Raw genomic sequence first — 144,179 nt, 5'->3', positions numbered from 1 at the left:
TCAATTTTTAATGCTTCAGCTGGATGCCCGAATCCATACTTTCTTTTTTTAAGAGCATGTTCTTCTTTTAATATTATTACATTTCCTAGTGTTTAATAAACCCGTGCATTTATTATAATCTTCTATTTTTTGTTTGATTTTTAAATTTAAGGATCTGATTCCTAATATCACCCTTATATGTGTTGGTGCCGTCTTCCCCTTCGAGGATTTCTTTTTCTTATTTATTTACTTTTTTCCCCAAGCCCCGGATCAATGCAAAATTTCTATTGTTAATTTTGTTTGCTTATTTTCTCCAGGCCCAATTAAACGCTCTTTCAGAATGTTTTCAAGATGTTCATTTACCCCAGTTTTTCTTCAACTGCAAGTTTTTTTAAATTTTTTCATTTCATTTCATTATTAATTTTGTCACACTTTTTCTATTAATTTCACACTATGTCATGTGCAAAATTCGTTATCTTTCATTTTTGTTTCCGAAAATTTTCTTTTAGTGTTTTGTAGTTCAGTACTATCTTCAAAATTATGGACTTTTATTAAATTTTTATTAGACATTTTGCTCTTGACAGTCATGCGTTTATCATTTCTTTGTTTTTATCCCTTATAGTACATGGTATGGACCCTCTTTTTCTACTATGCTGTTTTGTATATTGACCTCATGGTCCATTTATTTCCATGGCTGGTTATAAATTAGTATAGATTTTTTCTTTGATTAGATATTAATTTGATGTCTCTTTCTTTCTTGTAAGTAGTTTTAATCCCCTTCTTCCAAATGTCGACATCATCTTAAGCAAATAATAAAATCTGTCGGCTTCGACAAATATGGTACAAATTTTGGATATGTATATTAGGAGCCATACGCAAACGAAAAATAACGGTTCGAATTTTTGAAAAAAAAATGTTTGGAGTGCCGCACCGACATCGAACTCTTTTTTTTTTCAAAAAGCAACCTAAAATTTTTATTTTGATAGTGTAAAAAGTCATTCGAATTATTGATTCTTATTTTATATTAATTACAGTTTCATATCCAATTGCCTCCGTGTTAGCACGTTGTCACTGCTTACGCAATATTTTATGTGCCGCGCTATTCACTACCCATTTATTTGTTTGTTGTGTTGTTGTTTGTTACGGAAAAGGCTGAACGCGCCCTTTTAAGCTTACAAGGTTGCGACCCGAAGTTCAAAGGTTCTTTTATTTTTCGACGACTCCTTGATATAGCGTTTCATTGCATACTGGTGTTCAATACAATCTAATTGTAATTATTACATTTACTTGATATTCACTTAACGATTACAGATCCGTTGTTTTCTGACTACGTGTTGATCCCCCTTTTCCGAAAAATCTATAGCACTTGTAAAAAATTTACTACAGAAACAACTTACATCTATGAACTAGTAGATTACAAAGTAAATACCTAGATGGCGTAAGAATACTAAATTTACATTAGAGCGAAAACAACGTAACAAAGAAATAGATACGGTTCAAATTAACCTGCATCGCTCAAAGGCCGTTACAACTGACTAGAAGGTATACAGGGTGTAGCATGTAAGATCCCTCGGATCATAATTCCTACAGTCGTCAGGACGAATAACTTGAAAAAATACGCTAAAAATAATGATGCACTGTCGACACTTTGTTGTTAATTGTGAAAACTGAACATCTTTAGTTTCATCATGGCAGGCTTGGGTTCGAAAAAAAACGTTTTTTTACCAATAGGCGTTTCGACTTTTTTTCTGAAATTTTCTTATGGAATGTGTGGTTTTGTTTGTATCAGTGAAAATTTTGTTGTTGTGGCTATCCATAGCCTGAATTCAAACATAGCTGCCGGTGTGATTAATTTCTCTGAAAAAAAATTCGAAAAATTGTCAATTTTTGAGGGAAAAAAGTTATATCAGCGAAATCGTTAAAGTTAAGATTAACATGATACACTGATACTATATAAAAAATTAATACTTTTCAAGTACTTTCCAAATCTGTAATAAAATAGAAGCTGTTACATAAAAAAAGCAAGTTTGATACGCCACTGGAATGGCCCTGGTGATCAATATTTAAGAACCATGACGACGATAACTGTTTACAATTTTGCTCCAAGACTTTTTTCGGTATCTTTTATGGTAAATGAATGATGATCCAAGGGGTTTTAGATACTACACCTTTATATGACACAAAAAGACACCTAGATTTAAACTTGGTACTATACTCCATTATGTCCCCTCTGATATCAATAGCTAGCGGCAGTATGGGCTAGCTCTAGACTCTAGACGGCGAGGAAAGCCCGCCAACTCCCCACTATTGTAGATGCAATCTCTGCATTTTCTGAAGGGAGTCTGTCTCTTGGTCTTTTTTTCGGTGGTGAGCGATTTTATTAATTCTGTCTTCTTCTCACAATTATCGACTGTATTTTCAATTGCAGTCCTCTCTGCACTACGTCCCATACTGTTCATATTTGTTTTGTGTGAACACAAACACAGATTTGCATATCACACTTCTCATCTCTCTTTTCACGTCTATTACACCCTTTGAAAGATGACCGTATAGTGAACCACCTTCTACATTACTAAAAGAATTTGTACAGAAAGCTTCCAAGCATGGGTTATTACTTTACTATTATCAAGCACCGCTTCAACGATCGCTCTCCGCTAAAGCACATATCTATTCAATATTGAGGATATAAAAAAAACCTCTGTCCAGAACTTGTTCGGCGTTTACAGACAGCAAAAAAACTAATTCTGATGCCTGTGTTTTACATAATATTTTGACCTTAATTGTGGCAATGATACGACTTGGCGGAAGTAGACTAGCCACAGTTCGACAACATTTCATTTCAGGTGTAAGTGGCTATACTATAGCACAACTTCCTGCTGTAGGAACACACTGATCAGATCATTTGTGACTTATCTAATAAACTCTCAAACCACTACATAAAAAGCATAATGAATTTTTTCTACCCTTCCAAGCGGAAGCGTTGATATGAGTCAGACTATCAAGTTTTACATCATAACCATAATTGCTCGAGATAATTAACTAACAGTGGTGGACCAGGACCCAGACATATACACAATTAACTAATAAGAAAAAGTACCTTTCAAACAATGGACGCATTTTAACCGCAGTACTAACCGCAGTACAGGGAATGGAGACTTCTAAACGGTGATGGAGTAGGTCATTTGCATTTAAGGAAGTCAGTCGTAAAATTATAAAGCTGATTTTGAATGATGATTTCACGAGGGCGTACAATTCTTTTATTGAATAAATTATGCAAAGGCGTTTATAGCTCGCATAGATTAATTGTTCGAAGATACAGCGTGGATAAACAGTTTTAAAATTTATTTAAATAACGGAATAATTCTCGCACGGGAAAGGTAAAGTAATACTGCCTGTTTCAATATTAATCATGCACACAAGAAATTTGTAACATTCCAGTTTCTAAGGTAAAATACAGGTTTTCCAATCAAGTTTTGTGTGTATTAGTTCTATATTAAGAAATACGATTTTAATTACAAAGACTTATTTTTGCAACTGCGCTATAAAAGTTGAGAAATTACGTAAAAGTCGTCGCTTATAATTAGAAAAATCCATATACATATCGCCTATACCCGTACGAGATAGTCAAAGCCTTTTGTTCATCGTTCCCACGAGTCGGCAAGGATAAAAGGAGACGAGTTACTCAAATAAATGACTACAACAGCCAAGGAAGCAATACTTTATATCTCCCACCTGCCCAGCTCAGGATACTTTCTATCTTCTACAGATATCATTTCATGCCGAGGTTAAAAAAAAGAAGAGGGCATGTTGACAAAGAATGCAACGTGTTTTATTATAAATAATTATTAATTTTCATCTTGTTATGTGATAAAAGAAGCGCAATTATGAATAATTAATTGCTTAGGTAGTTTAATAATTCAGATATAAGGTTCCATTAAGTATATGCACAATTTCAAAAATGTACGTTTTTCTGAAAAAATACCGTTTTTTTAAAGCGTTCGAATAAATTTTGAATCACGAATATACATTCCGCAAATTGAAACCTGAAAATCCACAAAAAAATGTCTTTCACTACTAAGTTTTCTGTTTATAAAAAGACCTAGATTTTCTATAGTCCAATTCCATGAACATTGCGGTTGTTCACATATAAAAAATTGGTTTACGCTTTACGCAGACTTTTGGCATTTGCATTTATTATGAGCGACATCTACATCTCCCCAATCGCCCATTTCCCCTCCCTATCGAAAAGCCTACATTGTAATCCGTGGGCAAAACTTCACACTAATAAAGAAAGTGAATCATAATTTCTAATACTTATCAGTTCTACAATTAATCATATCTAAATAAATAGCTTTCAAAGAGATGGCCAAATTCATACGCTAATCTTGGCCATAGTGGATGAATGACATGATTTAACACTAAAATTTATGATTAATTGTGACAATTTTGACTTGCTGATGGGTTAACAGAGGGAGTGGTTCATATACATATAATTCGACTTCCCTTTCAGAAGAATTGGTATTTACGCAAATTTACGATTTCGATTTCATAATTGAATACTGTCCTCTGGGCGTAAGCTATTAAATAGCTATTTGTGTATTAAGAGCGCAAAATGATATATTGTCGATTGAAAGAGACAGTTGACGCGCGACGAAGGAGCGCGGCAATCTCTTGAAATCGACAATCATTTTGCGCTCGAATTACACACAAGGTTTTTTCTACAATCGAGCAGTTTCCAAAAATTTAAATTTTTCACTCAAATCATTTTAATCTTATGCCCAAATGAAAGATGTCATTTACTCGTTGTCATTGGATACTCTGAGCAATGCATATTTGATTTATAGTTAATAATTGGGAGAGCGAGCGTTTTTTCTATTTTGTCGCTTATAAGCGACAAAGTGACATTCCTCGAAAAAGATGACGTTTGCGTTGTCAAATACGAGCGCAAATGCCTACTTTGGATATCGATTGTAGAAAAAAAAAGTTTTCGGTTGATAGTGATACTTTTGGTATCAAAAAATCAGAATAAAAACCGCTCTGACATCACATTTGTTATGGGATTGATTGGTTTTATCTTTCATGGTGTTCCAATTAAAGGTCTCAGCGAAAAGAATTCATTCATTTCTATCAACCATAGTCCTCTTCTTTGGCCCCTTATCGTAATCTATAATATAAAAATAAGTCGGGTTTTCCTTCTGACGCTATAACTCCAGAACGGCTGGACCGATTTGACTCATTTTGGTTTTGAATTATTTGTGGAAGTTCAGGGAAGGTTTAAAAGGTGGGAAAATAAAAAAAATCGTACGGGAAGAGGTAAAAACAAGACTTTTCTCTTCGCCGTTTCGAACTATTTTTTCTTTCGTCGTACAAATCGCAATCTTCCATGTCTATTGTCTATCTATCTATACATATATTATTACGCGCATCAACGACTGCATCAAATTAGATAGTTCTTTTTTTGTTGTGCTTGCGTTATCGAAACATGTAGGTAATGCTCTCTTTTCTTAAAAATGAAAGCAAACAAATGCACGCAAAGGATGCAAAGGTTACTATATCATTTATGAAAATAATCGTCTTCGACATATTCAATATAAATTCGTACCTACCTACTCTACATCTGCGGCTACTTTAAAAACATTTCCGCAAATTCTATTTATAAAAAGGGCAAGGTTTGCCGTGACTTTAACAATACATTCTGAGGACGACCCAACATACAATTAAGCCATAAAGGGATTAAAATTACCAAATTTTTAAGAATTAAGTAATTTAAGATTTACTATATAAACTACAGTATGGTGCGGGCTTTCTCTCGCTTGGGGTAAAAGTCGGGGTCGGATAAACGCAGGGACGTCCCGGGGGGGGGGGGCAGGATTTTTCATTATTTGGCCAACTCTTCGGAAATAATTGACCAATTAATTGGAAAAAATCTATAAACTGTGTCCAAGATAAGGATGTCTATCATGGAGATCGAAACCATAGAAGATACGACGATGGTCAAATTAGAGAAAAGATGCGCAATTAAACCATTATTATCGTGCTTTAGAGAAAACAAAAAAATTCCGATTACTTCCGAAGATATGACAGAAAAACCAAAACTTGCCGATTTTATGTTTATTTTTTGCTAATTGCTGGTGTTATTTGAACAGATACAACGAGAAAGACAAAAAACACTTTTTCATTGCCACTTTTTGAACTCTACGAGACAGTACCCGCGCACAACTTGCGAGCATACCTATCGGATAAATTCCTAGAAAATGTTAGATTCGTATGCTTGCACGATTAAGACGTTGTGTCCGGGTGCGCCAACCTGTTGAAACCCACAATTTCCAACTTTTGTTTTTATTTGTGTGACGTACATAGTTGGATTCGTAATAAAAAGTGCTACTAAATACAGTGTGTACTCTTTACACGGGCCATATAAAAAAGTATAGTTTGTGATAATTTCTCCGAAACAAAACGTTGTATTAAGAATCTTCCAACAGTGCTCAAAAAGGGGCAATGAGAAAGTATTTTTTGGGGACATGGAAACGGTAGTTCTAGGTTCTAATGTAAACCCGAGTGTCTTCAAATTATCGTCCAAAAAGTTGATAATCGAGTCCAATACTCCACAGAATTCCTTTCGCTTTGAGGTTTTGACTAGAACTAGCAGGATTATATTATGCCAGTAGATACGTCAAATTACCGCAACTTACAACGCCACCTGAACCACTGAGTTCATCACTTCTTTCCGAGCAAAGCCCTCTATCGAAGCATTTCTTGCAGAATATTCAACATTCTAACTGATGTGTATTCCAAATGACATCATTTTTTGGTGCAAATATAATTCGGGAAAGGGATTTCAATCCAAATTTTGCGGTATTATTTTTTCTGTAACCAACATCATACACATGCACATCCATCCCAACATGTAACCACAGATTTAAATTATAAATCTGTGATGTAACCAAGAATGCGAAAATTACAAACACCCGTGCGAAGCCGAGTCGGGCAGCTAGTCGGTTATAATTCCTCATATCTCAAGAGCCGAGTATCGGAAGAGGGTACCCTGGAACGTGTGGAAGAAACATGTATAGTATACTGTGGTGATGTCAAAACGTTTAGTAGGTACCAATAACTGGAAACGGCGTGTGGGACGAGTCATAAGTCATAAAGATCGAGTGGAACATTTGGACGAGACCCATGCACGGATTATGCAAAAATGTAAAGGGCTAAATATGTACAGTACTGACTGTCGGGAAAGGTCCCTTCAAAGGGCGATTGGGGTGTTTGAAAGAGACATATCTACTGACATGACAATATAAAAATGTCTAACATAGAGTGTCGAAACAAGGTACGTACAAATAGAAAATGCAATATTTTGGAGGACCAGGCGGCCTTTAAATATGTATGTGTATAAATAATCCCATCCCATTAATCATTTACAACCATCCTCAAGTGGGTATTAGAAAAATCGATCAGGGTATCCCTTCAATTCTTAATATAGATGGTGAAACGAAACTCTCCCATTTGGAAACGATTTTCATTGAATGGGAGTGTATTCTATTCACTGTAGGGTAAACCCCACAGAACATACCCCTTTGTGGGATACGAACAAAACTAGAAATGCAACCAGAAGGCTATAATTTTAATTTATACGTTAGTATCACAGTATTCACTGTTTATAATTTCAGCTATGAGCTATCTTCTAGGTTAGTCCCGCTGGAATACTCTTTTGACAGGAACGCGCCCCAAGATAAATTCACATTCGATCTTAAAGACACTCGTCTTTGAAAAGGTGGATTCGATTTTAATTTACAATTGTAAAAGTATGAATGAAGCTTAAAATATCTTGGAACCTAGCTAATAGAAGCAGTGCCGGATTAACCATGGCGTGCGCCTCAGGGCCCGGCCGTGTTTAGGGGCCCGTCGATTGAGCCAGCTCACCATTATGTTATGTGTGATAACGTGAAGTCTAGGTAGAGTAGCCATAGGCCCATAGGCGTAGACCGCGTAGTGGCGAAATACCGTCCGTTGTTTTATTTGTGTATCGTTCTTTAATGATATGAGGGGGCCCCAAACTGATGTAGCGCCTCAGGCCCGTAAGTGTCTTAATCCGGCACTGAATAGAAGGGTAAAAGTGGACTGCAAAACATGGGTAACTTAAGTGGTGCATACCCCTCCCCCTAAGTTTTGAAATCACGTAAGTTTTACGAAACTGAAGTCTTACGCCGCATAACATCTCCTGTGACTGTGAGAGTGTGTTAGATAACTATCCGTCAAATATGTCCATTTTCTTGTTTAATTAAAAAAAATTACAGATTTCGTAATCCATGCAACCATCGGAAACATTGGAGATGATAACCGTATAACGTCATATGTAAAACACAAATAAGCCTTATTCACCAGGATCACATGCTCAACTCGTACACTTTTTTGTACAGATTGGATTTAACAAAATAATTGCGCACTATTAAGTAAATACCGTATCGATAGTATCCGCGACTTTTCTTTAATCTACCGATTGCGGCCGAGTACGGTACAATCGACGCGTCACCACTGTCTTCTTTTCTGCTTGACGAAACTAGTAACTTCATCCCCATACACAAAACATACCTAAGCATTTCCAGTGAAAGGATTCACCCACAACTCTCGAACTGCGCATGATTGAGACTTTTGTAAATGACAGGATTCTAAAAGTTATTTGGTTTATATTCGAATAATCAAAACAAAAACAAATAGTTAATAATACATAAATAATGATAAATGTATGCCAATTTTAAGACAAATCTATTGGAGATAGATCTATAACATTTTTACTATTTTCCGAGCTATTTTCGAGATAAAGGCTGTGTATATATTTTTATAGCTTCAGTCTGAGAAGAAAGACGTAAAAAGTGTGGATTATAATTATAAAAATGTAGTTGGCCATGCAAAAACAAATATTTGTACAGATACAAAAAAATTTAAAAAAAAAACATTTTCTCATTGCCACTATTTAAGCTCTACAAGATAGCGTTGAGAAATGTTCAATACAACGTTTAGTCAGTACATACTGTAGCCAGTTTTTATTACGAATACAACGATGTATAGAACAAAAAAACAAGACTTGGAAACTGTTGGTTTCAACAATATGGTGAACCCGCGCAAAATGCCCATACTATGCAAGAATATCCATCGGACAACATTTTCATTTTCCAGGAAATCAGTCAGATAAGTATTCTCGAACGATTAGGGCGTTAGGCGCGGGTGCACCATCCTATTGAAACCAACAGTCTCTAACTATTATTTTTTTTGTGGAGCACATCGTTGTTTCATAATAAAAAAGGCTACTCAATGAAATATGTACTTTTTACGGGACATACAAAAAAATGAAATCGATAATTATTTCTCCGAAACGAAACGTATTGAATATCTCTCAATTTGTGGCAATAAGAAAGTGTTTTTTTATTTTTTTGTATCTGTTCAAATTTCGGTTTTTCTAGCATATCTTCGGAAGTACTCGGAATTATCTAATTTTCTTTACAGTAGGTAACTCTCTAAGTGTGAAAATTTTCCCTAAATTGACGATCTTCGTATTCTTCTATGGTTTTCGAAATACCCATGATAGACATCCTTATTAGACACAGTGTATAGAATACTAGTTTAATACTGGAAAAATTGCTCGAAAAATTGTGTATACGCCAAACAATTTTTGTATTAAATGTATTTTTGAAACACCTAATAGAAAATGAGTTAGAGGGGGTACTGTAAGCTGTGTTGCTTACGTAATAGGGCCAGTGAGATGAGTGTATATAGCGGATTGATCTGACAGATCAGTCTCAACAAAAATCGGAAAAATAAAGAATACTTAGGGTATGATAAAGTGGTGAGCCTTTCTGAATTGTAATTTATTTGAATCGACCTACATTTCGACATTGCATGTGTTGATTGATTAAAATGATAAGATAATGGTCATACGCATGGGATAAGGTTAGGTTAATCAGACAAACTTGTCTCCAGGAGTTCGTATTGATAAGATAATACATTTTCCTGACATCATCGAAACTATTTTTGGAGCGTAATTCACTGCCTTTATTTTTCTGATGAAAGGAGCAATTTGAAAAATATTATTAGGGAACAAATATTCAATAAACTTTTGATTTGTCTTATTTTGGTATTAATGTTGATTTATGTACTCGTACAGATTCTTTGTCCTAGGTTTGTGCAGTGAACCTCAAAAACTATTCCATATTCACTTTTAATCCTGGTTTTAATAAAGTTTTCCAGTGTACACGATTAAAAAAGCAATCACTCCTGCAGTTACTCATTGCGTTAAACGCATGCTAAATCTGGAGCAATTAATTGCAATCTGTAATATATGCGGTCTACGTCTCTACGATATCAATACCTACCGTTAAACTATACCGTGTGATTTCTTCAGATATCCATTTTAGCTGCTTGTGTTAATCAATTCATGTACGAGCAATGTCGATTATTCTAACTATGTATTAATGAAGCCACATGAAACCTTTTTTTCATAAGCCAAATCCAATTAGCGGGAAAAAATTTCAAAAGATAGGAAAAGTACATTAAAATAAAATTCGGCAAGATACAAGAATTAACGGCCATGTGTTCTCATTTTCACGGTCGTAAAATTCCATTTTTATATACTACTAAAAAAGTTTTATGGTTAATGAGCAAACTTCATAAGGCGCTCTTTTAAGATTTGTTTTCATTAAACTACAGTTACTACTTACAAACGCTGTATTTCTTATCAACAAAAAAAAACTGCGCGTGCATTCAAAATGTAGCTTTCCGTGTAATAAAATTTCGCTAACACGGTTTTCACAATCAATTGCTTGGGGTTCGAAGTCGTCGATTATTCAATCTAAAAGCAATCACTGTTTCATGTTCCCGACCTCTGGTGGTTGGAAATCCCGTGTTACGTAAAAATTGAAGGGTGCATCTAAAATTAGATCCGCGATTTTGAGCAAATTTGTCTTTAATATCAGTTACTATGTTCAAAGATAAAATTTTTATTGTAGGAATTGAAAAATCTGCATTGAACGTGGCAAGCAATCGCGCAAGTGGCTGAAGCGTACATTTGACGCATAAACTATGTAGACGTCTTTATAGAGTGAAAGTTTCGAGCCACGTTTATTTACCTCCAAATCAAAATCCTCTCTAGCATGTAAACTTTAGTTTTAGATACCTCTATAACGGGGTGGCGTTACCCTTAAAAATTTGAAATGGAAAGGGAAGTCGAGGTATTAACTTCCCTTCTCGCTGCCCTTTCTAATAAGACCTTGCTCCTTGAATTTGGTCAAAATTTGTCTAAACGAATTTATTGTTATATAACTTTGGGATCCCTGATATTGAGCCGTATTTTAGAAACTTTTTGATGCGCCATCCTGTATACAAACACTAATGACCGAAGCTACGTAATATCATTGGACAGCGCCTTGTATGATAAATAAAATTTTGTATATATAATACAACGGCATACGACAGGGAATTTAAACAAAATTAATCGGTGCATTTACTTACCCTCAACAAAAAGTAGTTAATACATTGGGAAAAGTTAATATCAACACAGCAGAAGATTGGCATTTTATTCCTTTGCATAATCACGATCTCAAGTAATACTTTCGCGAAATTGAAGCCGATTGAAGGAGCGATACATACGAACTTTTCTTCCGTCAAACTTTGCATTCATCTCGAAGATAACGTTACCAGGGTGGTACAAAAAAATCAAACTGGATCCTCGAAGCGATCTGTTTCCATATTTCTAAAGGGGAGATAGAATCATTTTGTTACCAGAAGAGAATATTTGTATAAAGTAGTGGTCGGTTATTTTTAGTAATTTGCACCAGGAATTTTGTTCGAAGTAATTTTAATATTCCTGAAGGAATCGACCCGTGAAAATTACATTCATTAAACAGAATTGTGTTGTGCTATTTAATAAGAATCGAATCCAAACAAAGGATTTTCGATATTTTCTTTCAATGATTCGAAAATTGCATTTAATTTTAGCGATACTAGTCCTTTTGTTGGATTAAAACTTTTGTTTAGCATTCAGAACGGTGGTTCAAATTCGTGAGAGATACAATGAAGGTTAAATGCAAGGCAAAGTTACCCCTTAATGTCAAATTTCGTTTTCATTTTTCCTAGCTTAAAAGGTCGGCAATGGACGGTTCCCGTTAGCATCTTCTATAGGCACTTTTTTCGGAGAGTCTGTTATCAAAAGAAGCTATAGGCTACTACTTTATAATTTTACATTACATTACAAATAATACCTATACCTCGACCTATACAATATACAATATGACACTAAGGCATATTTCTTGTAGCGTTTAAAAAAATGAGAAAAACAGACAAAAATGAAGAGTTATGAGAACTAATCACTAAAGAAGACTGTAAAATGAGAACAAAATCCGTGCTATTGGAACATTTCTGTCATCTATTAATATTTTGTGTGAGATCGTTAAATGATTTCATTAGCATTTTCCACTGACTGTGAGTAAAATGTAAAAATGTACTATTTGTTGATTGGCCGCCTTCCAACTATTTCTACGAAATGAGTCACTATAGATACAAATTCGAAATAAATAAGATGCCTGTTTACGTTAGCGGTAATAGATCGGTTCCAGATACAAATATAATACTGAAAATGTGCTAAATTAAACTACACGCAGGTCTTCCTTATCGCATTTCAAAATCAAGAGCAATTGTAAAAAGTCCGTAATATATGGTAACTGGTAACATGTTTTAATGTAACAGTTTCTTTATGTCTCGCAAAGGTCACAACTACTACACAAATAAGGTAGTGCCTACCTATGTCGCAATAATAATTGTTTACATTCCTTCAGTGCGTACACGTTGATTTGATTAATTCGAATTGTTTCCGAGCAGAAAGGAAAAAAGGTAAAGGTTGTAAATTGAATAGATAAATTGCTAATTATCTCAAGTAAGATGGAACCGACGAGGATGGAACACATGTTGATCGTGTTGGTAAGAGAAATCGCAAGTTGCAGGAACTTGTTCTAAATTAGATGCCGGCGCTTTCAGTAGTTGTGTAACAATAGCAATTACATAAAATCGTAATACAGAAATTAACAGTGAGAATTAATATACGATTTATTGTAGCGTGGCTGCGCAGGCGGAATGATAGGTTTACCACCGTTTCATTTTAGTCACCAAAATAAAATGATAACATTGATAACACAGAAAATCATCACTGTTTTACTCTTCTTAGTTACGGAGACCATAAGCACTATTATCATAGACACAATTACCGCTAACCTAATCCATTAGAAAATTTTACAGTTTCAACCCTTAAACTGTTTCCGGGGAAAATTGGTATACCCATCCACCAAAACTTTGTTCAAATTGAACCTGAGGGTGATGGACCAAAGCCTATTTATGACAAACTTTAGTACCAAGGTCGTCTCTTTCTTCAAGTGAATGAATCATTTGGAAGAAAGCCATGGTATAATAAAAAGAAGAAGCAGATTATCGCGCATTGTTACTTTCCGACGTACTTCCGAACAGAGTAGAAAAAAGAAGATCGAGAATGTTTTTTTTACAATCTAGGCATACGATAAAACAAGCGGATTTACTAAAAAACACAAATAATTCCTTTAGGGAAGAATGTTGACACCCAAAGCCCAAAATTAGGATTCTCAACGGTTTTGATAAACTAGTTGCTCGCGTTTCTAAATAAAAAATAGATTAAAAAGTTTTATAAGAGCCTGTTTTGTTAATCCAAAAATAAATGATGATACTAAATCAACGGTTAATTATGTTGTGTCTGTAAACTTACCACATCACATTATCGAAATTTCGTAATAATTCTCTTTGCACCCGTCTACAGTTCTAGACCGATTGTAACAAAAGCCCTAATTTACTTCTCTTACTCTATACTTAAGTCACAGTCTAAGGAATTAGGTGCCAACTTCTCGCGGAATCTCATTATATCATTTTATAAAAGTTCCATTTTTGTTGTTCGTTCCATTTGTACCTATGATAGTTTCACCGAGAGTTTCACAGTTCGCGATAGTTTTGAAAAGTGGACCCGAAAATCTCGATCGTAGAAAGTAACCCAAAATTTAATTTCTAAGTGCACTCACACTAGTTCTAGGTATGCAAGGTATTTCTCGAGGTATTTCTTAATAACACGCTAATATTTAAGGAGTTGATTTTTGGGCCCAGTTTAAGAAAAAAATCGTAGGTATGTCCAAAACGTCTTTGAGATGCAGGGTGTTATAGTTTTGAGAAAAACGTTCTTTTGTTAGTCTGACAGTTTGATCCTATTTCAAATAGTGTCAGCAAAAAAATTTTGAAAAATTGCATAAAAATATATTGAACTGTTTTAAGTTTAACCTATGTAGAGAGAAAATTGCGGTGACAGACGTTTACTAATATTCGCAGAAAATCGGTCGTTATCTCTCAGTCTATGACTAGGGTATTACATTACAATTGACTGTCAGAAGATGCTATTTATGTAATGGATAACTTTAGCTTTTTATTCAAATTAATTTCTTGTTGTATTTTAATTCGTATATCTTCCGTTAATTTAATTTAATTTGTTTTTACTATTAAATGTTGTCTGAATTCACTCATTGAATTGCTATTATTAAATACTAATGAAATAAGTGGTTTATGATGCTAGGTAAAACCGAGGGTAAAACAATCTTTGTACAGGTCCGTAATAGGAATATTCTTAATTAAGCCCAAAAAACAACGAAATTAAACAAGTCCTATATATCACCGAATTCAAAATAAAAAGGTCGTATTAAAAAATTAACAACTCCACCTCAAAGAGCCTTGAAAGTTGCTGAGTAGAAGTGTCATTGGTGTCTGTAGGTCAAATATCAACGCCAGGAAAAAATAGTTCAAAAAATAGAAAACAAAATAATTCAAAAACCACAAAAACGTTTTAGGATTTCCTAAATGCTATCATCTTCTTAGATCATTGATTGCGCAAGCTTTCTCCCATTTAACCAAATATGTCTCTTGCCGTTTCTATGGTCCTTTAACGTTTAACCCCAAGTTGGAAGCAAATGAACAACTGCTGCCTTCAAAAATAAAAATTAATTGGCCGTTTTGATCCCTTTAAATGCAAAAAAAAACAATTGGACCTGATCAAAATACAAATTCAAGAGTGATTTATTAACGAGCGTCAAAAAACGAGTTTGGACTTTCTGTCCGTCCGTCCGTCTGTGGACACGATAACTCATTAACGGTTTCGAATTTTCCAATTCTGTTTGTATGTTGGTCAGGGGCTAATTGATTAAATTTTGGTCAATATTCATCAACCGGAAGTGAGTTTGTCGCTCGTTGTCTATATTGGAGCAGTCTTATTAACATATTGCTTATCATTATAATGCATTGACGTTTTCCCAACGACATTTTTATGCTAACGATTGGCAGAAATGCATTAATTTTGCTGTTTGGATCAAAGTAATGCTTCCGTATGCTAAAAATTGCAGGTCGACAACTAAACGCATGAAGTTCTGAACATCGATGCAATACGTTTAACGTTTTCCTTACAGATTTGAGGAATAAGTAAGTACTTTAATATCTTGATCTAAACAGTCAGTTACACAAAATGCAAAAAAAATCCTATTAATTTTGGGTGGTAGGTATATAGGGATCTAGAGAACTAGAACAGAACAGAAAGGATCCAGTACCCAGAAGTTATAAGTTTCAAAGAGGACAATTTCGTTTGATGAACATGAATTTTTCTACCAAGATCCCTGATGAACAAATATCGCGGGGAAATCACTAAACATTCTGTTGTAGTCTTGTAGTGGTGAAACAGTTTCGAAAAACCCACTGAAATAGGTTACAAAGGTGAATATAAAATTGTGCAAAAACCGAAGCTAATCAATATCAGAATTAATTATTCAAATTCGTATGATCTCACATCCTTAACTAATTCGTATATTGATATCCATTGTATATTTTATTTGTTTTATATTTTGACTGCTCTACTTTTTTGTTTCCTGTCCAATGCAGTTTCATTTGAAATGCAAATGTGTCAGTTGTTCCTACATCTGAAAGCTGTACGAGGTTCTTCTAAGTTCTGAGTTTTACACACATCCGTGAATCGTATGTAAAACAACCTGTCGTCCTTGACGAGACCAAGAAACAGATAAAGAACTTATCGAAATGAGTTCTAATACAAGGCGCCTACTACTTCCGTACCGTTTGGTCTGAACATTTTACCAACTCAAGTTCGCCGCACTCGCTTCATCGTTTACGTGATGTGATTATCGAAATCGTTGGAAATTGTTACACGTTAACCATACAATCCTCAGTTTTTGTTTGCACAACTTTGAGGTACGAGTCAGATTTCTTTAATGAAATAAAATTTAATGAGTAAACTTGAACGTATTATTAATTATCCTTGGTGTGGCGAAATTCAATATTCAAGTTCGTATTACCATCCGTTGAAAGCATCGAATTTCTATCAGAATAAATTTTTATTTCAAATTTTAACAATGGATCACTCGCAAGGCCTCTGGTTGGTGGTTTTTGTCGATAATGTTTCTCAATTTCATTTTGATTTCGAGGATTTCAACTAACGCTAAAGTGCGTCAAGCGTCTGAAAATAGTGCTGGCAGCGATCCCAGGTAGTAGCACAGCGTCAGGCGTGGCTTAACGGGACACAAGTCTACACTTTTTTACCATTTTTCTGCCGTTTTACTCCACTTTATTTAAGAAGTGTTTTAAAAAACAGTACCTAGGTACCTACGCAATGAAACATTTAAACAGTTTTTTTTATCAATATGGAAATAGTGTTCATAAGCCACGTGCAAAAATACAGCAGCAAGGTATTTCACGGGAATTAAATTTAATCAGTCTACTACTTGTATGATATACGAGTATTCGTGAGTCGGTGCTACTGGCCGAGAATGGGCGGCTTTTAGAAATCCGAAAATACTATTCAAGAATTGCCGCCGAGATTCTTGTGGATTTTTAATTAAATTTACGCGAGGAAGAAGTTTATGTGATTTTGATTTACTAGCTGCTATTCATATGCTTCTTGACCTTCGATTAGCTTATAAAACTGTTGGCTTCATTCATCGTGATGTAACATAAACTATGGGTTCCGAGTGAAGTTAGCAATAACCAGTCAGCAATAGATTTCGTGTTTTTCCTGTGAAGTTGGCAATAACGATGGAGATATGCATATGAATGAATAAATACATTTGGGGGTGTTTCCACACTATAAAAAATATTGCAGTTGATATTAAATGTACGCATAATCATCCCTTAAATAACTCAAATAATATTTACACATACATTCGAATACTAGGATTCAAATCATGTCGCAAGCGGTAAAGGATCCGAATCAAAGTATCCGTGTTTCGAATCCATTATTGATGATTCGGATTCGTGATTCGAATTATTTTTGGGGGGATTCGTCCCAGCTCCCTCTCCCAGCTCTGCTACGAATCGACGAATGAACAAAACGAAAACAAAAGTGCATTCAGTGTCGTGCGAACTTTGAAAATCAAATCGTCGTTTTCAAAAAGTTTTTAGTAACAAAGAAAGCTATCGCAAATAGTTTGAAACGAGTTTGAAATAAAAGTTGCAAAATTCGATGGGATTCATTCAATGAGTGTAGAAATACAATTTTCAAAATGGCGGTTTTCGAGATATTGGCATCAACTCCTTATTTTAAATGGAGGCCATATTGAATTTTTAAGTCACTCGATAGAGAAAAAAATTACAAAAACCTCGCAGTTGTGCCTCGATGTTTACAATGTATTTCTGATGGCAATAATTCCATAGCCGTGTCGATGATGACTATGCGAGACAATAAACGAACGAATTTTGTTTCAATCACAATCGGCCATGTAATTGTTGCCATAAGAAATACATTATAAACTTCAAGACAAAAACACAAGGTGGATTCTCAAACTAAATACTAAGTGTTTATCACTGGTTTTGCAATTTTTTTATCTATCAAGTGCCATAAAAATCCAATATGGCGTCCAATTAAAATAAGGAAGTTGTCAATATCTCGAAAACCGCAATTTAAAAAAAAAATGTTTACGTCCATTGAATTTATCTCGGAATTTATCACATCGACTTTTGCAACTTTTATTTTAAACTTTTTTCGATAGCGCTCTCTTTGTTACTAAAATATTTGAACTTTTTAAAAATGGCAATTTTCACTTTTTTTCAATTATCTACGAAACGAATTATTTTTTTCAAAATTTCGCATCGGACTATCCATCAGCATCAACAACTACACAACTTTGCCAATTTAACCCAATCTGTAAGTGTAATAATACCAAAGATACCCATGTTATCCTACTCAATCTAAGACAATCTGTGTAGGGTGTTCCTAAATGATGTAAATACGGAGGGAGTTTCACATTCTTTGGCTTAGTTTATGACTATAAACGTAGGTCTGCAAACGCTTCGTTGCCTATTTACAGGGTGTTGTGGTTCTACCATACACTGCCAGTGGCGCACCGAAAAAAAGCCCCTTCGGTATTTACATAATATCTAGGAACATAGGGAGAAGAGGACGTGTCAAGAAGACGCTCAGTGTGCCGCAACCTACCACTTCCAACTCGACTTCCAATGCCAAAAGCCATGTGGAGAAGCAGAGTCCAGCTCGACCCCACACATGATGATGACCCTCAACCCCGTCGTAGGCAGCGACTTCAGGAAACAGGCCTCAGCCAACACCTTCCTCGCCGATACCAAGTCACAAACCCGGGACGTTACCAAGAAAAAACCACAGGGGGAGGTGTAATACCGTTATTTCATTTAGCACTGCCCTACTCGCACTAGTTTAATATAAAAAGTAGAACGTCGATATAATAATTTTACCCAAAATCGCCCTGAAAGCTTAATTTTCGTGCCTACTTTCTGTCAGGAAATTTGAGTTTCCATGACAGAGGTAGAGCAGACTACGTTTCCTGCCGCTTGTCACTTTACTGGCTGCACCTGTCACTTTACCGGCCGCACCGTCACTTTACCGGCTGCATTTGTGACATTTCTAATGTCTATAATGACTCCTCACTGACAGATTGACATTAATCAAAAGTTTTATATGCAAATTGAAATGTTATATTAAAATACGATTTCGGGTAAAATTTAATGCAAAACTCGTTAGCAAAATGACATTACTTGACTCGGAAATTAAAGTACTCTGCCTCGCACTTCAACATTTCCTCGCCAGTAATGTGTTATTTTCCTAATCAATTAATTTTCCACCATACTGTTTCGTTACACCCTGCTTATTGGCCTAAGTGTCTCAAATGTTATTTTGTGACATCACTATCACCAAGCATAGTGTTGTGATCTCCGATCTCCCTACCCTCGGTACTGCTTTGAGCATTTCTTGATAGAATTCTACGTTCCGGTCACTGTAAAAACCGGTAGAATTAAAAACATTTTAAATTACCTACTTAGTGAATCGTTTCATATATAACTCTCGCCAGGAAAGATTGCCGATCACAGCACCCCTTCTGTCGATCTTCAATCTATGTTTTTCTTAAGATGCGAGCGATTCCCGGAATAGGATCGTGCCAATGTTGAACGAAAAGTCTGTTTGTTCAACATTGACGATACGATCCCGGAAGTCGCTCACATCTTTAGAAAAACATAGATTGCAAACCGGGATCAAGTGTTCTGTGACCGGCAATCTTTCCTGGCGAGAGTTATAATAATTAAATCAGAGAAGTCGAGTTGTGACGGAGCGGCCGGTTGTCTTTTGTACTTCTTCGGTACAAACAGTGACGATCAAAATGTTTTCTAAAGAAATATCAAGGTGAAATTGAACATCCGAATTTTATTTGAAATAAATTGTAACGTAATGAGATTGTAGATGACGTAACAAGTCTAATTTCATTTAAATATTACGTTTTAATTACAGTTTCACGGACATAATTTCATTAACATTAGTATAGTTTCCTGATTTCTACTTTCATTTCTAAATTATCCGGCTTTCATAATTTGCACGTACTCGAGATAATGATCTATATATTTGGGAACACAACACGTATTTGTATAATTACTCAAAACATGCGAGTGAAGTACATTTTCGGCTTATGCCAAATGTTTCACAGTATAATCTTCAATACCCGACAGTTTCGGGGGATGCGGATGGTCAATTAAGGGCGTTTTTATCAAAGTCTAAATGCTCTCGCAACATTGTTCTGGCCGACATACGCATCATCACGCAACTGGCCGTTCTTCGGCAGTTAGAAATGGTTCACAATCGCGTGCAGCTACATATGTCACGCGATTGTTTCATAAATTTATTCTTTCGCGCGCCTTCCATGACATTGTTTCCCAAGAAGAGCACCTAATGCTAATATACTCTCCCGTCTGTATTTCTTCAAAGAAATCGTCCTTTATCTTCACTAATAGTCAATCTACTGGAACAAATTGACTATTGTGCCTATACATACGTACTGAAAAGTGAGTATTCCTTAATTTTAAATATTAGAAAGTTCCATCAACTTTTTCTCCTTGAATGAGGAGAATCATATTAAAAGATGGACAGACACGTATAAGTGCACCTACTTCACATCTTCTGTTTCCGTTTTTATGCGACGTAGTGACATCTTTATGTTACGTTCCGTAATCAAAGAATAAAAAAGAATCAAAACAATCTTGAAGCGCCAACTTCACACGATCTTTTATAAAAACGCAATTTACTTCAATTTGCAATCACAATAGTTTTAAAAGAAGCTTCGCAAACTTTTCCTAAAAAATCACTCGAAATTTTCAAAAACTCGAATTTTCAGTGAGGTTTTGCGAGCAATTATTCTCACATGTTCTAAGTATATTCTAAATAATTTTTAGAATTATAAATTCTAAAGGGTTGAGTGCCAAATTGTACCTGCATTCCATTACCAAAATTTCATTACTATATACAGTGTGTCCAAGATAAGAATGAACAGCATGGGGAAATCGAAAACCGTAAATGATACACAGTCGGTTAAATTAGAAAAATGTTGCGTATTTTAGGGCCAGGTAAAATCATGTTTTAAAAATTCAGAAATTGCGATCAGTTCCGAAGATATTCGAAAAAACCGAATGTTGATATAGTAGGTGTTGATCAAAATAATTCATTGATGGTTCTATTAAATGACCTACCTAATAAAGAATCATATTTTCAGACATGTTTGTATTCGTAATAGAAACCGCTACTCAATACAAAATGTACTGCCTTCCGGTCCATATAAAAATATTAAGACCAAACGTTGCAGTGGAAATCTGTGTGTATCATCTTGTTAGAGCTTAAAAAATTCGCATGAGGAAGTGCTATTTATTTTTTGATATCTTTTCAACCAGGGTCAGAAAAAATAAAAACGAGTATGGTTTTTTTTCAAATATCTTCGGAAATGATTCCGAATTTTTAACACATCATTGTACTAACTACACAAAATATGCAACTTTTTTCTAATTTAACCGACTGTGTATCTCTCGAGGTATCTCTTATGGTTTCCGATTTCCCCGTGCTGTTCATTCTCTTGGACACACTGTATTTGAACTAATAATTGTTTTAGAATTCTAGACAACGAATTTTGGTCAAACAGCCCTAGCAATAAGGTTGAGTGTATCAACAAAACTAGTGCATCCTTTTCCGATGACTGTAAAACGATTCACGAAAGCGATGTAATGGTGCCATCGTGTTGCGCCAATCCGGAAAGCAAATGCCTACTCGAGAAAATTCGAAGGATAAATCCGAGGATAAATCACTACAAACTATTTAAAATCCGAGGCAACAAGCATGCGATATGTTTTCCGCTAGTAAAAAATAACATTTTCTACGATCAAAATAAATTGCATTCTCGAATTAAGTATGTACATAAATGATAAACTTCTGTTGATTGTTGTTTATTGCTCAAATAAATATAAATAAATTAGTTTAAAGTTTTCTTAAGGTCAAAAAACGTTAATACGGTAGATTCGTATATTGATATCCTTTGACTTTTGCCCTTGTTCAACGAAATCCGTGCACTAATAACAATGTTAGACAAATTAATATATTCAAAAGTGGCCTTTATTTTACCAAATTTAAATAACATCACTTCACGTTTCTCAAACATGAGTTGTAGCTAAAGATTTTTATACTCAATGAAAGATTTAATGTATGTGGTTTTTTCAAATTCAAAAATACAAGCCAAATGTTCTTATGACCGTTTTTGTAATGGAAATCTCGGGGTGTGTTTTCTATAAAGGAAGAATATTCTGAGAGTGAGTTCTCGTTTGCTAATTAACCTGTTCTGAACTCTGTTGGGGGCGAATTTTCAGCGAGCGTATGGAGGTTGCCGATTTATTTGCAGTGCACAGCATTAGGAATATGAAGAATCCTTGTCAGTGTAGTAGTGTCGGTTAAATGGGAAAAAATGTGTCTATTCTGCCGCGGAATTATGCTATTTTTGGGGGAAGTGGCTACTACATATGAACGAAAAACCGAAAAGATTTTTTCCGATTTTTTCTTTCAACATTAATAGTTTTAATATACGAAACATATAAGAAAGTAACAATTTTCACCCCGTTTAGACGTGCGCCATTTTAAGTGTAGGAATTCTACAAAAATTTTTGTAAAAAGCACATCCCACTATAAATAAAGTCGTAAGTCGAATTCTTTATGACTTGTGCTTGTTGAGACAGTTTAAAAAGTAACGCAAATTATGGGACTTTGGGGATCAATAAAATATTTCATATTTCATTTAGATATTCCTTTAAAACTCCTTCAAAGAAATTATCCTTAACATGCCTTTATGGTTCAGTGGTAGAGCATTGGTTAGATGCTCGGTTAGATGTTAAGATTTGCTTTAAGAGTGGATTTATGTACATTGGGTATGGGTTAGATAGTATATTTGCATTCATACCCAAGTTGGGTTCTACGCGATCATGTTTTACTTTTGGAACGATCTCTAGTCATGAGTCATGACAGGAACATGCAACGTCTGCACGAGGCGTGCCTATAGTGGCTGAAGTGTGTATAGATCAAGAAGGTCAAGCTACTTCTGCTGTAAGGAAGAATTACCTCGAGAATTACCCAAGTTTAGCTCCTTTAGTGTCCATTCATATTACTACATATGTGCTTTATTTGTATAAGAGTCAGGGTGGTTCAAATTCGTGGCTCTAGGATCTCCATAACGGTGAGAAATGCAGTGGAGGTTAAATTTTTGTGGCCATAAAAACGCATTTGAAATTTTTGAAAAATCTTTAAAATAACTGAGATATCACCAAAAAACTGCAAATGTTAAATTTCGTTTTCATATTTTGTATAAACTTATAATAATAAACAGCAACAAAGGGCAGTTATACTCGTATTTAACTCCTAAATAATGCAAACGAAACGAATTGGAAATGTGATAGATATATCTGGAATGAATTTGGAGATGGAAGTATGTGCATAGGACGTTTAAGGGCACCCCCCTCCACTTTGCGGTCAATTTTACCCTCCCGCAATTAAAAGAAATCAGGATGTACCCAAAAAACGCTTTCCGCTTTTTCTTCTCCTTAAATGCATGGCACCCACCTTAAAATCTTCACCGGACGACGACATCGTTCAAATTCCAAATACGTTACACCGGGTTTGCACAAATAGACGTAAAATGACACAACTGAACCTGTTTCACGCAACTTGTTGCATGCAACCGGTTGCTTATATGGACGAACCAGCCACCTTAAGGATTAACACATCATCGTCTTCGTTCCAAATGAAGTCAAAAAAAGTCAATGCGACGGTCCAATTCCAAAAATGGTTTTCATATTTCTATACAGCGCAAAATATCTGTATTTAATTACATGTGATCATAACCACATTTGAAAGTTGCGTAAAAAGGTGGAAGACTTCAGTTTGGCCGGAAGAATTTATAAACTTCATTAATCAATCGTTTAGTGCAAAATAAAACACAAATAAATCTCTTGTTTTAATATAAGTGCCACAATAAAAAAAATTGAGAAAGTTGTCTTTATTTATTGCCTACATTAACCAACTAAAAGGAAAGAACTCCCAAGCTATTTTAGGAATACGCGACAGTATTTAATTTGAAATCAAGCTCACAGAAGTAATTAAAACTGTTGACAACCAATGAAAAATAATATTCCTAAAAGATTTCACAAATTCGTATTTAAACTGCTCCATTAATAACTTTCCAGTCGGAATGGCGAAAGAAATATACGATATAAATATTCTCTCCAATAAATTGTTAAAATCTATAGTAAATTCTGGGTTTCAGACGACAGTGCATCTTTATTTTGAGTCTCGTCCAAAATTAGCCCAACTTGTGTTTTATTTATATTATTTATCTAATATGTTTAGCAAGAAGACGTTGCACTGAGAATTAAAAGTTCCACTTAAATGTTCCCATGACGGCGTTTGAGAAAATAAACCGCTTGCGCCGAGAATGTCAGACGGTGAAACGCGCAGAAAATGCAGCCCTTGACATTCTTACCAATGAATTATTAACCCTCAATGTTGGTAGCGCCCGAATTTGTAAATAATGCCAGAATATCTAATAAAAATACATAAATACATTGCTACAGAATTGGAACACGATGTTTAAACACGGGAAACATCGATAATGATAATAATCGATCATACTCAGTTAATAAAATCGATGATTTCACCAGAAGTTCGTTAATGAATTTGCAGCATTGTTTCAATAGGACCTCGATAAAAACCGAGATAAAAACCAAAACCACTGTTAAATATGCAAACAATTATGATATGCATTTTAATTCAGGATATAACAATTCACGTAGACAACCAATTCTCTAAATGTACTATTCGACATTTCAATAATTTATTCATAAAATTCCGCCGTTTCACTTTCCATAATTTAGGTAACTTGAAAGATTGTATTACTACCCTTTCGTGTTGTCGATCGTAAACTGTACAAGTGAGAAATGAATAATTATTATAACAAAGTACCTACTACAAAAAGGTGTCAAATTCACGAATCGACTCGCAAATCTAGAATGAACGCTTGTTCGTTAAAGTAAAAAAGTGCAACACCTCAACACTCAAAAACACCTTGTGATAAACCGAGTGATAAACTATTCATAGGCAGTATTTCCTTCGGTGTCGGGCTCTTTCGCCAAAATATGAAAATAAACTCATGCAGTTTTTAGACATGCTTTCAAAAAAATTATCGGTAATTTTGATGCACTTGTGCAATTACCTACGATAATTTTCCAAATAAACGTGAAAATTGGTTCAGAACGAGGTTCAGAATTAGACGCATTAAATTTGAATGTTGAACCTGCTCTAAACACACAATTTCAACATGAGTGAAAATATAAACAAAATTTACTAATAAAATGACATTGTGTGGGAACTTTTGAATTTGTAATTAAATTAAATAAAAGTTAAACAATTAATAAATAATGTATTTTTTAGTGATTCTGTTTTATTGCATTGTAAACGGAATGAGATTGTACGCAGTTAAACACTATAGTGTACAATACCTACCGGTCAAAATGCTGCATGAGTTAAGCACTCCATCAGGTTTGTAGTCAATGATGATGAACATCGAGTTGAGAAATATAAAAACCACTCCACCGATTTGGCGTAAAAGTATCTATTTTATTCTTTGAAATTCTACGTTAGGATATGGACATTAAAAACGTAATAAAATTGATTGGCATCTAGTATAGAACACCATTCCATATATTGAATCCGCCTCCGGTCCATTGTGTTTCAGTATTTAACTTTGTCCCCAGCCTTCAGTTAATTAACAAATGTAAACATTTTTCTGGATTAAATTATAATTCACATTGTGTAATACAATTTATTGTATATATCATTCTCTTTGAGGCGACGATTGTAACTGACAAAATACAAGGAAGAGTCTGAATTATTGGCTCCATTAACCTAGCCCCCCCACAATCAAATTTTCAATTTTTTATTTTGCGAAAGTTTAGTGCTAATTATGTGCTGGTTTGTGCCGCGAAGAAAAAGTTTTGTGCTATTACCGTTTATGGGGTATTAATTTTTTAAGATAGGGGGCTAGGTTAATGATAGCCCCCCCACATTACATATTAAAATATTTTTTTATGCAATAGGTTTGTGCTAGTTATGTGCTCGTTTGTGCCGTAAAAAAAGTTTTGTGCTATTACCGTTAATGAGGTATTAATTTTTCAAGATAGGGGGGCTAGGTTAATGATAGTCCCCCCACATTACATATTGAAATATTTTTTTATACGATATGTTTGTGCTATTTACGTGCTCGTTTGTGCCGCAAAGAAAAGGTTTTGTGCTATTACCGTTAATGAGATATTAATTTTTTAAGATAGGGGGGCTAGGTTAATGATAGCCTCCCCACATTAAATTTTCAATAATTTTTTTATGCAGTAGGTTTGTGCTAGTTATGTGCTGGTTTGTGCCGTAAAGAAAAAGTTTTGTGCTGTTACCATTAATGAGATACACACATACAATAAAAGGGCAAAGATAATAAAAGGCTATTACCCGTTACAGAAAATGACAGAAGGCTTAGTGAAAGTTGACTGCGTAGACTCCATAAGCAACATAGTTAAAAAAGTATGGCCGGTCAATTGTTACTCTCAATTAATTAAGTGTGGTAATACAAATTGTACAATGCTGGAAAGAAAAGAATATCCATTCCTAACAATAGAAATAGACAATATTCAAATCTTACAAGAATTAACGACAGACAGATTTACTTCCACAGTCCCTTTAAAGAGAAAATGTCAATTAAATAAGTGTAATGAGAACCTCGAAACGCATTACTTATACAATCATAGTGCGAAATTTATGTTTGTAGAGCCATTAAACCTAAGCACAAAAACAACTGAACTAAGCTGTTCACTTATTGCTATTTCACCCGTGTTAAACATTAGTGGAAAAATATTAAACTTAAGAGGAGTGATCGGATTCGAAGGACCGGAAAGTGCTCATTGTGATGGTGTTGGACATTTTATATCATACTGTTTTCGTCACAACCACCTTTGGGAACAGTATAATGACTTATTAAATACAGTGTTGCCTTGTTCGCAAAATAAAATTGTACGGGTACATATGCTTATATTTTCCCAATAATCTTGTATATATGTTAATCCTTTTTATAAATATTTTTGTGTTTAATAAAATGCTTATGTTCGCACCATATTTTGAAGTTTGCATCCGGTAGTAAAATCTAAAAGTTCTTATAAGTTTATCGATGTTTCGCATAACAAATCACTAGTAGCGTTGATTGAAAATAAGACGTCTAGATCAAGAGTTTATCTATCCGCCCAGCCATCCACCCAGGCACTGTGAAATGTAAAGCTTCTTTTTGTTACTAAAAAATACGTTATAATATTAATATTAATTTGAGGGTAGATATCATTAACTTAGCTCCTTCATCTTAAAAAATTAATATCTCATTAATGGTAACAGCACAAAACTTTTTCTTTACGGCACAAACCAGCACATAACTAGCACAAACCTACTGCATAAAAAAATTATTGAAAATTTAATGTGGGGAGGCTATCATTAACCTAGCCCCCCTATCTTGAAAAATTAATACCTCATTAACGGTAATAGCACAAAACTTTTTTTTACGGCACAAACGAGCACATAACTAGCACAAACCTATTGCATAAAAAAATATTTTAATATGTAATGTGGGGGGGCTATCATTAACCTAGCCCCCCTATCTTAAAAAATTAATACCCCATAAACGGTAATAGCACAAAACTTTTTCTTTGCGGCACAAACCAGCACATAATTAGCACTAAACTTTCGCAAAATAAAAAATTGAAAATTTGATTGTGGGGGGGCTAGGTTAATGGAGCCTGAATTATTTCTTATTATGGGATCAAAAAAGAGTTGCAGTCGAGACTCCTTTGGAATTTTTGTTTGCATTGGGAAATAGTACTTAACCAAGGATGCTATATGATATATTATATAATATTATATTATATATATAATATTATATTATATATATAATATTATATTATATAATATATTATATAGCATCCTTGGTACTTAACTTGAACTTCCAAAGGCGACTCGACCGCCACTGATTTTCGATCGCCCGTTATTTCAGGCTACTACTTTCTTATGGGCGCCATATAGGATTTTTAAGGAATGAGATAGAGGACAAATGAAGAAAAATAATGATCTCTATACTTTTACATAAATTTACAAGTAAAATTCCAAAATCAAATTTAGGTACATTCATTTCTCAACAAAACATACACGGTTAACTATAGATCTTACTGAATGCTCAACATAGCTCCCCACCATTGATTTTTTGTAATTACACGACTATTTAGACCCCCTCCCCCCCTCCACTCTCATGCTCTTGTTACCTTCTGACAATACCCTTATGAAGAATCAGTGCCTAACTGTCCGCTCCATAAGTGTTGAAGGTATCCAAAGTGCTTCTTGGTAAATTAAAATAAACTTACTTTTTATGTTATTTTAAACTGTTATAAGAGTTAATTTATTTATTCTTGGTATGTACATTATTATAAACATTAAAACTGGGGTTAAAAAATGTAAAAAGCGTTTACTTACTATATTTTTTGCTCGATTTTTTGTAAATTTTTTTATAGTATTAATAATTATTTTTTTTATATATAATTATAATTACCTATTATTCAAAAAAAGAAAGAAAGATTGATTCCAAAACATTCAAATGAAGGGCGAATTTCAGTCCTGCAGCATTGCCGAAGTCTGCCCTCGCAATTAACCCTGTAGGATCATATATAACTCCTGCGGAGCATGAGACCGCATCGACTACTCGTGTCCCAAAAAATGCAGCGACCACTGTAGGGAATGAATTTCTTTTTTTGTCCTCTATCTCATTTCGTAAAATTCCAATATGGCGTCCGTAAGAACTTAAGAAGTAAGATAGTAAGTTAGTAGTAGCCTGTAGCTTCTAGCATCTAGTGTGTTATGGAAAATCCGAGGGAAATTCTGATAACAGATTCTGACTCTCCGAAAAAAAAGCCCGTAAACGCTGCTAACGGGAACCGTCCATTTCCGACCGTTTAACCTAGAGAAAATGGAAACGAAATTTGACATTTTCAGTTTTTCCGAGATATCCGAGTTGATTTCAAATTTTCAAAAATTTCAGATGCGATTTTAGACACAAAAAAAGACAACTTTGTCCCCAATTAACCTATACTGGATCTCGCACCCTTACGGAGATCCCGATGGTGAGCCACGAATTTAAACCACCCTGTACACTGACTACCCGTTAAATAGTTTTAAAACATTAAAAATCCTGAAAATATTTAGAAATATCTAGAATACCGCAACACTATCAAGAAAATACGTAAACGATTATTCTCGAAAATATTAAATATTAGTGATGACTTGATGGGCGTACTCCCGTGATACGGCGGAAAATAAATCATGATAATTTTGGCAGGAAAACGCATTCAACCGGTAAACTAAAATTAAGAGGTTTGAAAAATCAAAAATTAACAACCATCAAGTACTTATTTCAGAGAAACGTTTAATACTTTTAGCGGAATTTCATTTTTATTACTCACCTCCACCATATTTAATACATTTCACAGTGGTTTTTGAAAGTAGAATAATGAAAATTGTATCTACATTTCGTAAATCGTGAATCTACTTACCCTGAACAGTTAAAAGTTTCTAAAGTTGTTCTACTCCATAAAGGTGGTGACGAAAATCTTCTGACCAATTACCGACCACTGTCTATACCACCAGTTTTCTCAAAAATTTTTGAAAAAGCTTTAAAAGTTCAAATCATGCATTATTTTGAGTCTAACAAATTACTTTCTTGTAGTCAATATGGATTTCGTGCGAATAAATCTACGTCTAGTGCCATATTAAATTTGACAAATAATATTTTAACCTGTTTTGAGGCCAATGATTTCTGTATTGCAAATTTCTTGGACCTCACTAAAGCATTTGATTGTGTTAATCACTCCATTTTAATTAACAAACTAGCTAAATATAACTTTTCTGGTAATAGCCTTTCACTATTGAAATCATATCTGAGTGCTCGAACTCAATATGTATATTTCAATCAATCACAATCAAATTATCAAAGTATCACTGCTGGTGTACCACAGGGGTCGGTACTTGGTCCGATTTTATTTTTAATATATATAAATGATTTAGCTTTTTTAACTCATCCCAATGATATAATTCTTTATGCTGATGACACCACTTTATTGAGAAGATGTCAGGATCTGAATCATGAAACACGCATCTTGGGGGATGTCGAAGAATGGATAGTAAATAATAGATTAAAAATTAACCAAAGCAAATGTGAAAAATGTATTTTTACATTAAGACGCACGGAGGGAGTAAAATAATCCCACACAAGTTAAATTTTTAGGAGTGTTGATTGATCCTTAATTGAATTGGCTTGCCCATTGTAACTGTAACCACTTATCAATCAAGCTATCAAAAGCATGTTATTTGCTACGTTGTTTGAAATCTACAGTATCTACTGATGTAGATCAGTGCATATTATGGATGCTTTCATTCTATTATGAGTTATTCGTTATAACGTGGGGGCATTCGGCAGGAATGAAAAGAATATTTTCAATTCAAAGACGTGACATCCGAATAATATCTAACCTTAATTATAGAGCTTGCTGTAGGTACAAATTCATTGATCTCGGTATCTTAACTTTGCCATGTATTTATATTTTAAATTGCATTTTACATGTTATTAACAATATTTCGTCTAGTGATTTTACTCATCGATATGTAACGAGAAGTATCGGTAATTTACGCACAAATCAAGTTCGTCTAACTACTTCACTAAATTGCATTAATTACTATGGAAGTAAATTTTACAACAAAATACCTTTAAAATATCGATCATTACCAATAACTCAGCTAAAAAATGTTATTAGCAATTATCTAAAAGCAAATGCCTTCTATTCAGTGAACGAGTTTCTTCAATCCCAGTCCATTGATCTGTGATATTCAGGTTTAATATATTTTAATTTGTTTTGTTTGTCGAATCTTATATAGTTCTACTGTTTATTGATAATAAAGTATTGATTGATTGATTGATTGATTGTAAAATTAAACGAACTACCTAAAATTTAGCATTTTTTAGCTCTTCGATATTTTAGAGCAGGCGAGGACGGCGAAACAATACTTCTATTCGGAAGGGGGGCTAAAATAACATTTCCGGTAACGTGACGTCATCGCCGCTATGCGTATAACCAAAACGGACCCCCGTAATAAACGCTGATTCGAAGAAAAGAACGTCGAAACAGGCCATTTAAATCCAGTTTCGGATATTCCATTTCACCTGTGATCTTGGATTAAATTTGCATCCATAGCGATTACTAAACAAAAGTTTTTGGAATTTTTTGGAAACACTTGCCACGAAAAAATAAGTGTGTACACAAAGTATTGAAACACCGTATGAAACAATTCTATCATTCATATTATTTCAATCAAAAATATTTCTTAATTTTTTTAACTATTCCAAAATATGGGTTTTGCACGATGTTTTACACCCTCGTTTACACCTTTATAAAATTGTCTACACGTTTATAAAACAACATCAAAAATCGCATTCAAATGTTTATGAAACGTTACTAATCTCGTTATTAATATTTCCGAAACATTTTCTGAAGCATTTCAAAAATTCAAGAAACATTTTCAAATTTTCCTGCACTTTTCCCCACATTTCTATAATCTGTGACAACATTTCGAACAAAAATATATCCGAAATTTAAAAAAAAAATGCAGCAAATTTTCGGCAATTTCTCGGCAATTTCTAAAACATTTCCAAATTTTCTACACATTTTCAACATGCACCATTTGAAATATTATTATACATTTCTAATCATTTATCACAAAATTATTGACACATTCCAAACATTTCCAAATTAATTACGCATTTCCAACATTTTATTTAGTTAAACGTAAAATGTTTAAGTAGATGATTCCGAAGATGATTCTGCTTACAAAAATTTCTTACCGATTTCCATTTCTGGCAAATTTTTGAAGCATTTTCCCAAATTTTTAAGCAAGACTTCTAGAATTTCTTAAATGTATGTTTATTCAAATATTCCTAAGATTCTTAAATATTTTTTGCATATTTTCCAAACATTTTTGAAATTGCTTAAATATTTTCCGATATTTTCAATATGTCGACATGTTCAGGAATTGTAAAACACTAAATCTCCCCACGCATCCAAAGTCTTACTTTGGAACTTTGGATGCGTGGGGAGATTTAGTGTTTTACAATTCCTGATCAAGCTACCCCATTGTGAGCTATACCAACCAATTTCATCATGTCATGTCGACATATTTCTGATACATGATATGCACGCAAATTTAATCCACTATGAAATGGGCTCGGTATCCGTTGTACATTCTTTTCAAGGAACGATTCTAGAGCAACATGTCTGAATGAAAATGAAGGGAGTACTACATTCGGTACCTACACTCTCGCCTACACTTAAGCTTATAACATTACAATTTTCGAATTTGTTTAGGGGGGTTGTCAAAAGGGATAATCACATACTCAATTGAGTTGCCTTAGGCCGGATGTCCACCGAATCGGGGCGACGAAGATCGGTTCAACTGTAGTCGTATCCAGATTGATCGGGCCGACTAAAATTGGCAATTCATGTCCATAGGAAGATCGCCTTTCGAACGATTTTTATCGGGTTGACAGTTGACATTAAATAAAATGTCAAGTGAAGCAGTTGTCATGCTTTTGCACCACAGGCAAAAGATAATTCACCACCACAGTTATTGGGTTCTTCCGTACATAACTAATAAAAGAAACAGAGGTACTTTCATTTGTGCCCATGAACTTGCGAAGCATGAACACAAATTTAAATGTATGTATCGTTATGTCCAAGAGTAGTTTTTTCCTTTGGCTGACATTGCTCGACCATTAATTGCCAAAAAAAACCAATTACAGAAGATGTGTGACGGTAGAAAAAAGATTACCAGCACTTTTGATTATTATGACACACGACTGCCGACAAATGATCGTTCAAGAACGTCGGGTCGGGCGAAAATAGTCGGTTGCGATTTCGATCGGTCCCGACAAAAATCGAGCCTGTGGACAGGCTTTCAATAGGAGCACACGCGCGCGATCTTGATCGGGCGATTCAAATCGCACCGATCTTGGTCGTTCCGATGCGGTGGACATCCGGCCTTAATGAGACCGACTGCGTTCTCCACTTCAATCAAAATTGTATGTCATGGACTCATCTCGGGACCCCCATGACACTGAAACGGAAACAAAATGGAACTCCTACTAATAATAAATATCAGTCTATCCGTCTGTTCCTCGTCTAACAAAAGGAGACAGGCGATGTCAAACGTTCGCAAATCGATTTCTACGAGTTCGAGGATCAGTGCTATTGAATATGGGCCGGATTAAAAGTCTGGTATCCGAATGCGAGCAGAGTGGCAAAAAAATTCTCAAACTGAAAATCGTATGCGATTCTTCGTATCTTGTTCTCCTTTCCATCAATTACTTCATTACAAGGCTCTGGCTGAACTTTAAGAAACCGAGTAATAAACACTTGAAATTTTTTACAGCTTTTAAAGAGATAACTATAGTTTTTTCCTCGGGTTTTTTTCTACTTATAGGTTCTAGGTTTCCCATTACTGACGCTTATAATGATCTACCCGTCTGTCTGCATAGCATTTTAATGTAACCAAAACTATAAATGACCTACTATTTCAACAAAACCTGATTTCTCCACTCATGCGTACATTCCTAACTTTAGATTGGAACCAATTATTCGAACTGCGACGTCTGCCTGTCCGTCCTGATTATTATCCGTCCGTCTCTCACTGTCGGTTCGGCTGTGAATATTGTTCTATACTTAAATGGAAGGAAAATCCGTACATAGCAATTATTGCAAGTGTTCGATTCGGCAATTATAGGAAAGGTTATTCCAATAGTTAATTCGGAAGAATAATTTACACACTCATGTTCGCCTTTATGTACCTACCGATTGAGTATTTGGATTATCTTTACACAAGCATCAAAATTCTCGTGAACCGATATATTTTAATTGCAGGCATTTAGGCAAAACACCTATTGTCATAATTGTCGAAACTTCAAATATAAAATTGGTATAAGTAATTACCCAAAATTAAGCAATATGTAACGTTACGATATAATTATCCATTCACATTGACTTAAATTTAATGGTTTATGAGGTCTGCTATTAAATTTAAATTAAAGATTAATAATTGTGCATGTTTAAGCGGCGCACTTGATCGGTTTAGTCAATGGGGAAACCTGCTCAGAAATCTTTTTAAATTTGTTGACAACGCGTTGGCATAATCAGTAATGATATGATTAAAGATAAAAGTGAGTCATAGTAACAATACCACATGTAAAAAAGATTGTTATTGTTACCTCGTGTGTAAAAATACAGTGCGGAGCTTTGTTTCCCGCCTGTTGAACGTAAACTAAAATCGATTAAAAAGTTCCTTAAAATGTTAATTGGGGTTTACTATGGGAAATTTGGGAAAGAATGGGAAGTGTAGTAGCGAAATCGGTATACCTAGATACATAATAATCCACTTGCTGCTTACGAAGCCCTTAAATTCCTTATTCCGACGGCATTTAGTCAATTACTTTTTAACAACACCGCACAAGAACAATCCTCATCGGCACCAAAAACAACAACAATCACAAACAAAAGTGAACACACAACACGGCCGTCGGCGTCGCGTCAATTGTTGTAAACAAACTGCGGTTTAAACATAATGGCAACAAAAATACGCGGCGGCGTCCGGCTCTGATCGTCCACTGTGCAGTCCGGTCTAACGTCCACTACTGTTTCACTGTTCACTTTATAACTTGGATCAATAGCATCAGTTCGTAACGTAAATTTCTTAAAACAATAATTCATATTTATTATTTTTTCCCATTCAAAATTCATCATCAACCGAAACGCGCCGTCGTCGTAAGTCGTCAGAGCTTCGTAGTAGCAAGCATGACAAGTATGTAAAGTATTGGAGGAATTGTGGACACATTGTTGGCATTCTAACGGATATTTAGCCTAAAACACTAGATAAACTGTATGAAAACTGTTCCGAAACAAGTTCGTACTTACCCAAAATGAAGATTCACGCCTTGTCGGCAAGTTTGCAGATAATTAGAGCGGATTTTCGTACGTAAATATGAGGAGTTGGTCTGTTATTGGTATGCTAGGAATGGTACAAAGAATCTAGACAACGCAACAACTACCGCGCACCCGAAGCGCGCATGGTAAGCACTCCCAAAGCCAGTTTTCTACCTCACCTATCTCCTTCACACCCGGGAAAAAATTCAAACATCTACGTAGTCGCCATCTGACAACTGAACGCGCAAACGTAAAAAAATAGGAAACGATAATCGCTGAAGTTCATCTCTCGCATTTTCTGTTCTCCTAATCAAAATCTGTCGTCTGCGACTTTAATGCGATATTCTGGGAATATATGAGCCATAAAAGCACCATCAAACTTTTACTACACTTGCCTGGGGCCTTTGATGCGCCTTTCCGCCCGATAGAAACGAGCCACTCTCATTTGTAATGCCATTCATTTCAAGGGAAAATTACAAATCGGCCTTATACTTAGAATATTTTTAATGATTAGGTAGGTGTATGATTTGCCAACTTCATACATTTTTATGTTACTTTTTTACACCAATCATCTCCAAATATTAGAGAAAGCACAGGTTTCTAAATACATTGTTCAACTCAAATACAAATTGCTTTTTGCTTTCCTCACTAGAGAGGAAAATCGCATTTTCTTCGCCCTTTTTAAAGACGAAAGTAATTGTTTCTAAAGTAGTTTCAGAAAATAATTTTTGATGATGTGACGATAATACTATACGATCAAAAGTGTTGGTATCGACTGTCGAGTCGCCTTTGGAATTTTTGTTTATAGGTATGGGAATATTTAACTTGAACTTCCAAAGGCAACTCGCCCGCTCGAACCCGCTTCAAAAAAGTCCGCCGCCAGTTCATTGATGAAGCGAAGCGTTGGCTACCCAAGCTTTAATTGTTCTGGGAACGTGGATATTACTCGTGTGAGATCAGCGGCTGTTGCAACTTACAGGAGATCCCAGCCAAATTTGGCCATAAAATCCGTGTTTCGGCGAGAGCCGTTCAAGCGCGCATAGTCAACCTTATACCTTTGATGGTCAGTCTACCTCTTCGGAGTTTTTTGATGGCTCGTCTAAGTTTCTCTCTAGGTCTTGTAATGACGTTCCAATTTAATGGTGGTCCTTCTAGGAATAAACTTGGTAAGCAGGGCGCCTTTAGGGTCCCAAATCACCAATTACAGCATTTCCATGGCGCATTGGCTGTTAGGCTGGCACTGAGCGCCGCAGCGAGTTCAACCCAGGGGCGTCATTTCACCTTAACATTAGGGGGGGAGGGGGGCTAAGCGATGCGATTACATGAAAGTTTTGACTACTAGTGTATGTACCGTATGTCCTATTTCGGTTGAGACTGCCAGCTATTTTTAATGATAGACTTGTGGTTTTCGCCACCCTGTGCCACTTTTTTATAAAACTTTTAATACCACAAACAGAATCATTCTGAGATACAGGGTGAAAACGGAAAGTTTGAATTTTTGGGGATGTTATCATATTTTACCACCCATGTAAGATAGAAAAAGGGGGTAAAAAATGTTTATTTTAGTTTTTGCAGTGTTTAAATGGTAGGCTATGGATTTATGGAGATTTTGTTTTGTTTATTGTATCCATGGAAGCCGATGCCAATCAATAAAAACGGCAGGTTGTAGCAACATGCCATTTCAAAATATTGAAAAATATAATAAGATATATAATTATGTGTAGGTACACAAAAATATAGGTATAGTGATACATCAATGTAATCAGGAAAACGAATATAAAACATTGTCGTCAAAGGCACTGAATTCTGCATAAAAATATCTAACACAAACAGTTGTTGCTTTTTTTCTATTACATGGGTATAGTAAGATGATATAACATCCCAAATAGTCAAAGTTTTTGTTTTTACCCTGTGTATCTCAGAAACAAGCATTGGTTCTGTTTATATAGCTAGTATTAAGTTTCACAAAAAAGTGGCACAGGGTCGCGAAAACCGCAATTCTTTTACTACAGGTACCCGAGTGTTTTGATTATTTTTTGGAATACTTTAGGATCACGGGGGGCACGGCCCTTTCCAGCACCCCTCAAATGGCGCTCCTTGGTCCTATGGCTTCTACCAAGGCAGGTACAAACATGGGGGAATTAGGATTCTTACATGTTTGTAATTTTGTATATTATTTATACATTTTTCTAATTCCTCAGTTCCTTCCGATTCCTCAAATTTTACCGTTTCTGAGGACTTAGATTTAATTTTTGGGATTCTTCTCATTGTTCTGAAGTTTCAGATTCTCAGGGGCTTTTGCCGATTCCTGCGATTCTTCCGTTGCTTTGGATCTTACAAATTCTACCGAATACTTTTCCCCATTTTTAGTCTTTTTAAGCTCTTCAAATTCCTTAGATTTATAAGGTTCTTCGGATTACATCCATCGAAAAACGACTATCATAGAGAAAATCTTATTTTTTAAGTGTACTGGGTTCACACCCGTAGGAGGCTGACTGAGCTGAGCCCTCTATGCCTGAGCCGTGTCCCGTATGCAATTCTTCGCGCATACTCATTTTTGGTGCAATAAAAGTTTTTTTTGCTCGTAGAATAAAATCCCTTTGCTAAAAGCACCAACATGGAAAATTTTACGTGGCCCTGGAGGGCGAATTCAACATTTAAAAGTACTGAACTTATGAAAATTAGCGCATCGCAACTCATATCACAAATAGATTCTAATTCGAAGCGTTTTTTGTTATCATCAGAGTTTCGCCCCTGAGACAGGTAACAATAGGTCCTCATGCGGGACAGTTTCAATACTAATCAATGAAACTTTCCATAATTTTTTAAGAACTCAATCTAGCTAAACTCCATTAGTAATTACAAAATGAACACTGAACATTTTATTGCATAACAGTTATGTAAACTAACATTTAACATGTTGTCTACCTACTCACAATTTTGCAAAAATATAATCCTACTAGGATGGATAATTTCTCTACAAATAGGACAAAATTGTTGGTAATTTAAGCTTTCATAAATACACTTCCAACAAAATAAGTGACCACAGGATGTAGCACACGTATCTTTCCGGGGTTCTGTACATAAGCTGCATAGTGTGCTGCTGCTACTGTAGTTGCTTATCGCAGTCTCTTCCACCTCATCTTTAGACAAATACATTCCACGTATCAAAGCATACACTAAATATGCTAGAGACACTTTTCCTAGTATATTAAAACTGAGGGTAGAAGAATCGTCTTGTAGCCACTGTCGTAACAAAATCTGCAATTTTAACATTACTTTTGCTTCTATACAACAGAAAACTTACATATTTGATTCCCCAAATTCGATTTGAAAGATTGTAGTACTTGCCATATATATAAAATAGGGAATAGTGTAATCGTAACAATAACAATTTATTCTCTTTGAAAAATGTTATTACACGTATCAACTTAAGTCGTGCATGGTTAGTTAGGGTTTCAGAATTATTTATATTTGTTTTTAGTTTATCTAGAAATCGGTTATATAATGATTCGCCACCTATATAAAACAGTATCCAAAGAACTTGTACCTTAAAAAGCAACGCTAATGATAAAAACAGCACAAATCACTCACAAATTTTGATGGAATGTTATTTTTATCCGTAAATCTTATAACTCCAGTGTACTCTTCACCTAAGGTTTGTAATTTGTTCAACGAAGTGAAATAGTAATACCAGATGTTAGTAATTGCAGGTACAGTATTTTTGAGATGATTATAGTTTTTGAAACCAAGTAATTTGAAAATTGAAAGAACATCTTCTTCGCAACTTTTTACAAAGGAGTCATCTCTTTGTGCACATCTTAGGATATCAGCTACCTTGGCGTCGTACAAGTGCATTTTTTTTTATTTGTTTGAACCCACATAAATAAATTTTAGTTTATGTTTTTAACCTCTACAGTTTGAATGCTGCAATTTACAATAAAAAAGAGGTTATGATGAAGATCAAATGGTAATAAAATGTATAGGGTGTTCCGTAATCTCGAATCTACTTACTCCACCAAATCACCACAGGGTGTCGAGATTTTAATTAGTAGATGGCAGATGGCACACAGTCAAGAACGTATGCGCAGTAATAATTAAAATACTCAGATTAATATTAACTTATTTTAATTTTTTACTGAAAGACCAGTACCTACTGGTGGTGTTAGTTGAATAATTTCTGTTTGCACATGGTCAGATGGTCCGTATGTAAAAAAAAAAATTGACTGATCTGATCGAGGGGATCAAGACAAGCATATTTTCCAAATAAACGTGTTTCGTTTGGGGGCCATCCCCAAAGAAGTGGTGAAATATGGACTTCTTCTTTAATTTTGTTCTCAGCAGCCACAAGAGTTACAAAGATGGGTGCACGTCTTTGAATAGGTTTTCGGGTATGCCCTCTCCGATTTTGAAATTTTTTTTCAAAATTCCGACCACGAAAGGGCGCACCCCTGCTTGGGGGTGCGAAAAAAATTCTGATTTCGAAATTTGGTATCTAGGGGTTTCTGAACATGAAAATGACGAATCTGGAATTAGTTTTTTAAAAAATTCGAAAAAAAAGTTTCACTGCAATTCTTGGCCGGACAACGAAAATGGAGAGAATTCCACGACTTTTGTTGTATACACTGTACATACTTGATTAGTTAAGGAACAACATTGTAGAACAGTTTTTTTTTAATCCCTTTCAAACAAATGTTATACTCATTTGAAGATTGAGCTTTCGGGTTACAAAGTGTCCCTCGCCTACTGGTGAGTGATCTAATTTCGCATGTAGTTAATTGAAAATGTTGCAAATAACAAAAAAATAACGTTTTAAGAATTAAATTTGCCGAACGTTGTAGAAAATGTCCCACTCCACATTTCTATGGTGGCTCAAAGAGGTGTTTGATTTTTATCGTCAGCTCTAGGTGTAATTCGTTTAATCCTATAATAAAGGTTGGGACATCGCTTGTATTTGCTCAAATCAATTAGTCGTGGTAACAATTCTACTTCCTTTTGCTATTTGTTCTGGTTGAGCCTCAAGCTAGAGATGAAGCCTGTTACTATCGTTCATATGTTTGCTCAGTGAAATACTACAAATGTAAGAATGATTATATCACTCTTTCATTTTGCATTGGAATTTACAGCAGTCGCAACTGTAACATCTTGATCTCATTAATTTCGAAACACCTTGTACAAAACTTTTGTGGCTAATCTTGGCAACAGCGTAATTATTTCCTGTATGACATTGCGATGTTTGCATATGTCAAATTTTAAAAAAATGACAACCGGGAAGGTGTGCAACGTCTACAACCGAAGAATCATTGGTTTGCAGTGATTTTTTAAAAATTAGAAATTATTTTGAATCTACTATTTTAAGTTATTACTTAGTTTATACGTATAAAGCTTTACCCTGAAGCTTAGCAGGTACATATATATTTTTTAACTGATTATCTACTTGGTTTTTCACTTTTTAGAAAGTATTCAATAGTCAAGGTATTTGTAGGTAACGCACATATACAGTCCCACTTTCAATAAAATGAAAAAAGCAGGTTTGTTGTATTATTTGTTTATGATGATGACAATTAACTTAATATCTTTTTTTAGGTTTAGAATCGAACCATGCACAAACTTTAAAATATGTAAGTCTTGTGACATTAACAGTACAGAATGCTCTTCTTGGTCTTAGCATGCGACATGCTCGCACCAGAAATGGTGACATGTTCTTATCTTCCACAGGTAAATGTATTTTTATTAATGCTCACTTATTTATATAAGAGTAAGGAAAATCACATGTTACTCATATTGAACTTTATTTTCTGAGTCAAGTGGTGTCATTTTACTGACAAGTTTTGTATAATAAAAAATATTTCCTCAATACTGCGGGTATGCTATGCTTACTGTAGTATATTTAGGAAGATGTAATAACACATCACAATTTATACCTTATGTGAGTAATTATTTTAAACGATTTATAGCCATTTGCACAGACAAATTTAAGATGATCTTAGCTTAAAATCTATGGCAACGATTATAGCGACAATGGTTGTCATGGATTTTAAGCTAAGCTCAGCTTAAGTTTATCTGTCAGGTCATTAGAGTAGGCGGAACATTCTATATAGTTTTATGCAGATGGCTTTAAAATAAAAATTTTGTTTTCAAGAAAGTTATGGCCATTTGCACTGACAAATTTAAGTGGAGCTTAGCTTAAGCGTAGCTTAAAATCCATGGCAACGATTATTGAGACAATGGTTCCCATGGATTTTAAGCTAAGCTCTACTTAAATTTGTCGGTGCAAACAGGCATAAGTGGTTTACCTATTACATTTTCTAAGTAATAGTATAACTTTATGGTACATTTTGGTTAATACACATTTAGAGGTAATAAAATTTTTATATAGTTAAACATAGGTAAAGGACAAATGTTATCGTGTTCTTGTTTGTGAAGTGTGCCTAATCTTAAATTGTTGTTTTAAGTAATATATTTTTAATGTTTTAAATATTATGCAACATTCAAATAATGTTTGATTAATTACAAAATTTGGAGTTGTAAAAACATAAGAGGTGTAACCAAGGTGTGTCCTGGTGTAGTGGTACCACATATACACAAATACTCCATAAGTATTCTAATTTATTTCCATGTTTTTATTTAATACATGCCTTGCTACACCAAGGAACGATAACAAAGTTAGATTGTTTTGTAATTCCTATTTTTTCTATGGTGAAACCACACCATATAAACCAATTAGTTGCAGTGATGGTTTGGGCCATTCATACCTGTCCAATTAAAATTTCTGACGGTTGATAATTTAAATACTATTGGTTGCTCATAATGTATGTGTACAGATTGTCCCATTTTTGTTAGTTGGCCATGACTCATTCTTCAGTGTTCAATTGTTTTTTTTCACTGAGCCATGGTCAACTTTTAAAACATTTTTACAATAGAAAAATATTAAATAGCCAATATTTTGAAATTTTCAGTATAATTGAAACATTTTTTAGATGGATTCTTCTTACGGACATTAGTATATAGTTAAATTTTAAAAATATTCCAAGGTCTCTTTTTCGAGTATAGCCTGGCATTCATCGTGAGACCTACAAAACGCTAACATTTACTTGTGGTAGTAGGCTTAAGAAAACATAATAACCTGATGGTATGTTTCCCAGGTTATTTTGCCCCATTTAATTAATATTAACAATTTTGAAATTGTTTTTTTTTTAAATTAAATACTTGATTTACAAGAAACACCTTTTTTTCGACTTTTAAAATTTTGTTTTTTCCAAATGATTCATTAAAAGATCTCTAGTTTATTTTCTACGACATGTCTCTATACCTAGTACGTAATTTAAAAAAATAATTTTCTAAAATTCGTGGGTCATTGTGTAAGAGAAACTGATGAGAACTGTTACATGAGAATGTTCAAAGTCATTATTGGTTTTAATCATGATTTTCATAGGAAAAAAAAGCATCAGTAATATCAATATATATTTGTGAAATGTGAGTGAATTTTTCCAGAAATACCCATACTATAGATCCGCGTATAGATCTATTCCAAATCCTTTCAACAATTTTTTACAATTTGTTTAACCCTATTCGATTAACTGGAAAATTTGCAGAATCAAAGTTGAAAAGGTTTCTCCTTTTAAGGTAGCAAAATAATTTCTTATCTTTAAAAATTCGCCCTGCCATAATGTCTAAAGCCATTGCACTTAGTATTAAGTAAATTAATCAATGACGTAACGCAATTGGACGTCTACTAGGGTGGTATAGCACTGATGTCAAATCACCGTCCCAATGCTCAAATTTGAAACACGAAAATCACCAATCCAAAATTAGGACAAAATGGTTTTTCTCATTCATATATTATTCGCTCACATCTACTTTTTCTGTACTTAGTAGCTTAGAATGGCGTTTAAATAACAATTTTGTTTCTAGCGGTATTAATGGCAGAGCTAGTAAAATTGGTCTCATGTCTTTCGATAATTTATGTGCAATCAGGTGGGATACTGCAACTGTTCCAAGAAGTACACAAAAACATAATAAAGCAGCCGTTGGATACATTGAAAGTTTGTGTTCCGTCCTTTGTATATGTTTTACAAAATAATTTATTGTATATATCGGCATCTCACTTGGATGCGGCAACATACCAAGTACGTATAGCATGCAGTACGACTAATTTGCTTAGCAATACATTTTAGGTGACCTATCAATTGAAAATTCTCACCACAGCATTATTCGCTGTAGGCCTTCTGAATAAACGTTTGCTTAAAACACAATGGCTTTCACTGATAACCTTGATTGTGGGTATTGTTTTAGTACAACTTGCAGATTCTAATACTCCTGTAGCTGTAGTCAAAGATCAGAACAGAGTGCTGGGATTTTTGGCAGCCTTAGCGGCGTGCGTTCTTTCCGGTTTTGCAGGTGTTTATTTTGAAAAGATGCTCAAAGGAAGTGATGTGACTGTGTGGATGCGAAATGTACAATTAAGTTTATGCTCAATACCGTTTGGTTTATTAACTTGTTTTGTAAGTGATGGCGCTATTATTAGGGAGCGCGGATTTTTCTTCGGATATGATAGATTTATTCGATATCTCATACTTTTACAAGCAGGTGGAGGTTTGTTAGTTGCAGTCGTGGTGAAATATGCGGACAATATTTTAAAAGGATTTGCGACATCTTTGGCCATAGTAATTAGTTGTATTGCGTCAATATATTTATTTAATTTTGTTTTAACATTTCAATTCTTTCTGGGTGCCATATTTGTAATATTCTCCATATTCTTATATGGATATGTTCCAGAAAAATCGGTTATCACGGAATAACATGGTTTAGAAGAATTTTTAATATTCTCATAAACATAGTATTTTTATAACATAATGCTTTAATGTACTTAAAATTTGTTAACTATACATATATTTTTTATTAAATTATATTTTTATGAACTTTTTGTGATTTAGGAGGTGTAGGAGCAAAAGACTATAGAAGCAGTCACAATTGGTATGTTGAGAAAGTATTCCAAATTTTCGTTCCCAACTACGGACCAACAGCAAAGTGGTGGTGACTGTTAGCCGATCATGTTATATTAAAAATATATAATTTCCTTGTTCCCTCTAAAAGATTTTGTTTGGTTTTAAATGGTAAGTCTTGAGACCATTTACGGATTAGATAGCTGTGTGCCGCACCCTGTATTAAAAAAAATTGCTCCATCATTTCTATAGGGGCCTTTCACATCATAAACTGGGATTTTTTTAATATGGGTATTTTCGAATTTCTGGGAGTTTAATGTAGGTACCATAGAATTAATTATTATTAATATTTGCTAAGGACGGTTCTGAGTATTGCATTTGATTTTCTATGACCAAAGAAAGTAGAACTATTAGGAATTTTCTTAATTTCGCTATAGCATTTTTTCCTGCCAACAATTACAATAAAAACGTTTATTCAAAAACAATTTACATAACTTAATAAAACTGTAAAGTATAAACATAAAAAAAACAGTAAACAGAATGGAATTATATGAAGTCACTCGTATACTCGCTCGTATAATACTACCTAACCATTTTGCTGCTGACAATATTTAATATGCAAAGCAAAGATCTTTATCATATCCCAATCTATCTAAGGCAGGGGTACAGGCAAAATTAATCATAGGAGGTGGGCCACACATTACTATTAAAGTATCAGACGCAGGTGGGAAGAGGTGATCTTGAATCATTTTGTCGTTAACAAATCCTTTGCTGTACTTCCAATCCTCAGGGGTTGTATCCAAAGTATACCACAGCTTAAATTGATCTGGATGGTTTTCTGCAACTTCCTCCAGTTCTTTTCTCACTAAAATGTCCTTTTCTGATTGGTTAGCAAATAACAAAGATAACTTGGTTGTATCTTGCGGATCTTTAACGATGTGACGAATCAACTGCAGCATTGGAGTGATTCCGGTGCCACCTGCTATCATTCCAACTTTCGATACGGTAATCGTTTGTGGTGGGTCTTTGCGAAGCTTTTTCACCGAGAATTTACCATTTCCTAGATAATTTAGTCGTCCAGAAGGGCCACGGATGTCTATTGTGTCGCCAATCTTTAAACTTTCCAAATGTTGAGACATTTTCCCACCTTCGGGAAACTTGGGATGAACATTCTTGAAGTAAACCTTTATAACTAAATCAACGTAACCGCGATCTTCATTGGACGATACTGGCGTGTACGAGCGAATGATTAAGTCATCTCCAATTTTTGCTGATAAATGGATGTGTTGGCCGACAGGGAGGCCTACCGACAAAAAGTGTTATTAATAAATCGCTACAATATCCTCTAACATACCAAGAATATGACCTTTACTGGGCAGTTTAAACCGAAATCTCCTAGTATCGTGACTAATCTCCTCTTTTTCTACTAGAGGTAGTGCATATTTCACCTGGGGATCTTGCAATGTGACCAATTCATTACTTTGCTCTACAAAACATTTGTTACTATTGTGACCTGAGGTTTTTGAACAAATACTTTTCGATTCCTTTTCTTTGGAACTCTTTCCATTGGAAAAATAGAGCCTGTATATAACAATCGATGTTATAACAACTCCGACACCAATGGCAATCGGCACAACCTAGAGAGAAAAAAAAAATTAGATTACTACATCAAAGATTAGAACATTATTGTTGGACGACACATCAACATCTACTTTTACCTACAAGGAAAGAAGAAACCCAGGCCGTAAGTAAATCATTGAACATCACAAAAATGTGTTCAAGGTATCATGAACCATTATTTACCACATTATATATTTATACAGGCACAATGGTAAAGATAAAACAAATCAAAATTAACTCGGTTCAATGTACAATCACTTCCACAAATACACGTTCTCTCACATTTATTCCAAAACAACTGGGACAAACCATAATAGATACAAAAAATGTATAGAAGATAAACTGTAGAGAACTAAATTTCCTAGAAAAAAGCCAGTGAGAGCGTATTTCTAATATCTTCAATCGTTTTTGAGAAACATGTAAACACTTGTGTGTTTTTTTCTGAAGGGAAAGAACCAAATGTTAGAGTTTTTGGTTGTATAGCAGACAAGCACTATATACATAAACAATTTCAAACCCTACGAATGAGGAATAATTAATTGTGGGATATGTTGAAAACGGGATGTGAGACCCAATAAGTAAGAAATTTAATAACATACAATTTTTAGTAGGAAAATTTTTTGACACTCGGTTCACATTCGGAGATACAACTTTTACTCCTGCTCACATTCAATAGCACTGATTGTTAAACTCAGAAATCGATTGGCGCGGTCTCTTTTCGTTCTTGAGTTAGACGAGGAATAGGTGAACAGACAGACGAATAAAACCATCACATAAAGGGAATTTCTTTCAAAAAAATCCCCTACAAGCAATTAATGGCAAACATAAATGATGATTACAAATGAAGATGGGACTTAGTAACACAATCAAGCAAAGAAGGCAATTGATTGTAAGTGGCTACATATGATAAAGAAACAAGAGCAGGTCAAGTTACGCTATAAAGTGAGACTAGTAGTGAGGGGTCCAAGAATGACAATTGTTGAGTGCATGTAACAACTGTCGAAAAGCGATTTGTTAACTACATTCTTCCTCTTTTAAAATCAAAACAATTTAAATATATGATTTCATGGAGTGTACACCGGATTATATTAAGTCTACATGCAGGGGTTTTGGGGCGATTTTCTAAATTTTAGCCTCGGTTACAGCTATGTAATTGCTAATAATCAATAACCATGGATACATATTTTAAAACAATTTCTAGTTACTTCAAACTCAATTGTTTTTTATCTATAATTGCATGGTGCACTCAACTTGAAATCTTCAATGAACTCCTTGTCCTGGTATCAATTTAGAATTTCAGGGTCTTATTAATCATTAATTAATGTACTCTAATTCTATGCTTAAGGCATTGCTACGATAATTGATTGGAATGGGATACATACAACCACTGGGAATGTAGTTGCGAGATTACGAGATAACCTTTAGAGGCCATGGATAATTGTTCAACAAGATCATATTAGAACCGAAAACTATATTCAAGGTTAGGACAATGACATTAAAAAGGGAACACCCCAATCAAAGTAACAAAATCACCAATTACAAGTACATATCTACATGCTATAAATACATTACAATAATTGTTTAGCCATTGGTCTGTTAATGAGTAATTACCTATGAATATACATGCTGTGACCTAAATTTTAAATTACATAACCCAACCTATTATCACTAAAACAATGATTTTTACCTGTATTTCTTGTTTGGTTTTTACGTTTTCCATTCTTTAAACATAGGATATAAATGCAACTACATATAATAAATGCACTTCACTTACTCACTCTATGGTCTTAGTTTATCTCGAATTTTATTCTCTACATACTGCTTATAAATTAAATACTCACAGTACTTATGACGTTGCTCATATTTTATCTTTCGCCAACGGTATAATTTAACTGGTTATATAATTATTAAGTATACTACACTCCAAAAGTTCAAAGCCAAACAAATGGTTTTCACTTTTCATAAGCTTTACGTGACCTACCGTAATTCTATTTTTATGGTATTTGCGCTTACCTACAGAGCAGTAATTTTCTGCATTTCTTTTAAGTTGTTAGCATTGCTTGAATTCAAATTTGTGGAAATGAGTTAGATTTATTTATAGTTTAGCCATGCATTTAAATAGGCATATATTTATTATTTCTTTCTGAAACTACTTTAGAAACAACAACTTTCGTCTCTAAAAAGGGCAAAGAAGATGTGATTTTCCTCTCTATAAGTGAGGAAAGTAAAAAATTATCAAAGTCCTCGTGTGAGATCGAAGGGACTTCAGCGCATTTTTGTGTGGCAGATCAGTATTCTATTAGCCACTTTTTACTCAACCATGAATAAAAGATCTTGTCGAAGGATACCACATTCCCTTTGACGGTACCCACTTCCGATGTCCCGTTCATCCGCAATTCGCGTTTGAAGATTTAAATCCACCATCAGTAAGATCGTGTTGGGGGCTACCACATTCCCTTTGACGGTACCCACTTCCGACGTCCCGTTCACCCGCAATTCGCGTTTGAAGATTTTTCTCCACCATCAGTTAGATCTTGTCGGAGGCTACCACATTTCCTTTTTCGGTGCATACTTATATTACACCCACATTTTGGTGGATCTCGCTAAAAACCTTCCACAAGATAGTACTTAATTTTTGGGGGCACTTCTCATTGCTCGAGCTTCTATTGGCGACACGAGAAAGAGAGACAGCCATTCGAGATTTACGAAACGTTAAAACGCGTGACAGAATTCGCAACGGAAGGTAAAAGGTGCCCGAAGTTGACTACCTCTCGAAGACGCGCGCGCGCGCCTTGCAAAAGGTCGTTAATTTCGCCCCTAGGCCAAAAAACAAAATTCCGCCACGCAGGAGTTGTGCGCGTTTACAACATCTTTCCGACGACACCAATTTGAAAAGAATCGGACCAAAACTGTAGTAGAAGATAGGAAAAAACTGAAAAACCTTCACGTTAGTATACTACGCTCGAGGATGACGCCCAGATGTCGCCAACCCCACATCATGTAGCCCTGTCCCCAAGGTTTACAAATTACACGGCCTGGTAGATACACGTACACCCGTTGCCTTTCTACAAGAGTTCTTCTACGCGCCCACATTTGCTGCCAGCCAGCCAGCCAGCCAGCCAGCCAAAGTGAGATTAAAAGCTACTTTTTACAAATAAATTTGCAAAAATGCGCTAAAAACAACTGATTCGTTACTAATCTTAACGACATTTAAAATTGAAACATGCGCGCGTATAGATTGCTATGTGTTAAACTCGAGGTTAAACTTCATTATTCCATACGATAATTTTTCAATTTTGATTGTATAGTCTCAGAAAAAATTATGTGTACCTAGTTTAGAAGAAAGTGTTTTTCTACTCTCGTTCAATTGACACTCTCGCTACGCTCATGTGTCAAACTTTGAACTCGAGTTAAAAAAAACTCCACTTTCTTCTTTAGTTGTACAAATAACTATTATCTTATTTACTTTTGTAGATCTACTAAACTAAACTCATTTTGTGCCTAATAATAACCATGGCCAAGGTTGGATTCACCTTGATGACCATGACCACTGAGATTGACCAACTTAGTAAAAAGGTTTAATGACAGTAGTACCATACAATTTTATTGTATAGGTACTTATAGTATCAGGTATTAAGAACTTTTATTTAAACGAGAGACGTATATGGTACCCATCTTGTCTGTGGAGGGTGGTTCCTTTCGGCCTCACACTGATCCACAATTTCGCCAAAGCAAAAGCACCTTGATGTTATGCTTACCTTAATGAATAACTACGCGACAGTATATAACCAACCTGAGGTTTTAGTTTACGCAGTAATAGTTATTTATGCAATGAGTGTATAAATGAGGCGTTTTATTGGTGAGTGCATTGAGTTAGAAAATTAATGGAGGGAATCAAATGCTTGGCCAGACGTAGACCACGGGAACCAAAAGTGGCCTCTAGCTGTGATTAAAGTACCACACCACTTCCGTTATCATTAGCGTCTCACTTCAGTGGCGTAGAGATGTAATTTTCTTTCCACTAATAGGAATAATAACAAAAAAACGTATAGAAGGAGTAAAATACATGCTCGTGGTAAAGTAAACAAAATAGACAAGGATGGGAAAGTATGCAGATTTAATATAATCATTGATTACAAATCTAAATATACATCGATGTGTTCCAGTAGTATAATTAAGGCCAGTTTACTATAGCCACTACAACTTGACATCTCCCATTAAATAGCTTCAATGGCTACAATTGACTGGTGGGTCTCAGGTTCATTACAACGGCAGAGAGATTCAATAATAATTTATTGTTTATTGGTCTCAAAATGTACCCGCACTCGTAAAAAAACTTACACCTGATATCCATATTATAAACTCACACGTTTAGCTGCAAAAACAAGTTTTGATAGTATACCTACTGCATATTTGATGAACATTTTCCGCCTTTCCGGTGCAACCTTTGGGCGAAATCACAGTCAACGAAGCGTTGTGAGCACGAAAGCAAATTTCGAGAGCTGTTCTTGAGATATATTTACAAATGTTAGGTAACCATTTTTCTCGAAGTACTGATTCGTTTGGAAAACTAAGAAACATAAACTGAGTACCTACAACCTCGCCTACAACATGATAAATGACATGCGGCAGTTAGTTATTTATATAAACCAGAGCACAAACCGATCCGAAATTATTAGGTATTATAAAATTGCAAATTTAATTAAATTTGAATTTGGTGGAAAACTGACAGTGACAGGATCCGCGTTTTCATATGTCAAATAATGTCGGCCAAAATGTACCTTCACGGGAACCTATCCACGCGAGTGGCCTCTATCTGTGGCAACTTCCAACTTCCGTCTACAAAAAATTCTTACCCCTTCTACCATTATATTCCCTCCATTAGTTTTCTATCTCAATGGGTGAGTGAGATGTTTAGTCCACGAGCGCAGCGAGTGGACTAAATTCGAACGAACCAATAATCGCCGATTTATACATGAATTGCATACAACGTTTTTTCGTCGACTTCACCAGGGTAGGTAATTTTAAATTCAACTACAAGAAATTACAAACGAAATTAGGAGCTCCGACGATTTTTCACTAAATTACAGCTATTGTCGTTGCTATAGTAATGTGTTGTTTTATGCTGTACCGTCAGTCCTCGTAATCGCAGTGGAAGATTATGTTGCTTGCTCTGCTGCGGAGACGATTTTAACATTATATCCACTCAAATCAAAAGAAACTTATTGGAACGGTTTCGATCAGTTCGGCAATTGATGGAATACAATGAATTTGAAAGGAGATATTTCCGAAAATGTCACGTTGACATTTTACCTTGAAAAGGTATGTGAAATTAGAATGTAATTAATTCTTTTGCAACTGTACTAAAGTACGTGTATTAACAGTGAAAGATATGGAAATGTTCATCCCTGTGGTCGACGTACTCAATGTTGAAGGTAAAGTAACTGAATACCTTAACAATACCTTATCCGAGGAGCTACACATACATACATCAGGATATGCTTTGCTGAGATCGTTTGGCGACCATACTGGCTGCTGATCTCACTACATTAAAACCGAGATTAAAATGGTTAGGTGGATGGAAGTTCTCAGCTGTTGCCGAAAGTGAATTGTTATATAATTGTCATTTCCCTTTAATAAAATGGTTGTTATGTATAAGTGGTTGCTAACGATTAATGGTTGCTAACGTATAATGGTTGGTTGCTAACCATTAATGGTTGCTAACGATTAATAAGCTTCATCATTGTACTCGTCACTAAGGAGTAATTTATATTGTTATCGAGAGGTCGACGAAAAACAAAATTAACAGTACATTGTACATGGAAGATACAATTCGTCAGATCAGATGCTGGCTGTGCAGTCCAGGAAACGAAACTTAAAACAGTATAAAACCTGGTAAATGACTGTGGGTACTACGAAAACTGAATTTTTTACAACACACCCATAATCATAATTAATTATTAACAACAATTCTTAAAGTTCTCAACATTCTGTAGATTGATCAATTCTAAACATTTTACGAAGACCGTAGGGAAATTTAAGAGGATTTTTAGAAAATTATACTTTGACGTATGACATATCATGTCCGAAACATTTCTGAAGTACTGGGGACAGGGAATTTCGTTGATCATCTGGTACAAATACGTGGGTTTATACCATATATGTATTATGTACATATATGTTTATAGGTTAAAATGTTCACCCTGTATACAAGAACTCTAGGATTCTGTTGCTGCGGAGACACAAAGGGTGACCAATCAAATAACTGTCAAAAACCGTGCGTTTGCGTTTTTGACAACATTACAACCAAACAAATTTTCTTCCAATATCCTGATCCTGAATTTAAAACGAAATTAGTAAATAATGGCTCGAGGAAGTAGTGCTGGTTTCGATCGTCACATTACAATTTTTTCTCCGGAAGGCCGTTTGTATCAAGTGGAATATGCTTTCAAAGCAATTAATCAAGCCGGTCTAACCTCAGTTGCTATCAAAGGAGTCGATACAGCCGTTTGTGTAACGCAAAGAAAAATTCCGGATAAACTGATTGATGGAGACACAATTACTCACTTGTTTCAGCTTACCGATTCAAGTGGCTGCGTAATGACTGGTATGGTAGCCGATAGCAAGTCTCAGGTACAAAGAGCACGTTACGAGGCAGCACAATTTAAGTATAAATTTGGTTACGAAATGCCGATAGATACACTATGCAGACGTATCGCCGATATATCGCAAGTGTATACACAAAATGCGGAAATGAGACCATTAGGTTGTTCAATGATTTTAATTGGATATGATAGCGAGTTTGGTCCCTGTGTTTACAAAACGGATCCTGCCGGTTACTATTGCGGTTATCGTGGAGTGAGTGTAGGTGCTAAACACACCGAAGCCAACAGTTACTTAGAGAAAAAGTTGAAAAAGAAACAGGATCTTCAACATGACGATGTTATTCAACTGGCAATTAGTTGTTTGTCCAGTGTTCTATCTGTCGATTTTAAGCCTAGTGAAATTGAGGTTGGAGTTGTATCTGTCAAGGAGCCAAAGTTTAGAAAATTAACTGAAGCCGAATTAGACATTCATTTAACTGCAATTGCAGAGAAGGACTAATCCTCTTTGTTTTTCTGCAATTTATGTCATGTTGTTTATTATCTGAAATATTTTTTAATAAATAATTGCCGCCTTTATTTTGTATGATGATTCAGGAGTTTGTATATTTTCAACTTCTTGTCTTGGAGAGAATGCCACACATTACAATTTTAAAAGTAAAGTTGTTTTTATTCCATTCACATTTATCACAAATTCACAACATAACCTCAATTCAAACAGATGCAAAAGTTTAGTGTATTTACAAGTTACAACTTAAATATAAATGTGGTAAAACAAGAATGAGTGCCACATTATTAAAAAATTCAGAACTACAATTTGGTGCAACGACTTTCTTTGCAAAGGAACACAAAGGTGAAACCTGCGGTAGTAATGGCCTTCCGTTAACTCCCAATTCTATAATAATATATGGGAAAGCACAAAAATTGAAGCTGTTCAAACATCCAAATTTATGTACCTACCTCGATATTATTCGTGGAAAGCACGGTAAGACTTGCCCTTCTCGTGTAGAAGTGTAATCGAAGTAATATTTTAGAGAGAACTGTGATTGTGTCGCAATATTGTGGGGTCCCATTATCAAATTATTTAAATAAAGAGGAATTTTCGTTTGAAGATATAACAAAAATTGCCTATCAGATATTTTTGGCACTAAATTATATCCATGAAAAAAAAATTGTACATCGTTCCTTAAGTACTGAAAACATATTAGTCCAAGAGAAGAATAATATTAAACTGTTTAATTATGGTTTATTTTATATGACCGATAATGGAAAATTGGTTTCATTTCCAATCATGTAAGTATACTTGTTCGCACTTAGGACAAAAAAGTTGGTGATAGTAGGTGTGATATTAATGTATATAATAAGTATATTCTTGATTAATGTTATGGGAATTTTGTGGTGTTTAAAATTAATTAGAGAGAATTGTTAAATAATTATTTTCAATATGAAATTTATAATACATACCTACATTGTACCTATTATAAAAGAGTTCGTGATATTAAGCATAAATGACATTATGAGTAACGACTCCGTGGCGCAACGGTAGCGCGTCTGACTCCAGATCAGAAGGTTGCGTGTTCAAATCACGTCGGGGTCAACTTTTTTTTTTAAATCCAAACCTTTGGAAAGTGGGTCATCCTGACAATAGGATTTATTAAAATGTGCATTCATTATACTTGGCACCCCCCCCCCCCAGATTTTTCAATCCTCCCTTTTTGCTGTATTAAATAGGCGACCATAATTCGTTCCGCTCATTTTAAAAATATCGCGCCATTTTGACTTAAAAATTTGGTTTGAGTGCCTAAAGGAGATGTTATTCTCAATAGCCGAAATCGGACAATGCCCGAAATTTATCACCATAACGCGTTGTGGGCACTGCGCAAAGTGAGCAAACCAAGTGACCAAGATACCCCCACAATCCGAAACAAGAGCACATGAGTATGGTACTAGTTTTGGGTTGTGGGTACCCACAACGCGTTTTGGTTAAATTTGTTTACCCATTCTTTGGAAACTAGACTCTTATCGCATTGTGGGTAAACTGCACTGCTCACAACGCGTAATGGGTATAAATTTCGAACACTGTCCGATTTCTGCTATTGAGAATAACAGATGCACTGTATGATACTACAGGTACATTTAACTTTATTTTGTCCTATTTAACGCAACAAAATTTTATTCTTCAATAAGTATATACCTAGTTCCTCTGATTCTGAATGCAGGCAATAACTCTTTAATTGCACATCTTTTCTTGTATTTGACTATCGTTGTACCTTCTATAGCTTCGGAGATCCCCACGATAGACATCTTTATCTTGGTCACAGTGTATAATCTTTTTGTATAGATTTATATAATAATAAATTTCCCCTGAAAGGGACGGCATTTTGATTTACTTTTGCTCTATTAGGTACGTATCGTTGTTAATATGGACTCACAAGTCACAAAAATAATGAATCAATAAAAAAAATGAAGAATAAAGTCGTAGTCTAGCATATAGGCTTATGTGAAAGCTTAGTGAAAGTAGATGAAAGAGAGTTTGGTGAAAATATGGAAGTTATTTTTGAATCAGAAGGAAAAGATCTATTAAATTTTTGAAAAATATATAGGGCGTTCTATTACAAATTTGCATTTTTTACTAACTTTACGATGTTAGTTTGTTTTTGACTTTACATTTTCTGGATATTTATGATAAACCCCACAACTTTTGTATTTAAATTTTTTTCTACCTCCTATGCTATATATACATAGTTGCGCTGTCGAAATATACAGAATATCCCTGTATGTACGTGTACTCTACTTTTTTCAATGGTTTATCTCTTGCAAAAGTTACTATAGGACAAACACATCAAAAAATACAAAATTGATTATAAAAACTTGAAACAACATATACAGTGTGTCCCAGGTAGGACGCACCATAGGGAAACGGAAATGTATTTTTTGCAAAGGATCATGAAGCCTTTGAAATGAGCGTTCAACGTACTACTCCACTCTCTTTCTAGCATCAGGCAAGCGCAACGTACGTTGAACGCTAACTTCAAATACATATCAAAGGCCTGCTGAATCCTTCGCGAAAAATACGGTAGATGGTCAATTAGTTGTTTTGCGATTGGTACCTACCTAATCTTATTACAATTTTTTAAAAATAATGCCCATATGTTATCATGAAATAGGGTCTACCAAGTTGCCATTTAAAAAATATCAAATGACCTCTTTTATTATATAGTTCTCAATTCTATTGGTTAACAGTTTTTTTTTCACCCTTGAGTTGTGCTATTTCACGCCTCCGCACTTTGACCCTTGGATCTATTGTGTGTGGCCCATGTGTCTTAGGTACTCCAAAAGCAGTTTGTTGAAGAATCTGAGAATCCTCTCCGGCTGCTACTCCCTAATCTGCTGAGAAGCTAACTACCTCAGTTAGGTCTGGCATCAGTTAAACGCATACATATGGAATTTCCTAAACGCTTCCGTGATAAATGGGATACAAACCAATAATATTTTAATTTCCAGCCAACTCATTTACGCAGCACCAGAAGTTTATTTGGATGGCCCTAATGGAAATCTATCAAATCCAAAAGTGGACGTTTGGTCAGCAGGCATAGTACTAGCCGAATTAGTTCTTAATAAACCTCTATGGCAGTCATTAAAAGTTGGACAACGTATACGTAAGGTTCTAAGCTTAGTACAAGGAAATACTTCAATATTCGAGCGTATTGCCAGGGAGCATAACTGTTATGAGAAGTATCTGGCAAGTAATAAGTGAATGTTTATACTTGAGTTTGGTAATTCGTTTTGTTATAGTCTGTTCCGGATGATTTAAAACAGGTCATTGAGGATTGCCTCAATATTATGCCATGTGATCGTCCGACAGTTGACACAGTATTAAAAAACGAATTGTTCGCGCACTTCAAAACTGTAAATCAAACGAACAGGAGCAAAATATGTGAACCATTTGAGCAGTTTACTATCGAAGAATTATATCATTGGTGGCAATTAGCTGGAGGTGATGTACTACTGGAATTAAAAAAACAAGGCTTGATTAGATCCAGCCCGCCCATATTATCTTTACCGCAGTAAGCTTTGTTTTATAACTCTATTGCAACATGTTCCACGAATTTATTGATGATATTATTTAGACTTGCCACACTTTAAAATTTATTTATATAACATGCTTATCAATAATTTGTCATTACAAGAATATTAGAATTATTACTTCAGTTTATAATCTTTCGAATACGTATATTCTTAATTTTGCAGAATGGTGCTTATTGATGGTTCAATATTAGGCCAAGAAAGAAATCCAGCAACATTGTATGATTCTAGGATAATACAAATGCCATTAGAGGGGCTTTATCAGCGTTTTGAACATATACCTCTAAACTGTTACTATCCACTTATACATTCCAAATCGGAGATTCTTTCAAAGGCGGACGATTCATCATATAATGCAGAAAAGTTACCTTTAGTTATAAGGGAAAAAGACCCAGAGCATCAGTTCCACAGAGTTATTTTACTACGGAGATTGTTACATGTAAGAACAAAATACTCCTATCTACTAGAGTTTATTCTTTTTCATTCATAACATAAATTCATTTTACAATTTGAGACTGGGAATTTCAGAAGAGTATGTATTAGTTGCCTATGTTATCTATGTTTGGGTGGGCGTTGCGTCGTTTAATCCTCTTTCTAGACAAAAATCACAATGGTCAAGGGCTTAGTTTTAAAATAATATCTAAATATACAAATATTAAAACATCCCTCCAGTATTAATGCTGCAGTTTTATTATCTTATTTTCAGGGATATCCGTACACAAGAGATCTTATTATTGCTGAATCAATTAAAGATATTCCACCATTATTACGAGGTCAAATTTGGGCAGCTCTGTTAAACGTTAGAGGAGATTATCAGCAAGAGTATATAAAAATAGATAAAGAAACGCCAACTGCAACAGACCGCCAGGTTTTCTCTTGGTCACGGATAAATAGATTAGTTAACAAATCACGTTACAGATTGAAGTAGACATCCCCAGGTGTCATCAATACAACGAGCTGCTTTCTTCTAGTGAGGGACATAGGAAATTGAAACGTATTCTAAAAGCGTGGATATATAAAAATTCGCAGTATGTGTATTGGCAGGGTTTAGATTCATTAACTGCTCCTTTTCTGTTTCTGAATTTCAACGACGAAGGTTTGTTGTTCGATAATGATTGGAGAGATAATGGTTTATTTTAGCGAAAGCATTTGCTTGTCTATCAAATTTTATACCAAAATATTTACACAATTTTTTTCTGAGGGATAACTCTGCTATTATACAGGAGTATTTATCCAAGTTTTCTCAACTAATTGCATTTCAAGATCCGGTTTTAGCCAATCATTTAGAAAGTATCAATTTTATTCCAGAATTATTCGCAATTCCATGGTTTTTAACAATGTTTTCCCGTAAGTATATGCTAAATTTATTGCTGTCTCATTCTAATATGTTTTTAACAGATGTTTTTCCATTGCATAAAATTTTTCATTTATGGGATAAACTCATATTGGGAGACTCGTCATTTCCCTTACATGTAGGATTGTCGATTTTAACTCAGTTGAGGGAAACATTGCTCGCGTCTGGATTTAATGAATGCATATTATTATTTTCTGATTTACCAGAAGTGGATATGGAGCAGTGTGTTAACTTTTCACTTGACACGTATAGTACTACACCGAAAAGTATTACTGCACGTACACAACAAAGTGAAAAATCTCCATATATCGCCACAATGGTAAGTTCAATTATACTTATTTGTTGAAAATACATTAATTCTGCTTAGGATATTCCTGTACAGGATTTAAACAAAGAAAAATTCCCAAGAATAAGTGTAGATGATGTCGTAAGTTTAATACGAGATGACAATGACAGGGCTATAATTGTAGACATACGAAATCCCACACAGTATGTAACACAGGCTACATTTTTACAATAGCAAAATACCCTGTTTTAGTTATGCGAGATCTTCAGTTAAAGGAAGCATAAACATTCCTTGCTCTAGCATTACATTTGGTGAAATAAATATTGAAAATGTTGGAATACATAGTTCATTATTGAAAAAGAATAAAGACAAAATAGTGGTCGTTATTGGATCAGAAGAAGCAAACCTAGATATTGTGAGTCGATTTTCTAATTGCTCTAATAATTTTTTTATTTTTTAGTTTCCCAAATTTTTAATACATTGTCACATTCCAAAGGTATGTGTGTTACATGGTGGATTCAATGTGCTCTTGCCGATTACACCTACCGTTTTAATACAGAATCAAATTTAAAGAAATAATCACTTTTTGGATTAAAGCTATAATCCCCATAGCTCAATTACTGATGGAACAACTTAAAAAATAAGTGGACTATGGGTGTACCTTTTATAGTTGAAAAAAATAATTTTTATCTGTCGAGCTTTTTATTTCAATAGATAAAAATAATTAAGAATTTTCAATACGCAATTTTTTATTAAAAACTCTTTTTCGTAAAGGTAATATTTACAAATTCCATTCTTCTGAGACACAGTTTTGTCTATGATGTGATTGTTTTGCATGTTTTAAAGTAGGTAGGAAGTAGGAGTAGGAGTTTTAACATAGAATTTGGTAATTCTATGAGTTTTAAGCTTAATAAAAAATAACCATGGGTCGATTTTAATGGGACTTGTACCAAATTAAAGCGTGTTCGTTCTGTATTCCTTTGACCTAACAAAAAATGTAATACATCAAGCGGAAAGAAAGATTAATCAAACTAGGACAACAACTAACTACAACTTTAAAAAGGCAGATTTTTACAAAATGTATTTACGATTTCGTGACGCCAACTGGGAATCCCTTACCCAAATCGATTACAAATCTGTAAACGACGCGGTAACTACTTTTTATGAAATTGTATACAAGATTTTTGATGAATGCGTCCCAAAGGTAACTATCAGGATCACAAACAAGTACCCCATTTGGTTTGATTTAGCTATTATCAAGAAAATTAAATTGAAGAATAAACATCGCACACGAGGCAAATCGGAAGAATTTAAGGAAGACCGAAAGGAACTCAAAAAAATGATCCGTGACGCTTATAAGAAATACATTAGGAACATTGAAGTTGACCTCCGGAGTAATTCAAATAAATTCTGGGGCTACGTTAGGTCCTTGACATCAACCAAACAACTGCCGGAAGTTTTCGAGTACAAAACCATCCCGCTGGAAGATCCCAAAAGCATTGCCGACGCGTTTGCATCGTACAAAGAGGAAAACCTGGATCCGAACGATGGGCTTGAGTCGGACTTAGTACAATCCAAATTGCACTTAACGAACATACAGGAAAGTGAGTTACTAGAATCAATCAAAGTCCTAAAACCACGTGCAGCTATAGGGGAAGACGGGATCCCACCATACGTATTGAAAGGATGCGCACACAGCCTGGTAACCCCCCTGTTGCATCTATGCAACTTGGCACTCCGCACCTCCACTTTTCCCTCAGTTTGGAAATCCACTACAATTACCCCGATCCATAAAAGCGGCAGCAAGAAACTAATCGAAAATTACCGCCCAATAGCTATCATCCCTGCAATAGCGAAAATTTTCGAAAAAGTAATCTATAATAAATTTTATTCCCATCTTGGCAGTGTTATTGCAGATCAGCAGCACGGATTCACACCGAAGAAATCAACAAGTACTAACTTAATGCAGTTTACGCATTTCACAGCCGCCGTCCTTGACAAGAGGGCTCAGGTGGACTGTGTATACACCGATTTTGCGAAAGCTTTTGATAAGGTCTCCCATCAGGTCCTGCTTCAGAAACTTCATTTTAATTGTGTCAGTAGCCCAACGGCTAAATTTCTTAAATCATATTTAACATCGCGTAAAACGCGAGTGAAATACAATGGGGTGAACTCAACCGAATTTTACCCCTCTTCAGGGGTACCTCAGGGAACACTACTTGGCCCTTTCCTTTTCCTACTATTTATTAATGACCTACCGCGGGTGATTCAAAACTCCAAAGCACTTCTATTTGCAGACGACCTGAAACTTTTTAATAAAGTGAAATCTCAAACGATTGTTTAAATATTCAAGCAGACATAAATGCAGTGATAAATTGGTGCAATAAAAACAAACTGAAGCTAAACATAGAAAAGTGCAAAGTTGTATCGTACACAAGATCCAACAATTCCACGATTTTTAAATACGAAATAAATGGGCAGGATATCCAAAGAGTCACCTCGGTTAGAGATTTGGGCGTTTTATTCAATAGCAACTTAAATTTTCATCGGCACATTGAATCCCTTATAAATGCGTGCTACAAAGTACTAGGCTTTGTAATTAGGAATACCTACAATTTTACAAGCATTTCCTCAATTATTACCTTATACAATGCGTTCATCAGATCCAAACTCGATTATGCGGCATGTATTTGGACACCCCAAACTTATAAGCACGCAGACATGATAGAGAAAGTTAAAAAAAAATTAGTGCGAATAGTGTATTTTAGGTCGACTCAAAATTTTCCACATTTAATCTCTTACTCCAACCAACTAAAATTTTTAAATAGTGTGCACGGTATTAAAATCTCAAGTTTACAAATCCGACGCGAAGTGATCTGTGCTACCTTTGTGTACAAGATACTGAATAATCACCTAAATGCCCCAGAATTGCTTCAGGAAATTAAACTCAAAGTGCCACATGTTAAATTAAGGAAAAACGATATCATCTTTTTAGTGACCACTCCGTCATCGCCACTATCGAGGAGCCTGTTGGCTTTAAATAAGAAGTGCCGTGAGAGAGACATCGATGTATTTTCACGGCTCTTTGAATGAATTAATTAGTCATATAAGATCGTAATTACTGTGTAGTTTTAGTTTTAAGTACAGCATCCCAGTGCCATGTAATTGGAATAATTGTATTCTGTATGGTATCTGGCTAAACAAATAAATAAATAAAATGTTTTGAGTAAATTGTAATTATCATTACAGTGCGCGAACCATAAAAAGTACCTCTTTTTCGCGGATTTCCGCGTCGCGGTAAACTTTAGAGTCACAAAACGACAAGTTCAAATGCTTTGAAATTTTAGTATGTTATAAATTGAACCTTTCTCAATAAAGCATACCAATTTTTACTGCCAAAGTTTAATTTTTGTAAACACGATCCGATTGCGTAACAGTTGTTTTTCTCCTAAACGGATGGACGCTCGAGCGTTTAATATACAGGGTGTTACGTGACCGTATGTCAAGTCAAGTCAAGTGGTGAAATTTGGATTTCTTCTTTTATTTTTTTCGCAGCAGCCATAAGAGTTACAAAATTAGGTACGTCTTTGAATAGGTTTTCTGGTATGCCTATCCGATTTTGAAAAAAATTTCAAAATTCCAACCACGAAAGGCCGCACCCCTACTAGAGGGCGCGAAAAAAAATTCTGATTTCGACGAAATTTGGTATCTGGGGGTTTTTGAACATGAAAATCACTAATTTTGAATTACGAAATTTGTTGTGTACATACTTGATGAGTTAAGAAACAAAATTGTGTTGTGTAAAATAACTTTTCAAGTTATCGTGCACACGTACAGACAGATTAACAATACAAAATTATAAAAGATCTCGAGGATCGTTAATAAATAATAGTGTGCTTTTTGGAAATATTCTTTTGATAAATATTGCTTGGACACCGTTTGCCTTATACGTTATACCTCTCACAACGGATCCCTGTTATATCTTTGAGGGATAGCTTATATTTATTGCTGGATTTATTGTTACCAGACGCAAATTAACCACGTATGCACAAAATGTATAAACGCACAACCATTTATATTGGTGATTGGAGGCGTCTGTCGGCCCCCAAAGCAATGAAATTTGAGTGAATTTTTGTATTATTTCCGGCTTATAACTTTACAACAGTACTTCCCAGAAGGGAAAGTTGATAATGCACAGTTTGCGCATGCGCACATCTGATTTTTACGATATGCTTGTCTTTACTAGAAGCTTCTGTGGTTAAAATTTCCAAAATATATCTATAAACAAGAAAATTGACATTGCGCATGCGCAAATTAATCGTAAAGATTTTTCACCTGATCCTGTGCTTTAGAACCTGCAGCCGCCAGTGGTATATTCTTTGACCAAACGGAATTAAGTCGATCTTTTGTTAAATAAATTAAATAAATAATCAATGAAATGTACTCATTATTTTACTTCCACATGGAATTATTTTATTATTGCTATATTTATGTTAAGTACATTATTATTCGTCTCCTATACCGACGTATACATGCTGTAGAATATAATCGAAAAATGCGTTTTATCTTATTGCAAACGGTTGTGGTTTTCGGAAATTATTTTTATCTGAGCTTACTCGGTATGCCATAATCATTCTCCTGTTGATTTTTCGCATATATATATATATAAAGGAGATTATTTAAATTTCTTGGACTGATCAAAAGTTTGTCAGTTGTATTAAATATCAGAACCTAGGTATATATTTCATATTCAAACCCATACTTGAAAAGCACTTCTGCCATAATTTCGAAAAAACTGCCTGAACTAAGAAAATTGGCTCTTCTGCGCATACACAGTCCATTTCTTGACGTGTGTTTTCAATTGGAGTTGTAAAAAGCATCCTCAAGTTAAAATTTCAGAACAAAAGGAGTGTACAAATAAAAAAATTGCCTGTGCGTTCACAATCCATTTTTACCACCCCCATCAAATAAGAGGAGAGAATATAACGGCGTCGGAAATAGTATAGCATCATATTACTTCCTTTGCGCTGGTCAGTTATGTCGCCTTGACTTAACATAAAACTTCGTTATATCTAATAAGTATTTCACGAACGATTAGAAAGTTTTTGAATATTGCAATTGAAAAAGGATCGTTAGGTACGCAAATCGATAAGAAAATAAACCCATAAAGAGCGTTTAAAAAAGCGGCCGAGCACCTCGGTGTGACCCCACGGAGTCATTGGGTTTGACTCATTTTCAATTTGCTTGTTACATGTGGTACCTATATATGTTAACTGTGCAAAGTTTGAACTGAATAGCTTTACGCGTTTGCCAGAGGCAGAGAGGCGTGACCCTATGGTGTCATTGGATTTGACCGATTTTCAATAGGCTTATTGCATGTGGCAATTAAGTCAACTGTGCAAAGATTGAACCAAATCGGTCAAAGCGTTTGACAGTCGTCGTTTTCACGGACAGACGGGCACCATCGACTCCCCTATAAAGCGATGCACGCTTTGCTCTGCCGCTTAATAACCGATAAATCGAAATTCAAAGTTTAACGACAAATGATTTTTATTTGTCCAAAGAGCCGAGAGCGACAATCTTTAATATACCTTCGCAATGATAAGGTAAAGTGAATTATTGCACACTTTAAGATCGAAGAGATGAGATTTGTATAATTCTATGCTTTTTTTTTAAATTTGAGTTGTGTCAAGTCAAGTATCATTTTAGTATAGCCACTATTACAGAGATGTCGCTTTAAACAATCAAGAAATCCAATCGTCAAAAGAGAAATCCGAAATTAGTTTTAAATGTTGACATGCGGATAGTAAGAGAAACAATACCTATTTCACATAGACTCCAAATATGCAATAAAAACATCGAGCATCATTAACAACAAATGTTGCTATAGAAACGCCGCTGATTTAAAAATACTTCCAAAATTAATTTTGATCTAGTGATCATGCGCAAACTGTTAATAACCAACTTCCCTGATAGTTACTACCAACTTAAAAGATGATGCCCACTATAATGTAGTGAATAAACAAGTAAAATTACGGAAGTGAAGTTTTGCTTCCGTCTAAAGTCATTGGTTATTGTGTGTAATCAATGCTTCCGTGTATATACTATCTAATAACCAAAATAGAAAAAATAGTTTTTCTATTTCGATGTGGAAACAATACCGAAACCGTACTTGATTGGCCCAGTTTGCGTGCGTTTCTAGACAGAAATGATGCCGAAAGAAATAGAAACGCATTATTTTTTTTATTTTGTTGGATTGGTACCCCTCGCTTTTTTGCTGTCAACGGTATCCGTCAAATCAAAACTAAACATAACCTGTAAAGTTAAATAACGTACGAGGAACTTGACCGATTGTATTAATTCCGATTAATTTTGAATAGGTATATACTCCAAAGGGTAGAACTTTTTTTATTTTTACTTAGCGTAGTAAAATATGCCAGCAGTACATTCTTGCTTACTTTTTGAACTCCCTTCTCGGCCAGCCAGTTTTCAAAAATGTTGTACTCCTCGTACTTTACTTTCGATTTTACAGGCAGTAAATTTAACGTCGCTTCATTGGCAATCTCTTGGATCTCTGGTGGGGTACAAGAGACGTGTTTGTCATCCGTATTCATCATAACTGCCGCAAAATGGAATTATGACCAAATACCTAATTAAAAGTTTGAAGTTTGAAAATACAGGAATCAGGTTAGCCAACGTGAAAATAAATGAATTGTGTCTATTACCAACATACACTGAATGATAGTTTAAAATTACCTAACAACGCCTAAAGGCAATATTTATAATTTGTATAATTTATTATTTAAAATAAAAGTCGAAATAGAAAAAATAGTATAAAGCACACGTGTCATTTGTCTACTTGTCGCACTCGGCTTTTGCCGCATTCGCCGCTACGCGGCTTATGCGGCAAACTACCTCGTGCGACAATCTTCGTCAAATGACACTTGTGCTTTAATATACTAATAAAATACTAAATACATGTTTCATAAGAAGTTTTGATACACTTCTTCTTTAAAAAACTCGCCCCTGCGCGGCTCGTTTAACGCGTGCGATAAAACCCTGTCTTATGATACTTGTATTTTAATGTACTATTATAGTTTCTAAACAACAGCTACAAAATAAAAATATATCTTAAAAAATGCCGTGGATGTTATTTGAAAGATGCAATTTTGTGAATTTCGTATCAAAACTACCGAAACGATAACGCAAACGCAAAATGAAAATGCTAGGAGTTTAAATTTTTTTAAATTTCACCTCCCGCAGTCCATAGACGTGTGAAGTAATGCATAATTTTGCCGCAACCATAGCTTTCCCACCACGCACAACTGTTGACCGCTGATAAAAAGGTGAACGTTTGGCGCAGTGCTGTAATAGAATCTGGGTAGCTGTGAAGGTTATTTTGTGATAAGGATTTTTATAAGGCGGATTTTATTCTTTCCCAATGTCAGAACACGACTTGCAGTGCCCCAAGAAGCCGAAGATGGCCAGCTCTCTAGATCAATTGAAAACTTTTACCACCGTCGTTGCCGATACCGGCGACTTTGAAGGTAATTATATAATTATTTACCTATATATAAAAATTATAAATGGAAAGTTTGATTGTGGCCTGGTACTTTTCCATGCAATTTTTGTGACCGCTAAATTTTCTAACCTTACTTCGACAAGGTCACAACTTAACCCGATTGCCATTTCAAAAAATTACTTCAATTTTCATTTATTCTGTGCGAAGTAGGTACATATTTACTAAAATGCCCCCAGTTCCCAATTGTTTATTACCTAAATTTTAAATTCTCATGGTTAACATAGTATTATACAGGGTGATTAGTATGTATAAGGTACGTTTAATTCATACATGCTCACAAGTGACAATAGGTAGAAGCATTGTTTAAATAATAGAAGTCATTTGCTTTTATCAGAACACATAATGCAAATTTGCAAATACCGTAACATTGCATTTGTTTTTGAAGCTGTTTACTAAATAGCTCGCTAAATAGGTAACAAGTGAGCATCAAAATTTTCGATTTAAGATTTGGCCTTGAAAGAGAGAGATAGACGTTTCGGTCATGTATAATTGTTGTATTTGTCGCGGTGACAAGAGCAGTTTTACTGCACAAGTAAGTAGATCTAAAATATTGACGTGATCTAAAGTTCCAGGGCCTTCTCTGAATTAAAAATGTTGTTGGTCGCTTTATAATACGTAGGTATTAGGCTGCAGTAATTGTTAAACATAAACCTGGTTTTGCTTACATGTTGAAAAGTAACACGCTAGAAATAGGATAAAAATTTTTTTAAATGTGATACTTAGTCTAACCATATAGATAGACATCTATAAACTGTTGTTGCTACAGATACCTGTATAAATAGATAAGAGTAATATAAAATAAATTTTATCAGTAGGTAACTGAGAAAACAAATAATGTTAATACAAACTTTCCAGCAATGAAAAAGTACAAACCCACAGATGCAACAACAAATCCCTCACTCATATTGGCCGCTGCAAATCTACCACAATACAAGGAACTAATTAATAAAGCAGTAAAATATGGCAAAGACACTAAAGGTACATTATCCGAAAAACTTACTGCCTCAATGGATATGTTATGTGTTCTGTTTGGTGTCGAAATACTAAAAATTATTCCTGGTCGAGTATCAACGGAGGTTGATGCAAGGTGAGTAAATAAAGTCATTTGTGCATACTTACTGTAAATCCTTGTACAGATTGTCTTTCAACAAAGAAGCAAGCATTGCAAAGGCTATTCGCATAATACAACTATATAAAGAACATGGAATTGATAAGAAAAGAATCTTAATTAAATTGGCATCAACATGGGAAGGAATACAAGCTGCAAAGTAAGTATATCCATTTCATTGCAATTCTCTATTCTTACTGGTTGTCGTGTAGGGAATTAGAAGAAAAACATGGAATACATTGTAATTTAACGTTACTATTTTCTTATGCACAAGCTATCGCATGTGCAGAGGCAGGTGTCACATTAATTTCACCATTTGTGGGCCGAATACTTGACTGGCACGTGGCTAACACAGACAAAAAATTCTTTTCTGGCGAAGAAGATCCCGGTGTGCTATCAGTTACGAAAATCTACAATTATTACAAAAAATTCAACTACCGAACTGTCGTAATGGGTGCATCTTTTAGAAATATTGGTAAGCAAGGTTTAGTTTTTTTCTATAAACTTGCTGCAAATATCGAGTTTAATTGGATAAGAGTTATCTTCCACACTAAATTATTTCGTTTCCTAACAGCTCATTTGGGATTCATTATCATCAGTTCTTTTCATAAATCATTTATTTTCATAGCAGTAGGCATAGGCTTTACATTAATTGTCTTATATTATTGGTGTTCTGTTTGTATACTATATTGTATTGCTTTTGAATTTGTATTTTCCTATTGGTAATTACTCACTTAAATTTGTAGAGGAAGTTAAAGCATTGGCCGGATGCGATTTACTCACAATTAGCCCGGCATTATTGGGACAGCTCGAAAATTCGGACAAAGTGGTCACAAAACGATTGAGTGTGGACTCCGCAATGGCCTCTGATGTTGAGAAACTGGCGCTTGATGAAAGTAAATTTCGCTGGCTGCATAATGAAGATGTTATGGCTACCGATAAGTTGGCAGATGGAATTCGAAAGTTTGCCGCGGACGCGGTTAAATTGGAAAATATGTTGAAAGAACTGTTGAAATGATGTGGTAATCGAAGTCTACAGAAAGCATTCCTGGGGTCTTATTTTACATAGGAGTATACTTTTGTATAAGTTTTTATAAAATACATGGTTTTGTGGTCACAATTTTTAGTTATATCTATCTTTGTTTATCCGTTTATATGTGGTTACCTGTAGTTAGTAGTTTTGATAACGTGGAGGGGGTTTATTGATATCGTTCCCATTTGAATATTCAAAGGGTTTCAGGATTATGTAAAGTGGAGAAGCATGTCCCCTCCATTAGGTGAAATTGTTTATAGTCCGAGTTTCATTGTAAATGTACTGTGGTGTAGGCGGCCACACAGGTGTGCAAACAAATTAAATTTGTTTCACTATACGATCTCCGTTTATCCCTCCTCTCTTTCCTTCTCTAAGGGGTGTATATCACTGTTTTGCTGACCTGAAGTGTGATTATTAGTGCTTTTTCAATGGAGGGTAGGTTAAATAGCTTTTCCTTTTCATTCAATGTTTTTGCAATTTTGCTTGCTTTGGTATAAGCATGCCGATATGGGTAGGGAGGATGGGAAATTATAGCTTCCTCACTCCTCTACAATCAGCCAGTCCTTTTTAACATAAACGACTGATTTATCTGTAAGACTACTGATTACTCTACAATATCTGTGGTAAGACTTCGATTCAGAATAGCTGTTCTTACCTTGAGAATGTAATGCTGGTTTTACGCCAGAATCGTGGGATGTGCTATATTTGCTCTAAAGAGACAAAGAGACAGTAGAGGATTCCTTTTTGCAGCAGAATGCAAGAGCTGTCGCGAGCGAGCAGTTCCATGAATATTACGGATGCTTTCTTGGGGTCACCGACCACCTTCAATATCAGGACCACAAAGATTGTGCCTCCTCCGTCTGGGATCTCGTTTTGCTTCTGAAGCAAGTTAAGGATCATCTCTGTGGCTTTTGTTTATTATACCACTTCAGTGTATTGAACACAAACCTCACAGATTGATCCCTTTCACCTGTTTGCGTACTACAACGTTCTCCCACAGGCATAGCGTGCGCGTGTAGTTGGCGAAATAAGGTGACTTCTTCTTAAATAGCCTAGATTTTCTCAAGGGAGTCTTTACTAGGTCGTCTTGCTCTTTTAGCAGCTTGACTTCAGGGTACTTCTGGTGGTAGATGGTGATTTTGATTATTATACTAGTATTCCGCCAAAGTATCTTCTTTGGAAGTGCCTACTTTTAGTGAGGATTTAGATCCCCCCCCCCCCCCAACCATTTTACGGCAGTGACTAGTGAGTGCTTACATCAGAGTGTGCCTTTTTTGTCATTTGCTTGTCAAGACGACATTGGATTTCTTGTGCAGGTCAATCAATTCTGGTTCTTCGCTTCCCGCTTGAAACGCCTCGCAGCGAGCGGTCTCTGCGGCATTATGTTTCAGACGCTTAATAAACATTTTGCCAAATTGTTCGGTCATGTAGTCACCATCCGTGGCTCTTTGGGCCAGGGACTATTCTTGCCCTAACGCCTGGACTGTTGGGATGGCCTTATGTCAGGTTGCGATCTCTCAGTATCATGACCCAGGTGCGTGGAACACACTCGTGCATGGCGCTGTCTAATCGGTTCAGCCGAAAATGAGAGTACAGACCGATACCATGCTTCAAAATGTATATTTCCGTAATAAAAGGGAGGGGTAATTTTTTCCTCCAATGCAATATTTTCCTTACTAACGTGCGAGTGGTAAAAAATGACTATCAAGTATACTTAAACGACGAATGGTCGCCCAGTGTTCAGAGGCTCTGTTAGTGCGAACTATTATAAACCCCTGATGCGCTTCACCAATTGGCGAGTGGAAGGGACATTACTTGGAAATGAGGACGGGAAGAAGATGCTCGAGTATCTCCTACTGAACAGGTACGTGGTACATCATTTGGCCTGTCCTTCAGCATGTGTGCCCCTGTTTGTAGTGATGCTACCGTGGCTCACTGCATCTTTAGGAACACCTGTCATCGAAACAAACTCTGAAGGTACACCTGAGGGGGGAGGGTGACCAATTTAGTACATACAAGTAGTTTTTATGAATGAGACAACAAAAAGCTTGCATGCATAAGTAGTAAGTGGATTCGATTAGAGGTTGGTTTATAATGTAGGTACTTCAGTATAGTTATTTAAGAAATAAACACTAAAAATGAATAAATCTCAAATAATATTCAACACACATGATGCTTCTAAAACAACAGACTCTGTAAAAATTTATAATGTCTCATGAAATACAATGCTTGAGTACAACATAAAGAAGAGTACGTATATCGTGCATTATACAAAAAAAAACGTCAGTTACAATCTAATTAAAATACATGAGTTAAAGCAATTACATATCCTAAGATTACTTAAAACAAGGCATATCTCTGAGCAGTTGCGTGATTAAGTAAATAAAAGATTTGAATGTTCTTCACATATGTAGTTCATTATAATAAGGCGTTCATAAAACTTGGAAAAATAAATTACTTAACCAGGTTTATTACATATTAAATTATGTCAATACTTTTTATGTAATGTCGTTACAGTACAGTAGTCATATGTACCTGTTCGTTTAATAAAGCATTTATTGCAGCTATTCAAATGTAAGTTTCATTATAATTTGAAGAAGTAGCTATAAGTATATTTCTCTGTAACCATATAATTGAAAACAAAAAAGGCACAAACTTTACAAACAGCACAACCAGAAGTGCAACGAAATGTTGCATATTGTTAATGGATGCGTTTTTTTTGTCTACCACTACATAAGTTATTGATTTGGAAGATTATACATTATTACATAAACGTATAAGAAAAGATCAATATACTATATACACCTAACTTTTAATACAAATTGAGTTGTTTAAAATTTATAAAATGGAACTTTCTCTAAATGCGAAAAACATATTTTATGAGATTCATGAGTTTGTCATGTTACATTCAGTTTTCATATAAAATCACAGTGTTATCAATGTTTATAATCACACTTCAACAATGGTAACGATAAGACAATGAAAACTTACAATGTACGTACTACAAAATGTATTCGCTTATACTCTACAGAAAGCTGCCTAAGACTACTTTATCAGTAGGTATCGGAAAACTAAATCCTACAATGTAAAATAAATAAATATAGGAAATATAACTATCACAATCCCAAGATCAGGTTTAATAATTGCAGTAATAATCTCGTACATTAAAATTAAAATAAATAATCGTTAAATTACTAGAATAATTTTGGAGATTCCAAAAATTATTATTAATCAGTCCTAATAAATGTGACTAGTAACTATCATAATGTTAAAACGTTTCCTAATCGGTAGCGACTTTATTTTTATCCTTCAAACCTCTCGCTACTACCAAGTACTCTGTAGGAAAATCAAATATAACAGTGATGTGAAACGCCATATTTGCCGAAGCCACTACATATTCACAAAAGGCGAACCAGCTGAATGCTAAAAACGAAATCTTGTAGGTCAGTTTGAATATCGTTGCATCTTACCCATATCGTGACATAAATATCTGTGTTCCAAGAAGAAACCTACCAAACCCACTGTACTTATTACGGATACAATAAATAATGTCAGTTTAATTGTGAGAGTTTTTTGAAAATGCCTCAATTCATTTCTAGTTTCTGCAACCTTCTTTGTTGCTGTTATACTTGCTAACATATGCGTGAGGCTGCTTATCATGAAGGTAATAAATAACTTTTCATGAATTGCTAAAAAAAGGGATCTCTTTAGTTTTATTAGAGATTATAGGGAAAGGATTTATAAAAAAAATAGCTACTGAAAATAGTACCACAAATGTAAATATAGTACAGATAGATAATAATCAGTAATCACGATTTAGAAATTGTTCAAGAAATCTAGTGCAAATCTGTTGTTTATTAATTTATTTCCAGATTTATTTATAATAAAAAAAACTAATTTTACCTACTGTAAAAAGTTTACCTAATCCGTCGAGAGATTTACAAATAGCTAGGAAATGGTGTTGAATTTATCCGCTCGCCTCGGCCAAAGCGCTTAATGCAGGCATACAGCAGTTTTTTTTACCACGAGGCGTTTCTAGTAGCCAACTGAATACTAGAGTGAAATATTTTTCTTTTGCCCTTTAAAATAATTTGATCTCACAACTTTCTTGTAGTTGTGTCAAGGATTGGAGTTGCAAGCTAGTTTTTGAACTTGGGAAACGAAGTTTTCAAAAACAAGAAAAAATATAGCTTATGGTCGTATAAGAAAAACCAAACACCCTGTATAAAAACCGTGTATCGTACCATATTCTACACAGAAAAATGCTCTAAGAAAGATTTTGCCAAAATTGATTATCTTCAATAATAAGAAAGTTATGGGGCATTAAGGAAATCTACTAAATTCGAGAAACGAGCCTAGCAGCCAAACGATTACAGATAGCTGAATTCTGTTTGCGCCAGTGATTGTCTTGTTTAAAATTGGGCTCCAGACACCTAGGTCCATTTTTTCGTACCTCTTAAAACAAAGGGTGTTTCCATAAGAATGTGTCCAATTTGGACCACATCTACCTACCTATGTTGCAATTTTACCTTACCATTAAAATAAAACAAAACTATCTACTTTGATTAGGTAAAAATTGTTTCATCCAACTGTACCTACTATTGGCAAAAAATAATTGTTATTATGGATATGGATTAATACTTACGGTAATTTTCCTTATTAGAAATATAGGTAACACCACATAAAGATGCTATTTCAATAATTTCCAACCAAAATGCTATCGACAGCCATTTCCGTGCAGTAAGTTGTACCTACAATGAAACACTTACAAACTGATAAAAATGAAGGCTGTAAAGTATAACATCTAAGTTTGCAGTTGGATTAATAATATTTTCATGATATGCTCTATACACTGCTGCAATTATGAACCGAGGACCAATGTGTAGTGCAACGCTTATTCTCCAAAGATACCTCTGAGGGCTAACACCTGTAATGGCACTAATAGATGGTATTACATTATAAACCTGAAACAATAGTAATTTCACTTGTGAAGCTTGTGTTGTGTGAGGAATCATACACGGCAGTGAGTTTCGTGAACATCCTCTGCTTGGAATATAATAGCGGTTAACAAACAAATCAGTATAGCGACAACTGGGCATGCCATTGTAATTATACAGAGACGTTTAAAACTTAACATAAAGTGTACGACTGATTGTTCTAAAACTGAATTGCTTTTTGGTCCTTGCAGTCCCATTGTGTGCATATTTATACATCAATATTTTTTAGGAATTGTTTCTTGGAAGCGATATTACCCCTTCTATATTAAGGGATGGTAAAATGTTAAACTTATGCTAAAAGATTAACAGTAAGGTTATGTAATGTACAATTTTCGGCTATATACATTACTATTTGTAATCGGAAGTCATCAGTTTTGTTAGTATAGCATCAATTTGGTATAAAAAAATCAGTGCATAAAATATTTACATTCAGCAATGATGCGGTACATCATAAATAGCAGTAAAAAATATTACTGAACGCCATTGCCCTTGATTTTTAAACATGGCGCCAATACAATGCACCATTTTATTCATGTTTGGTTTAAGAAGGGTTTACACATTCATCAATATGTATTTGCGGTTCCTGTCTTGTAGGCGCATTCCTTTGAAGATACAATTCGCGCGATCAGCGACAGTCAGCGGACAACAGCGACAAATTATAAATTGAATAAGTCTTTTAATTATGATAAGTCTACGAAATTCCCTCTGCTACGAGGTTACGATTCTTTTAAAGAAGCATGGTGAGTCGCCACATACCTACCGCCGCCTTCTCGCTCATACCAACACACTGCTTATATGTTCTTACGTTGTCAAGAAACGTATGGACGGCATTTACATTTAATCGAAAATTTTATTTCTATTTATTCTCAGTTACATTCCGGTAAAATAGATTACTCTCAAAAAGAATTAACAACTCCATATCCAATTTTAAATATTAATTGCTACAACAAACTCATAATTCTATTTCAAATTCATTAAAGTAATCGCTCAACTTAAAATAACCTGGTTTGATAGATTTCCAGATATCAAAATTTAAAATTCAAATTGTGAGTAGTACTTTTTAATACATATCTGCTCTGAGAGACCTCATTTTGATGGTTTGGGAAGCTGGATTAACACATTTCAAGTCATATATTATCTTTTACTGGGGAAGATGGCAGGGGTGCTTCTGTACAGATTAAACCTTGTCGTGAAACATGTCTATGGAATTACGTCAAGTGAGTTATCAGACTTGCACTCTCATTTAATCTATTGCATTAAAGGCAGGTGAGGCCTGCCTAGAAAAAGCTACACAGGGCGATTTACATTTTTGTAGTCCTAGTACTACCAGGGAGAGGTGATTTGCCACAAAATTTGGTTTTACGCGTTGATAACTGTAAGTTTTTTATTTTTACCTTGCAAATAATCCTTGTGTGATCATCCTCTTAATTTTCCTAAAATGCATGGTAACTGAGTAATATATAAACAATATTCATTTGAAAGTAAAAGTAAAGTCAATTTGTATTGAGCATTGACAATAGATTGATTGACCTATTAAAGAATTTGATATGTATATTAAAATTTAATTTATTTTAAATAAGAATTTCACGTAAGAATTAATAGCTAGATACTCTTGATTTTATAGGTGTGTTTTCTTCAAGCTCATACTCAATTTCTACCCTTGTTTTCCGTGGCGACTTCTTAGAACTAGGAGTAGTAGGTTTACCTTTTTTCTTTTTGTTTGGTGCATTTGATGTGCTTGGAAGGAACATGTCCTGAAAACAATCAAAGCATATGAAGTTTCTTCAAAAACACGTTTTATTAATTAGGGGTATAAAGGAGATAAAATTATTGACATAAAATGATGCCATTTAATCTCTGTATAAAGGACGAAAGTACTTACCTCAATATCTGATGTATCCGATTCAAAACTGCTATCTAAATCAACCTCTTCTTTCTTACCACTTTCACTATCCTGTAAGGAAAATAAAGAACATGAACATATAGCATATTGTTGGTTATTATTAGCAAGTAGGAGTGGCCGACGAAACCATTCTCATTACCATCTTAAAAACTTACTTGTAAATTGCTTACAAATTTTAAAGTATATTTTTTTTTGTGAAAAATAGGTTTCCTCTTATTGCAAATGAAAAAAAAAACATATTAGGGTATGCATGTAACAGGATTACATTAGCGTTAAAGGTAATTAGTTGTTGGTGCATTAATAAGAGATCTGCAAAAGGGGCATACATACAACGCTCATTGCATCATCTTCATCTGAGAGATCATCATCCGATTCGGCAGCAACGTATTCTGGCCCATCCTCCATTTCTCTTTCCAATTCCAGTTCCTTTTCTGTTTCGCATTCTTCTTCTGATTCAATTTCTTCTTCATTTAGAGCTTTGTCAAATGCAATTTGTGGTATGTTGTACAAGTCTTGGTACTATGAATTTATTTGTGATAACAACAGTTTCAATTATACGACTTATGTAAACTTACCACACCCTTTTTGAGTCTCTCCAACAGAGATTTTTCGACACCTTTCTCAATTCGAGCAGCTATTAAAGCCTTTTCTTCTCGTCTGGTTTCTCGTCTTTCAATTTTACGTTGTAGAGGCACTAATAATTTCCTTAAACAAATTATGGTTACCTACTTGACTATAATAGATGACAAAATCTACTTACTGTCTCCTTAATCTTAATTTTCTCATGCGTATCAAATATTGGGTAATTTTGACGAAACGTTGCTTGCATTTTGATTTTATAAATGTAGGCCAATATAAGAGATTTTCGTTAATTTGATGAATTGCTTTTTCAAAATTTCTTGATAATTTTACTTTTTCCCAAGAATTACGTGGAAATGCCACCCTGCACAATTAAAATGATCATGATAGAAGTTTTTGCACCTTCAACAAGTTGCTTGCAATGGTTCATTCTTCACCAGAAGCTACTACTACCTACCTCTCAGCCGTTTTCATATACAAATATATAATACCCTTTTCTTCACGAATTGTACCATACTGACTATTCGCCAATGGACACGCAGCTCTACCACACAAACCTGTTAGATTATATTCATTTCGGCAGAACCTCTGGGTCTTAGTGCTGTTGAAAAGTGTGTTACTATTAAAATAATTTTATCATCTTTCATACTTGACTTTGTAAGAGCAGAAGGATTTATTGATAATACTCCATACAACCTAAAACGTAGAGAAAATGTTTAATAATTAAGTAAAAAGTATCTAAACATTTCCTTACATCGTCGTGCTGCATTTTGAGTAGTTAAAGTGATGGCAACAATTACCACTGGCTCGTACTTAACCTCACAAAACCACGTGTCTAATGCTCCAATAGTGACTAGTAGACCGCCGCGAAACAAAACAAAAGGTCATAACAGCGTTGCCAATTTTTAGGGATACCGCAGCTGACTCACTATAGATCGACAAGCATGTCAAACTCATTTATCATCATCAAGGGCCATTTTAAGGTTTGCACATACACCTGCGGGCCACATCATAAAAAACTTCTCTTTAAGACAATTTTGATTTTTATTATTAACATAAAAATATACAAAAAATACAATAAATCGAAAAAATACAAGAAAATGTACCGTCTGTCCTATTTTGGTTGAGACTGCAGTGTATATCAGCTGTTTTTAAAGATAAACGACTTGCAGTTTTCGAGACCCTGTGCCACTTTTTTTGTGAAACTAAATACCACAAACACAATCAACCCGATAATTATTTTTGAGGTACAGAGTGAAAAAAGTTTGACTTTTTGGGATGTTCATCATATCTTACTACCGATGTAAGATAGGAAAGAGGTAAAAAACTGCCCTTTTTTTTAGATATTTTTACGTTGAATCAAGTAGCGTTTGCAAGAAGTATTACCATTTCAACTTTTTATGTAGTTGAATACATTTTGTAGATAATAGAATTTAATAATTACTTATAGTAAATAATAAACGTCAAACTATAATGGCAAATGCAGACGCTTCTGTTTGATTTCATAATCCTATTGCAGCGATAGTCCCTAATTCTTAAATTTTTACTGTTTCTGAATTTATAATATTTAGAAAACAATAGTATCCACGGATTCGTAACTTTTTCTCTACAAAAAACCTAAACATACTTTATTTCTAAAATAATTAGGGAAGCCAAGAATCGGAAATTAAAAAATTACTATTAAAATTCCTATGGTGCGTGGTCAAATCACCATCCGGTATATAAAGAGATGCTTACCGAATATTTGCATAACGTACGTCAAATAAGTCGTTGGTTACATAGACCAGTGGTTCCCAACCTTTTACTAACAACGAACCCCCCCCTTTAGATTTTTTTTTCTGGCGAACCCCCAACTTATTCTTGTTCATAATTTAACATTGTCATACTTTCTCTTCTTTGTTTTCATGTCACTAGACTCGCATTTCTTTTTACTAGATTGGGGAAGTGCTACCGCTACGTCACTAATATCCTTTTGTGTGTTACTTCACGATCCGTAACTGATGGTGACGCAGAAATGTCAGGCGGTACCTCATGTTTCTCCTTACTTTGTCTATCGGTCCTAATAATACTCCCTGTCTTCAGCCACTGTTCCATAGTTTGCCTTTGAAGTGGTTTTCCTAATCACTTTCACTTTAAGGTTAAGAGTTAAAACTGTCATGAAGTCAACTGAACCTAGCACTGAGTTGAGAAGTGAAAGAAATATATTGTAGCGCGTTTTTCATTCGTTTACACTCGCATTGAGTGCTGCAATCATGCGCAAACGATTTTAATGGATTTACTCATTAGGGCTATACATGATTTAAAATATCTAAATTTAGCTTAAGTAAATTTATACCGCCATTATCGTTTTTTGTTCTGCGAACCCCTTAGAAAGCGCGCGCGAACCCCCAGGGGTTTGCGAACCACCGGTTGGGAAACGCTGAATAGACCACCCCTGATTTAGAATGTCTTTAAGGCCCGATAAGGTGTCAAGTTGCATTTCGACAAAGAGTAACTAATAATATATTCTCTGATTTCAAGATGAAATAACTTCGATTTATTTCGACATTCACCTATGCGCAGATGAAAAATGTAGTTTACATTCGTAAAAATCAGACTCACAAGGGGCTAATCAATCTGGCTATCTTAAGAAAGTGAAATTTATAAAATTGTAAGTTTCATAATTTCTGTATTTGCATCCCATTTCTCGCCCTGTATATTTGTAACAAAGCACAAGTTCTGGCATTGCAAACCTCCAATCCTATAGCAACCACTGCCAATGTAATTCAAAATAAAAAATTTGTGGTTAAGTTAACTTTTTTAACTAATTAATTTACAAAGTACGATGCTGCGAAATGTGTTATTAAACAACTTTAAAACTCTACAAAGAATATCTATTAGAAGTAAAAGTGAACCAGCAGTAAATATAACAGAACTAGAACGCCAAGAAACTTCCTTCGATGGTTTGTACGATACCTTTTAATGTTGTTTATTATTTTGTTTAAACAGTTGTAGATGACGAAGCTCAAATACGGGAAAAGATAATAGAGGATAAACGAAACAAATCGAGATTAAAGCCACAACATCGTAACATTCTTCAAGATGAAGTCCCATACGCAAATCCTACTTCATGGGTTCACGGTACTTTAAGATATAATCGTACAATGTACGGGCGGTATGGCAGCAAAAGTGGCTTTAATACTTCCCTATGTTGGCCTACCAAAGAAGAATTGGCAGAAAAAAGAGAATATGAACGAATGGCTCACCCATTTACTATTCAGCAAATGGTTGAAGAGGCAAAACAGAAAAAATTGGAAAAGGAAATCCGAATACAAACACGGCAAGAAGACATTATTAAAAAAATGGAAAAGTTGGAGCAGTGGAAATTGGATTTAAAAAGGAAAATCGAGAAGAAGGAATCAGAGGCTTTGGCTGCCAAGCAGAAGAAAGATCGACTTATTGATGAAGTGAGGAGACATTTTGGATATTCCATTGATCCAAGAGATGAGAAGTTTAAGGAATTATTAGCACAAAAAGAGAAAGAACAACAGAAAGCTACAAAGCAAGCTAGGAAGAAGGCCAAAGAAGAAAAAATGCTGGCTACTATTCTGGGAAAAGCTAAAGCGGCAGAGATGTCAGATGATAAGAGTGTGGAGAGTACAAAACCCAGTACAGACTAATTGTTAAATATATTGTATCTCATTAAAAATTTGAATTGTTACTGTCTTATTAACAGCATACAGTTAACCCATGTCACAAATGTACCAATTTTTAAGATTTTTGAATTCTTTTTACTTTCAACAAATTCTAACTTATAAGTAAATAAATTTGATCCAAGCACAATTTTCATAACAGCCAAACTTAAATTATTAACATACACTAATATCTATAATACAACAAAATTTACACTACAATAAGTTATGTAAATGTAGTATGGTATAACAAAACGAAGTAAATGTTACTATCGTGCAGCAGCAGCACCGGCACCATCAGGGTTGGTGGCAGATGATATTACCATTATAATGATCACGGGTATGATATACATCCACTAAAACAAAATTATTACACTATAAACTTTACTTAATCACACTAAACTCACATATTTTGCTAAAAATGACCGATTATCTTTAACATCACCTCTCTCCTTTGCTTCTCTCTCACGCTCCAGTTTGTGAATATAAGTTGCAGTGTCTGGTCTGTAAAAGAGAATCACTCGCCATTCTCTGTAACTGTAAACTTACGAAGGTCCATTCTCAGTGTGTCGAACAAACACGTTTGTACTGAACTCCTTTAATTTGTCAATTGGCACAACTGCACCTTCACAAGTAGATGTCGATGGAACTGCTAAAGTAACTGTAATAACCCTGCCTGAGTAGTCCAACGAAACCGACAGAATGTCATTCAATTCAGATTCTACTAACATACACTGAAAATACATAACTATAGCCATTTTAAACAAACAATCTGGAGGTGTTTACAGCTTTCACAGTCGAGAGAAAGGATACTTGTGATCCATCAGCAAGTGTGACGATCGATTTTAACTGATAAAATTTATTTGTAGCGGCTAAGTCCTGCAACAATATCGTAATGTGACCGAAATAATAAAATATGTTGGTACCCGTAATTTCACTTTGTCACTTTGGGCAAGTGGTTTTTGTTGAACGACCGAAGTTCCCGTTCGTAAACTTTGTATCGTTACATTGCCTCTCTCTGTAAACACCGGATTTTCGGTAAAAGTTAGAGAGTGCTGCAAATTGATGTGAACCCAACCATCATATTCTATATTGCTCTGTAATTTCGTTACTTAAAATGTGTATTTTATGTAAGCCACTTACCGAAAAAGCTAAAACGGAAAAATTAATTAATGCTGACAATATCACGAAGTTTAAATACATTTTAATAGTTAATTAATCGATATCTACATGTACACTTTAATGATCATAACCTATACATTTGGAAATGGGATACGTATCCCAATAAATTTAGAGGAAGTGCCTAGACAACCGCACATATTGTTTTTAATGATACAGGGTGTTTCACAATGAATTGGGTGGTGGGGGCCTTTTTAACTTACATCGAAGGAAAGCGTAAGGCAAACTGCTTTTTTTACCTTATAAGTGTTCAATGTGTGCACCACTCGTCGCACGGGACGCGTGAATACTATATGACATAATATGTACTGTACAGATCCTACTTAGACTCTCTCTACCGCGGTACAGATTGGAACAGGCAATTAACGTTCTTCATTATTTGTAACTATACTACGGCACACTGCGCCGCATCCCTTGACGCAAGATCAAGTTCTACCACCCATACGTACTCACATATTATTACTTATTTGTTGAATAATGACGTTTGTAGGTATAATCACAATCAGTGATCCATCGAAATGGATATGTGTTTGGGAACTATAAAAGAGTTGTGCATTCACCGGATACCTTAGTAAACCACACTTTTAAGGAGATAAATGATTAAAGGGTGCAGTGAGTCAGAATAGAAATAATGCTAAGTGCACATTAAATAGTAATAACTGTTGTATTTATTAGCAAGCAACAAATAAGTAATAATCCGTTGAGCGTTGAAGGCTTCATGGGATAGCGTAATAACTGTAATGCGTTTTGCCGTAGTTTCGTTAGAAATAATGCAGAACGCGTGTTGCCTGTTCCAATCTGTACTGCCGTAGAGATGTAGGATCTCTGCAATAGTACAGATAGTAATTACGCGTACGGGACACAAATCCATATATGTCTAGAATAATTGACTCAACGACTCTTTCAAAATATTTTGTATTATTTCGGTAATAATCAAACTGGTAGTGGAGGTACATTCACTTGATCCTTTATGAACGCCCAGCTCAGAGATAAAAATCGCATTGTATTAAAACTGGTGAACGCGGAGATGGATGGAGTCAACAAATTAGGTAATCTATTGGGGATAGCGATGGTGCTGCAAAGTAAAATAGTCGAATGAAGACCTACGATATTGAGCAAACTGATTGATTTGTTCAAACGAAATCACTGAGTCGAACTGGGTCACTCAGAGTCCCATTGGATGACTGTCTCATTAGATCATTGTTATGGCGGGTTATTGGACAAACGTATAAAATCTGCTTGTTGGTTATGTCTTTCTTGACCTATTTCACATGAAAACATCATTGCTGTCGCCCGCAAATTTCGAGTACCTAACTTGAGCCCATCCAGTTTCGGTAATTTGCTATATCCCGCTTTTTATGTCCAGTTTTCCATGCTTCTATCGTCACTTGTGGTGCGATTGGTTTTTTGGGTTTTGGTAACTTTTCTGTATTATTCGTATGATTCTCTAGGGTTTATTCCGATTTTCACAGTTGAGTATAAAACTGGTGCCACCTTTTTCTGTTGTCGGTTCTTTTAGTTTTGGAGCTTTCGATACAAATTTGCCGATTGGGATAAACTAGACAAAATGGTCAGGGGCCAAAATAGTCACTTAGCAAATTGCCACAAAAGGCAATGTAGATAGGATGGCGGAGAGTATGCAGAGTAATTTCGTACACACAAGCAAATAGTCCATTTTTTTAAAACCTATGCGTAACACTGGGAACAAAGGTACCCAATTGTGGGACAGCGAGCTGCGTGCCACCCGTCAGGCCACGAGACATGTGCGAAAAGGGTACCTACCAGCTCAGTAGGAATAGCGGTACCTCTGAGCAAGTCCTCCGAACCTATACGCGCCTCCAAAAGCATTACAAATACAAAACCTTTAATCAAAACAAAAAAGGCAAACAGTGTCATGGCGGACATAACGAAAAATAACTGCGACAACCCTTGGGGAGCAGTGTACAAAATGGTTAATGTAAATAAAGCAATGCTAACAACCTAATTCCTTGAAACCTACCAGTACCCAGGCGGACCAGTGAATCCACTACAACCGACTCACTAATTAAATTTTACTTTTCACCTGATAGTATAGCGGTGTCGACATAAATCTGCATAAAAACAACACACTAGAATTGACATCAAATGACGACCCAAACATGACCGCAAATGACTCGATATGCATACTCACAAGCGCTAAAGATCACAAGGCCTCGGATCACGACGCCTTGGGATAGCCAATTGCCAAACGAGCAATCCTATAAATTGCCACTTGGTAGCTAAAACTATACAATGCGCGATTTAGGGTAAGCCACTTCCCCGTAGCATGGATAGTAGCCAAAATAGTTTGGCTCCCGAAGACAGGCGGAAAGCGAGTTAGTCCGATCAGTCTGCTCCCAGTACTGGGTAGAGTGCTAGACAAGTGGTGCGCCAATAGGATCAGGTTCTGCATGGAGCGGCGGGGGCGATCTCTCGGAGGGCACGTTCGGTTTTCGCGAGGGGACATCAACCATCGCCTCTATAAACAATCTCATAAACGTCCTGACAACTAACAAACGCAATGGGCTACACCCACAGGTGGTCACCCCGCGATAATACGGACACTTGGGGAAATAGGCACCCCCGCTGCAACTTCCGTACTCCAACAAGCTTTCTTCAGAATCGCACAATTGTAACTGATTCGGAAGTATTCCCCTCACGCGTGGCTGTCCACAAGGCATGCCATAGGATCGATTCTGTGGATCGCCATAATGGAAATCTGGTTCGGGGTCATCAACGTGCTGGAGTGTGCGTTGTTGTCGACCAAAGCCATCGCGTTTGCTGATGACCAAGTGTTGGTGCTGGCGAGCACTTCGGCTAAAAAAATCGAGGCTGATGGCTGGCGCTGTGTGGCATGCTTGCGAAACGTGGGCAAACGAGAACCACGGTGAATACAATACGATTAAGACTGAATGTATTTTCGTCCCGAGGCTAGAAGGCGTCCGCGGTGAGATTATAGGTATTTATAAAAATTTTTGTAAGAATGCATTTTAGGAACACTACACATTTACTTTTTTATATTCCAATTTTGTTTTTATTTTTTTCTAGTGTTATTTGAACAGATACAAAAAATATAAAAAATGTTTTAAAACCCGTGTAACCAACTGTAAATGATGCTAAAAACACTTGCTCATTTGAGCTCTAAAAGACAGCGTTTATTTTTTTTTCATTTTGGAGAAATATTCAACTTTATTTTTATATCATAGCCCTTATATATTGTAACGGAAACGCTCCAGACATGACGTCGCCTTTGGCGCTCTGGAATTTTCTACGCACGCGATAGTGGGATATGTATAGGACTCTATATCTAACTAAAATAACCAAACCAATTCGTATTTCCTGTGCCGCCGTGGATAGAAGATAAGTTTTTATCGGTTCAGTTTGCTAAAAACTTCGCCAGGGGGATAGTCAACATTATTCTCTTTTTAGCACCGTGATGGGGGAAAGAACTTTATTTGTCTTATCTTTATTGTGAACGATACATGAATAATTCTTTCCCGTGAAATATTTATGCTCCCATATACGAGGTTCCCTTGACCGCGACACCTGGGACGATCGGGTATCACGGGACCTCAAAATGTCATTTATAGACCACGTGAAATATGTAAAGGAGAGAGCGGCCAAGGTGTCAGGCCCAGGCCGAGTACTCACAATTGCGGGAAAGGATTCGGGAGCTAAAGAAGGGTTGTTAAAAACATGCATCTTCATGCACTACGGCCGGCAATCTTATACGGTGCCGAGGCATGGAGCGCTCGCAGTAACGTCTCTCGAGTTTAGCGTTTAGGGCAATATTGGACTCGGTCCAGCAGCAATTTCCCCTCCAAGTCACGAGAGAGTATAAGTAGTACAACTCTCACGTGGACCCCCGAGCTTCTAATCCAACATTCCGCCACTGTACTTGGAATCAAAGCGAATCTATGACACCTACGTCGCTGTGGCGGGTGACGGAAACGAGAAAGCGCCATTGCCGGTTTAAAGAGCCCCAAGGGCGGATATGGGGTTACTGCAGGGACTACACTCTGAAATAAACACACTGCGAGTAGGTACACGTAGACGGGTCACAATAACATCTGCAAGTGCCGCTATAGTTGTCATACAATGTTCCCCACAAGTGAAAGTGTAATAGAGGTAGCGGATCTCTCACAACATGCTGCAATCCACCAGGCGGAAATAGATGTAGTCCAGCTTGCGCTTTCCTAGACGCTAAACAGCAAACGAGATGTTACCACTAAAACCGATTCAAAAAGGGCTATAAGCGTAATTGTGGCATTTAAGCACATACGGCGCAAATAAATACAATCCAAGAACGCCTGGTGGACTTACACATCGCAGGTATTTCAGTAACACTAGTCTGGGAAGGGAAAGGGACCGGGTCTCGAGGAAGCAAACTCGTAGACACCTCGGTCCAAAGGGCAATAGTATGTACATGTGAAATAGACGACCGGCACACAACCAAAATTCGTATCGACAGAGCAAAGTGCTATGACGAAGAATAAAATAACACAGGTTGAAAGAGGCACGCTGTCAAATATTATCATCGCGGGACCAAGCCCATGACAAGTAAGGAGGAAATTCATCTAACAAAACACATTTTCACCAATCCAAGGGAAAGCTGAAGTCCCCGCTAATTTTTAGGAGTGTGGGCGGTTGGATGTGGATTCCCTTGTCTGTAGTCCCGATAGATGGGGAGTTCGGTACAGCCAGTAATATAAGGGTAGGCGGGCTGAGTTCGGGTCTCCATAATGATTTAACTGTCGCCCATATTCCGAGTACCTAACTTGAGCCCTAGCTTGAGCCCATCCAGTTTCGGGAATTTTTTATATCCCGCTTCTTATGTAATTAGTCCTGTTACCGTTTTTGTGGTCACGATTGCGACTGGTTTTTTGGGTTTCGGGAACTCTTCTGTATTACATAGTTCCCATAGATGCCTCTAGGATTGATGCCGGTTTTAACAGTTCGGTATAAAACTGGTGTCGGTTGTTTTAATTTCATTTTGGTAGCATATACTTTCTATCCATTTGCAAATATTGGGCCATTATAGGTACTTACTTGGTTTAAGGGTCGCACCGGTCGCACCTAATCATTTTCATGATGGTGCTCCTAAAGTAATGCAGTACTTAGACAATTAGTACGCTAAAATTTGTGAACTTACATAAATACCGTTTTTGGCACTACCTGCTTCTTAGTAAATGAAAAAGTGGAGGAAACATATCATTTAAATTTAATTAAATATTTGCTAGCACAATACTCGTATCACACATTCATATTATTATATCATACAAACGTAATATGGGATAGGCATAGGACAACATAAAGTGAGTTAGTTACAAAGATAAAAATTCAAGGATAATACCGGTGTTCACTAAGCTAGTGTTACCTCTGGGTTGGTTAGTTTATATGTACCTAAAACAAATACGAGTATCACGAGCGTCGTCCGTCCTAATTTAGATTACCTCGTGGTGGTGCATCGTATTTTATAATGAATTGTGGCGGAACATTGAATACCACTATGAATATTTTCAAGCGAAAACAAAAATACAAGTAAGTATTTTGAAGTTTGTTTATTTTTGGCACAACTTGTCGCATCTTTACTCCCCACTGAACTCCTAGTCCAGATTTTATCTTTGATTTAGTTGTTAGATACTTTATGTGAAATTATGCACATGTTTACGTGAGTGTAGTTTTTGTGGTTTAATGTTTAATGGCGTGGATTTTCCGAGGATTATTGTTAAGAATGTGTGCAAGAAAAAGAGCACTTCCAAGTAAGCTCATTAATTATTATCCTCTTCAAGTATGATTTTACCTATACCTAGCAATGGTATAGTACACAATATCGTGCGTTAGAGTACCTTGATTGAGAAAAAAATGTATTGTTCAAATGACTGGCAGGAATTTGATTGCAAATTAGTGATTTAGGACTGTAAACATTTAGTCAAGGTGTACACATTAAAATCAACGTGTATGTAGGTAATAGTTTTTAAATTAAGCAAGGCCATACCTGATGCGAAACTATCTTTCATGAAAATATATGAGATTTTTTGGTCCATTAATATATACTTATAGCCTTATAGGTATACTCTCCCGCCCAAAAATGGCGCTATAAATAAAAGCTAATACTTAATGAGATGCATAGAAACAAAATTTTGCTACTTCTGAGAGAGATACTGCGATTGGTTTCCTGCATAATAAGTAAAAAATGGTATTCGTACTTATATCAGTGTAAATTCGGATAACATTTATAGTTACGTATAAATTGATTTAAAAAAATAACCTTGTCAAAGGAAATTGAAATGGTGTTAGCCAACATAAACAATGTTGTTATCCGTTTATTGAAAAAAAAATTGGCTCATAAACATAAGCCTTTTAGCAAAATGTTGCAAAATGTTTTCGAAAAAAAAACCCGTTTGAATGTAGGTATAAATTTTTAGAGCGGTTATTGTAATGAGATGCATGAAAAAAAATCACAAATGGTATAATTTATTGAATATCTGCATTTTGTCAGGTAACATGTTGTCAGGTAATTCGCTCATATTGACATCTTCAGTATACCTAAACTAGTTTGGAATGTTTTATTCGAAGAAGCTGTGAAGAATATGCTACATATATGCCATTTACAGAACTGTGTGACTCCACTCTTTTTTAGAGCTGCTGTAACCAATTTATCGCATATTGGAATAAACTTGTTTTTCTGAAATTTTTAGTACCAGTCCATGAAATTTCTTTTTCTAATTCCAGCAAGTCAAAACAGAAATCGAAACAGAAATCATTAGCGATCGAGTTCTCATTCCATATGATCCATCGCTTCCAGGCTTGCGATTTTGATCCCACAGGGATCGCTGGAGTTTTATCTCACGACATTAATATAACCTTCTTACCAAGATCTTTGACAAACGCAGAGCAAAATTACTCCTAACTTGACCGGGGGGCGCTTGCCATAATTTTTGGTGTTTCAAGACTATACACTGTAATCAAGATATGGATGTCTACATGCGGATCTCCGAAATCATAGAATATACGACGGTGGTCAAATCAGACGAAAGATGCGCAATTAGAAATTTCGGTTACTTCCTATGACATGCTAAATTTCCCGGAAAATGGAAAATTTCTTGGATAGGTACATTCTCGAACGATTATGGCGTTTTGTGCGGGTGCTCCATCCTGTTGAAACCAATGGTTTCCAAGTTTTTTTGTATATCGTTGTATTCTTAATAAAAAAATGCTACTCGATCAAGACAGTGTGTACTTCTTTTGAAGGCAATATAAAAAAAATAAAGTTGATGATGATTCCTTCGAAACATCTCTCAATGGTGTCTCAAGCTCAAAAACTGGCAATGAGAAAGTGTTTTTATTTTTTTTAGCTTCTCAAATAATATCAGAAGAAAATAAAAACCAAATCGGCAAGTTTCGGCTTTTTTTTGACATAACTTCGGAAGTAATCGAAATTGTCTGGTTTCTATAACCCTTTAATTGTGCATCTTTTCTCTAATTTGACCATAGCCGTATCTTCGATGGTTTCGGACGGTCGACATAAATTGCACCAGAAAATCATTAAGACCTTACTTTATTACTTGAATTGCACCAGAAGAAGATAAGTAGCCTTCAAAACGTTACATGAATTGCACCTGACAAATTTATGACTGCTCTACATTATCATTGCCGTCGTTAACGGTTAACAACACACATTTTATGGACTGATTTTTTTGAAACAAGAAGAAGTTGGTGACTCGTTCGTGGTTGACCTACAAGACGAACAACCAATCGATAGTCGAATTGTGAGTTCTCAAATTATCTAATAGAGAATTATATACTATAAGCTGTCGTCCTTCACGCCAGCGAGGCTAGTTCGATAAGCGACTTTTCTTCAAGAGTTCGACTACAAAGTTGTAGACAGAAAAACAGATTTCTACTGATGACATCACCAGTTCAACTATTGCGGAAGAAACAGTCAAGGACGCACTTTTTTAAACCGTCATTACTCATGAAGATCTCGTTTTGGGAAAACGACGTGACCCCGAGTACAGCTTTTCCAAGGGCATTGTTAACAAGAACCAACGTGTTTTCATAGCTGAAACCCTTCAAAAAAGGGCTCTCTTGGAACTGCATCGAAACACATGTGGACATCGTAAAAATGAAACAGTTGGCAATACTTCTGGAAAAACATCGACAAAGCAGGAATGGTAAAAACACTGCCAGGAATGCGCACTATCGCAGGGGTTTCTAATCATGGATTAGCTAATGCGACAATTTTTCATAGTGACATCTTCAAAATCTTCTGTCTGTACAATGGCATTTTGCAAAAGTTTATAGATTTTTTGGATTTAAGCCACAAAATCTAGCGGGCTGTTGCTGGAAAGGTATAAGCGCTACTTGTTTTCAAAAACGCGCTAAAATTTATAAATATTGCACGTTATCAAAATAGGTTAGTGCCGCACTTTTGCTGACTAAGATCAGCGAATGCCTGATGGAACGAGGTACAAATGTAAAAATGTCACATATTCGCAACGTTACCGTAACTTTGTCCCCTACAGTAATTTATATCTATCAATGTGAAGATCTTGAAGTTTCCCCAAGATCATATTATGTACCAGATTTTGTGCAGTAGGCGAAGTAATTTGTTCGAAGGCCTATGCCTATCTGGATGATGATGTTCATCTAATCCACATGGGAAATAGCGAGCGTAGAGTCCACTATAGTAGAGAAATACGTTGTTGGATTGATTTCTCTCACTGAATTTTTTTGTGTATCCGCAAGAAGAGCTATAACCTATAAACAGTCATGCATGCCGACAGCCGATTTAAAAAGTCAATGGAAAGGGAAACCAAGACATTTGCATTTAAAATAATTGAGTGTGAGTTTAACTTCAATAAAAAGTCATATAAAGTTGAAAATATTTGAGGGGTTGCTATTTTTTAACGTTAATTATGTTTCAAAAAATAATTAATTTTGCTATAAAAAGAAAATTTTGTATTATACACGTTTGATAAAGAGAATCCAGTTAATTCACTCGTATCTTCACCACCATTTTAAAACGAAGTCGCAAATGAAAAACAAATTCGCTCTCATAACAGAGACACAACCTCTCATAGCATTATGCACAGAACTAAGAGAGGGATAATAAATAATAAATAAATAATCCTCCCAAATGGCTTCGACATTATCTCAGAAGCAGAACATGCATGAATAACATTTTAATCACAAGGTACCCTTAAATCTGAGATCCCTAACATAATAGTTATGCCCGTGGTCCATACAAAATTTTATGTCTTACCGTTGAGTGAAGGATTAGTAATTACTAAATGGTCTTGCAAATAGTTTTCTTCCTCAAAGTAAATATTCGTTTACAAAATAATTCATTATGTTTGATTAAGTATGCGTGGTTCGAATTTGCCAATTTGGTTATGTGATTGGAACCATCCAAACGTCAAATGTAATGTTAAATAATTCAATGAGAAAGAAGTTCCCTAAACTATTCGAAATAAGGCCAATCTTGTGAGTTAGTAGGTATTAATTGACGCTACTAAATTTCAATGATCTGCAAAAAATAAGTTACTATGGCGATACTTTATGCTCTACTCACTTGATGCCCGTGTATCACAGATATGAAATGTGCTAATAACTAGGACCATTGAATAACAGATATATTATCAATGGTAAGACGTAAAAAAAATTAAAAATGCAGCAACAAATTATACCTTATTAATTTTAATCTATCGATGCTTGTGTTATCTTTGCTATGCCATGTTGTTTATTAGGTAATTTCCTTGATTTACTGGTTTCTTATATGCACGCAAATTTGACGAATCAGATATAGTGGCAGTATGAAAGAATCATCCACTGCTCGGACTGTTCCATTCCACTCCTCTTATAAAATATAAATATTAGTTGACGTTTTTGTTATTTTCGTTTTATGAAAAAGAAAAGACAACGAGTGCCAAAACAAACAAAGACTTCTAATTAAAGAAGTTAGTGTGGTTAGGTTAGAATCATCAGATTTTACTCTGATGGGTGTAGAGAAAATCTCGACACAAATACGCTTACTAATTATGTTGATTTTAGTATTCATGAGAATGTGCAACGTGTAGCAGTTACTAGTTTGCTGCCATCTGTTGTATAATTTCAACATTTACTACACAGGAACACCAGAAATCCCTTTACACAGATGGCATGTTGTACTTGAGTTTACACGAAACGTATTGTTTGTCGATACCATTTAATTTATAGTTATAAATTCAATGTCGCGTCTTTATTGCAGTCATTCATCATCATAGTAATTAGTATGATCTTTGACTCATTTAACGAATAATCTAAAGTTGGTACATTTGAGCTCCGTTGAAATTGTATGTAAATAATTAATATACAACAACTGTAAGGCTATTGCATGCAAGAGTATATATAAAAACAAAATGTTGTTACCTACCTGAAACCATAGATTAAAAAAACCAATAAAAGGGAAAATAAATTTTGAGGGACACTAAAACATGCATTCTTGGTTATCTGGAAGTTACTAAAATTAAACACAAGTCATGAGTCACAAAAAAAATCACAATTTTTAAACCACATATTGTATAATCATATGTATGTATGTGAATAAAACAAATAAGTATTATAAATTACACAACAAACGTAACTACATATGTAATTTTAGTACTGATCTAAACATGTGTAATTTACTTATTCAATGGTAGTAATAGCTCTTTGGTAAGAGTACTATGGGTACTCTTTGGTAATAGTAACAATACATAGTCCGAAAGCGGGTAGGTATTTGAGGTACGCTGAAAACTTGCCCAATACTTCTCCAATAATACCCAAACACAGAATTGTAGACGTGGCTGAGGAGTAGCGGGGCTAACAGTTTGTCAGACGTCTGCAAAGTTTGAAAAAAATAATGTACACTTGAAATCAGGCGTCTGTGGCCCTGCGTCATTGATTTATGAATCAATTTCAGACATATGCAGACATACGGTAAAACGCTGTAACAACTATCAAGTTAAAAAAGACTTGTTAAAAATTAAGAAATCTTTGTCTCTCCCAAATTTATTTTTATTCTTGTTGTTGGCTTACATATATATATGTTTCGGCCATATGATCTTAATGGCCATTATCAAAGCACTAAAATTAAAGTTTTATAAAACTATGTTACAAGGTAGGATACTTATTACATATGTATATGAATTTATATGAAAGCGACGTTTATATTTAATTAATGAATTAAACTAACTAGATTAAATATATATAGATTAAATATAAATATATTAAATATGTGGTATTTAACGATATAAATTTAACATTTTTGTTAGAAGATACGGGCATTCACTTATCATTTCATTGAATATTTTTAGGTTGTTAATATTTTTGTGGATTTCTAAAAGTTCATGATTTACTAAATTGTGATAATTATTGTGTTTGTGTAAAAACTCTAAATGTTGAGGTAATTTAAATTCATGGCCAGTATTTAATATGTGTGAAGCAAAGTTGGATTTGGTATCACAAATTTGATTGTTTTTAATTTCTTTAAAATGTTCATTAGCTCTAATTTTTATATTTCTGTTGGTCATTCCTATATATAAACCCTTACAAGTATTGCATGTTAATTTGTATACACCGGAATTTTCAAAAGGGGGAATTTTGTCTTTATGGTTTCCGAGAGACATATTTAGGGTTTACAAGCTAGTTAGAAATTAGATTTTTTGAAAATGTTTATAATTGAATCTGAAATGTTATTTATATAAGGAATTGTACCGATATATTTGTAATTATTTTGTGTAATAGGAGTTAAAGTTGTTAAATTCATCCACTGTATCTTATTTTTCTTTTTGTTGATAATATCTTGTAAAGTAGTCAAAGGGAAACCATTAGCAATCGTAATTTGTTTAATTATCTTTAGTTCCTTATTATAATTGTCGTGATTTGTAGGAACGTTTAATAGTTTGTATACTAGTGAGTTAATTGCAGCTAGTTTATGGTTATAAGGACTACAACTGTATGCAGGGATGATATTATATGTGTGGGTAGCTTTTCTATAAATTTCAAATTCAAATTTATTGTTTTGTCTAAAATTGATTCACAAATCAATGATGCAGGGCCAAACGACTTCTGATTTGAAGTGTATACTGGTCGCAATAAATACATGAACACCTAGTGTACTTTGATCACTTTTGAGGAAAGTTTCGGGACAATATTGTCTTTATTTCGAAATAAGAAACTGTGACGAAGAAAATTTAGAAGGAAAGGGAAGAATCTAGCATTACGGCTCCAGCTGCTCTCGGTGGTATGGGGTGGTCCGACGAAACTGAAAAAAATGCTCGGAGAATGTAGGCGCCACTAATTTTCGTTAAATTGGCCGTACAGGAAAAACTAGAACCCTGCTCCTGGTGATCTGGAAATGCAAGACAAATAAGGAGGAGAAAATAGAGAAAAGTAGTGAAATAGGAATATTTTTATTGTAGGGCGAATGGTGGTGAATGAGAAATGGCAGTGGAACGATAACAGGGAATTAAAGCAAAAAAAATCACGGAACGAGATCTCGTCTCACAGTAAGACACAAAAGTGACTAAAATAATTAATTAAACGGATGGTAAGATGACTGAATTAATGAATTAATGGTTTTTTTTTAAAATAAACTTAACGGGCAATCATAAGTGAATAACGGTGAATTGGAAGGTGCTTAGCTGTTTTCCTGGCTCCTGAAGTTGTCCCGCAGTTGTTCGGCAGACTCGGCGAGTAGACCAGTGGCTAAGGGTGGGGAAAATAAGGATAGGGAAGAGGGTAGAAGGGATCAAATGGAAAGAAATTTGAAGGTATCGATAGAAGACTGAAGACGGACGACGAAGACTGAAGGCGGACGACTGAAGACTGAAGACGGGCGACGAACGACGGAAGACGAAGAGTTTGAAGCAGTACGGTACAGGTATAATAAATAAGAAGGGGAAAAATACAAGGCCGAGATGGTGTGGGTCTTAAAGGTAGAAACAATATAATATTTTGGGTGCTATAATATAGGTGGTAGTAAATTAATGCTCGGACCAAAAGGGGTTGAAATCCGGCGAGCAAGAGTTTGCCATATACATGGTGAATTTTAGCATCCCTAGCAAAATGAAATGATAACTAGATAAGGTAAACTTTTCTCAAATAAAGTTTTCATCGAATTCCAACCGTAAGAACGTTACAACGTAAAGGAAAAGACTATTTATCTGAAGTGGAATGGTGGCCACCTTGACCCATCTTCCGTTACGCGTCTGGTAAAAAAAGCCTGGAACCGACCGCGCTCGTTGCAGACCTCTTTTATTGCAGATATCTTGAGAACCGAAGGTGACATTAGGTTCAATGCATGCGGCCCACGCATCTTGGATAGCGTCGAGTTGTTAGCAGAGGTCCACACCCTAGCGGGACTTGTTCATGGATAGACATTATGCTAACACTAGAACATGCACGAGTTAAGCCTTGACGATATATAATCAAAAGTGTCAAAGCGGTGACATTACATTTGATAATATGGCACTGGCTATGCCCAGTTTCAATTTCATGCAATTCGGTTGATATTCAAGTGAACGCTAGCAAAACGGATTGAATGGTACTTTTTTGATAAAAACATCAAGCGTAACTGCGTCACAGTGGAGCAGAATCATCTAGAGAATCATAGTCGACATTCCAAGGCATTTCCAAGGGAGTTCCACAGGACAACACACTTTGACCGCTCCTTGTTTTAATGTTTATCCATGATCTCACCAACCACTTCCAAAATCAAGGTACCAAGGTGCATGTGGATGGTACCATGGATTGTGCATCACGATCATTCCATGCACACGATGAATCAATGTTGCCTCAATAATGGACCGTATTTACGGTCTAACGGTTACGGGATACAGTTTTATGGTTATGGATATAGGCTGTCAAGTCGGCATTTCGTGCAATTATTAATCAATTAAAAAAATAGAAACGTTTGGTGCACTGCAAAAATATGTCGCTTTACAATGAAATTTTACTTAAAAAAATATGTAGTTTGAAAACGGCGACGAAATGCATTTGTTATTCATGAATATAGGGCGGCAAGTCAAGCCTTTAGCATTCTCCTTATGTGAATACATTTACTTTTATGAACACTGTCAGATAGAGTTAACATTTTTTATTTGAAGGCATGTTGATGAATATCTCCGTTATTTTCATTTTTTATTGTACTCAGAATAAAAATAAAATCTATCAATTGAGTTGTCACAAGTAGCAATTTTTCGAAAAAAATTCCCCTCATGAGATGGTTTTGTCCTTCCGTTCCTCGAAAACGGAAAGAGACAGCGATGTCAAACCTTCTACAAGTCCAAGGATCAGTGCCATTGAAAAGCCGGGTTAAAAATGTGGTTTCCGAATGCAAAGTGGCAAAAAATTCCCCCTACTGAAAATCATGTTTAAGTGTATGGGGTAGAGGGTTCAATTGAAAACTATATAACCTAATGGAAATTTTGTTCAAGTAGAAAGTGTGTCTCATTAGCCTGTAAGGCGTTATTGCAATAATGTCCATCCAACTATCACCATCGATTAAATTTTTTGATCATGTTTCTACAAATTTTCTTTATTAACATAAATCTCTCGTTTTGTTAATTTAGATTCTTTTTTACATTGCATGTTCTTTATTTGGACATAAATAGTACTTGATTTGATTTTGAGACTGCTTGAGTAAACTTGGCAGATGTGAGACTCTAACTTTGATTAAGCAACAATGATAAAAAAATGTATTTTTGAAAATATGTCCATAGTAGGTATATGTCTCCGTTGCATTCCTTTTTTTCTCTGTCATCCGCGTATAAAGGATATGCACATGATGTGAAACATTACGTGTTAAACCATTTCATAAAAAGCGTTCGCCACTGCATGAAACATATGGACAAATCAGAATTCACATTTGATGGAAAACATTTCGGTATGAATAGAAAATAGGTTGAGAGAAAATTGCAACCAGACCGTAAAAATGAACAGCTTTTTCAGTCGCCAATTAGCCATTACTGCTGACACGTTTGTGCGTTTACCAATAATTAGCAACACCACACGACCAACATTCGCAGCTGCAGTACAGTGACCGAGGTGACGTTTGACTGTTTGAGTAATAGTTGATTTATTTATACTTCTTTTACACGATTTTCAAAGTTAGGTACGTGCAACTATGTTGTGTCCAGTCGCCACCTATAGCATGTCTGTGAATACTGAACTGTGAAATTTACTGCAATACAATATTGCAACGAAAAGTTCATCTACCTCTAGCCTCCAGCTCTATGTACAAGTATTATTTGAATCTGTCGACTAATAGTGGTTTGGTTTAGAGCTGAAAATTGAACTTGACCCAACCGCCAGAATAAATTTATTGATCTCCACCCAATTCGGAAACATAACAAACTTGAATAGTTCTTACCTGTATTGATATATTGAAGTTTCTAATTAAATCCAGATCAGAATAAATTCGGAACAAATTCAAGTACCCGATAGATGACGAAAAATACTTCAAATGACAAAACTCATAAACTATTTTGCTAATAATGAAGTTGGAGCGCATCTAACTTTGAACATCAAAAATGTTTTATTAGAACGTAGGTGTAGAAGGACACATAGTTTGGAATCTTACCAATTATCCACACCTATTTAAAAATGTTGACATTTCTCTGTTTTTTTAAGACTTTCCCTTTACTTCAGATTCAATATTATTAATTTAAATGCGACAGACATTCACGAGTACGCGTTAAATTTTAGCATAATACAAAGGTATATATGTATTGGATTAACAATGCTAATATTGAAATGTTTGTGTTATAGGATGAATGAGAAGAATTCCTCCATAGGGGCCCTTATATTGGCCATGGATCCGTATTCCCCAGTTCTTCTGACAAGACATCGACGATTTGATACCATCAGGTAAAGTAAATCTCTTTATCGCCGTTTAACTAACACTGAGTTGCGTGCAATTGTATAACTTGGCAAGACATATATTAATCGTTCTAATCAGTATATGGTACCTGTACCTAACTAAACTTCTTCCCCTTTCTTGACATTGTTGCGGGTCTCTTTTTTCTTCTTTTCAAGTATATTAATCGAATGCGATTTAGAAGCATCCATGAACTTGTCCATTGCAGTAATCCAGTCTCTGTATTTATGTGCACAAAACTAGGATTTGGATGTCATCTGTTAGTTAGATTAGCGGAACCGATTGACAGCAGCCCCGTTTCTACGTTCCTTCGAATTAGGTTTATTTTTACCCGTCACTCATATAAAATACAGAACGTTCCAAAATTTTATTTCCTTTTGCTTTTATTATTCTAGAAAATTACTAGTGACGAGTCTGTTAAAGTTGCCGTCTCTTACCTTACTATGCGTTATACGTGGTTGGAAAGTGGTTCTTCTTTAAGCTTGAGACTGTACGTTTATTGATTTGATCGTTTAGTTTCCAAGATATTCCATATTAACATATAAACTTTGCGTTTGCCTTTGTTTATACGAACGATGTTCGAGCAAATTCAAACGTAAGAATTTTTGAAAGAGACGATAAAAAAAGAGAAAGAGGTATAGCCTGCCTTAGTAGTTTAGGAATTAACATTGACGTGGACAACAATTTTCAGCACGTAGACGCTACACTATGAATATTATAGATAGTTTTTCTTGATTGTTTTGTTTTTAACTACAACACAGTTCCTGAAATTGCATTGTTAGAAATTTTAGGATTAACTCATTTTTTCGACTTCTTTTCAGATTCTGTGGTTATAAAACATTATCTTAAACCTACAGATGATTCAGATTCTTCCGATATTTCGAATCCTTCAAATTTTTTCTGATCCTTCGAATGCTCCAGAATCTTGACATACTTTAATTTCTTTAGATTTCTTGAACCCTTTTTGGAGCGCTTCGGATTTGTACTAGTTCTTCAGATACTTTCGTTTCTTTAGACTTTCCGTTTTCTTTCGATTCTTAGGATTCTTCAAAATCTTCCATATTTCTTGGGATTCTTTCCATTCTTAAGTTTCAGTTTCTTCTTTTGTTTTAATTTCTTTAGATTCCCCAGGTTTTCTCTATCTTTTCTTCTTAGGATTAATTTCACACTTTTCTGCCTTTTTTTCTCATTGATCAGTTTCTGCAGATTCTTATGATTAACCGAATTCCAATTTCTGTGGTTGGCCGGATTCTTCAGACTCCAATTCTTCATCTGTTTTTCATTTTTCAGTTTATTCATATTCTTTGGTTTCATCGGTACTAACGTGGGTCAGCTTAATCAATAAACGATAAAACAAGTACAAACTGTGCACTCGCACGACGAAATTTGCGCATTGAGCGAAGTAACGGATTTTCATTAACGACTCCGTGCTGAAAGCGTGTTATTTAGACAAGCACCCTCGCATAAAAATTGAGTTGGAAACCAATAATGATTAGGGTATATTTAATCCAACTAATGGGGAAATCGTTTAATCTATTCAACTTTGTACATTATTAACGCCATCTGAATTAACCACACTTCCATATCATTGTTCCATTTTCCTTCTGTGAGTACCCTTCTCCGACACTCCGTTCTCGATATATTCGTCTTGATTAGGGAATGCAATCCCGCAGCAAAATCTCAATTCCGGTATTTGCGGGATCCCGCAAAATTTTAAATAAATTTGCAAATAAGAAATTTTGTGCGGTTAACTTCTGTAGGTATTAAAATAAATCGCTAATTATCACAATTGTTGAATCCAGCAAGCCCAGTTGGGGTAGATGTTGATTTGATATAAGAACAGGTAGTGTTTTCACGGTTTCCTTTATTGTAGCACCTTACACTAATTCTTACACTAAATGGACTGTATTTACCAACTACGCTTACTGAACTAAACTTAAGCCTAGAAAAACATTAATATATATCGTAAGGTGGTTAGCTCGGTGGTTAGGGAGTCCTTTTCCCAAAATGGGCGGAAACTGCCGCTCGTTAATCTTGGCGTGTCGAATTATGAGTTCGCTCCCTAACATTCTCCCCCCTTTGAGGACGAGTCCTCAACAAAACTGCGTAATTGCAGAGGCAGTGGACTTAATTTCGTCACCGGTCTCGTAAACTCACCATTAACTGTTTTTAATTTGACTACCCGGACCTTATTATCGCGTCCAGGCATCACCTCTAAAATTCTAGCTAGACACCACTCAAGAGGAGGTAAGTGATCCTCCCTCACTAACACTAGATCTCCAACTAGTAAATTGGACTCCGAAGTTTTCCATTTTGGTCGATTTTGTAATAAATTTAGGTAATCTCTCGACCACATTTTCCAAAAATCTTGCCTCAATTTGGAGCATTGCTGCCAAATATTGAGACGATTAAGTGGCAATTCTGATACGTCCCTTTCCGGAAATGAAGATAGTGGTTGGCCTATTAGGAAATGCCCCGGCGTTAAACAAGTCAAATCGGAAATTGAATCTGACATGGGCTGTAGCGGCCTTGAATTCAGAATTGCTTCTATTTGGGTCAATACAGTACATAAAACTTCAAATGATAATACTGAATTTCCAATTACCCTTTTTAGGTGGAATTTTGTACTTTTTATGCCAGCTTCCCACAATCCACCCCAGTGGGGGCTACTTGGTGGTATAAACTTCCATTGAATTTCACTAGTGGATACGAAATCCTGAATCTTGCAAGCGTGTTCTTTAAAGAACTTATAGACCTCATGCAAGGCATTATTTGTCCCTTTGAAATTTGTCGCATTGTCACTACTGATAGAAATCGGATTTCCCCGCCGAGAAACAAAACGCTTTAGTGCTAGCATAAAATCATTAGTAGACAGACTACTAACTAATTCAATGTGTATGGCTTTGGTAGCCATGCACACGAAGAGTGCAATGTAAGATTTACTCACACGTGCCTTACGCAACCGTGACTCCTTGACCATTATAGGACCTCCAAAATCGAGACCGGTGTGCAAAAAGGCACGAACCAACTGTGTTCGCTCAATAGGCAAACTCCCCATAAGTTGCTTAGAGCCAACTGCTCTAAATCGGTGACATTTCACGCACCTAAGTATAATTGCCTTTATTCGTCGCAAAGACCTTATAGGCCAAACCCGTTGTCGTAGACTGTTAAGGACTGCCCTTGGGCCAGCATGGCCTAACCTTAAATGTTCGCCTTCAATCATTATGTCGGTAACATGATCCTTACAAGGAAGAATAACTGGATGCTTAGCATCAAATGACAAAGGAGCATTTTCCAGTCGTCCTCCTACTCTTAGCAACCCATTCGTATCCAGAAAAGGGTTCAGAGACAAAAGTACACTATTTTTTGGCAGTGACTTATTCTCTTTTAAACATGTTATTTCTTCCGAGAAGTATTTCATCTGAACGATCCTAAAAATACAAATACGAGATCTGCTAATTTCCTGTGTAGAAAGAGCGCCATAAACCTTTAACGAATCTTTCCGTGTGTTTGTTACGAATCTCATCATATAAGCAATGCATCGTTGCATCCTAGTAAAGGAAGAGAACCTGGACAAAATTTCTATGTCAACCGTTGTTGTTTGAATGAACGAAACCTGTTTTTGTTCAGGTACCGAAGAAATTTCTAGTGTTATCTGTTCCGGTTTTAAAAAACAATCTGGATCCGACAAGAATTCAGGCCCCTGAAACCAAGTCTTACATTCCAACAAACTCTCGGGGTCCAGTCCGCGAGATATATAGTCTGCAGGATTTAAAGTCGATGAGATGTGCCTAATCTCCGCATCCAAAGTTAAGTCCTGAATTTCTGATACCCTGTTGGCTACAAATGTGGTCCAACGTGAAGGCGATGACTGCGTCCACGCAAGTACAATGTTAGAATCACTGTATAAAACAACTTTATCCCATTTAAATTTCATACATGACCTAAATTTATCACTCATACGAGCCAATAATAGTAATCCGCAAAGCTCCAGCCTAGGCAAGGAGACCGTTTTGAGAGGCGAAACCCTAGATTTTGAGCAAACAAGATTACACGAAATTCTATTATCGTCGTACAAAACCCTGACATACAGACAAGCTCCATACGCCACCATGCTTGCATCGGAAAACCCTACAAGTTGTATACTTGTTACCTTTCCAGGTTCCAATGTCCATCGCTTTATACACAGCTCCTTTAACCTTGGCAATTTCCTATAAAACCCTAGCCATTCAGTTAATAACTGAAGTGGTAAAATATCATCCCATTGAAGCTTTTGTGCCCACAACCGTTGCATGAATACCTTGGCTGAAATTGTCACAACCCCTACAAATCCTATAGGATCGAATATCTGGCCTATGATGCCTAAAACTTCGCGCTTAGTAAACCTATCTTTTTTTATTAATTCCGGTACCGATACCTGAAAGGAATCAGACACAGGATCCCATAAAACGCCCAAAACTTTAGAAGTAATTTCTTTTTGAAAAGACACCAAAGACCCGTTATTAGAATTCCATTTATGCAGTTTAAACCCTGCCGACGCTAATAATGAGGTTAATTCAGTTTGTAATTTAATTAATTCATCTAACGTATTAGCTCCTCCTAATATATCATCAACGTACGTCTGTTGTAGCAAAACCTGCGCCGCCAACGGATAGGACTCTTTACCCTGATTTGCTAATTCTACCAATGTGCGAGTTGCTAGAAACGGACCGCAACTGCTTCCATAAGTGACTGTTTGTAATTCGAGATGACGCATTTGTGCTGATGGGTCATCCCTCCAAATAATATTTTGTAAAACTCTATCATCCGGATGAACCTGTACACACCTATACATTTTTTGAATATCACTTGTTAAAACATATTTAAAAGTTCGAAATCTAACAATAATGTCAAACAAATCCGGTTGAACGGGATTTCCCTTTAACAAAATGTCATTCAGACTTAAACCGGAAGTTGTTTTCATCGATCCATCGAATACTACCCGATATTTTGTAGTTGACTTATCCTCTCGAATTACGCAATGATGCGGAAAGTAGTATCTACGTTTTTCTAAAAGCCTAGCATCATTAGTAATATCCTTTGCATGACCTAGTTCCAAATATTCTTCAATAAAAGCCGTATATTCCTTTTTTAAATGTGGATCCCTCTGAAACCGTTTCTCTAACGACAAGAACCTTTGTGTAGCCATAGAAAGAGATTCACCCAACAATGAAGCCCTATAATTCTTCCGAATAGGCAACCTAACTTCAAATTTCCCTGAACCTAACCTTTTTGTGGTTTTGGAATAAATTTCTTCACACGTCTTATCCTGAGGGGACATGTGTCTTTTACCTGAAATCTCCTCTAATCTCCAAAATTGTGTGATCAATAAATCTAAGTCTGGACCTTGCGAAAATAAAGAGACCATCACGTTTGACCATATGCTTATTCTACCTGGACCACTCCCCCCTATAACCCAACCAAACAAGGTATTTTGGAGAACCGGAAACCCGTCACCTAATTTTAGAATCCCCTCAATAAGCACATTGAAGTAAATATCCGCTCCCAACAGTAAGTCTATTTCCCGTGGAACACCGAATTTTGCATCGGCCAACTCCAAACCGCTGGGTATGTTTAAAGAACCGATATCAACGAAAGCCTGAGGTAATGGACCAGTAATTTCTCTCGGCATAATAGCACACACTGTAGCAACCCTTTCCCTGGAATAACATTGGGACTCAATCTCAACCCTTACAACACTAGTGATCTTAACATCCCTTTTCGCAAAACCAGCAATGTGAATGTTTGCCAAATTCCTTGGCAACCCTAATTTTTCTGCCATATGAGACGTAATAACTGAACACATAGAGGCCGAATCCAAAAGTGCTCTACCCTGTATCCTGGAACCATCATGGCAAACCAAATTGACCATAGCTGTTGGTAATACAACCTGAGTCTCCGCCTTGGATACTAAACATGGAACCATTTTTTCAGCTGTAGTAGATAACATTACCGTCGATGTAGACTGTGGTAAATCTCTACCATTCCCTTGTGACCTATCATCAGTACCCTGGTTGTCTCTTTGCTGCCAATTAAACCTATTTAGACCTTGATTCACCCCATTACTTCCATCCCCCTTTCGTTGTTTCTCCTCATGTAACGAGGAATGATGCCTTCCCTTGCAAATTCTACAGCCATCCGATTTACAGCTGTTTGCCGTATGTTTATATCCCAAACAATTGTAGCAAAGCCGATTCTTTGTTACGAAGTCTCTTTTATGAGCTAAATCAAATGTTTGAAATCTGTTGCACCTGTGGATAGCATGCTTGTCTAAATTGCAACAAATGCATTTGAGTGTTGCATTTTCTGTTGCCCCTGTTAATGATAAATAACTAGCCTTGAATGATTTTTGTTTGTACTCTGGTTTAGTTAATGATTCCAGAGCGGAACACCGTTTGTCCAAAAAATCCATAAAAGTTGAAAAACTTGGCAATACCGTAGAATCACGCTCAAGCTTATAAGCTCGGTGTGTGTCAAAATCTAATTTTGATGCCATTATATACACCAAAATTAAGTCCCATGCCTCTACGGGAACCCCTAAAGCTGCAAGAGCATTGTAGTTTTGTTTAAGTCTTGTGATAAAATTCCTCAAAGATGGTGAATCACCCTTTAAAAGTTGTGCTTCCAGTAAATTTTGAATGTGGCAGTTTATTGTAACTAATTTATTATCATACCTTTTCTTTAAAATCTCTAGCGCAACATCATAATTTGACTCGGTAGTTTTTAGGTCCTTGATCACTAATAGTGGCTCATCCTTTAAAACTGACTTAAGATATATGAACTTCTGAACCTTATTTAAGTGCTTATCACAATTAATGAGAGAGTCAAATAACTCTATAAAAGAGTTATACTCTTCGTATTTGCCGGAAAAAGTTGGTATATTGATATTCGGAAGTTTGACCTTAGAAGAGGAACTTGCTGAAGGCCCTGAATTATCCGCGACATTACTTGACTCCCCACCACCTTGCTGTTCTGAATTTAATCGTTTAGAAATTGTAGTTTTAAGTTTGCTATGTAAAGATGTATATTGTAATTCTACTTCAACCCTATCACTCTCTTGGCTACCATCTATTTCCTCTAATTGATCCTGAATGTTCTCATATTCTTCGTACGCCTTAACTAACATAGTTTCCCTAATTACAAATTCATTACTGTCAATCAATAAATTGTCATCATTTGCCGTTACAAAATGTTCAATTCTAGTAATTTTCGCCTTAATTCTACCTCGCTTGTGGACCATAGTATCCCTATCTGCCATTTTGTTAAACTTATTGAAAACGTATAAATATTTCGTTGACAAGCCTTATTTTCCTACAAAATAGTCCTTTCTCAAGCGTGAAACACAATCAACCTATGTGCCTAAACAATCAAATGCATGCGTATGCCTACTAATGTTAGCTTGGATTGAATATACAACAGCAAAGGTAACCTATTCCAAATTAAATTCTTATTGCGTGAAAAATGACTTAATTAGTTTGAAAAAGTAGCAAAGTGCCTAAATTAACTATAACTAATTTTATTAATGTCCGTTTGTGATAAAAAAAACTTCCTTTTCTATAATTAACTATTGGGTGTAAAATGTAATACAAACACTTGCCTATACCTTCTTTGATCCCTTAAAGTACCGCCTATGGGTTTTGTCACATCTGTTTTCAACAAAGTATCAAATTACTGTGGGCATTCGTGTCAACCAAACTTTTACTATGTATTTTAATAATCAAACTAAACATCTACTTATAGTTAATCAATCCAATACTAACCCTAAAGCGTAAAAATAACCTTTCTAAATTGCAATAGTGCACCCTTTGTAACATTTCTTTCCTTACTTTTCTGTTTAAGCCTTCCCTTGATATTAAGTTATGCTAACAAGTAAACTTGAATACCAATACGTAATACCTATAACGTATGTGTAACGTGTAACAACATAAAAAGATCTGACCTTGTGTTTCTCGAAGATGCTGAAGCTTCACCGTTGTTCAACCCTTCTTGTAAAATATCCTTGAAACGATCTCTGTACAGTGCGTATCCTTGATGCTGTTGTGAATCGGTTTTGCCCTTGTGAAAAACCGTCCTTGCATAAGATGCTCAAGCTGCCACCAATCCACAATCCTTGCCTTAGTCCAATCCCGCGAAACCACTCGTACGAACTCTTTTGCTCTCGATCAATATGCCTCGATGTTGTCGATAAATCCGTCCAATCTTCAAATAATCCGGGTCGAAGACGACCAATGTTGAATCCAGCAAGCCCAGTTGGGGTAGATGTTGATTTGAAATAAGAACAAGTAGTGCTTTCACGGTTTCCTTTATTGTAGCACCTTACACTAATTCTTACACTAAATGGACTGTATTTACCAACTACGCTTACTGAACTAAACTTAAGCCTAGAAAACATTAATATATATCGTAAGATGGTTAGCTCGGTGGTTAGGGAGTCCTTTTCCCAAAATGGGCGGATATTGCCGCTCGTTAATCATGGCTCACTTCTAATTCTCCGTGTCGAATTATGAGTTCGCTCCCTAACAACAATATTCAACAAAAAAGTACCTTCAGCCTAACTTTGAACTCAAAAAAAACCCTGTAAAGCTGTAAAGCTCAAAAAGGTGAACTTCTAAAGTGCCTCAAAAATCATAGTACATTTTTAACGAAAAAAGTTTAACAATTTTTTTAAAAACTCCGTTATGCGTTTCATTAACAAAGCAAACAGAGCCGTCCCTTTGGCCGACAAATTCCTCTATATATGTGCGGGTTTAATCCCGCAAAAATGCTGCGGGATCCCGCGATCTCGGTATTGCATTCTTTAGTCTTGATGTTACCAATAGGTGTTGTAATGGATGTTACAAATTTACTTCCATCTTGTTTCTGGTTTCCCTTCCTATATGGTAATTAAAGTGGGAGCGGATATTAATATGCCTTGCTTGACTGCTCATCGGGAAGGGATAGTAATAACTCAATAATCTTCACTAAATTATGAAATGGCCCTTATTTTCTTAAAGAATCATCTTAGCTGTAAGACAGTACAATAGTTATTAAATGAGAGTTTGAGGAAAACAATCCTGTAAAGTAAATGGTTGATAATATTCAACCTTATTTGTAAATGAAATAAACTCAATGTATAATGAATGCGCGTTAGTGCTAAAACAAAAGTTAATTGTGCAATAAAAATAAATCGAACTGCGATACGTTAATATGTTAAGAATGTCCAGGCGCGAGTCTAAAACTACAAGCAAATGGTGTCCACAATAACACCGCATTGGCAAACCGCAAGTAGGTGGTTAAATTGATTGCAACGCGCAGATAATTTACGCGTCTTTATAGTTATTTTTAAAATCAAACATTTATGAAAAAGATGGTAGATAATAGGTCGATAGTAAAGTTCATAAAAAATGTGCAAAATTGTCAAGCATTCGTTAATTTTATTCAGATCAAATTCACCATAGGAATACGTCCACGTAATTTCTTTTCATTTAGTATTGATTAGTTGAATTGAATAATAAGAATTTTCGCGTAGCTATAATTCATAAAACTTGCGTGTGGTTTAATTGTCTCTAAATAAAAATGCATCTTCCACCAAGGGCGTGATTAAGAGACATGATTTAATTAAAGCTAAGGCAAAGGTAAATTGTGTGATCGATTAATGTTCATATTGTTACTAATTTAAATTTTGCCCTTGCGAAATTAAAAATATTTCAGCTTTTAATACCAGTTCGCATTTTCATAGTTAATCGGTCCTGAGTACGGCCACTTAATCCGTGCGAAAATTCAGAGTCAGTCTAGGAAAAAGTTTTTCACCACATCCAACTTCACACTTACCGGGTAACAAAATGGCATACACAGCCAATAAAATCTGGCCTAAAACCGCGCTTTTTAAATCACAATTTAATTTATTGCAAACCTACTTCTTGGTGGGTCTTGGACACTTCGCGGACCGTGCCCACAACGCCGACACATGTGCAAGGGACCATGAGGGAGTTATCTAGGGGAAAATTTTTATTAGGCTTTTTTAAATATATATATAATTCCCAAATAGGAACTAATCACAATTGCATAAATATTGGAAACCGTATTAGACAACGGCCGACACCTTTAATCTTAGGGGATGAATGTTTTGGTACTGCAGGTGAAATGGATACTATGGGTGTATTATTACTATATTGCCTTGATTTCATAATAAAATGCCGCCTCCACTATTACTTGCTGTGCTAACTGCTTACATTGTAAGTTGAAAGTGAAGGAAATGAAAAGAACCGTTACGGTTTAGATGAAATAATTAGAAACGATTAAAAAATCTATATCTATAGTGTGATACGGCTTTAGAAGGTGCGATAATTACACTCATGCAAATTTAGATGCAGGAAACGGATAAATTTTTCCTATATATGATACCTACTATAAGTGTCGAAATTTATGTTCCTTGGGGGCAATTCCTACAAATTACGCTTATTAATGATCTATATAAAGTCATTAATTAAATTTGATAAAACTTTGTAATAATTAAAACAGGGAACATAGTTGAAATTAAATACCTCTGCAGGGTTACAATTTCTAATAAGATTATGTTAGTCAATCCTATTTAGCTAAGTCTGAGCAAGGACAACAGCTTAGAGCTTCAAAGCACAAATATAGTATTACTTTACTGATAAATACGCATCGTTAAACATCGGTGTTAAACAATTTGTGCAGTAAAATTTGTTATTTAACAAGTTCGCGAAAAATGGAGGATAGTGAAAATGCGCTCGATGATGCCGAGCCTACTACTAATCACGTAGACGAGTATGACAATGCTGAAGAGGAAGACGACATGGAGGAAGATAGTGAGGAAGAGGACGATGATGGGTGAGTGAAATAATATACTACAGTCTTTACATGTATTCAGTACAAGATATCAGTAATTTCCAATAAGAGAGCTTTTAAAATTCGGAAGTGTTTCTATTCTTAAGCCTACGTAATACGTCACTAGTAGAATCTGTGCACGAATCGGTGGAATTGATTTGATTCCTTCGCATCATTACCGAAGATGCGGAATCTTGCGTGACATCGTAATCCTTCGATTTGCGCCAACAACGTGTTATACTTATCCACAACGATTTAGTCTTTTCATTGAGTACTATGAAGAATAAAAATAATACAAAACCTTGAAGGGTCGCGGTCAAACAAAATAAATACGCGTACACTACACCTCCCCCAATCGTTGCGAAAAACCCGAACCACCAAGTGAGACCTAATAAGAAAAACAACATAAATGCTAATCTTAATTGAAGTAGGCAGGCTTGGGCTCTGTCTTGGTGAACTTTTATCCTACGTGAAGCAATAATACTGACCATAATTCTAAGAAATATAAGCAAATTTACAATGGTAATGATGACAATCGGCACAATTACGCCAAATATAAAATAGTTTCCTAAAGCGTAGCAAAGTCCAGAAGAATTTTTTCCATAATTTGCCGTAGATACTGAAATTATCGTTATTACTGGTATAAGAGGTACCCCCCAAGCGAATAAACACGATTTAGCAACTAAATGAGTGGGCGGACTCGAAAAAATTATAACATAACGTTGATATTGCAACAGCGCAATAGTTAACATCCAAAAAAACTGCGAAAGGACAGCGTAATGCAAAAGAGCGCCGAATATCGTGCACAACGTTAAATCGTGACCCGCACTTCCAGCAATGAACAGAAAAATAATTTGGGCCCCCATTGACATTGAGAAATTAATCACGACACCGTTTGTTGCCCGATAAGATTTAAACAGAACTGCCGTTAGCAAGATAACTAAGACTCCTAAGATAGATAAACCGCTTCCGATTGCAGTTATTACGTCTAGTGCCTTTGTATGTCCCTCACCGATTTGCGTATCCCCTAAAACTAGCAAAGCAAAATGCGTTGTATGCGAAAATTCGCAAAGTTTGTACGATGAGTTTCCCAAGTCCTTTGGGCTTCCCTCTATTGACCAATGACCGTGTATGCTCTGCATCATTTCATTTACACCGTAAGACCACGATACGCACTTTACTTCGCCGTTTGACGTCGAGTTTGCTCTGAAAATCACTTGCAGCGGAGCAGAAAACGTACAGTTAAAACCGGGCAATAGCACGCTAAGTATTTTCCCATCGCATTTACCAGTTGCATTGCCCTTCTCGTTAAACAATAAGTCATTGTGGAACATGGACGTAATAACGTTCGGCGATTCCTTAGACCCAGCGCATTCCATAATTTCAGTGCGAAGATCTTGAGGAATTATGAGCGCCAAGTCTACATTGTCCTCGATTTCATTGCCGCTGGGAGAATGACGCAAAGTTTCCAAGCTCGTTTTATTGAAGCCTTGCGAGTCAGATGATAGAAGTTTCAATCCTGTTATATCTGTCTTCTTTAGATTCGTGACTTGCATCAGTAACATGTCATCCCCTTCGCTCATGAAACCACTAGCGTCCGTTTTGGTAGCAACGTGAAGGAGAATTTCGTCTAAGCTCCATAGAATAATATCCGTGGAGTTCAAAAGCGATTGAGAGCTTCTTAAATTGCTCGGTGGAAATTTCATCATATTGCTGACAGTAGACATTGTATCTTTAATACTGACATTATTATTTGTGGCCATGTTTGATAGTATTTGAGAAATTAAATGAATTTGGAAGGCGTCGAGGTTCTCCTCATGATCTGTAAGAAGCGAAAGATCCCTACTTGCAGTTGCGGGAGGCGCGCGAAGAATTTCGTTTAATAATACCGTAACTGGTGGAATGGAAACTTCTGCACATGATCCAACCACAGGTAACCAATGGGCCGCAGCGATTCCGTTTCCGGAACATGTTCGGGTCACTGGAAGGCCATCACTTTGAAAACAAAGCTCTTGTGACACCACCGTACAACCAACATTCGCTTGTGGCCAATGTAACGTTTTGGATCCAGATGTGCTTTCGGTTGCGAAGCACATATTCACACTGCCTAGGTTTTCACAAACAAGACTCGAATTCTTCACCGCTTCTTTCAAAATCGCGTACTCGTCTAAAGTAGTGTAGCCGGTAGGAATTATATGCAAATGACACACTATCTCAGTCTTATTTAGTTCGTGAATTGTGAGCTGCGATACTAATTTTATATATTTTACGATGCCGCTTTTCACAGATGGACAAGAGATATTATCCGAATATGAAATGTTGGTAATGGGGGCGGTCCAAGTGACAGAAAATATGTTTCCTTCATGCGTGTTCTTTTTAATGTGATTGCTAAATACCACATCCATATGAGGTAGTTGTAAGGTTTTACACCAAGTATCTTCTTTAACTTGATTGTATGGCCAAAGATGCACTACGACATATTCAGCAGTAGACATAGTGAGATTAATAAAATTCCTCACGTTGCCCGTGAAGCATATGACACCTTGATATGCATCAATTGCGTTAAAAATTTCCAGTTGAATGTAGTTACTTGTAAGGTTGTGTTTGAGTTGCAGGCGTACGCGATTATTTTCATTGATAGTTCTTTCGCAGATAGCACAATCTAGCTCTCTTCCGTATTCAAATATTCTTCCATCGTTTCCTATTACGCTATAATTCCTGTTGCGATTTGTCCGGTTAGACCAATCAGGGTGCGTCGTTAAGCTCAAGTCTGATATAGAATTTCTACCTATCCAACAAAATTGATTGCGGTAGAGATTCTTTGCCACAATTCGCTTTTGGTATGGATCTTTCAATACGGCTAGTTTATCACAGGATTTATCGGTTTGGTTCCCACTCTGTACGCAAAAACATTTGTCGACGAAACCTATTGTACTGGCAAAACAGTTTTCGTCTAATTTTTGTCTACAATAAGTGTCCTCGATGGAGTAGTCGAAATTGTAAATACATACTCCCGAGAATTTTTCGTTACAATCCACCGCAATTAATTCTGTTCCGTTAATGACCATACAATTCTTTCTCCCAACATTTTCGTGTAAATGCTGTGGAGTACTGATAATACTGCTATTGTGGGCAAAGTTAATCCATTCGTAGGCTCCATTGTATATATTTCTTTGCGCAAATGCCCAAACAACTTTGTTTGTTAGCTGTGTGTTATAAGTCTTCTGAAAGAAGTAGTAGTCGATGTTAAGTGGGTATGGGCATGGGGGTGGGAACGTCGTGGGGTCCACTATTTTGTAACAGCTGCTTTGTTTATCCAACGTTTCGTGAGTAGTTAATCCATCAGGGCATTGTGAGAAATTTTCGTTGTATGTATACGGATCTGTGGTGATGCTTTGGTCGCTTAACGGAACTTCGACACCTGAAAAAATTATAATTATTAATTATTTATCTTTGCACTTACAAACATTGTATGCATACATACAAAGCAATTAGACTGCATGGGTAACCTTATTATTATTGGAGATGGTCTGAGAAGTTATAAAAAACTGAAAACCACTGATTTCAGACAAATAAATATCTCTGCCATAAAAGCAATGACAAAAAGTTTAATATGAATAATAATCTTTTAACATTGGAAATGTTTATGTCTTCGTATATGGGTACAAAGTTACGAGATTCGTTCAAGGCCAAAAGGTAACGGTGTCGTATCAAGTGACGATTGTACCGTACTCGGCCGTGATCAAGAAAAAGTCGCGAATACTGTAGATACCGTAGTCGCCAAATTTTCATCAACCTACCGAAAACACAACCACGCAGAATTATGTAAGCACAATGTTTCCTCGTTGCAATTCCCACAATTCCATTAACTCCTAATAGTTTAATTTCATCCTATTGTAATTGTACCACCCAATTTTAACGAATTGCATGTCCCTCTAGAAGAAAACAACTATAGATTTTTCTGAGTTTATGTTTAAATTTTGCATTGTTGCGAAAAAGTGTTTTAATTAATTTTTCAATTTTCTGAATTTTTTGAGTTTTTAATTATCCCCCCTTGATATCAATCCTAAATTCTCATTAATATAGTTATCGCTCGCGTTTTGGGTAGGTGGTTTTTAAGAAGCAACCTAAAATCTATATACGGCCCTGGTACGTTTACAATAACTGTTAACTGTTACAATGGAGGGAAAAAGCATTCTCCCAACAGCGAAACATTTATAAATCCCATCTGTTCGCTTATTTACAGTTGACATAACTTGTTCCTCATAAATGCTTTTCTTTGTAAATGTTTACTCCAATTATTGTAGTGATTTTTTCCTTTGGATACGATCTCAGCCTACTAAATTGAAATCTGTCATAATTTTATTGACCAATCTGCTAAAAGGGTTAATTTGAATGTATATGTACCCTACGACCATTTTTAGTAGCTCCACCTTTCAACGCTAAGAAGAAATCTACAATATGGTTGTAGTATTATAGTTAGGGTGTTCCCTCTCCTAATTGTCTTCGTAGAAATTTTTATTCCAAAATGTTGTATCAATTTTGCACTAATTATAAATTTGGTACCACTAGCTGCCAAACTACCTTTCAACAATAGTACACTTCTCATTGAAAATAAGGCCTTGGAGCTTTTTAATATTGTATCGCAAGTAGCGTATGTCGTTTTTACAATTATTAAGCGGCAGAGCAAAGCGATGCAAGCTTTATAGGGGAGTAGATGGTGTCCGTCTGTCCGTGAACACGTGAACTGTCAAACGCTTGGACCGATTTGGTTCAAACTTTGCACAGTTGACCTATATGCCACAAGTAACAAGCAAATTGAAAATGGGTCGAATCCAATGACTCCATGGGGTCACACCGAGGTGCTCTGCCGCTTTTTTAAACGCTCTTTATGGGTTTATTAAATATTTAATTAAGCATTGAGAGGAGTACAAAATAATAGTCTCGCTAATCAAATATTTTTAATTTTGAGTTTGATTTACGACCTAAAAGTGATGATATTTCGATTCTCGGACGGACAGACGATATTCACGGAAGTATCAGTTGTTTTTTTTAGTAAAAGTTGGTAAAATGAATACAGAATTAACGCGGTCAAGTGAGTTCTGACATTTGATTCACTTCCAGCTCCTCTGTCTGAAATTAAACTTTGCTCTCATTATTTTAAATTTATGTAAACGGAACATTAAATTCAAAAGAAGAATTTAATTTACTGTTTACATTTGTTTAACTAGCTACCAATACAACTTTGTGACAGTGTAAAGGTCACGCTGCTCAGGGTTTTCGTAATTAGAGACACTGATTTGATTTACGTGCCTGTAATTTTTGATTTAACTTTTCACCCGTTCACCCGTATATCGTTTCGTTAATTTTCACGTTAAAATAAGAGATTTAGGATTATGCTGTGATACAGAATCTAAAGGTGTCACTTCGATTCAGTAAAAACCAATGCTAGTGTTAAGACACTGAATTGGGCATTATCACAAGCTTTAAATCAAGATAATTTTTGCGTTATTACATTAATAGACTGTCATAATTCATTTGTGTTTAATGCTATTAATTAGATATTATTAACAAATCAGCGAATAATTAATAGTTATTTAGATAAAAGCAAAGAGTATATATATACTATAATACGTTATATACTCTTTGATAAAAGTCAGGAAAATGACACATTACTGGTGAGGAAACCAGTTGGAGGAGGGGTGTAAACCGGTTTAATCCTTCATGGCAGAGGCGGATCCAGACTTCGATTTTGGGGGGGGGTCATGGAGTGATTTTTGTGACTGGGTGGGGAGTGGTGTGCACATCAGAATATTAAAAAGAAAAACATTTTTACTGCATATAAGAACAATATATTTATATTACAAATTCAGCTCGTCTTCTGGAGCTTTTCGCAAAAGTGGTAATAATTTTGTCGACGTCAAGCTGAATCTGGCGGTGAATATGGAGCAAAGCTAGACCAGTGAGCCGTTCCTCCTCCATAGTTGATCTCAGCCAAGTTTTAAGCCGGCGGCGCAGGGTTGAAAAGCTTCGAACAGCGGTTGCCGCACTTACGGGCAGAGTTGCAAGAATTTTGAGCAGCATCTGAATACACGGTCATTAGATTTTTAGATGGGCAATATTTTCCATTAATTTCTAATAATTTAATTCCACAATAAAGAAAGGTTAATGTTTAAGAGGGGGTCATGACCCCCATGACCCCCCCCCCCTTGGATCCGCCACTGCTTCATGGTACTCTAATGAAAGCTCTCAGCGATAGGAATTCATTTCTTCCAACCACAGTTGTTCTCCCGTTATCGTGATAATTTCTTATATCTTAAGAGCGTAGTGTCGGAGGAGGGTATAACACAGGGCGTAGGGAATATCTGGAAGAAGTATATCCATTGGTTCAAATTTACCAAATATTTCGAAAACGGTGTGTTGGAGGAAAGCACCCACAAAAGCAAAATGGATCGCCTTGTTAAAAAACAGGGTGTAATTTAAAAAACGCCTCAAGCTGTAGCCTGTTTTTGTCCGAATTCAATGCAAAAATGTGATAATACCCAATTGAGATCCGCGCTTGAAATTTTCCCGTTCAATACGTTTAATTTTTTACCAGTGCGAATTAGTTGGATTGAGAATTCGGTTCGTTGTGATGCTGCTCGGTTTTTCTCATATATTTTATAAAACATGTAATTTTTTCATAAATTTCACTTGAGAATCAGAGGTTTCTGATTGCGAAAAAGATGAAAAATTGACAATAATTTTGACAATGAAAAGGATATCATATTATCATACTACATTGAATGAAAACATGCCCTAACTTTCATCTGATCAATTTTCCGAAAAAGAACTTGTACCAATTCCAAAAAAGTTGCATAAACCTACCTACCTATTTCATTTTGTGCAGTTGTTGTATCCTGCAATGCCAAATTACTGTGACTGTTTAAGTTAGTTTCCAAAGGAAAATAATCCCCAGTCGGAGTCGACTCGATAGTACCCCAAACAGGCACCGCTTTAAAGCCAGGAATATTAGGATGCTTGCTGTCGGAATCAATATAGGGAACTCCCTGTAACATAATCGTATTATTAATTGTTAACAACTCAGTGGGGCATTGCAAACCTGATTATTGGGTATAGTAACAGAAAGTGTATCGCTTGGATTATTTGTAGTGTTCAAAACTGGTAACCTTTTGATGTTATTGAAATAGTTCACGAGGTATTGATTCGCAGATTCCACGTCGCTGCCGCCAGTGTAATAATGCTAAAAAAACAATTGAGCGCGATTTCGATATTTTATATAACTTACTCTGTACGCTACAGTGGAATCGGCACACGTCGCTTTTATATAAAATATCACAGCCAGTATTGAAACAACCATCCTTCAAATCTGCAACAAGAGAATATGATAAATCCTATATTTTTTTGTAATATTTAGTTTTTGCGTTTGCGAAAAGTGCAAGCTTCATTAAAAATGTTCAGTTTTTTTATCATTTAACGTGATTTAATATTTTTAGAGCGCACTATCGTACGATGCGCTTTAAACAAAAATAGAACACAAAATCATGTTCGACCACGCTCATAACTTTCATGGGGAGGCAATAGTTCCGCAACATCGAACAATGGAAATGTGATTTAACAGCAGAGCAGAGGTTCCATAATTTGTAAATGTTCAGCTCATGTAATACTTTTTATACATTACGTTCCTGTCGGGTGCAGGTAAATGTCAGCCAGAAATGCAGTTCGAGCCCAGATCTGACAATGTAGTGTAACAGAGTATTAAAACGGAATGAGTAAGTCTGCTACGACTATTTTGTAAAGATCGTGTTATAATTTCTCGTTAATTGAGTGCTAATGTATTAAATGTTTTCGGTTGCAAGACGATCTTCTGTGAAAAATGGCGTAATTTATTCTGTCACACAAAGCATACACATTTTGTATAGGTATTGGAAGTGGTTGACAGGTTGAGTCATTTTGTGTCATTTTCAAATGTGATAAGAATTTAGAATTTAGGTTTAGTTTAGTTATATTCAACAGAAAGGGAGCGCTATTGCCATTCTAAATATCAAACCGCACCTTCCACAGAAAATTTATATACATATTATACTTTGGATGAGTTTGAGTCGTACATTAGGGACTGAAAAATTGCTGTAACTTACAATAGTGCTACATCCAGATACTTTAACTTGGAAATGGGTGTACCACAGGGTTCTGTGTTGGGACCACTGCTTTTCTTGCTTTACGTGAATGATCTTCCAAAATACATTAAGAATGGACATGTTATAATGTACTGTGATGATATTTCTATTGTTCTGGCTTCTAAATGTGAAGAAGATCTTAGGTCCAAAATTGAGTCAGTTTTTGAAGATATGATGTGGTGGTGTAATAAAAACAATCTAATCTTGAATGTGGACAAAACTGAAGTTATTAGTCTTTCTAAAAAGAAGGTATTTGAGGACGCATCTCTAAGCATAAGCAATATAAAAATAGTACTTAGCCAAACGATAAGGTTCTTAGGGACTGAGATTGATAATGAGTTAAAATGGGCTGCACACACTGATATGGTTCGAAAGAAATTAGCTAAATCATACTTTGCACTATATCAATTAAAAAATCTTTTGTCTGTTAAAGGGCTACTAAACACGTATTATGGTTTAGTGTACTCAAATTTAACATACAATATTGCCATATGGGGCAGAACTCAAAACTTAAAACAATTATTAATAAGACAAAAAAGAATAATTCGCTTAATATTCAACCTTTCATTTAGAGCTACGTGTAAGCCTATTTTCATTAAGCATAAAATTTTAACTGTTCCTTGTATTTTCATATATAAAATTTTATGTCTAGTCAAAAAATATATCTTAAACAACACTGTTAATCCAAAAGAGATTAACGGGTATAATACAAGGAGAAACCAGTTACCTGTACCTCGTCATAAAAAAAGTAGTTATATGAAAGCACGACACTCTATTGTGGAATAAAGTTTTATAACAAACTGGACAATGCAACTAAACAGCTACCACTGAAACAATTTAAAACTACAGTCAAAAAACTTCTTACATCCAAAGCATTTTACACTACACAAGAATATTTAATTGATTAATAAACAAAAAAATTCAATTTCGAAACTTAGCTTGTTAATTACTTTTTATATATTTTATGTAGTTTGTATGTTTGTAATTTTAATACTATATGTTCCAATGTTTTTATGTGATTTTATCTTTATTTATTTATTTATTTATTTATTTATATAGGAGTTTGCTCAAAACAACAGAAATAACATTCCATATAAAGTTTTGAGAACAATGATTGTGACTAAAAAATACGTATACAAGTAACTATCTGTTAAAAACAAGTGAAGTAAGTAAATAATATTTTTATAAACATAAAACTAAATTTTTCTTAAACTTATCTTATATCTATTTATTTAATGTATATGTGCCCTAAGCTTACGATGCAGTTTTTAGTAGTTTTATTGTAACATGATGTCTGACTTGTCCTACATTCAAAACTGGATATATTGGACCAATAAAGATTATGATTATGATTATGATGAAAAAGCGGTTGAAAACATTGCTGTATCTGTCCATTACAAAATTCATTCGTAACGATTTTAAATTTGGTATTATTATTTATTATTCTGTTTTATAGATTTTCAAAATTTCTTATATTTTGTTTAATTTTTTTGTCACAAATTTCAATGTTTTTTTCAAGAAATTGTTCTTCGAAGGAGGTATTGCATTGGGGTAAAAATGACTCACTTTTTTTGACGAAAATATACTTTTTAAAGTACCTGGAATTTGAATCAAACAAAATCTCGAGATGTCACTCTGTAGCTCTGTCTGCCTGTACTCTCAAATCCAGCTAAACGGCTAAACCGATTGGATCCAAATCTAAACATAAAAGGTACAGCTCAAAATCTTTTGGCACAACGTGCATGCGCAGGGGGTATCTAAAGCGATATTCATGTAGAAGTAGACATAGGGATTTCCTATAGGAATTTCCTATGTCTAATTTTACATGATAAAAAGTCATCTAAAGGACGCCTAACTTTATGCAAACAAAGCAACTACCTACAACAAATGAGGATCTGCCTGTCACATTAATTAATTTGAATATTATCGCTTTGACTTTCCTATTCTAATTTCAGTTCATGCTCGAGTTCGTGTACGATGTATTCCACTAAAGAAAAATATTTCCAATTGGTATAGTGCCGATAACAGTTAAAGGGGCTTAAGAGATTTATTTTCTGTAAAGCTAAACCAACAATATTCAAATTAACAATTAATATGACAGCTAGAGATCTTTACTTGTTTCATGAAGTTATTTTGGTTGCATAAATTTAGGCCTCTTTCAGAAGACTTTTTATCATGTAAAAGTAGACATAGGAAATTCCTATAGGAAATACATCCCTATGTCTACTTCTACATGAATATCACTGTATGCTAACCACTATTTCAAAATTTGTAATAGTGTTGTATCATTGTTTAAATCAATGGTTGTACTTATTTTACATAGCGGGATTTATGTATGGAAATATCTGAATTTAAGAGCTGAAGTCCATAATTACAAATGGTACATATTATGTTGTGATGGTCCTGTCGGATTTTAGCTTGCAATAGTTTCGTAGATTTGAGAATGTTTTGCATCGTAGACAAAGATTCGTCAAACAGTAGCCAAAAAAGTTCATTATGGGATTTTGACTTCGATAGCGGTAGTCCTTTAGTGCTTATGCGACACCTTGCTATTTCTATTTAATGTAGACACAACACTGGCTTGACTAAATACTGAATGATCTTCTACAGTTTTGTACCGTTTTCCGATGGATGAGAATTATCTTTATGTAATAAAAGCTCGTTTTGGGCATTTTTTCCATACAAGAAATCAACATACAAATATTAAAATATATTATGTAATGAATAAAAAAGGGGTTTCGTTTATGAATAATTTAAAAATAGTCTAATGATGTCCCTGGTATAAACGATAATAACCGGTAACAAAAAAGATAACAATATGGTGAAATGTATCTGTTTTTCGTGATAATAGTTGAAAATGTCCCGGTATGCTTATTCAATTGACATAATTTGAAGTCAGTCATTTCACTGTGGAATTAGAAACTCGTTTATAGAAATGGTGGGATAGTCACAATATCTCATTTATTTATCGAGTAAATCTGGGCATGCATTAAACCGTTGAGTGAAGATTTAATTATTCAATGATTAAACTTTATTATCTACTTCATGACATCTGATCTAAAGGAAGTTTTTAGAGTAGCTATAATGAGAAATTAGATAATCAAGGTTTCGAAATTATACACGAGCTCATTAATTAATTATTCAGTTAAAGGTAGAATGGTGTAGTAAGCATGGAATGCGGCAAACCAGAACTATTGCAGTTGGCTTACAAAATTTTAAAATATTTGGATCCTTGTATCTGTTATGCATGATTTATCACAACGTTGCGATTACATATGATTGATACTTAAATACCAGCTACTATGAGAATTTTAAATTCAAGGTCCCAGTTTACACTTTGCTTTTCGTCATACTTACTTATAGAATTATATTTTGGGGATGCTGGATTTCAATTCCACTCACGTTTCACAAAATTTGTTTACATAGCACACAGTTCACTACAATCTATTAGCACTATAACATCGCGATCGCAAAACACTTCGATGCGTTAACCGCACGTCATACATACAACAATGATAAGTCACATACCTTAAAATAATATTTAGTTTCCCTTATCAAAATACTTATCGTGTTAGTAATTCGCGCGTTCGAAATGTGGCAGGAACCATCAAATGCTGAAATGTCTGTGGAAGTGCCGGTTGATTCTATGATGACATCACTCAGAGGCTGAACTTTATAAAAAAAATTAATTATAACAAATTCTGTTTAAAACCGTGACAACATTTGGTTATTAATGAAACTACACGTAAAATTATAAGAATACGGTTGTCGGTTTTCTATTTTAAGACTAGATATCTTCAATGACATCTACGTAATTGAGAATTAAGTGTTGTAAACTTAAATTGCTTTACTAATGAAACCAGCGCATTGTAATAAATACAGGTGAAAGTGTAATAATGGGTTTTTTATAGTAATTAAATTGGCGATGAGCACATTGTTCCAATGGGAGCATCTTTTTGATTTGGGACGAAATTACCATTTTATGATTGTATGTGGTGTGGTGAGATGAGTATGAGGTCATTCACCGTTCATACACATTCAATTATTTAGAATTTTGTTATTGTATTTTCCGAGATTTACCCGGAATATTGTTTTGTGGTCATTTACATTTTTAAAGAATTTAATCAGCCATATCAAATTAGCTGTAGTTTAATTGGCAGTGGTGTTCCATTTGTTGCATGGAATACGGGCCCGGTCGGTTTAGAAATTTTTTACTTAAATAAAACTGAAGAAAAATATTCAGTCAACAAACATTTTTAACATGAAAAGTGGAACCCTTTTTCTGCCAAAGGATACACAAAAAAAGAACAAAATCAAAGGTTACTTGTATATCGTCTTTACTTTATATTAATATTATACAGTCGACGTTCCATACTGCCACAAACGTGTTTTTTATATTTTAACATTACATCGTAATGTGTAACAATTTCATCCCTAAATTTAGTATGGTTAGAGTGAGAGTGGAAACCCCTAAACTTGTGATATATCATTTCAAAGGTCTTTTAATTCTCTATTCAAATACAGATCGGTTGTTCCCAAACAGCAATGATCTATCAGATCTGTGGCTGCAACTATGCGGTATTGGTGAGAAACTAAGGGCCGATTCTACAATGAAGGTATATATCGAGAATAAGCTATACCTAGAATAAATGTCGACGGTTGCGTTAGTTACCATTGTGTCAAGTGTCAACCAATGGCATACATGTTGCTATGGCAGTTATTCCAAGAATATCTTATTCTCCGTAAAAGTGTAATTGTAAAACCGGCCCTAAGTGGGCATAGTTTTCCCAAATAGGTGGATTGGGCGAAGTGGATCAGTCGAGTGGCTACCTAGGTCGCCAGACCTTCACTTCTTACTCTTACCAAGACCGCATTGTGTGGAGGCGAACCAGCTTGCTGCAGACACAACAGATCATTTCTATTTGAGAATAACCCATCTGATTATTGGTATAATTGTAAAGAGAATTAAAAGGCCTTTCAAATGATGTATCACAAGCCTCGTCTTCCTATAAAAAAATTTAGGGATTGCCACACTGACTGTACCGGTATTCAATTTAGGGATGAAATTTTTACACATGATGATGTAATTTTAAAATATAAAACCGAAGGGGTCTCAGGATCTTTCCTGTCAGTGCCGCGGTTAAGCAATAATTTACTCCTTTCACCTACACCATACTGTATATTTTTATGCAGAGGAAGATGGAATTAACGGAATTAACGGATAGGTTTTTGCATATCCTATTTTTGATTTTACGAAACAATTTCCAAGCATTCCAAGTGGGTGCACTCCTAAAGGGCGGTGCAGGGAGAAGGGAGAAGCAATTAAACATTTATTATCATGCTGCTCAAAAAGTGGTAAAGAGAAAGTGTTTTTTTTATTTTTTGCATCTGTTCAAATAACAGACACAAATAAAAACAAAATCAAAAAATTCCGGTTTTTTTCTGATTTCCTTTACAGTATGATAATTACTCTTTAATTGTGCACATTTTACCTAATTTGCCCATCTTCGCATCTTCTATGTTTTCCGAGATACCCCTGATAGACATCCTTACCTTGGACACAGTGTATGTTCAAATATTTTGGGTTGATTTGATATTACGAAGCCTGCGCATGCGCACATTAATCGTCAATATTCTTCTTGGTTCAGGTGCCAGAGTTGTAACTACCGAATTCAAAAAGAAAGGCCTCGAACGTGGCTGCAATAGCGCACCCAACTTCGTTGGAAAATGCGCTAAAAAGTGTTTACTTGCTGTTTTGCTGGTCTAAACTTGCATAATTCTGTAGCGACAACTTTTAGGGATTATTGTCGAGCATGCCTATTTTTGTAATGACATAACTATTCTTCTAACTTAATAATAGTATTAGCATTGATTATACACATTACACGATATAATGAATGGTATTAGTATCGAGGTATCTAGACTTGTAACATCCCTGGACGTGATGAGCAGAAACATACAGCAACAGGAAATTGGGTAACGAGTAAATTCGTTAAACCCGTTTAAGGCTCCTCTGTAGTCAATCCGCCATATTGGAAAAATAGCTAAACTTTCTTATGAAATACTGCTTTTGTAGTTGAAGTCTAACAAATTCTCGATAGTGGATATTCTTTGCAATGATGAAAACAACGGCGGTACTTAAAAAAAGTTGAAATATCGGTCTTAGTTTTTTAGGAAGATCGATGAATAGAAAAATCGTTTTTCGTAAATAACAACCGTTGTAATGTGAGTAGAAAAACCTACAGCACCAATTTGGAAATCCGACAGTATTTCTTACGGCGGTACTTAAAGATATTATTTCCATCTATTATCATAAGGCATATATTTAAAAAAATATGTTTCGCAATCTTCAGAAAAAATCAAAACGCTAACGTAAGGATAGGCAACTCAAATTGCACTTATAACGACAACTCATTACCTGAAAGGGAAAACAAAAGAACCTACCTGGCATTACCCTACACATTGTTACGCCGTTCCTAATGATATGGATTAGATAAATTACTATTTATTATTTATTTATTTAAATGCTGTTCATTTGTAAATCATAATGTCACATATTCCCAAGACGAAAAATGTGTATACTATTATAGGTACATTGGAAATAATTTATTTCTAAAACCTTTTGCATCCCATCAGGATGCTTCAAGAAATAAAAAAAACCTATAATGAGGCTGTAATATTTCCCTTTAATGGGGAGGGGGGGTACGTACAATACTAGGTACTTCACATATTATATCATAAGTAGTGCTGAATATGAACTCTGTTTTATAATAATGCTTTCAAACTACCAGAAGCGTAGCACTTTGTTTAGTTAGAACAAATCAAATATGACCAAATTACACGTTTGTGTATATTTCCCATCTAAAATTATCAGTTTCCTCAGATAATCCAGTATGCGGAGTAGTCAGAAGGGCCGATTCGTGCAAAATGTGGTGTAAACGATTTTAACGTTTTAAATGGTCAATTTGGGTCCAAATAACATGTATTTGAAGAGTGCACACCAATTTTTTCCCGGCACAACTTTTGGCAGCCAAAAAACCTCAAAACGTTCGGACTTTTTTCAATTTTTCTCGAAAACGGTCCATATTTTATGAATAACACTTCTTTAATAAATTAAAGAAAACAAAATTCTGCGTCGATAAAAAAAAACAAACAAAATCGGTCCAATAGAAAAATTTTTACAAGCAATCGAAAAACGCCCATTTCTTCCAACTTTTTTTAAGAACTGAGTTAACCTTTTTTTAATGCGTTGTGGCTCCTAAAGGAACGATAAAATCCACTACCCCTCCTCCCTAAAGATTGTAGAACATCAATAAGAGAGTTCAAAAAGTACCAACAATTTAAAATTGGACCAATTTTTGACATTCGTTGGAAAAAATGGGCGTTTTTTGATCGCTTGTAAAAATTTCTCTATTGGATCGATTCTGTTTGTTTTTTTGATCGACGCATAATTTTGTTTTCTTTAATTTTCTAAAGAAGTTGTTATTCATGAAATATGGACCGTTTTCGAGTTTTAAGCGCAAAACTAAAAAAATGACAAACATTTTGAGGTTTTTTGGCTGCCAAAAGTTGTGCCGGGAAAAAATTTGTGCGTACTCTTCAAATACATGTTTTTTGGACCCAAATGGACCATTTAAAACAATAAAATCTTTTACACCACCTTTTGCAGGTCACAATTATCTGCATATTGGACTAAGAGTAAGTCTTCGTGAAAATTATCTATTTCGAGAAATGCGACCAAAAGCAAAAGATGCACATGCCCTTTGCTTTCCATAAAGTTGCAAACAAATGACACATAGGCATTTTTTCACTTATTAGCGGAACATAAACATAGGAAACGTCGTGGTATGTTATATAAAAGAAACGCTACCGATATAAATACAATTCCCCTTTTTAGTTAAATTCCTAAGCGGGATACGATAACTAGGTAATGGCCGACACTGACAATTTTATATAAAACAAAGTGTCACTGTTTTGCTCATGTAAAGTCAAGTTAGTGAAAGTGGTAGATATAAAAAAATTCTTGCACTTTAAAAAAAATTCGACTATTTATCTTTCCGTTTGAGAATACCTTTTTGATGGAGTCCCACAAACTTCACATCAACTTGGCGAAGTTTTTTCAAATTTCCAATACTATGTAGCGACAGAAACCGATAAATTTTTTACTACTGCCTACTTCTTTTTTCAATATGGACTGATATCAACTTTATCAACAAGAATATTTGTCCCTCAAAAAATAGGAGGATCAAGTAAATTTTATTTTTACCATTGAATTCAGGGCAAAAAAGTCATCTTACCGCACAAAATGTTCGGAAAAATTCTCCATGGGTCGTGTGTAGACATAAATAAGTAATACGCTAAATGTACAATTGATATTAGTTTTTGAAAAGATAAGGATTTATTTAGAATTAGTATAAATGTTATACTTTTAATCATTGTAACAGAATTTTAAATGTTAGCTACCATTTTTATGTTGTTGTTCACCCTTGTAAAGAAAGATTTATTTTAGGTGTTCGAAGTGCCGGTTTTTTTAGGATCTATCATACCTAAGTGAATTCATTCATGCACATGTACTACCTATAAAAATCTATAAATCAGTAAAAATGATTAGAACAAATCACAAGAAATAAAGGGGTAATTAAAAAATGTTATAACAAACAATGCTAATCTAGTCCACTAAATTACTTGAAAACCAGGTAGTTTACAGAAGGTGTCATTATAGAAAAATGCATTAAATGCATTGAATAAGTAATTTATTCAACGGTAACAGAAATAGGTATTTGTGCATCTCCAGTCAAATATTGTGCAGCTTTTCGATAAACTTGTTTACATAATTAGTCCTTGATCATTATACATGGTCTATTGTGTTTAACAATAAATGAAGAGAATATGCAAAACTGAGAGGGATAGATACATCGTTGGTTTCACTCAAGGAGATCATGTAGCAGTTTGTATTGTTGGTGGTCTAACCAATTGCAAGAACACTGAAATAGAAATTGACTAGAGAGGAGCCTTAACGAGCGATTTCAGGTAAGAAATCTGCAAGCGATTTAAATTTCACCGCTAAATTACCCCATTTAATCTGAAGATTGCCGCCCTCTTTTCACACATAGTGATGGCCTTGCTCATAGTTGCGAGTCTACCACAAAAAAATCAATTTTAAAGTATTCCTTTTTCAGCCACCCTCGGGATCTCGGAATCCTTTAGAATTACAGTGGCGGTTAATGAAGTGAAAAAGTTTGCCTATTTCGCTCAGCTTGAGAATAAGCTTAAAATTACGTGAAACGACTGTTCCGACATTGGTTGTCATGGATCTTAAGTTATGCTTAATCTTGAATTTGACGGTGCGAAAGGCAATTAATAATACAAAACACTTTTAATAAAAGTAAAACTTTGTGCCGTTTGATAGAATATATTGGTGAATGCCAAATCGAGAGCTCTTCTGAAGCTTGCTAATGTTGCGATATCTTGGAGATTTTTATTATTTGGTAATTTCTTGTTCTACTTTAATTTTATTGATCTCCTGATTCAAATCGTACAGTCGGTATCGCTTGAAATAATATTTACATCGTTTGGAGTACGCCTCTAACAATTTGTCTGACTTTGTTACTGTATACTTATACATAGTATAACATAATAAATTGCCAAAGTTACTGCTTGGGCCTAGAACTTCGTTATGATTTATTGTAATGAATAATGGTCTTGAGTTCTAAGATTGTTTTCACCAAACCTAATAAAAAGGCGGCCAGGGTTGAATATAAACATATGTTGTTCATTTTTATATATGATCGCTTCATCATTACTCTTTCTGACAAAGATAGGTACGCGAGATAGAAGCAACCAGCCATCCTAGAGAGTTCTTTTATGAAGCCTTATATCGGTAGTGTCGAGTTACTTTGTTATCGATTTATAGTTTAGAAGCCCTAATACGGTCCTCAAAATTCTAAAAATGGTTAACCTTCAACTTAAACGTAACACAACTTCAAGCTATGTTTGTACTGGCACTGTAGCATGGATGCCGAGAATGACAACTTTTTAATGCAAACCATTCCTCTTCCGCTTTGCGTTTCCAGTTCAACCTTTTCCTAGACTCACTATACAGAGTGACGGTTCTCAATTTTTGTTCTAACGCCATAGTTACAGAATTTTAAATGGCAACCTATATTTTTTTGGTTATTACGCCAACTCACTAATACTTCCGATGTCCTACCAAAGAGTACCTAACCATAATTGGTCCTACTTAGCATCCCACACAATCGTGACCAGAGCGCATACACAACTTAACAACGGTTTACATCGATCCTTGAAGAACCTTGCACCCGTCCGTGCAACATCACGCATACTTGACTAGTCGTTAACATTTTACTCTTTCATTGTTAAGGACCACTAGAAAATATCGTTTTTGCAATAATGTAGACAAACTGGGGCCAAATTGCTATTAACCGTCGAGAACGATCTACATCGTAGAACAGATTCGTGGTTCTCCGAAATCTAAGCATAAATCGGCGGCTTGCACCCTACGAGCAGTGCGTTTCCAAATTATAGTGATAACAATAAACCTGTGTACCTGAAACTGTGTTAGACTATTTTGTTCCAAATATGTACTTTTGTTTGGCTAAACGAACGTAGGAGCTGGCACTGATTTCTCTCTCAATTATTTGGATGAGGCATGTTACTTCCGAATTTTTTTCGCTGATTAGTTCCTTCCTTCACGGAAAAGCGAAGGGATAAATGGAGGCATTCGGTGTCTACGAGAAGGTTGAAATGGACTGAACTTCAATAAAACACAGAAGTATATACCTTATAATATGTCTTCTTTCTTCTTTTAGTAATGCATCATATGAAAATTTTAATCCAACCAAAGGGACGGTACTATGGAAAGTAAATGCAAATCTCAATGAATGAATCAAAAATAGTCTAAATCCTCTGCTTGGACCTGATCCTTATTAGTAAATAAAATACAAATCTGTTCGTGCAAATAATTCTCATGGGCCGATTCCTTCAGGAATAATTAAAATTACTTCAAATAATATACAAATATTCAAAAATAACTGGCTATTATTTTATGCAATTAAAAAAATTGAAATAACTTACGGTTATTGACGTGAGTAAAATTCCCTTCGCTACGAATTGATCTAATCTCTCCTTGGAAAATGTAGCTTTCTTTAAATATGGAAATAAGTTGCTCCTGTACGGTACAGCTAAACCTCATGCACGCCCCTGTACGTTGCCAATTTTGACAAAAGGAAATTTCGTATGAATGGCGAGTGCAAACAAACCATTTTCAAAATTCGAGAACGCTGTGGTTATTTATGCCCAGAGATAAAATGCCACTTTTCCAATGTATTGGCGTTAAATTTTGCCTAATTGATAACTAGGTTTTGATGCGAGCAAAATGCGCAAATTAATTGTCTTTAAAATCTTTACTGTGTGCCGATAAACACAAAGGATTATTCTAGTTGCCGAGGTGTAAAACCGTCAGCTTCAAATAAATTGTTTTTTATCTCGCTTAATTACATTAATGTGACCTTTTCACTACATTCAAATGATCTTGTTACGAGTCAGGCCGCTATAAACCTTTAAACGAATAGGAACCCCGCATTTCTGTACCACGGAACGAAACTTTTAGGTCTAAAGAAACCGTGACAATTGCTCTCGCTTGCCGCAATGTTTTTCTTGATATGGCTCGTTTTTGCGAGACATCTTTGTTTAAGTTCACTATGAAGCGTGTAAATTGTCCTATGCTTACCAAAATATAAACCCGAAAAACTTTTATTTCTAAAGCTACCACCAGTTACAAAGTGTACCGAATAGCATGTTTAAATACTCGGTAACAGAATAAGGTTCTAGATCGTGGAGCAAAGTTGTAATAGCCCTTTTAATGTACAGGGAGTCTATAAAAGAACTCCGGGGTTTAAAAAATTAATATTTTTTAAACTATAAAAGATAGCAAAATTTGATCAATTCCTTTGAAACAAGCAGCTCAAAGAGTTTTACTCATACGAATTGGGAATGTTTCTCTCAACAGTTGGCAGCGCTGCGGAGCGTTGACCGTGAAATGACGTAACGGCTGCGGCAGGCAGTCAGTGTCGTCTGGACTAACTAACTAACGGAGCTCACATTGAACTTTACTAAGTTTTTAAAAAATCTTGAAAATGTAAGCTTTCTAATCATGTATAAAACATGTATGTACGTTTTTTACTGTATTAAAATATTTTGTCTTAAAACCCCGGAGTTCTTTTATAGATACCCTGTATTTTTAGATGTTAGTTTAATTTGTTCAATATCTTTATCTCAGCATAGTAGCAGCTTTTTTTGTAGTAGTTAGTCTATTGATTGGTATGTTATATTATAATTTTCCAGGTTCTCACATGAAGGTCGGTTTTCGTAAGTACAAATCTCGGCGACTTGTTGGCCCGACATGTCTGCTGATCGATATGACCAACAAATTTACTGGCTTTTATGTAGCCACTTGTTTGCAACAGATATGGATATGCAACAATAGTTGGTTTTAAGGTGGCAGACGGAGGAATATCAGCTTTTGGAGGTAGTCATGCGATAGAATTATCAAAAACCGAAAAACGTCAAAGATAAAACGCAAAAAATGGTACCTATTGCTATGTAAATCAGGGGGGCATGACCCTTTAGGTTGAAATAATGCCAACAATAAGGGTAAGTTTGCCTTCCTCGGTTGCTAAAGAATCCGCATAAGTTGCGTACGTTTCGGTTAAAGTTATAGGAATGCAAGTGGCACAGCATTTAACATTATTCAAAGTTTGATCGGGAAATCTGGTGGAATTTTATTACAAATATGCACATAATTGAAGAGTTTTATTTAATTTTAGTTGTAGTTGTACTTTTGCCGTAAAAATTGTTCAATAATTTAGTAGGTTGTAATTGTTTTTTTTATTTAAGACGTAAAAGATAAGAAACATGTGAATAAAGGGATTATTGCGTCCATTCGAGAATTATTTAGCAGATGATTGGTAGAGGACTTTATCAAAGTAAAATTCTATTGATTTAGACAAATGATGGCATATGTGCAAAGTTTGTAGATAAGGAAGTGCGAGGTAAACAAGTGCTCGAATGTCGTCGGCCCTTACCGGAAATCAAAAATGGGATAGAGATGGTCCGGATTAAATGAAGTTTGCAATGTGCGAGGCGGTCTCGGTTCATTTGACTTAGTGTACGTAACAGTCCGTTGCATGTAAATTCAAATACGCATTTTTTCCGGTAGTCAACCGGTGTTTCCAAGTAGAGTTTGTCAGTTAAATGAAGAAGAAATGATACAGGAATAGTTTTTCGATTGCTGTCCAAATTATTGTTCACGAAATTAGTTCCAAGTTATAGAGGAGGAGGTGTTTCGTCAATTTTAAAGTTTTGTCTTTGTTAAAATTAAACTTTGTAACCAAGTTGCCATTTTCAACAATCATGGAACCAGATCGGGTGAAACAAAAATAAAGAAAAAAGTACACGCGGTTGTGGCTCTATCTTAAAATAATTCTGTAAGAAGTGTTTGTATTCGTCGTTTATTGAATCTGTGCTGGCGGGTTCAGACAAAAATTTGGATTATTACAACAAAGTAGTGAGAACTTTTGAGACAATTTTTCTGTATTCGACTGTTTGTAACGGGGAAAAATGTTTCAATAAGGCGCTGTTAGCCTTCAGGTTATTAGTTTGTTTTGTAGAACTGTTTATTTTATTTTTGTATGGCATTGTGTTACCGGCGTGGATGATAATGAAGATTTATTTTATATGCGATCTCAGAAAATGATGTATTAATTTGAATTCCAGTAATAATAGAGAAAATCCAGATTTTGTTTTTTGTTTTTGTTGTTGAATGAAAATGTCTCTTGTTTCGGGTCGGTTTTCCAGTGTAGCTTTTATGTTCCAATCCCTTCGTGTGGAATAGGCGCATGGAAAATCAGTTGGCGTCGCTTGGGTCTCCGCCCACTATAAAATAAAGGCAAACAAAGAAAAAATGGGCACGTGGAATCTAGTTGGAAATCAAACATTGTGGTTCGACCAAGAATTTCAAAAACTAATTTTGGATGATTATTTCCATGTTGTAACAGCTCCAGATACCAAATTTCGTTGAGATCTGAATTTAATTCGCACCCCCGTTTATGGCCTGGGAGCACGAATGTTGCAATTTTCTCTACAAAATCAAAAACGGTATACCTAAAACCTAGGTAAATACGCAAGTTTCATCCTGTTATCTGCTATTACTCATGAAAACAATATTAAAGAGGAAACGCAAATGTTGGGACCTTTGAATGCGTGGCTTGCTCTTAAATGGTACTTTTTGGACTTTCGATTCATTTGGAAAAGAATGCTTGTTTTGGTAGCGCACTGCATAAACTTACCAGAGATTTGAACCTTGTATTGTATTATACAGGCTATTATATAGGGCTGTTAGTAGAATCCGACTTAAGGTTTAAAGGACATTAATTTCTGTATACGTAAAGCGTATTCCACGTTGAGGAAGTTGTATCCTACCAGGAACTTGTTATCCATACAGACAAAAGCTTATCTGACAGAGCCTCTAATACTGAGTCATTTTAATTACTGTGATGTGGTTTATGGGGCATGCATTGATTCGTTAACGGAAAGTAGGATGCAAAGAGTTCAAAACTCTTGCTTAAGGTTTGTTTATGGGATTAAGCACATGTACCACATATCAGGCAAGTTTAGAGACTCCGGTCCAATATGAACCTTCGAAGACGCCTACATGTTGCATTGCTGTACCATAAAGTCATCACTACCCAAATACCGCCATATTTAGCTGAACGGTTACACACCACATTTTCTGACATCCTTTCACACATACAGATTTAGTACTTAACATTAATGACACATTCTACATTCGTATTTCAAAACCTGACGCAATGGCCTGATGATGACTTTATTAGTCGAAATCGATTGCCCTAAGAAAAATTAACAAAAATATAAGTTTCACCATTTTAGTCCATTTATTACTTATATATTACCTATAAACTTATAAAAAAATGGAGCAATACATCAAACACTGAACGGTTACGTTATCGAAGCAGTCTTCATAATTTAAACCTTAGACACAGAGGCCTATTAACAATTCCTGACCATAAAACGTCGTATTTCAATAGATCATTCTCATACAATGTAGCTAAGGTTTATAATTCCATTCCACCACTCCTCAAGCACTTATCTGTTGTTCCATTTAAGTATCATCTTAAAGATTGGCTGCGAAAACAAATTTAAAATTGTCATTTGTAGTTATGTAATCATGCCACCTGATTAAGTCTTAATGAATTACTGTTTTTTTTCTTTGAGACAATGAGAAATTTAGTTTTATATGTCTGTTATTGTCCGGGCTGCATGGAAGAACAGAGCTTATAAGCACTGAATGCAGTCCTTTTTCCTTTTTTTTCGTGTTGTAATTGAATTTGTTATAAGAAAACGAGGAAATATAGTTTATTATTATTAGTATTATTGACATTGTCAGTGTCAATAACTGCAATTAACTGAGCCACGTGAACTTCACTCATTCCTTAACTTTTCTTTCCTTGGCAACTGAGCCGAACGTCAAATATTTTGAAGAGAGAATCACTCTGTAAATCATAACTAAAAGAAAAGAAGACCTCAGAATTAAATCTTGACTAGATAAAAACGTATGACTTATATTCTGAGTTATTAATAAGTTTCTGTATATATTGTTTTCTGAAGAGCTCATAGTCTAAATTTCGTCAAATTCAATTTCGTTGCGCAAAATGAGTCGAACTGAACGTTGTGTATCTCTTTATCTCGTTTAATATAGTTTTTAAATATATAGGTACGCGTACGCGATGGTAATAAAATAATATTTTACATGCCACATTTTAAGTACTTTCTATTTCTTGTTGAAATAAATAAAAAACAACAATCATTGTATACCCACTAAATTGTATCTACCTATGTTTTACCTATCGATTACTTTGCCTAAATGACGTGTGGTAAATAGATTACGTCCGATACTTGCACAAATGCAAGTTAAATTAGAATAATGTTCAAATGGTTAGCAAATCAGGCTTGGGTAACTTTATCAAAGGAATACCATGAAAATTAGTTCACCCTTATCCTGAATGAGAAGAGGGCAATTTATCCTCCGTGGTTTCATAAAGTGAACGGAGCAGGACCTAAGCTGTCGAGAATCGAGAATTTCATGACATAATTTACAAAAAGTTAAGTTTCACTTCCAGACAAGGTAAATAGTTGTTCTATTCATTATAAGGAGTTTAGACTTATAAGTGGATTAATGATTAAAGAATGGGCCCGATGTGTCCTTGGTATGCTTTATTTACAATTATTAAAAATTAATACGAACCACAAAATTACTTTCTAGGCACCTGAGCAAGAATACGAATTTGCCGTGCTTATGACTGAGATCGCATTTTCGCGCATATTATGAACTTTTTTATATTTACCCAGAACACTCTAGATTCTTTATTCATAAGCACAAAGCAAATAAATACAACAAACCCTTGCAGTGTTGCAGTAATGCAAAAAATGAACGAGAGTACGGTATTACTGCTAACAGTAACCCCTAAGCCAAAAATCCAAGACATTCCTAACAGAAAGAATAAAAGTATGGCAAACGAAACTTGAAGTCTTATTTCATTACGATCTGCTCCATACCTTTCTACCTTGATGTTACAAACGTTGTGAAGTATCTTGATAATTACAAACAGATTGATCAACACAAATATTAGAATTGGCACAGCCACCGTGTAATATAGGTATATTCCATCAGGATAACACATTCCGTCTCCATTCTTATTGTAGCTGTCAGGAAAAGTTGTTATGCACACCAGTACAAGTATCAGAGGCATGCACCATCCAATAATCAAGCTTTTTAAAATTAAGCAGCGAATCGTTTGTTCATAAACTAAAACAAATCTCCTGTATTGCAAAATGGCAACAATCAGCATCCATCCGAAGCTTGCAATGATAGTGTAATGCAGACTGGCACCGACGATTCTGCAAGCGGTTGCGTTGTCTCTCACTAAATCCGAAACGAAGAACAAAATCATTTCAGCCGCCAATGCTGCGGAGAAATTCAGCATAATTATATTTCGCTTCCGTTTACGCCAACTTTTGTAAAATATCCCGATTAAAAAAATTCCCGAGAGTCCAGTTAACGAGAGAGCGCATCCAATGGAAGTGATAATATTAAGAGCTAAGTGGACCTGGGGTGTTTGCTGTACTTGAAAATTTCTCGTTGCTACCAGGACAGAGAAATGCGTTAAATGATTTGCACGGCATACCACGTACGTGGGTTTTCCACTTTTTACCGTCGGCATACTGTCAACTTTCCAATTACCGCGTATATTCTTATGCTGGTTTTTGAGACCATAATTCCAATGAGCGCATCTTGGGCTGGTGATGTTAAGGTCTGACTTGAAAATTAGAATGAATGGGTTCATTAGTTGACACTTTAACGATGGTATCACTACACCTGCGACAATCGTTGTGCTAATCTCCTTTCCTTTGCTTGGATCATTGAACAACGCGTCATTGTAAAAAAAGGAAATGATTACTGTAACTGATTCATATTTGTGGGCATGTTGACAGCGAAGTATTTCATCAGTGGGCAACAACACAGCGGCTTCTACTTCCCCCAAGTCATCGATTGACGAGTTGTATGGGGTAATTGTGTAATAATCGGAGAAGTTATTCACAGAAGCGTTGGAAAGCTTATAAAGGGCAACGCCTTGTATATTTGATACTGATAGATCACTAATGTGAACGATAATCTTATTTGATTTAATAATATGTTCCTCTTCCTCCAATATTGCATCTTCTAAAATTGTGTCAAGAGCATTCAACGCAATATCGGTCGAATTTAATTGTTCCTGAGCTTGATTCATGACACCCCTCTCAAAGGACATGATGTTACTCACAATATCTACAACTCTTTTGCTATCAATTTCTGAGTGGCGGCTTAGTTTTTGAATTAGTTCACTAACAAAATGTACGTCGACTATTTTAATCTGTTTGGCACGGTTAGTTATGTTCACCAAGTTTGCTATAACTTTATTTGGCTGATAAATTTTTGAAGATAGCATTGAATGTAACGTCAGAGTGGTATTGCTAACATTCTCGTTGACACATTCGCCAGTGACATTTGCCCATCGCGCACCGAATGTAAAATCTCCTTCACATGTTCGGGTCACTGGTAGAGAATCTGCACGTAAGCATAGTTCGTTTGGCAATGCTGTTACACCTGCTGCAGATTCTGGCCAAGTCAATGTACCATTTCTTGAAACGGTCGTACTTTCAAGACAAACTTCACATCGTAAAAAAGATAAAATTTCCTGGACGGCAGATGGTAGCTCTTTAGGAATTTCTTTTAACATATGCAATAGTGTGTCGTATTCTTCATGACCAGATAAATAATTTTTTATGGTACTGATGTGTAAAAGCAGATTTAAATTGTGCGTTTCCTCGAAAAAGTGAGTAATTCTCATGGGTCTAACGACGTTCACAAAACCCAATGACGCTAATTTATATTTCATCAAATGCGCTATGTCTACATGCACCTCGTTAATATAGGGATCAACGCTAGGTGATATGGGTATTTTCACCAAAACTGAATACTCGTGATTGTGAGAGCCGTCGTTATTGTACGCCAGTATTTTGTTGCTAAATACGCGAGTTAAGTTGGGGCGTTGAACGGATTCGCACCAGTAATATGCTGGGTAGTGGTGATACACCTCCATGGTGGTGATATAACTTGCATCTCGTATTTTGGTATCAAAAATGTTAGCCTTGATTCGTTTCTTCATGTTTGACGTTTCGTAGTCCGTAAAACATACGAACGCGTATTCGAATTTCGAGTAGTAATGCATATCTAAAACGTTACTGATCTCGATTTCTATTAGATTCTTGTACGTTTGTTTCAAATGTATGGTAACGTTTCGGTAAGGAACCTCCCTGTAGCAAATAGCGCATTCCAACGAATTGTCGTCAGTTAAAATCCATCCAGGGGGATGATCATAATCTAATGCTCCGTATAATTTAGAAAAGTTCACGTTTGATTTCCATTCTGTGTATTCAGGAATCCGTTTTGAAGATGACCATTGGAGCGTGCCGTTAATTTGTTCAATTCCAATCCAACACGGAGACTTGTTGGTTAAAAACTTTTCGATGAGGCGAGTTTGAAAAAGATCAGGTTCTGCAAAATTCCTACAGAATGCGTTTCTAGCGAGACTCAATCCGGTCGTAGTTGCCTGACAGTAGCATCTGTTATCCATGGCAAAACTTGTACTAATACAATTGAAATTACTCCGCCTTGAGCAATAATTTGTCATGGATTCACTGTCATAACTGTAAATACACAGAACGCGATGCTCTTCCTTGCAGGAAACGGCAAATAGCGTGCAATTCAGTGTGATCATGCAGTTTTTATCTGCAACTGTGGTATTAGGTCTGAGGTAATATTTAAGAGTACTCGAATAATAAGGCGAGAATGCGAACCATTCAAATTCCCCAAACTGGTTGTCCAGATTTCTTTCGGCTTTTATCCATATCGATTCGTTTTTGAATAGTCGATAAATCTTCTTGTAAAAATCTTCTCTGTAATTAATGTAAGGACATTTTGGGGGAAACCTTTGTTTCTCAGTTAGCATGTAACAGAACGGTGTGCCCAGCACGTCTTCGAATAAACTGAAACCATTCGGACATTTTATGTCTGCATCCAACTTTGGTGGCTTTGTTAAATTAGGAAACGATGGTTCTGCACAGTCGTCATATAGACTCTTGAATGAATCATCTGAAACAAACAAAGATAGATCAATAGATTGATACATCAAACCTTCGATTATTGAGTAAGTTACAGAACATTGCCAAACCATTGTTTAAATATTAAGCAATCGCCAAACTATTAAGAGCGACTGCCTTCCGTCGTAGAATTTCTGACACCTTTAACTTGTTCTGGTCGCGTGTTTTGGCATTTTGTTAACGAACTGTAAATCTAGGATTGTGAGGAAACACTATTGCAAAACGTCTATTACAACAAAGCATTTAACGTGTCGAAGTTCACTTACTTTTGACTTTTGATGTATTGTTACATTGTTAAAGGAAATATTTAAAAAATTACAATCTTAGAATTTTCTTTTCTCTCTCAATCAAGGAAAAAACTAGGGAATTTCAGAAATTTGGTGATTTTTTACATACATACCTCACTAGGCTATTTAAAAAATTGGAGGTTATAACTGTCACCCGAAGGGTTTGAAATTTCGCAATTGTAATTAGGGTTTTAGAGGTCCCTCACAAAGTTGTAGAGTTCTTGATAAATCTTAGACAGGTATGGTAATTAAGTCATAAAAAAATGAATTTTTAAGATATGGGGGTTCACGTAGGACCTATTCGGTAATAGGTAAAAAGTACAAAGATTATCAATAGTTCTAAAGTTCTGGATAAGTCGTTAAAGCAGTCTTGCGATCAGTGCAAAACGTTCTGAAATAAAAACTCCTAATATTGACTATAGTTTACCAAATACAGGGTCGCTGATAAGTCTGAAAACGGTCGATTATCGGGAAAAGCATAGGTACAAGGTATCGAAAATAGTTTTATATAATAGCTTTAGGGTTCCTCAATGTCTACTACCCAGTAATAATTTCAACTATACATTTTTGGTCATACAGGCGTGGCAAACCAAAATTGCATTTTTTACCTTATACATTAGATATTCTATATTTCAATTCTTTTCTGAATTTTAAGCAAAATTTGCGAGAAGCATAATGTACCTAAATTCAATAGTTTCCAGGTAATCGGGTTTTGAGAATAAACGCTATTATTTTAAATTAATGTCCACACAATCATAACAAACCGCAGAGACGGTTCTTATTAGAACCACAGAATGTTGTCAAAAGAAATTCGTGATCTCATTAATTGTTGTTCTTCATGCAACAAATTCTTCAAGCAAACGTCTATACTTTGAAAACTCGATAACACCGAAACGATTGAATTTAGATACGAGTACATTATGCTTCTTACAAATTTTGCTGAAAATTGAGAGAAGAATTGAAATAGCGAATAATGTACAGCGTGTTCCATTTCAAAAAATGCAATTGAGGTGTCTCTAGTAGACATTGAAGAACCCTAAAACTAACTTTCGATACATTCTATATTTTCCCCGATCATTGACCGTTTCCACCTCTGAGGTTTCCACACTTATCAGAGACCCTGGATACATTTTATAGCAAAATCCTGTATGATTTCAATGTTACGGTGGCACTGGTGGAATTTGTTATACTACCTATTTCAAACAGATTGTGAATAAAATAGTATCAAACCTCGATGGTCAGTGGTTCATAACCAACGCCTCCCGCTTATACCTCACCTCCCCCCACCGCGCTTCGCTGTACCTTAAGCCCTCAGCGTAGGTAATGAACATGAATTACTTCCCAGGTCGGTATGTAATCTACTATAACATTTTTTATACAAATTTTAAAGTTGTGGCCCTTCACTGGCACCGAAACTTTTTGTGACTCTAAAATATAAACAACGGTTTATTATCTTTAGTAATTCACGCGGTTTTAGAGATATTTTTATAAGAAATATAGTTAGAAGATTTTGTGGTAAAATTTTGGAGATATGGTTACCGTTCCGGATCATTTAGTTGCTTAATAAGCACTTCATCCTTATTAAGTACAGCGCTGTGTACTGCACAAAACTCTGTTGTAGTTTAAGAGACATAATTCTACTTTTAGCTTAACTTATAGTAATAAGGAACTTACCATATTGAGCGATGGGATATTCTTCTGATACAGACATTACATCATCGTCACTGTTCTGAAAAAGAGGTTAAAATAGAGACGTTGCGCCAATAGGACTCACCTTTTCATCATCTCTTTGCACTTCACTTTTCAAATTCTCGGCAATTAGTATACTCACAACTGCTACAATGATAAATATGGAACCTATAAGTAATTGAACTAAGAAACAATTTTATCAAGTTATTGTTGTTACCAGTCATTCTACTTATATGCTTTCGTTTTTTTTATAAAAGCGCAGTAATAAGTGAAATGTTTGAGCAATGCGAAATAGGCTTAACTGATTCTGTTTGTACATACAGATTGAGATTAATTATATCTTGCATGGAAAATATGACAAATATTTGGGGATTAATAGAAATATATCAGAATTGTTTAGAAATCGGATTAAATACTGTTTATTCAATAAAGTCGAACGGCGCCGATTCTCAATTAAAAATTTCTCTCTGAGGATTCATAGATTATTATAACAGTTCTGTATTATGTGTTAATGAAAAAGTAAGTAAATATATTGCTTTGACAATTTGTCTGTTAAGAACACTTTTTTTTAAATTTTATGGTCTCTAAGTTAAGTACATAGTAGATACATTTGGGTAGTACACACATTTATGACGAAATAAACGGTGTTGTAATAGATACTTTCATTCTTGGATCTAGGTCAAGATACAGATACAACTTAATAATTGTAATTAGATACCAAAACAGATACCCAAAAACAAAAAGGATCTAGATACAGATACAGATACTTCATAGATATAGTCCAGGAAATAGAGACTGAAAATGGACCATTTCCTGCAAAACGAGAAGTAGTTCCAATTTTTTTTGCATGTCATGAAAGAATATCTGGTGGTTAAGAATCCAAGTTTTCGACCTCCCACACCTTGTGCTTCCCCCGTGCCACCCTTAAAACCAAAGAAATTTGGTTGGTTTTTTAGTTTTTCAATCATATCTTTTTATAGGTTCATTTTACAAAAAAATATTGTTATCAGAAATTGTAGACTATAAAATTCTACACAACTTTGATATACACTACTTTTTTGTGAAATGTTTATTAAAAACGATATAGAGCATCAGAGTAGCTTATATTTTTAAGAATTTTAAAATTTGTATGTAGATGTTTTAACCAAATTGTATATTTTATCTCCATAATTAAGAGTTTTATGAGAAAATATCTTGAACTTATCGTGGTATAAATCCCCCTACGCTGCATCCTTACCAAAGGGGATGCATAATAGTTGAACTTTCAACCCTTGCTAGTGGTGAATTGCTGATATTTGAATCACTGTGAAATTGTAGGGCTTTCTAATATACGTTTGAAACAAAAAAATATCTCACTTCAGTTCAGCTTCATCCTTCGTCCGCCCCCCCCCCTCCCCCTCAACCGAAGTAGGACAAGATATTTAAAGTTGTAATAAGCGTTGCACTCTCTGACTAAGTTCACAAGAGCATTTAAATATCTATTCCTACCGAGCGGAGTGGGGGGGGGGGGGGAAACTAAACTGAAGGGAGACAATTTTTTAATTTCAAAAGTATATTGGAAAGCGCTACAATCTCACACTGATTCAAATATCCTCACTAGCAAGGGTTGAAAGTTTGATTATTATGCATCCTGTTGTAAGGGTGCAGCGTAAGGGTATTTATACCACGATAAGTTGAAGATATTTTCTCATAAAACTCTTAATTATAGAGATAAAGTATGAAATTTGGTTAAAACATTTACATACAATTGTCAGAATTCTTAAAAATATAACCAACTCTCAAGCATAATATCTTTTTTAATAAACATTTCACAAAAAAGTAGTGTATATCAAAGTTGTGTAGAATTTTATGGTCTACAATTTCTGATAACAATATTTTTTTCTAAAGTGAACCATTAAAAAGATAAGATTGAAAAACTAAGAAACCAACCAAATTTCAGGGGTTTTGGGGGTGGTACGGGGGAAGCACAAGGAGTGGGAGGTCGAAAACTTAGATTCTTAACCTCCAGATGACTGTCTGTGACATGCAAGAGAAATTGGAACTACTTCTCATTTTGCAAGTTAAAACCCTCTATTCCCTGGACTAATACTTTATTTTCCATGTTTGATGCCGGTAAACAGCTATCGACACCCCTCAAGTAATAAAAAGCGTTTTGTCATTGTCATTTGAAAATATAGTTTTAATACATCATTATAATATTGATTAATGGAATTGGACAATAAAGAAAATAGAACATGTACCTAAAATCTTAGATACAAAAAAGTATCTGAATTGTGATACAGATACAAATTTTGAAAAGGGTCTTAATATGTATCTAGATACTTTTTAGGTATCTAGCTAGATACTGTATCTAGATACATCACAACACTGGAAATAAACCCACGTAAAGAGGTTGATCTCCGAAGTATTCTTCTTTAAGTCAGTTAATCCGGTGAGCTAAAAAAAAAGACAAAATCTTGTGAAGGACACCTAATTTTATGCATTCGAAATAACTTTAAAACAAATATAGATCTGGCTGTCAAGGAAAATAAAAATACCAGCCAAAGTAACAATATTCAAATTAATTAATGTAGCAGCCGGATCTTTTATTTGGCCCACTCAAAAATAAAGGCAAAATAAGTAAAATAAGTAAGTTTTAAGAAGTGATTTTGGTTGCATAAATTTATTATTCAGAAGAGATTTTTTTAGACATAGGGAAAAACTACACATAAATCCCTATGACTACTGCTTAATAAAAACCACTGTATACTCGTGCTATTTACAACGTGCCATACCGTACTACGGTTAGTGTTGCCACCTGCTCTCATGTTATGTTCTTTTGCATTTATCAAAATTTCTCTTTTAGCTACCAAAATTGTCTCTGTATTGTTTTTTACCATTTGTACCTATATTTAAAAAAAGACACACAAAATAGTATATTAAGATACAAGTGTATAATCAAGTCTTTAAAGCACGCGCAACGAGTTTAAGGGCACGACGCAAAGCGGAGTGCCTTTAACGTTGCAAGTGCTTTAAAGACCAATTATACACGTGTGTCTTATAGTATTTTTTATTATACCTGCAGTATAATTTAAAAATAGGAAATACAATGAAGTCATATTGACGTTATACTCGAATACATGTCTAATTAAGTGGGCTGGGTGTTCGTAAATTTCACGATTGCCATGGAAATGTCACTTGACGTTTGCTTATAAAAATCATCGTCTTTGTGAATTAAACGATTTCCGTTGAAAAAGATAATACACCGCCCATTAAATCGGTTGTTGTAAAATCTAAACAAACGTTGGTAGGTGTAAAATCCAACTCCAGTAAGGCCTATTATAAAGAATATGAAAAGTTGTTTCCATGGATGAATAGGAAGTTACTTACGAATACAGTCTTAAATGTGTCGATAATGCTGGCATATATGAAGGAAATGTCAAAGGTATTTAAATCTTCTATATTTTGGTGCATTCATTCAAAACTTCAAAGCAATACTGCGATTCAAAAGTGGAACAGATTTGGAAGCATGCTCTAAATTACGCGCGTTTGTGAAAGCTTCAACCAAAGGATAGGTACAAAAGCCAAAGAAATGTTCTGCATTTACAGAAAGCGACCTAAGAGGATTTTTATTTCATCCAGATGACAGTTTCAAAAGTCATACTTGAAGTATCGTTACTTAGCAACTTTAAAGCACGTGTGTTTTAAAGGCCTTTTTTCTATTTCGATGTTGAAACAATACCGAAACCGTACTTGATTGGCCCAGTTTGCGTGCGTTTCTAGACAGAAATGATGCCGAAAGAAATAGAAACGCATTATTTTTTTATTTTGTTGGATTGGTACCCCTCGCTTTTTTGCTGTCAACGGTATCCGTCAAATCAAAACTAAACATAACCTGTAAAGTGTAAATAACGTACGAGGAACTTGACCGATTGTATTAATTCCGATTAATTTTGAATATATACTCCAAAGGGTGGAACTTTTTTTATTTTTACTTAGCGTAGTAAAATATGCCAGCAGTACATTCTTGCTTACTTTTTGAACTCCCTTCTCGGCCAGCCAGTTTTCAAAAATTTTGTACTCCTCGTGCTTTACTTTCGATTTTACAAGCAGTAAATTTAACGTCGCTTCATTGGTAATCTCGTGGATCTATGGTGGCGTACAAGAGACGTGTTTGTTATCTGTATTCATCATAACTGCGGCAAAATGGAATTATGACCAAATAATTAAAAGTTTGAAGTTTGAAAATACAGGAATCAGGTTAGCCAACGTGAAAATAAATGAACTGTGTCTATTACCAACATACACTGAATGATAGTTTAAAATTACCTAACAACGCCTAAAGGCAATATTTATAATTTGTATAATTTATTATTTAAAATAAAAATCGAAATAGAAAAAATAGTATAAAGCACACGTGTCATTTGTCTACTTGTCGCACTCGGCTTTTGCCGCATTCGCCGCTACGCGGCTTATGCGGCAAACTACCTCGTGCGACAATCTTCGTCAAATGACACTTGTACTTTAATATACTATTTTCGCACGCATTTGAGTGTTTAAAACGGAGATTGTGATTCAGGTATAATAAAATAGTTATTTATATAACAAGAGCGCGAAGTTCAATTTCGCGCATTGAGACTGAAGGTATTTTGACGAGGCGAACGAAGCCGAGTTAAAATATCAGTCAAATGCGCGAAATAACTTCGCACTAGCGTTATATACAATATTTTTTCTACAACTGAACCGATTGTTAATTAAATTACTGTTTAAGTTCAACTTTGTCCCGTTTGCGAAATACTTTTTTTCACTGTTGACGATTTCGCGCACGTTGTCAAGAGCAACCTTACTTATTAATTAACCGTTTAAAAATCTAGTACTTCGCGTTTCGAAATCCGTCAGAAAATGACAGGTTTTTTTGACAGTTGTAGAAAAAAACTTTATTTTGTTAAACAAAATAAAATGAACAGCACCGAATAATAATTAATAAAGCACATAAAGCTCGCACCGGCCACCGCTGCATCTGCAATGCTACAGAGTGCGCTGCAGTAGCAATGTTATGCGCTTTACTATTGCTCTATGGAAAGCTACAACTGAACCGATTGTCCATTAAATTTGCTGTTTAAGTTCAACTTTGTCACGTGCGCGAAATACTTTTTTTCACTGTTGACGATTTCGCGCACGTTGTCAAGGACAACCTTACTTATTAATTAACCGTTTAAAAATCTAGTACTTCGCGTTTCGAAATTCGTCAGAAATTGACAGGTTTTTTTAAATGAATTAACGGGTCTGAAAAATCTCTTGAACATACATTCTACGAGGGCCAGGATGAACGATTCTTCAAAAGCTTCATTATAAGGGTGTAGAAGAGCTTAAGCTTAAGCTTAATACACGCCCGTCAATGCTGTGGAAAACACTCATAATATTTTGAAAAGTGCTTAAATGCTGTTCGCTGGTGATGACAGCTTTGTTTGTTGTATTAAAGTCAATGGTTTATTGTGGCACATTAGTGTTTTTACTTTACTTTCTGAATTATTATAATCGGAAAGTGAGAAAAAGTATACCAGTGATTATATAACGGCGAAACAGTGAACAAACTACCATAATACAATATAGCAAAGAGCGAGACATCAATGATTAAGGAGCTTTCTATTCTATGACTTTTCAGTCTCGAAATCTAGTCCCTCAAACGGACGGACGAAAAAACGCCCGTAATAGCGCATTTTATTTTTATGAAAATGCGCCAAGACTAAAATCAGTAAAGGTTTTGCCAGAAGTGAGAAAATATAGCAATGATTAAAATTCGTAAAAAGTCAAAACAACTCCTACTCCAATGTAACGTTCTAAAATGTTATTACTAAGTCACTTGTCCCCATTTTGGCGTTATCTGAATCAATGTGCCTGCGCAATGTGCGTTTTTTTTCTTCTAAAAATCATGAATTACCTATACATAAGCTGTTTTGTATGTTTATAAAAAAAATGGTATCGTGAGATTACAAAAACGCTAAAGTAAAATATAGAACAGTGCATTTAATATTAAGAGATTAGAAAAAAAAAATTTTAATTAAAATTAACTAAGGTAAAATATGAATAAAACAATAGTATATTAAGATAAAGGGATTAAAAAGAGTTTTGTTCCTGACAGAATGGTTTAAAGCCCGAGGCTTGCCGAGGGCTTTAATATTCTTGAGGGAACAAAAACTAGTTTAATCCAGTGTTACTTATACTAGTTTTTTCCATACGGACCGATCTGAATCCATTTCAAAATTAATATGCTATACAAACTATGAAAAAGTAAGGTAGGCTTTTTAGGATGTTGTAGTTACGCTCGCTTGTTTGTGTCAACAAAAATTAAGAATTTTTTATTTTGGTAAAATCATGCCTGTAAACCCTTCTAAAAATGTTGAAGACGAAAGTGACGAAGCATATGAAGGCGCTTCTTTCATCCCCTAAGATGTCACTTGCTGATAAAGCTTAGTTTGTGTAAAACATTACATGCTCATGCTTCCCAAGTTTGTGGTTGTAGATTGTGACAATTATGGATATTGGAGGAAGTTGCAGCTTGCAGATCAGAGGAATTGTTAAAAATGAACGTAGACTTCATAGAAGATGGAGAATCGATGCTGGTAGTTAGAATTCCAGATACAAAAACTAAAAGTCAAGAGTTTTTACCATTGTTGAGGTGGAGAAGAACTCAGTTATTTAGGAAGAGCACTAAGGCCCTTTATAAATTGTGCTTTTCATATTACCTGTTCTGAAAATAAAGAAAATGAATAGGTTAGGTACTTTCTGAATGTTTTACAAGAAATCAAAAATTAAAAAAATTATAAACCCTAGGGATTAAAATTACCTATTAATGCACAAAAATTAGGGATTAAATTCAATAAAAACGTGTCGGCATTGGAAAAAAGATATATTTTGTAGACGTTAACAAGTGAGTGACATAAGCGTTCCTGTTTAGAGCATCTGGTGGTTAATATAGACCGCATCCAAAAATATTTACGGACGTTCCAGGATTAGAATTATTTCTCAAATTATCTGAATAACTTTGAGTATATGTTTTTTGTTGCTATTACATACCTAAAATATTAATGGCATATCGTTTATTATTAAGCTCGGTTAGGTTATCATTTACGAGGTAGTATGACAAATTTATTTTGGTTTTGTGGTTTGTTTATCATTGGTGTCACTTCTCTATAATGTAATTAGTCAGTACATATGCCGAGTATTTATTTTTCTTTGAATACTGAATAGATTTAAGTTTAGAGCGTAAGAAAATAAACATTTCATTCAGCATTTTCCTATTCTAGATTACTAAAACTTGGAAAAATGGGCAGACGCGTTCAGTTTGATGATTCAATGCCTCTCAAGTGAGTTTTATGTTTGTGATTAGTAGAGTCTTGGTTATTCGAAGTAGTAGTTATGATTGTGTTTTTTTTGTACTTTCAATTAATTTGCATTATTCATCTGAATTATATGTAACTTGAAAAAAATTAAGAAGCACAGTTTAGATGTG

At 35.2% G+C, this 144,179-nt stretch overlaps 12 protein-coding genes and 1 non-coding gene across 17 annotated transcripts; 6 read left to right on the top strand and 7 right to left on the bottom strand.

The window, feature by feature from the left end:
* Positions 1–37,870: 37,870 nt before the first annotated feature.
* On the bottom strand, positions 37,871–38,931 carry LOC116163569 (peroxisome biogenesis factor 10-like). Its single transcript, XM_031477570.1, has 3 exons — positions 38,596–38,931; positions 38,309–38,551; positions 37,871–38,262 (listed from the first exon to the last, which is right to left on the bottom strand). The coding sequence occupies exons 1-3, from the start codon at positions 38,857–38,859 to the stop codon at positions 37,930–37,932; spliced, it is 840 nt and encodes a 279-aa protein (XP_031333430.1). The 5' UTR covers positions 38,860–38,931; the 3' UTR covers positions 37,871–37,929.
* Positions 38,932–40,240: 1,309 nt separating this feature from the next.
* LOC116162728 (UDP-N-acetylglucosamine transporter) lies at positions 40,241–43,922 on the top strand. 2 transcript variants are annotated; one of them, XM_031476417.1, is made up of 5 exons: positions 40,241–40,407; positions 40,487–40,532; positions 40,588–40,719; positions 42,916–43,130; positions 43,179–43,922. In XM_031476417.1, exons 2-5 carry the CDS (start codon positions 40,520–40,522, stop codon positions 43,800–43,802), a joined length of 984 nt encoding a protein of 327 aa, XP_031332277.1. In that variant the 5' UTR covers positions 40,241–40,407; positions 40,487–40,519; the 3' UTR covers positions 43,803–43,922. The 2 variants fall into 2 exon arrangements, with proteins under 2 accessions (XP_031332277.1, XP_031332276.1); XM_031476416.1 differs by having other exon boundaries at positions 40,242–40,407; positions 40,458–40,532.
* Positions 43,923–44,402: 480 nt separating this feature from the next.
* LOC116162729 (NADH-cytochrome b5 reductase 3) lies at positions 44,403–47,567 on the bottom strand. 2 transcript variants are annotated; one of them, XM_031476418.1, is made up of 5 exons: positions 47,345–47,360; positions 47,254–47,287; positions 45,481–45,583; positions 45,301–45,432; positions 44,403–45,249 (listed from the first exon to the last, which is right to left on the bottom strand). In XM_031476418.1, the coding sequence occupies exons 2-5, from the start codon at positions 47,284–47,286 to the stop codon at positions 44,558–44,560; spliced, it is 960 nt and encodes a 319-aa protein (XP_031332278.1). In that variant the 5' UTR covers position 47,287; positions 47,345–47,360; the 3' UTR covers positions 44,403–44,557. The 2 variants fall into 2 exon arrangements, with proteins under 2 accessions (XP_031332278.1, XP_031332279.1); XM_031476419.1 differs by lacking the exons at positions 47,254–47,287; positions 47,345–47,360 and adding an exon at positions 47,408–47,567.
* Positions 47,568–51,830: 4,263 nt separating this feature from the next.
* On the top strand, positions 51,831–52,747 carry LOC116162730 (proteasome subunit alpha type-6-like). The gene has a single exon (XM_031476420.1). The coding sequence runs from the start codon at positions 51,930–51,932 to the stop codon at positions 52,668–52,670; it is 741 nt and encodes a 246-aa protein (XP_031332280.1). The 5' UTR covers positions 51,831–51,929; the 3' UTR covers positions 52,671–52,747.
* Positions 52,748–52,927: 180 nt separating this feature from the next.
* Positions 52,928–58,589, top strand: LOC116162727 (TBC domain-containing protein kinase-like protein). Its single transcript, XM_031476415.1, has 12 exons — positions 52,928–53,153; positions 53,203–53,461; positions 55,673–55,910; positions 55,964–56,235; positions 56,420–56,693; positions 56,961–57,122; positions 57,173–57,350; positions 57,395–57,601; positions 57,653–57,927; positions 57,976–58,097; positions 58,147–58,309; positions 58,355–58,589. Exons 1-12 carry the CDS (start codon positions 52,949–52,951, stop codon positions 58,463–58,465), a joined length of 2,466 nt encoding a protein of 821 aa, XP_031332275.1. The 5' UTR covers positions 52,928–52,948; the 3' UTR covers positions 58,466–58,589.
* Positions 53,694–53,765, top strand: Trnaw-cca. The gene has a single exon. It is a non-coding gene; the product is annotated as a tRNA-Trp (tRNA).
* A 6,625-nt stretch (positions 58,590–65,214) lies between the features above and the next one.
* On the top strand, positions 65,215–67,704 carry LOC116164399 (probable transaldolase). The gene is made up of 5 exons (XM_031478579.1): positions 65,215–65,441; positions 66,332–66,563; positions 66,613–66,744; positions 66,797–67,059; positions 67,331–67,704. Exons 1-5 carry the CDS (start codon positions 65,336–65,338, stop codon positions 67,600–67,602), a joined length of 1,005 nt encoding a protein of 334 aa, XP_031334439.1. The 5' UTR covers positions 65,215–65,335; the 3' UTR covers positions 67,603–67,704.
* Positions 67,705–69,808: 2,104 nt separating this feature from the next.
* On the bottom strand, positions 69,809–73,143 carry LOC116165034 (post-GPI attachment to proteins factor 2-like). Of its 2 annotated transcripts, none has more exons than XM_031479304.1 (6): positions 72,964–73,143; positions 72,635–72,908; positions 72,420–72,581; positions 72,263–72,368; positions 71,088–71,306; positions 69,809–71,040 (listed from the first exon to the last, which is right to left on the bottom strand). In XM_031479304.1, the coding sequence occupies exons 2-6, from the start codon at positions 72,818–72,820 to the stop codon at positions 70,898–70,900; spliced, it is 816 nt and encodes a 271-aa protein (XP_031335164.1). In that variant the 5' UTR covers positions 72,821–72,908; positions 72,964–73,143; the 3' UTR covers positions 69,809–70,897. The 2 variants fall into 2 exon arrangements, with proteins under 2 accessions (XP_031335164.1, XP_031335163.1); XM_031479303.1 differs by having other exon boundaries at positions 72,959–73,142.
* Positions 73,144–74,147: 1,004 nt separating this feature from the next.
* Positions 74,148–75,993, bottom strand: LOC116165033 (protein MAK16 homolog). Its single transcript, XM_031479302.1, has 8 exons — positions 75,851–75,993; positions 75,746–75,792; positions 75,554–75,697; positions 75,278–75,460; positions 75,093–75,222; positions 74,848–75,036; positions 74,497–74,568; positions 74,148–74,368 (listed from the first exon to the last, which is right to left on the bottom strand). The coding sequence occupies exons 1-8, from the start codon at positions 75,863–75,865 to the stop codon at positions 74,210–74,212; spliced, it is 939 nt and encodes a 312-aa protein (XP_031335162.1). The 5' UTR covers positions 75,866–75,993; the 3' UTR covers positions 74,148–74,209.
* Positions 75,994–77,582: 1,589 nt separating this feature from the next.
* LOC116165035 (growth arrest and DNA damage-inducible proteins-interacting protein 1) lies at positions 77,583–78,796 on the top strand. The gene is made up of 2 exons (XM_031479305.1): positions 77,583–78,038; positions 78,085–78,796. Exons 1-2 carry the CDS (start codon positions 77,921–77,923, stop codon positions 78,753–78,755), a joined length of 789 nt encoding a protein of 262 aa, XP_031335165.1. The 5' UTR covers positions 77,583–77,920; the 3' UTR covers positions 78,756–78,796.
* A 47-nt stretch (positions 78,797–78,843) lies between these two features.
* LOC116165036 (ER membrane protein complex subunit 10) lies at positions 78,844–80,044 on the bottom strand. Its single transcript, XM_031479306.1, has 6 exons — positions 79,911–80,044; positions 79,694–79,864; positions 79,554–79,646; positions 79,317–79,501; positions 79,175–79,271; positions 78,844–79,123 (listed from the first exon to the last, which is right to left on the bottom strand). The coding sequence occupies exons 1-6, from the start codon at positions 79,968–79,970 to the stop codon at positions 79,037–79,039; spliced, it is 693 nt and encodes a 230-aa protein (XP_031335166.1). The 5' UTR covers positions 79,971–80,044; the 3' UTR covers positions 78,844–79,036.
* A 17,886-nt stretch (positions 80,045–97,930) lies between these two features.
* Positions 97,931–103,165, bottom strand: LOC116164044. The gene has a single exon (XM_031478170.1). The coding sequence runs from the start codon at positions 103,163–103,165 to the stop codon at positions 97,931–97,933; it is 5,235 nt and encodes a 1,744-aa protein (XP_031334030.1).
* A 3,593-nt stretch (positions 103,166–106,758) lies between these two features.
* LOC116165032 lies at positions 106,759–118,602 on the bottom strand. 2 transcript variants are annotated; one of them, XM_031479300.1, is made up of 5 exons: positions 118,272–118,602; positions 114,026–114,106; positions 113,840–113,980; positions 113,609–113,786; positions 106,759–110,158 (listed from the first exon to the last, which is right to left on the bottom strand). In XM_031479300.1, exons 2-5 carry the CDS (start codon positions 114,095–114,097, stop codon positions 106,815–106,817), a joined length of 3,735 nt encoding a protein of 1,244 aa, XP_031335160.1. In that variant the 5' UTR covers positions 114,098–114,106; positions 118,272–118,602; the 3' UTR covers positions 106,759–106,814. The 2 variants fall into 2 exon arrangements, with proteins under 2 accessions (XP_031335160.1, XP_031335161.1); XM_031479301.1 differs by lacking the exon at positions 118,272–118,602 and adding an exon at positions 116,513–116,589.
* Between the last annotated feature and the right edge of the window lie 25,577 nt (positions 118,603–144,179).

This window comes from Photinus pyralis, unplaced genomic scaffold (genome assembly GCF_008802855.1).
Source record: "Photinus pyralis isolate 1611_PpyrPB1 unplaced genomic scaffold, Ppyr1.3 Ppyr1.4_LG2, whole genome shotgun sequence".
Classification (NCBI taxonomy): Eukaryota; Metazoa; Arthropoda; class Insecta; order Coleoptera; family Lampyridae; genus Photinus; species Photinus pyralis.
The sequence above is the reverse complement of the archived record's forward strand: the minus strand, read 5'-3'. Positions and strand labels throughout refer to the sequence as shown.

Bases quoted from the DNA above. Each gene is read 5' to 3' on its own strand.
- LOC116163569 (XM_031477570.1), bottom strand. From the start codon at position 38,859: ATGCACTTGTACGACGCCAAGGTAGCTGATATCCTAAGATGTGCACAA. The intron at 38,552-38,595 runs GTGAGTGATTTG...TTGCTTTTTAAG, and splicing joins ATAACATTCCATCAAAATTT to GTACAAGTTCTTTGGATACT. The intron at 38,263-38,308 runs GTAAGTTTTCTG...TTAAAATTGCAG, and splicing joins GAATTTGGGGAATCAAATAT to ATTTTGTTACGACAGTGGCT.
- LOC116162728 (XM_031476417.1), top strand. The intron at 40,720-42,915 runs GTAAATGTATTT...TTTTGTTTCTAG, and splicing joins CATGTTCTTATCTTCCACAG to CGGTATTAATGGCAGAGCTA. The intron at 43,131-43,178 runs GTACGTATAGCA...AATACATTTTAG, and splicing joins TGGATGCGGCAACATACCAA to GTGACCTATCAATTGAAAAT.
- LOC116162729 (XM_031476418.1), bottom strand. From the start codon at position 47,286: ATGGAAAACGTAAAAACCAAACAAGAAATACAG. The intron at 45,584-47,253 runs GTAAAAATCATT...TTTTCTCTCTAG, and splicing joins AAACCAAACAAGAAATACAG to GTTGTGCCGATTGCCATTGG. The intron at 45,250-45,300 runs GTATGTTAGAGG...TTTTGTCGGTAG, and splicing joins CAGTAAAGGTCATATTCTTG to GCCTCCCTGTCGGCCAACAC.
- LOC116162730 (XM_031476420.1), top strand. From the start codon at position 51,930: ATGGCTCGAGGAAGTAGTGCTGGTTTCGATCGTCACATTACAATTTTT.
- LOC116162727 (XM_031476415.1), top strand. From the start codon at position 52,949: ATGAGTGCCACATTATTAAAAAATTCAGAACTACAATTTGGTGCAACG. The intron at 56,236-56,419 runs GTAAGCTTTGTT...TTAATTTTGCAG, and splicing joins CCCATATTATCTTTACCGCA to AATGGTGCTTATTGATGGTT. The intron at 57,351-57,394 runs GTTTGTTGTTCG...GGTTTATTTTAG, and splicing joins TCTGAATTTCAACGACGAAG to CGAAAGCATTTGCTTGTCTA.
- LOC116164399 (XM_031478579.1), top strand. From the start codon at position 65,336: ATGTCAGAACACGACTTGCAGTGCCCCAAGAAGCCGAAGATGGCCAGC. The intron at 66,564-66,612 runs GTGAGTAAATAA...ATCCTTGTACAG, and splicing joins TCAACGGAGGTTGATGCAAG to ATTGTCTTTCAACAAAGAAG. The intron at 66,745-66,796 runs GTAAGTATATCC...GTTGTCGTGTAG, and splicing joins GAAGGAATACAAGCTGCAAA to GGAATTAGAAGAAAAACATG.
- LOC116165034 (XM_031479304.1), bottom strand. From the start codon at position 72,820: ATGCACACAATGGGACTGCAAGGACCAAAAAGCAATTCAGTTTTAGAA. The intron at 72,369-72,419 runs GTTATACTTTAC...GTTTCATTGTAG, and splicing joins ATCCAACTGCAAACTTAGAT to GTACAACTTACTGCACGGAA. The intron at 71,307-72,262 runs GTAAGTATTAAT...CCCTTTTTTTAG, and splicing joins TTCTAATAAGGAAAATTACC to CAATTCATGAAAAGTTATTT.
- LOC116165033 (XM_031479302.1), bottom strand. The intron at 75,461-75,553 runs GTAGGTAGTAGT...TTAATTGTGCAG, and splicing joins TATATGAAAACGGCTGAGAG to GGTGGCATTTCCACGTAATT. The intron at 74,369-74,496 runs GTAAGTACTTTC...GATTGTTTTCAG, and splicing joins CGGATACATCAGATATTGAG to GACATGTTCCTTCCAAGCAC.
- LOC116165035 (XM_031479305.1), top strand. From the start codon at position 77,921: ATGCTGCGAAATGTGTTATTAAACAACTTTAAAACTCTACAAAGAATA. The intron at 78,039-78,084 runs GTTTGTACGATA...TTGTTTAAACAG, and splicing joins CCAAGAAACTTCCTTCGATG to TTGTAGATGACGAAGCTCAA.
- LOC116165036 (XM_031479306.1), bottom strand. From the start codon at position 79,970: ATGTATTTAAACTTCGTGATATTGTCAGCATTAATTAATTTTTCCGTT. The intron at 79,647-79,693 runs GTACCAACATAT...ATATTGTTGCAG, and splicing joins GTGACAAAGTGAAATTACGG to GACTTAGCCGCTACAAATAA. The intron at 79,272-79,316 runs GTAAGTTTACAG...TCTCTTTTACAG, and splicing joins CACACTGAGAATGGACCTTC to ACCAGACACTGCAACTTATA.
- LOC116164044 (XM_031478170.1), bottom strand. From the start codon at position 103,165: ATGGCAGATAGGGATACTATGGTCCACAAGCGAGGTAGAATTAAGGCG.
- LOC116165032 (XM_031479300.1), bottom strand. From the start codon at position 114,097: ATGGTTGTTTCAATACTGGCTGTGATATTTTATATAAAAGCGACGTGT. The intron at 113,787-113,839 runs GTTTGCAATGCC...ATTATGTTACAG, and splicing joins TTACTATACCCAATAATCAG to GGAGTTCCCTATATTGATTC. The intron at 110,159-113,608 runs GTAGGTAGGTTT...TAATTTTTTCAG, and splicing joins AACTGCACAAAATGAAATAG to GTGTCGAAGTTCCGTTAAGC.